Source organism: Leopardus geoffroyi, chromosome D2 (assembly GCF_018350155.1).
Source record: "Leopardus geoffroyi isolate Oge1 chromosome D2, O.geoffroyi_Oge1_pat1.0, whole genome shotgun sequence".
Taxonomy (NCBI): Eukaryota; Metazoa; Chordata; class Mammalia; order Carnivora; family Felidae; genus Leopardus; species Leopardus geoffroyi.
The window spans coordinates 7,402,307-7,546,485 of NC_059334.1; the positions used below are offsets into that span (position 1 = coordinate 7,402,307).

Below are 144,179 nucleotides of genomic sequence, written 5' to 3' on the forward strand. Positions count from 1 at the left end.
TCCCTACGACACAATGTATATATAAATTTTAAATTAAATTACATTAACTTTCCTTGACCATAATACTCCTAATGGTTAAGGTTTTTTCTGAATCATCATTATTTTTAGTTCATAATTGACCAATGAAGTGCTTTTATTTTATTTTATTTTATTTTATTTTATTTTTTTAATTTACATCCAAATTAGTTAGCATAGAGTGCAACAATGATTTCAGGAATAGATTCCTTAATGCCTCTTACCCATTTAGCCCATCCTCCCTCCCACAATCCCTCTAGTAACCCTCTGTTCTCCATATTGAAGAGTCTCTTATGTTTTGTCCCCCTCCCTACAATAAAGTGCTTTTAAAGGTTAATAATTATTAAACATAAGTTAACAGAGCTTTAAAAATTGATTTTTTCCTTCTTCTGATAATTAATTAACCAACTAACTAATTAATTAATTGATGTATTTATTTTTCTGAGGCCAAAGTTTACCATTTCATCTCCTGAGAAGATTCTAAATATGCCTATTTGTGCAATGCTCTTATTTGCATTTGTTTATTTATGTATGTATGTATGTATTTATTTATTTAGTTTCAACTGTTTATTTAACTTCTAGTTAGTTATATTGATTTCCGGAGTATATTGGTTTCAGGAGTAGCGCCCAGTGATTCATCACTTACATATGACACCCACTGCTCGTCACAAGTGTCCTCCTTAATGCCACTCACCCATCTGGCCCATCCCCCACTAAGAAATTCATTTGTAGATCATGAATGAATTTTACTTATTTCTAGAAGGAGACAGGGTCAGCATCAGTTTATCCCCAGGTTTTGCTTTTCATATTGTAAACACTGAGGAATATTGTTCACATAAATAAGTAGATGGCCATTGGAATAAATTGTGTAGGTGACGTTGCTCATTTATTTGAAAGCTTTCCAAATTATATGCCACACATCGCTTAGTGGTCTTATTTTTAACGATTTATCAGTGAACACTTTGCACGGGTCTTCTGTCAGTTCACTAGGAAACAGGTAATGTTAGGCTAACATTCAAAAGTGTTTGTGTTTGTTAGTTGGTAAACTCATTCAGCTTCTCAACATTAATATCATTGTTTCAGGTTATCTCTAGCTCCTTTCAGGTTTTTGCCTTTGGGGCAATACATCGTTTAGCATTCACATGGAGACAGGTATCCCTTTCTGTTTTAAAGTGGAGAAAGGGCCTCTATGAAGGGGAGGTAGGGACTAGGAACCACGGGGGGGGGGGGGGGGGGGGGGGGCCACCTAACTACACTGGTTCTCAGGTAGTTCAGCTGTAGGCGGAGCGTACATGGAAGATAAAAGTCTGGAATTACCCGCTAAAAACTGGCTGCGGGCCTCCGTTCTCTAGTTTGAAGCTCCTACTCTGAGGTTGATACCCAGCACCGGAATTGCTATCTCTTAAGCTGTGTGGCCGGTTCATCGAACCCACGTCACTGAGGACATGGCTCTGCCTCCCAAGGATTCAGGAGAAGTCCCCTCTGAAGGTCCCCATATGTGAGTCAAAGGAGTTTTCTAACTTTAGGAAAATCCCATGGTCATTGGGTTCAAACAGCTGGTGGCTGACGAGTGGTACGCACCAGAGTTCGATGAGACTCTTCATCCGTTTCTATGATTTGCTTTGTGACGCCCTATTTTTATTCATAACTTTCTTTCTTTTAAAGGGCGTCCTTAGTCTACATCAACTGAGATGGGACAAAAGCAGCACTGTACTTGGTTTGCGCTCTGTGCCCTGAAGCAGAAATGCCTTTAATTGTTCATTGCAAAATAAACAGATGTCTAGTGGAGAAGGTTATTAAAAATATTTTGTGCATTTTGGGAGAACTGAAGGTCAGGATGGCTTGACCTAGCATCTCACAGCAAACCCAAGTCAAGTAAGCCACCAAGGTAACATAGCCTATTCTTAGGGCAAAATTTTCTGGTTGGCTAATTTCTGGATATTATTAAAAGGGACGGTACATTTTGAAAATAGAATGATGGCCATCCTCAGGCAGGAGAATTCTACTTTAAAAACAAGATTTAATGTGCCAGATTCAACTCATAAGGAAAGGCTGCCCAGTTAATAGGACAAATGCCTCCACTTTGTAAAATGAACAGGATTTGAAATGCAGACAGTCTTATTTTGCAGTTACAAGTTATTTAAAAATCTTTATAAAGACCTAATAAGAAAAGAATAAAATGTTTAACAGCAAGTCCACAAGAACGCATTAGTCATAAGGTACATCTTAATTAAGGCCTCTCTTCTACTTACGTCAACAGGTGGCCTAGGAAGGGGGTGGTCCCATGAGCTCTAGCAGCCAGGGGCCCGGGACCTCGCTCTGGGAGACAGCCAGGGCAAAAGTACTACATCCAGGAAAGAACTTTCACATAAGACTTCAGTCTCAGAGCTAAGTAAATAAGGATCTGTTTTGTTTGTTTTCTTCTTAGACCTTTTTCTTATGAACTCCCTTTTCCTCTAGAGTTTCCTGAAATGTAAAACCTGTACATCTTCTAAAAAATGCAACATATTTAAGTACAATTAATTAGCAAAAATCTACCAAAGAAAACTGTTTATCTGTTGTTTTTAGAAAAGATAAAATTTCCCTTCTAGGTTAGGTCTGACAACATTAGGTGTTTCTATGGTATTCTTTCTGAAGTTGCTACAAGATAGAAAAATCTAAATCACAATGAGAGTACCTTTCGAACTTCTTAATCCTAAAACATGTTAACAAGAAGGCTGTGAAGCATAGGATCTAGAACTGCTATATTTTGTCACGAAGTGGAACCAGGGAAATTAGTGCCCCCCGCCATTGGGCTGCTAGGTTAGGTGGAAAAAATGAAATTAAGGGTACTGTCTGTATTCCTGTGGCTGAAAATCCAAAGGCATGAGGCAGTAGTATCATGTGCGGTGGGAGTTACGGCCCTTGGAGCCATGGGCCCTGGCAGCACGGCAGACGTCACCTTCCCACCTGTCTCCTGGCCGTGCCAGTGTATTAATCAGGGGAACGTTGAAATGTACAGGTACCTTGAAATGTACAAGGAAAATGGGAATAGGAGGGAGGAGAATGGCAAGAAAGAGGGCAGGGCAAGGAGGGGGGAAGGATGGGAGGAAGAGGGTGACTCGGTCCATTTGGGCTGTGGTAACTGAATACCGCGTCCTGGGTGGCTTCTCAGCAGTGGAAGTTTACTTCTCACAGATTGGGAAGCTGAACGAACGTCAGCGATGAGGCTGCCTGCAGGGTCAGGTTCAGTCTGGTGTGGGCGTGCTTCCTGATTCATTGGGGGCTGTCTTCCACCGGGAATCTCACCTGGGTGGCGGAAGGGGAGGGCGCTCTGGCAGGCCTCTTTCCTAAGGGCACTGATCCCATTGGTGAGGGCTCCCCTCCTTCGGACCCAGTCACCTCCCAAAGGCCTACCTGCTAATACCATGACCTTGGGTTAGTTTCAACCCAAGGTTTTGGGGAGGACACAGACATTCAGTGCATCGTAGTGTGGGAAAACAGGCGGTCCACAAAGGATCAGCATCTTTCCCAGCCTTCTCCATGTACGTGTGTTTGTACAAGAGGAAGGGGTGCCACTCTTGATCTCTTGGTTGTGGATTACAGTATTGGGTGCAGAGATCACTTAAAAAAACTTTTTTTTTAAGAGGAAAAAATGGGAAGTGTAAAAGAAAAAAAGGCACTTATCTGGGCAAGGGTATTTAGTGGGCCACTAGGAATTCCTGACCACGTGAACGTGTTACTTGAACGTCTTCGTATTGCTCCTTCTTCTCATGTCCCTTTTATCTGGTCTCAGCACAGTATATTTTATTATTTTGAGGTTTCGGTCTTGGGGGAAAGTTCAGAACTAACTGGCATAAATATTCGTGGAAGAGAGGCAAGCAGAGACGCAGTACTCTCTTACTTTCCTGCCAGGAACCAGCTGACCTTTCTCTGGCGCAAAGTGGCCTGGTGAGATCCAGAATTAAACTTTCTCTCTACAATGACCTGTTCAGACGGCAAATAGATCCATCATCTGGTTCTGGGCCCTGCGGAAGACACCCCCCCCCCCCCCCCCCACCCCGCCCACGACTGCGCGGTGCGCCATTTACACCGACTCCGGCCCTTCAGCAGGTGGCGCTGTTCGCTCTATTCCCGCCGCTTGGCGTCCCCTTCCTTTTTTTCAGTCCATATGTAACGGCTGCCTCTTTTACATCGTCTCTTGGGAGGTACTCTCCCAGTGATCTTAGCACTGAGGAGGAGAAGCAAATTAGCAACATGGAACAACTCACGTTTTCATGTTTGATCTTTAAAGCCCTCATCCCCTGATCTAATTAATTGCCCCACTTAAGGGCAAGCGAGTGAGCCTCAGAAATCGTATTGTTCACTCATCCCTGTCTTCCCCTATCCTCCACTCTACTTATCGTCCCTCCTTAGGCAGCCTTCCCTTCTCTTCATTCACCCCTGCCCAAGGCTTCAAAATACTATTAAAAGTATCTCTAAACCAAATTTCTCTCTAATCAACTTCTTTAGGTGTTGATAAAAGTGAAGTTTTCTTCCCATCCTTAATCACGGATGGAGTAGCAGGAATTTTCCCAGGCTGCCATCCCGCGTCCCTCATTGAGTAGCTATGTAATCTGGGCCTAAAAAACCCTTGTAAAGTGGGATTGGTGGACCAAGAGACTTTGAGGCGTCTTCTAGCTCTCATACTCTGGGATTATAAAGTGGTTTGCCACTGCCTTAAATAATAGTTGTACTGTGATACCAGATGATTGTTTCTGATATTTTCTTTGAGCAGGAAAAGTTGTTAAGTAGCACAAAGAGTCAGTGGAGGCAGTTGATCTAGGGAGAGACGGTATTTGGGGTAAGATGTAACACGTCTTCCACACTAGACATCACTCATGACAGATATTCTCATGTATTTCTGTGGTGCAGCAGATACCAAATAGGCGTTTAGGCATAAATTCTAGAACTTTCTTAGTGTGCTTATTTATTTAAAAATGGAAATCAGAATTGAGCCGTCTCCCTGGTTTATTTGATATTCTTCTGACAATAGGCATTTGTTGTATTGTTAGACTTCATTCTGTTGGATGAGATCACTTTTTTACCTTATGAAAACACTAAATGATCATTGTAAAGAACTGTCAACCCATACAGAAAGAAATGGAAAGAGGAATTCTCCTCCCTCCCCATCCTGTCATTAGAGATAACCCGTATTATTTTCTCTCTTGTTTATTCCATCAGATATTTTCTATGGATGTACACAAATACCTGTATATGTGTTATCACTTCTGTTTTATCACTAAATTTTGATGAATATTTTTGCGGCACATATTAATCCTACTGGAGAATTATGCATGTAAACTACATGAGAGAGCAAATGAAGACACTGTAGGGTTAAGGAGCAAGATCGATAACAAACAGAAAGCACTCCATTGCTGATCAAATAGTCAGCTGATAACGATTCCTAACAGGTAGAGGTTCTAGAAAGAATTGAGCACGGAGGATCATGTGTTTGGAGGAGTCCTTTCTAGGGGAGTGTGCTGGGGTCGTGGTGGGAGGTGACCACCAGTGATTTCTCCACTTCTGTACGTGCTTACAACTCAGAGGTAGAGTCTCTTCTTCTTCCTGTAATGGTGACAGTCTCTTACAGGCTAATGGTGATGCTGTTACAGTCTGGTGTCTGCCTGGCAATTTCAGTTTTTGCCTTCTTGGAAGACGATCCTCATGTAAAGAAGGCTGACCGCCTTGCGGAAGAGAAAGGCCTGACAGATGCCTCTAGAGGGTGAGACCCTCAGGAGGGAGATCGGTCCAGCCCCTCGCCATTGCAGCACTCCAGCTGAACCACCAGCCACGTGGTGCAAGTCATCTTGGGTCCTCTAGCCCAAGTCAAGCTGCCCCAGCCGACACTCCATGAAGGAAAGACAAGCTGTCACTGTCATGTTCTGTCCAGATGGCAGAATGGTGAGCAAGAAAATGGTTGATGCTCTTTTAAGCTGCTACATTTTGGGGTAGTGTGTTATGCACAATAAATAACAGAAATTGATGTCTGAAAGTTGGGTGCTGGCACAACAAAAATCTAAACAAAAATCTAAACACAAAAAATCGAAAACACGAGGCATCAGCTTTGGGACAAGGCATTGGGTAGAGATTGCGGAGGTGATGAAGGATGAAGGAACTCTCTCTCTCTCTTTTTTTTTTTTTTAAATTAACTTCGTCTTTAACATTTTTATTTTGAGACAATTTTAGACTTACAGAAAAGTTGCAGAAACGATAGAGTTCGTGTACCAGAGTTCACCCAGCTGCCCTAATAATAAATTACCCAAAGCAGGAAATTAACATAAACTACAGACCTTAAGTGAACTTCACCAGCTTTTCTGGTGATGTTCTTTTTCCATTTCAGAAACCAACCTAGGATCCTGCATTTGCATTTAGTTGATATCATCTCCTTAGTCTGGGAAGGAGGATCTTAGTGGAGGCTCTGAGAGTGGTGAGTAAATTGTATTAGAGGCTGGAGAAACGGTGCTATATGGTGGCAAAATATTTGGTAGTCCTTGTGTGCAGTAAAACAGAAGATGAAAAATGTACCTAATGAACTTGTAAGTCTGGCAACAGGGATTTTCAAGCTGAGTGTTCAAAGTATCATTTGGCTTTTAGTGATGTGTGATGGTGTTACAAGAGAGAGATGTGTTAAAAAAGGAACTATTCAGTTTTCAAGCAGAATGTAGAGGAAATAGACAGGGCCTAGGAGATTCTCTTGAGTCAGCAATAGCCTCAAAGTAAGAAATGGCCTCAGGGGGCCTGTTAAATGTGGCCTCCAGGTAATGATCCAATCAAGACTCTTATGTTAAGGCCTGTCAACATTTTAAGATGTTGTCTCATAGACCCTCTCAGCTAGTCAGAAGGGCTTCTAAGAAGAATCTTCAGAGGAGTCCAACAGCAGCTTCCTTGACAAGGCCCAAAGCAGGCAGAAGTTTGTTTTTGGAAGAATTATAGATGTGGCTTTGTGGGCACAGTTGTTGTGGGCAAGGAGTAAACTCCAATAAGAGTCCTAGAAAACCCACAACATTTTAATGACAATTATATTGATAAAACCACCACCGGCCTAAACTAAAGAAGAGACAGTTTAAATGTAAAAAAGAGCCACTGGGCTCCCCAAATTTCTATGGATAGGACACAGGCTGAGAGAAGCCGTCCCCCTGCAAAAGACAGGCCATGTCTTATGGAAAAGGAAGCTTCAGAGGTCACAGCCTGCCCCTGAGCGCAGGGAGCCCAGAACGGTGGTCCGGGAGGCTCTCGGGGAGAAGAACCAGACCCTGCTGGAGGTGTGGGTCCCCAGAGTGAGGCTGCCAGTGCTAGGCTGGCTTTGGGGACTGCTATGGATGGCGGTTGCTTCGTGCCTGCCCTGGTGCCAGCCTCGGACACGAGTTCGTGTCATGGTTACCCTACCGCATCTCAGCACTGTCCGCTGTGAATGGAACTGGTCCTTTTAGCTCACAAGTCTCCAGAGAAGCGGAGCAGCATCTAAAATGCCTCATCCACACCTGGGCCTAGCGTGTGTCCTCAGAGCCGGCGCTACGCAGAATGACAATTTCCGGGGAGGGACGGGGCGGATTTTGCAAGTCAGCGTGTGGGTGTGTGCGGGTGTGAACTGTTATGTTGGGAGTGTGTCCCAATATGACCGCCCATACTTCCTCCTATTCCAGGTGGTCTCTTTGCTGTCCCCTGGCATCTGGGCTGGCCCTGTGGCCTGCTCTGGCCGCGAGCCATGAAAGTGATGTTCCGGGACTTCCGAACCCCCCCGCTTTCGGAGGCCTTGTAGCTTCTGCTTTCTCTTTTGGGACCCAACCTGTAAAGAAGCATAAAGGAGCTGGGGTGGTGAAGCCGTCTTGGCCATTCCAGCCCCAGCCAGATGCACAGCTAAAGGCCCCACGTCTGCCCCCTCCCTCGCACTGTCTGCATGGGAAGGCAGAGGAACGGCCCACTGCGCCTTTCCAAATTGTAGAATTGTGAGAAAGTAAGGGGTGGTGGTTCTTTGAAGCCACAAAGCTCACGGTGGTTTGCAACGCAGCAATAGGTAAATAAAGCCGTTATCAAATATCAGGGTTTTTTCTCCTGCTTTCACTTCACTCCACAGGCTGTGAAGAGGTTGTAACAGTGTCAGATAAAGAAGCCAGGTTTTCAAGGAGACTAAATTCCATAAAAGCTGGAGCTCATACGCCACCCACAGTCATTGCTCTGTCCACAGAGCTTAGCACAGAACTAGCACATAACAGGCTCCCAAATATTGGTTGACTGGATAATTAAATGGATGAATGGAGATAAAAGATGCCATACCATGAAAAAGACAAAAAAAGATACTTTAAACAGAGTTTGTCTCATTTTATCTTTCAGAAAAATTTAACATTTATTTATTTTTGAGAGACAGAGAGAGACAAACAGAGGAGGGGCAGAGAGAGAGGGAGACACAGAACCCGAAGCAGGCTCCAGCCTCTGAGATGCCAGCATAGAGCCCAATGCAGGGCTCGAACTCACGGACCGTGAGATCAAGACCCAGGCTGAAGCCAGATGCTTAACAGACTGAACCACTCAGAGGCCTCCACTTATCTTATCTTTCACAAAGGTGCTCTTAATTTTTCAAAAAGTGTGATGCCTCAGAAGCCAGAAGGATGCTCTTAAGGGAAGGACTGGTAGGAGTGAGGCATGGGGCACCCCTGAGTCCTTCTCCATGTCCCTCCTGTGCCTAGATGAAAGAAGGTCCCTCTGGAAAGCACCTGGCAAATGCCCCGATACCTGCCGGTACGTACAAATTATTACCTTTTTCTATTATTGGCAGAGCTGAAAAGCAGAATATGTGTTCCATAGGACTCCAGCTAGAGTTAGTACAAAAGGCAGAATATCCAATAGCCAGTGCCAGGTTGGAGAGTAAAACAGTCAAAACGGATTGATCATGTTAGGGCCTTTCTTTCCCATCACTCTCTGGTCCGAGTCACAATTTCTGAATGCCACTTGGACACAGTGAGTGCCTGTTTCTGCTCTGTGGTTCTCTCAGGAATTCTCAGCCCCACCCTCATTTCTCTGAGAGTGAGAATTTCATCTAGCACACCTCTCTACTGCGATGTGAAAGCAGACCCATGTGCAAGAGCTCCAGGAGAGCTTATGGACAAGAATGGAAAATTCTTTTTTAGGATACGGTTGCTTGTAGTGCCTTCTGGAGAACTGTCTGGGGTAAAATGCCTTTATTTGAAAGAACAGCAATATTTGTAATTAGGATAAATGAAATGAGGGGAGAAGACTTGGACCCTTGCAAAAATAGGGTGGTTTAAATTCAAACCTATAATTATTATATTTTCTATTCTGTACTATTCAGAAAACTGTGGTAAAACAAATAAAAATAGAAAAGATTGCTTAAAAAATTAAAGCCATTGATTTAGATCTCTACTTGAAAGGTCACTGTGTGGGAGATGTTAAAGGCATTATGGCGATCAGTGTTCAACAAAAGACATTTTAGCAGTGGAATCTACAAAGAGCATATCAACTATTTATATCAGCCACATCAAGTTGCTGGTCATTTCATTTATCAAAGAAAATAAGAAAGCTATTTTCTTTGGACATTCTTTGGGTGTAGTAACAATATAGTTTTGGAATCAGCTGTTAGCAACTATAATTAAAGCTGGTTTATCATGTTTACTAATTATTCTACATAGTCAGTCTCCCTGAAGCTTTATATAATTCTCCCTTTGTTACAAGCTTCTGTTTCTCCCTAAGGCATTCTGAATCCAGACAGGTAAAGAACTGAAGTGCCTGGAAACCAATGTATTGTAACATCTGTACAGCCAAGCAGCTCTTTGCAATTGAAGTTGAAAAACAACATATAGATTTTAAGCTTTCTGTATATTAGACAGGGTCAGCTATTTAGAGGTTTCAGCTCTACCACTTGGGTAAGGAGATCTCTTGGGTAGAAGGAAGACGTGAAGGAAAATAAAAATCGAAAACAAAATTTCCTTCAGGAGCCTATTTAATGAACACTGGTAAGGGGTGGAGGTTTTTATGCAGTGACTCCTAGTAACTACCTGATATTGCCGTCAGGCTGGCCAGATGTCGGCCAACAGCGGTGATCCTTTCATTCACCACTAGAGAGAAGTAGAGGGACCGCATGTGCAGAGAGGCAGCAAACTCAGGTCCCATTTTCTTCCCTCTGCTAGGGGGAGTGCCGTGGGCCAGTCTTACTGTAAATTCCAGCACTTTGGTGCTGGTGGTGCGCACTCTCAATGCTCTGGAATAACTCTGTGCCATGGGAATGGAAAAGCATCCTCTCTCCTCAGGCCTAAGGGGCAGGAATGAACCCATTTCCTTCCCAGGAAGTGGATTTCAGAACTTCGCAGAGGCTGTGCGACTAATCCTTACACAGGGTAGGCTCCAGGGGAGGGGCAAAGTAGGGCACGCTAACAGCAGGGACTCTGGAGACAAGACCAGCAACCAGAGAAACAAAGGTGGGGCATTTTACCCCTTCCCAATCTATCTCCCTTCATTTACCGTCCTCCTCGTTTTCCCTTCCCGCACCAACTGGTATTTGCTACTCAATGGGGGCACAGACAGCTCAGTTTCTTACCCTGCAATCTTGTGAAACACCTAGAAACCGGGGACTCCTTATCATTGGTTATTTGTAAAATAAATCTCTGGCTCAACCTAGGTGGTGTGGACAGGATTTTCATTTTTGGAAACCAAACGGAGGCCTTTCTCCTACTCTTTCCAGATTACCACCCCACCCCCCTTTCCTTTTCCACTTGTGGCCTCCACCTCCTGCAAGCTGACCAGGACCATGCAAGAAAACAGCCTCCAATGAATATCCACACTGAAGCTTCAGCAGGTTGCTAACTCCTGCAGAGCTATCTTAAAAGGATGTTGTATATAAATGCAAAGTGTTATGGAGCCTCAGAGATCTGTAAGAACACTGTAAATATCCCTGGTTTAATTAGTAGTCCTGGAATTAGGTAATGGCCTGTGGCTTCTAAGCAAGCTCTCTTGGGGTTTCTAGTCTTAAAGGGGCTGCCTGCAACCGTGATGTGCAATCTTCTTTCTCCGACACCGAATAAATCCTTTTAGACCTTCCTAGGCACCTACTCACAATTACTGCAATACACATGCAAATTGGTTCCATTCTCCCAGATTTTTAAAAAGAAAGAAAAAGGAAAAAAAAAAAAAACAACAAAAAACGATCCAGCACCTCAGCCTAGGTTTCAACTCCGATACTTTGGACTCAACTGTCTGCTTGAGTTCTACTTCCCAGGGGAAGGAAAAGGAAGAAATTCCTAGATTCGTGTTGATGGGGTGCTCATTCTCTTCAAGCAGAAACCGGACAACTCACTTTGCAGCTGATCAGTGTCAGGGCAATGCGCTCCAGTTCTCAGAATTTCTGAACCAGCTCTCTCACGGGGACAGGTCAACCAATCGGGGCTGTAGGCAGACTTGACAGGTTTGTTCTGGGCTGACGGCCATTGACTAGGTTCTCGGACCAGATAAGTCACTCGGCTGAGTCTACAGTAGGTGGGGCGCGCTCACCAGCTCCGGGGTAGTGACTGGAAGTTTGTTGCAACACTGGTGAATTCAAGCAGCGGGCTGCTGCAGCAGATACCCTTTTGCCCTGTGAGCACAGCGCGGAAGGGTTCGCCCTAAGGGGCAGGGCGCTAGCGAGGGAGATGCCAGACCCCCGGGGCCCAGCCCGTTCTCCCACGGCTGGGAACGCGCAGTGTTGGCCGACCCGGAGCTCCGATCTCGGGTCTTGGCCCTTTAGCTTGCTCGGCAGGTAGCACGCGAAGGGTGGGACCGGCTCAGGAGCTCTCCCTCGGTGGTCTGCGAGAATCGGCGACCGCGGCCAGCGGTGCGGGGAGGCGGGGGCACGTGCTTGAATGTGGGTGCTTGTGTAACCAGCTTCCCAGGCGCCAGCACCGACCGTGCTTGGGCCGGAGGCCCGTCTGAGCCTGCTCTTCCGCGGCGACCCGGAGGCTCGGGGTCCCGCCACCGGGACCAGGCAGGAGCACCCCGGACGAAGGTGGCGAAGCACTTGCCTCCCAAGCCATCATAGGGGAGTGGGAATTTGGAAAGTTCCCCAACTAGGAACACACGTGACCTCCTCCTGAAAGTAGTTCCGACTGCGGCCCGCGTATCCCTCCACCTCCTTTTGAACCCTCCTAGGTCTCCTCGGCCCCGCCCACTCGCAGGGGCTGTCGCTTCCTACCGTCCCGTATTTCACACTCGGGCCCGGGCAGCCCCGGCCGCCAGGCTGCGCAGCCCGGCTGGGGCGAGCGCGGAAGCCGGCCCTCGGCGATCCATCCGGCCGGGTTTTCACAGCGGCCCGAAAGGGGCGGGGCGAGGCAGTCCCCGAGCCCCGAGCCCGTCGTGGAGAACCTAGCTGGAGCCCCGAGGGGAGGGATGCTCAGCCCTCCAGGGGGCAATGCGGGGGGCTACGGGTTGGGTCCCCTCCTCCCGGGTCCTCTTTTGGTCCACGCGGGCAGTGGTCCTTGGGGACCTAGAAATTCGGGAGCGATGTGCTCCCACACAGCGCGCTCGATTGCCAGCTCTCGTTTTTAGGGCGAAGGAGCCGAGCTGCTGGGGAAGCGGGAGGTGGGGCGGTGAGAGGGAGCCGGATGAGGTGATACACACGGAGACACAATAGGGGGTTGTTCTTTGTGCTGAGACTGACACCTGGAGAACACGGGTGGGGGGCGGACAAGGAGGGAGGGTTTCTCGGCAAAGGCTGCTGCAGGCGGGTCGCCCCGAGCGACCGTGATCCGGCAGCGGTGCAAAAGGAGGATGAGGCTGCAAGGCCGAGCCGGGGAGGTCTGGGGGCGGTGGCAGGGGGGAGGGGTGCCCTCGCGGCAGGGGCCGTGCCTTCGTTTCCCTGTACCCCCACCAGCGCGGGTCACCTGGTCCTCCCCACCTGTGCACAGGTAACCTCAGGCCCCAGTCAGTGACACCCCTCCACGCACCCCGGAGCTTCCACCTTCGGCCGTCCCTGTCCCCGCCGGGTTTGTGGGTTCAGGCCGAGGCTCCGCTCATCTCCCCCCTCCTCTACATCCACCGCCCGCTCCCTGTCCCCCCCCCCCCCCCTCCAGCCCCGCGCTGCTGCAGAAGCAGCCGCGGCAAGTGCAGCTCCTGACGGGCGTCTCGCACAAGCCCGAGCGAGCCCTGGGCGCTCGCACTGGGCATGCTCAGTGGCGCCCGCAGGCCGGGGGCCCGGCGCTCGCCCCCGGAGCTGCCGCCCCTGCCCCGCCGCGTCCCTCCCTCCCCCGGCGCGGTCGCGCCCGCCTCCCGCCTCCCCTCGGGCTCCCAGGCGCCGGGCTCCCGGCGCGGCGGCGGAGGGGGCGGGCGGGCCGGCGGGCGGTGATGTGGCGGGACTCTTTGTGCACTGCGGCAGGATACGCGCCGGGGCGCCGAGCCGCGGCTGCGCTCCGCTCTCTCCTCTCGGAAGCTGCAGCCATGATGGAAGTTTGAGAGTTGAGCCGCTGTGAGGCGAGGCCGCGCTCAGGCGAGGGAGATGAGAGACGGCGGCGGCCGCGGCCCAGAGCCCCTCTCAGCGCCCGTGAGCAGCCGCGAGGGCAGCGCCCTCGGGGAGCCGGCCGGCCGGCGGCGGCGGCAGCGGCGGCGTCTCTCGCCTCCTCCTCGTCCTCTCTTCTAACCGTGCAGCCTCTCGCTCGGCTTCTCGTGCAAGGGACGGTGGAAGCCGCGGGCCCGGGCGGGAGCCGGCTGAGGCGCGGCGGCGGCGGCGGCGGCACCTCCCGCTCCTGGAGCGGGGGGGAGAAGCGGCGGCGGCGGCCGCGGCGGCTGCAGCCCCGGGGAGGGGGCCGGAGTCGCCTGTCACCATTTCCAGGGCTGGGGCCGCCGGAGAGTTGGTCTCTCCCCTCCTACTGCCTCCAACACGGCGGCGGCGGCGGCGGCACGTCCAGGGACCCGGGCCGGCTCTAAACCTCCCCTCCGCCGCCGCCGCACCCCCCCCGGCCCGGGCTCCGGAGGCCGCCGGCGGAGGCAGCCGTCCCGAGGATCACCCGTCGTCTCCCCGTCCCGCGGCCGCCGCGGCCAGGCCTCTGGCTGCTGAGGAGAAGCAGGCCCCGTCGCTGCAACCATCCAGCAGCCGCCGCAGCAGCCATTACCCGGCTGCGGTCCAGAGCCAGGCGGCGGCAGAGCGAGGGGCATCCGCCACCGCCAAGTCCAGAGCCATTTCCATCCTGCAGAAGAAGCCCCGCCACCAGCCGCTTCTGCCATCTCTCTCCTCCTTTTTCTTCAGCCACAGGCTCCCAGACATGACAGCCATCATCAAAGAGATCGTTAGCAGAAACAAAAGGAGATATCAGGAGGATGGATTCGACTTAGACTTGACCTGTATCCATTTCTGCGGCTGCCCCCCTCTCTGCCTTTTCTGTCACTGTCTCTTAGAACGTGGGAGCAGACGGAGGCGAAAAATTCCCGTGGTTTGGGGGACCGTGGCCGCTAACCCGGCTCGCGTTTCTCGATCGTGCGTGTGTCTGGTGCCTCCTTTGAATGCATTCAGCCTAGGGTGTGTTCGGCGCCGTGGAACTCTCTGCCTGGTTGCAAGTGTCAGGGCACCAGATTGGTTTTCTCGGTCTGTCCACGGGGTCTCTTCTTAAGGGCTATTGTCCGTTAATACGGACTCCAGTGCACGGTTAGTGGATTAGTGAGCTCGGTAATCCGGTCTGCTAAATGAACAGAAAAGTAGACGCTTTGAGGTTGAGCATATTTCGATTAAATCTTGGCTTTAGGCCCTAGATCAAGGGTATAGATTAGATTAAAATGAAAATTAGTGTTTCACGTATGCATATTGCATCAGAATGTTGCAGTGATTGTTTTTAGTTTCCTGGGTTGCATTGATAGACTTTTTTTTTTTTCTTTTTCTTTCTTTTTTTTTTTTTTTTTGATGTGAGTTGTGAACTGATTTGCATAACTTTGGAAGCAGAATCCTTTTCGGCATATATGGTGTTCATTTGAGGGCCAAAGTGGGCTTGCATATTTAAACTAAGTCAATTACAACTTTGAAACGGCATTTCGAAGTTTTGTGGCTTCCCATCAGTCGTGGCATACGTAATCTGCCTCCTTAAGGCGTTCTTGCTGGATCTTTGTTAAATTTGGCCTTTTTTTTTTTTTGCCTCCGCTGGTGGGGTCGTGTAGGATGGGGCACGAAATTTGCAGTTCAGTAGCACTTTATATCCAGCGGTCTTGTCGCACGAAATGGAATGGAGAGGGAGTGCTTTTTGATCCCGGATGATGATGTGCAGCGTCTAGGCTGTTGCAGGGGTTCAACTTCAGCTCTTACTTGGAATTGAAGGGTTCCTGTGAGGCCAGAATTTCAGGGTCGGGTCCTCTGACACGTCTGGGTATCCGTGAATGTGACTCTGACTTGTGTAACCTGTCAAGTGTAACTTACCAGCTAATCACCAGAAATGCTGGCGAGGGTGGATCACTCCGGCTTCAGACTCTGTGTAGGTCTGTTAGCGGTTTCTCACACACTGTATTAAATTTACTGACTCAGGTTGTTGAGTATTCAAGACAGAAACCCGAGAATTTTAACAGAGTATCGTTTTGGTTGTCTAGGCCTTTGTACCTCAAAAGATAGTGGTTATCGAAAGGCATTAATCTTGGCAGTTTCAGGTGTAATAAGCTGGTTTTGATCAAGGGTGGGGATGGAACCCTCCTTTTTTTTTTTTCTTTTTTTTTTCGTTTCTTTTTTTTTTTTTTTTTTTTTTTTTTTTTTCAGAATGGAAAGGATCGCAGACATTGCGAGTTCCTGGTAGGTGAGAGGCACGAAAAACAATTCAGTTACTGGCCCGAGGTGACTGAAGCATCTGGTGAAGGCCTCCCTTAAGACCAGAATTTTGGTGATGTGAGTTATAAGTGTGGGCATTACTTAGTGAAGGTTATGTAATTGCATGAGCTCTAACAGAGCATTCTTGATTAAAAAAAAAAAAAAAAAAAATCATTTCTTGGCAAATACCAGTAAACCTTTTGCTTAAAGGTAGAGTGGTGCTGGAGTGTCTGTACGTCCTGCTAAAAATCATGGGGAAGTTGTGTCTTTTGAAGACGAGAATGTGTTTTCTATCTGAAGAGGTTTTATTCCTTTGGATTATGTAGCTGTGCACATAAGGGTGCACAGCTAATTTTGCCCGAGTGTTTGTTTTGAGATGAAGAGAAAAGTTACTGAAGAAGGAGCTTTGTAGCACACAAAACGTAAGTTTTCTGTTAAGTTAAAAAATAATATTTTAAGGGAATATTTAGAAGTTTTGGAGCCTGCCTTAATTGCAAAACTAGGAAGGCTGAACTTGACCCGCTTGCCTAGAAGATAATTAGTTATGGAAACCCTTCTCTGATTTGTAATTTATTTCAAAAGCAGCCTAGTGTTGGCGGGAATTGACAGTCATCTGGATGTATAGGAACAAATTAATTAAATGCTTATTTAACTTTTTAGGAAAAGTCCTCATGTAAGAAAATGTCTAGAATGCTGTTTGGTAGATCGCTTTTATGATTGAGAGTACGTTTATACTATTTTTACTTTACCCATTTGCGTTCAGGTTGTCAGGGTTTGAAGATTAAAATTACTCTGCCAGGTTTTTACATGTGAGCAGTGAGATGATTGGCCAGTTCTTTGACTTCAGATGTTTGCCTCTGTACGTGACACTTACGTGACTTGGAACTTTCTCTAAAACTGTGCTTTTCGTTATGGGATGCATAGAAAGCAGTATCAAATATTGCATCAAATGACTAATAACACTTAATTTCTAGAGTTGTGGTTTTATTGAGCCAAATATTGATACGGAAAAAAAAATCACTTAGGAAAAAGATCTGTGAAGGGCTCGCTTTTTTGATAGTCGCACTTCCAAAAATTTTGATGCACCAACGCACTTTTGCTTTGCTTGGTTTCACTTTAGTGTTCTGTGTTTATTGGGGGGTGGGGGGGGGCGGGCGGGGAATTAAAATGGCCATTGAAGGCTCTCTGGCAGGTTGTGGTGTCTGTTTCAGCAGCTAGCCTGTGAGAAGGTAAATTCCTTTATGAAAGTAGCGATTGGAGTATTTCTGTCTGTAAGATGATTTCTCAGAGGAGCAACGAGAACCATTGTTCAGTTTTAAAATATTATTTGCAAAATTGAGGTATTCTAAAAATAATTTGTTGGTATCTTACAGTTAGTCTGGGAAGTAGTGCTGACCATGAGACTGTAAAAAATTTAGTGTCTTTCGATTTCATGGAAACTGTAGGCTTTGGTTGCATGTATTTTTATTGTTCGGTGAGTTTGGGTCTTTTCAAACATTAACCATAGGGAATATTTTTTTTTAACTTGCAGAGGGTACAGTGACTATTGAAGTTAGCTGTATTCTAGGATTAGTGCTTACTGAAATGACCGTATTGTATTGTCAGGTTGTGTGTGTGTGTGTGTGTGTGTGTGTGTGTGTGTGTTTAGTTTTTTTTTTTTTTTTTTGAAAGATTCTATTCACGATTTTTACTTTACTCTGTTTTATATCTGCTAAGTTGTATTTTCTCAACAACATGACCACCTAATTGGGGCCACCTAAGTGCTGTATGACAATGTACAGACTTCATTTTCATGAAAAGTATTCAAGAGTAAAGGGGATCTGAAAGAAGAGTAACTTGAAGTTTATACGATTTAACATAAGGAAAAAGGAACTTTATCGCTGTCCGTTGTAAAAGTTTGCACAGTAGTACAGTCCTCAGTGCAGATTCACATTGCTTATAATATACTAAATGAATATTAGATGAATAAACATCATGGTGAACAAAAATGTAGTGAGTTGTATATAACCTTACTTTCAAATATGTTTTAGGAAGTGTAGAAAAGATGCATTGGTATTCCTTACCTTTTAGAATTTTATTTTAACAACGTCAGAAACGTATCTGTCAATATTTTCACTTGTGTGTGGAACGGTGTATCTGCTTTTTCCTAATAGCCACATGAAATCCACAAACCTCTTAATGTTACAGACTTCTGTACTTTTTAGAAGTGAAGTCTTCAATTCTTATTTTCACGTGTTCTCATTTTGAGATTTGCCCCTCTTGCTATTTGTTCACTTGGTGATAGCTCAGTATTTTAATGATTTTTAAGTCACTGAAGTAATTCGTTCAGTGACTTTTAATGGAGGAGTATTTATTATGGGAAAATCCGTGCACAAAGTCGCACCATTAATTCACTCTCAGTGAACCCTTTATTTTAAAAATTTGACCTCAGCCTTTTCAGTAGGACAGACGTGTAGGAAATGTTTTTATATTAATATTGTACGTGAAATGGAGTTTTTAAAGAGAAATTTAGAAGTGTGCGTGCATGTGCTAGTTTGTCACTTTCTTGGTGGTGATACAAGGATGTAGCTTCCAGAGGATATGTTATTAATGGTGGTATAAAAGATTTATTTGATATCGTATTTTTTTTTTCCTGTAGAAACCATTAGTTCTGAAGATTTATTTCTATTCCATAGAACCCTTACTCTTTACTTGCCTTTTCTTTCCTTTCTCCTTTTTTGTTAGATAAACTTTAAGTCAAGTCAGTTTTGGAGAATTCTTTGGTGACCTGAATTCTTTAAGAAAAGGTGTTAGGATTGTTGTAAGGGTGGTGACTTGAGACATTTGTGTCATCTTCTGAGAGGGGTCAGTAATGATTTCAGTAAATATTCAGTTCTGTTTCACAGTTGCTTTCAGTCTGGTGGCTTTGAAATTAATGTCGTTGCTGTCAGAACTGTCAGTAATGGTGAGGTTCAACTGCATGACCTTAAGTTGGTAAGGATTCTCTGAGCAAATTGGTACCCTTAATTGTCTCCTAAAGGCACGTACTGCCACATGCATTCTTTGCTAGGTGATTCAAAAGTGTTTTGGTCTGTCAATAATGATTGTCTTTCTAAGTATTGGATACATGCAGCTAGTATGTAAAACGCTTGTCATTTGCGAGGAAAGGTGAAGTTAGCATAGTGGATTTGATTCTTCACCTGTTCCCTATTTTTTAAAATGTTTTTCATTGGTTACAGAAGGGTATTAGCAGTGGGGTTCTTTTAAAGTAATTTGCACTGGAGTAAAGTCTATCGGAAACATATTAATATAAGAAGAACACACATTGTTTAGAGGTGAAGTAATTTTAGGTGGGAAGTTGTAGTTCAGTATAGCTCAGGCGTATTCTCTTCATTTGCAGCAGTTTGCATTAGGAGGCAGGTGGGCCTCTTCAGGGTGTTAGGCGTTTACGTGGTAGCATGGACGGTCCTGAGAGGTGGCTACAGTGGCAGACTACTTACAGCTGCATTTTAGGTGGTTACACACTTTAATTGTCGTCAGTGGTCGTCGTGTCGACTACGGAAGCGTTTGAATATTGGGTTAGTGTGTGTAAATAAGTATAAAGTCAGCAGACTATCCTAATATTTCTAAGTAAGGAACTCTCCAAAGAGATTACCTTGGTGGATATTGTTTTATAGTTTTCAAATAAGATTAAATTTATTTCAAATTGCGTTAAAATATTATTAGTTTTATGTACACATTGTGTGTACGTTGTTTCGTTTTAGATGATAGGGTAGCAATGTGGGCTCTGGAGCCAGACTTTTGGCCTGTGTTGGGATCCTGGTTCTCCCACTGAGCAGCTGGGTGACTTTGAGTAGGTTACTTCATCTTTCTCCATCTGTTTTCATCTGTAAAATTTATCTTAAAGAATAAATGAGATGATGTAAGTGACTCACTTAGCATACTGCCTGCCACATTGTAAATACATGGTAACTGCTGCTGGTAAAACTTACAATTTCAGATTACCCACATGTGAGAAATTTGTATTTTCATTTATTATGGGAGGAGCAGTGACTGTAACTGAATTTCCTCAGTTTGGGATATGTTAGAATTGTAATTGGTTCAGACTATGAGTAGAGTTTGAACTCAGGGTGTCCCTTTAGGTGCTCTGAGTGTAAGCAGTCTGTGACTGCTTTGTGTCATCACACACAGAAGGCAAAGGTCCGCTCCCTCCCACAGTCTACCACAGAAAATCAATTATGCTAATCACAGAGGATTTGCTGTGAGATAGGTAAGAGGACAGCTTCCTGGTGTTACTGTATCATGAAGCAGATGTTTTCAAGTAAAAAATTGTTATAGTAAGTTTTCTTTAGTGTTAAAGATAGGTCAATTTAAATATCCTGTATTTTATTTACAAAGAGTAATCTTCTCAAAGAAAACTTTGAATGTGTGATATAAAAAGTTATATAAACTTTATCAATAAAGGTATGTATCTTAGCATTTCTTTTTAAGTTCATAGTTTGGGGAGAGGCATGTGACTTTGAGTGCCAGGTTTCAGCTACTACAGTACAATTTATAGTTAATCTCATGGTGCATTCATATAACATAAGAATTTTAATTTAGTGTTGAAATTTTGTGTTATAGTGCATCCCATGTTCACATTTGATCAAGAGTCTCAATATAACTTTAGTCCCTGGAAATGGGAAGAACACTAAAGGATTTTTTTCTTCATTCATTCTTACCAGGCCTGGCGAAGGAGGGACTAAGCTTGAGATCTGCCTAGTAAAGGCCATCGTGTGTGTATAGGGATGCTTCTTTTTTCCCTTTGTCCCTGCTGGTCCCTCAGCTGTCTCCCAGTACTCTCAGTACTGGAGCACTTGATTTCCAGTGAATTTCTGGGCTTGTTGGTTTGTTTTGTATTGCAGAATGAATGGTGCCCTGTCTCATTATATATGTGACTTCTACGTATTTTGTTGTGTGTTGTGCTAACTGGCTGTAGTTTTGGTCTGGTCCAGGTCTAGGTTGGAGAGTTGAACGTTTGACATCTTCTAGGACCGTAGAGTTGTCTAAAACCCTCTTTCTCTCACGCCACATGCCATCTGTGTTTTGCTTTATATCACTACCCAAAACTTACAGTTGATTTAATACTGTTAAGTCCCTTCAGAATAGTTGTGAATTTTATTTCCTTTGATTTTTGTAGATTTTCAGGCCAAAATATCAGGATTTCTTCATTACTAGTAACTGCAAGGATTGCATTCTGCCAATTTTATATGTTTAATACTTTTGACCTTTTGGAAGGAGTATCTAATTATTTAAGGTGTTATGAAATGCATTGTGATATGAATCACATCTTTTTAAAAAAATTTTTTTTAACATTTATTTATTTTTGAGAGACAGAGACAGAGCGCGAGTTGGGGGAGGGGTGGGACACAGAATCCGAAGCAGGCTCCAGGCTCTAAGCTGTCAGCACAGAGCCCAACGCAGGGCTCCAACTCACAGACCATGAGATCATGACCTGAGCTGCAGTGGGACGTTTACCCAACTGAGCCACCCAGGCGCCCCTTGAACATGTATTCTTTAAGTCAGATGGATTCTTGAAGTGATTTATAAATACAGAATACATGCTCAAATTGCAAACAACTCTTTGCTTTAAAATCAATGCAATTTTTCTTTTTCTGTTTAAAATTCCTTTGCTCTCATGAATTAGTGAGACTTCTTTTTGAGTATTTTAGTCATTTTGAACTGATTGGAGGTTAAATAAGTAGAACTGAAAACTTTTTGCTACTTTTAAAATGAAGTTTGGGTGATGTTACTAAGCTTGATTTTTAGGTGTTTATTTTTTAAATGCGTATTTATGAATTACTCTGAGTCTGTTAGGGATCAAATGGAATGCTTGGGCTTTTCCTGTTTTTTTTTATTTCTTAATGTGAAAACTGTGTTTTGCCAGGCTGTATTTAGCCATGATGCAAAATTTATTTAACATTCTTACGTAATCATTTATGAGATATGAAATGAGAAAAATGAGAACTTGAGTCAGAAGGGTGTTTTTCTTTTTAATGTAGTAAGTAGAATTAGGTGGCGTGTATCCTACCAATGTCTTAGATTTTTTAGCGTTTTTTTATTAACAAAGCCTTTTCTTAATCTTTAGCTCATTTGGTTTTGCAAAGAAGAAAAGAGCCTGAACAAAGTATTACTGTCCTTATTTTTTTGTAGTATAGGAATCATGGCTCCAGCAAGAATCAGTAACTTGTTAAGAGGTAGTTGAGATTGAGTCCAAGGAAGGATGCAGCATGTTCAGGCACTTGGTGCAGTATTTTTCCCATTATGTTATGTCAGTGGTTCTCAAACTTTAGAGGGCATCCGAATAACCAGGAGGGCTTGGTAAACTATAGATTACTTGCCCTACACCAAGAATTTCTGAATATTAGGTCTAGGTTGGGGTCTGAGAATTTGTATTTGTAGCAGGTTCCCAAGTGGTGCTAATCCTGGTGGTCCGAGGGTCACACTTTGTGAGCCACCATACTGTATTATCTTCAGTCAAACAAGTCCTTAACGTGTATTTGTTCTGTAAACCCTAAATAGCTCAACATGGCAAATGTTACTCTGATCATGTAGATGAGGCAATAAGTTCAGAAAAGCAGCGTGGTGGAATAGAAAGCATGGACTTAGGAGTCAGCTAGACCTGAAGTCCAGCTTAAATCCTTGCTCAGCCACTTGTCAGTTGAGTGATAAAAGATACACTGCTTAACATTAGTGAACCCTATTTTCCACATCTCTAACTTCGTGGTAAAAATCCTTGTAGGGTGGTTTTTAGGTATGTTGGAACTGTAGGTTAGGTGTTTTTCAGAATATTGGTTGCCAGTTGGGAGTGACCCCTTCCCACCTTGTCTGGGCGTTTGGCAATGCATGGAGACATCTTGGTGGTCACAGCTGCGAGATCCCTGTGGGGATGGCTGCTCTTGGCATCTGGTAGGCATCTTGTAGCAGCCCAGAGATGCTGCTGTGCGTCCTACAGGTTACAGGACAGTCCCTCCCACAACAGAGAATTATCTGGCCCAAGTGGCCAATAATGTGAGGTTGAAAAACTCTACTTTAAACGTACCAAGTGTCTGGTACATAATAAGTATAATATTTGATGGAAGTCAGTACCTTTGCCATTAGGCTGCAGTATGGCTTGTCAATTTGCTAATGACTGATGGAGCTAGGCTTTTACAAAACATCTAGGTCTTTGGACTGCTGTTAGCCCGGTACTCTTTATAAGGAGAACTTTGCCCACAAAAGGTATCACTGGTGACTAAAAAGGTTTATTTGAAAAAGGCTCATGTGTTATTTGGCTGATTGTGAAAGCTTTGCTTTGAACTTCTTTTAGAAAGACTGAAGATGTTTTCAATAAATGTCTAAATGTACCTTAAAGGGAGGTATTCAGAAGGACGTTACATAGAACCGCTCTAACAGGATGGATATGCTTTACTAAAAAACAAAAAAAAACCAACTTTTTTTCATCTTTATATTGGCAATAGTTTTTAATTTTAAAGTAATCTGTAGCTTGTTTCCTTTAATTATATACTTGTGGAGCAACTGAGAGATACTTTGCCCCCAGTGTATTTGTTTTTTGTTGTTTAATGCATTCTTTAGCCTTAGACTTTATTCTAAAGCTGTTTTTATTATAGTCAGATATGGTGGAGTTAAATGTGTGGATACAAAATGGCAAATTTCTGACAAGTTATTAAAAACTTGTCATATCTTTCCAGATAATGATAGTAGGGCTGACTCTGAGGTTCCCTGATGGATGTGTTGCATTCTTTTCCAGACCCTAACTTTGCTGTGTCAGCCTGTTGAATTAAAGTGCTTTATTTATCTAATTTAAAAACTTGCATTAATGTGAAGTTTTTAGAAGAAATTAGGACAGAGCTTTAGATTAGTTCAGAGATGAGATGTCAGGGGAGTATCTTGGTGGATTCTGAATTTTGTTTTGTTTTGTTTTTAGGGCAGACAAATGTAATTACGAAAGTGTTCTAGGAATAGATTGTTTGCTATGATGATTTTTTGTTTTTTTTTTTTTTCTTTTTCTGTTTGCTTGATTTTACAATTTACTTTGCCTCTCATTTTACACAAGCAAAGTAAAATGTCAGGCCTATCTTAAACCTTCTTATGAAATTTAAGTTTTGACTGAGTGTTGTGATTCTTTTTGAAATTACAGGAGATATCCAGAGATACTGATAAATATTTTAAAACCGGGACTGCTAATTATATGATAGCTTCAGATTTGTTAAGGAAAACAGATGGCATTTATTGCTATAATTTAATTGAGTAAGGCTTATGGTATTTATTTCATTACATGAATAATAAACTTCATTTGCTTACCATACCTAAGAAAATTTCTTTTAAAAAATTTGTTTTATAAATATACAACTAAAGAGAATTTTTTAAAGTGCTCATTGTCCTTCTCTGAAACTTCACGTTTCCATTTAGCTTCTAGTTTATGTGCATTTATTTTAAAATGTAATTCATCAGAAAAAGTGTCATTCATCATAGTGAACTTAAAAGGTGTGTGTGCATTTTTAAACAATTTCCAGAGTCCCTCATAATTGGCTTAACTATTTTAAATGTTGAGGCTATTAGATATATTTATTTCCCTATAGTTATACATTAAACTTGTTTTCAAGCTTAACTATTTTAAATGTTGAGGCTATTAGATATATTTATTTCCCTTTAGTTATACATTAAACTTGTTTTCAGTATTTGGCTAATATTTTTTTCCTGCTATATTTTTCTGATTTTTCTTTAGAGCAGATTTAAGATGACCTAATATTAGGAAAGATTTTCATGATTTTGATTCACAAAATCATAATCTGTTATGCACACAAAAAAGCTGAAGTGTTGGACTATTGAAGTTTTTTTCCCCTTGGTTATTTATAGGAAAGCTATCCCATATTTAAAGTTTTAAGCATATTTTACTCATTTAAGTAAGACAAAATATCTAAACACTTTGGATCTGTCAAATTTCCTTTTCCTTTTGTAGGAAAATTGTATTGAAATTAAAGTGGATACAGAAGTAATTTGAATAAGCTATCACGTTTTATACTAAAAGTAGTTATAACTCTGTTGCATTCCTATCTTTAATCAGAAAGGGTATGGCTTGTCATGATGTTACTGTTCCCTGGAGCATATTTTGAGTGATACAGTTTCTGTTTGCATAGTTGCCTCAGTAATTGGTGATATTTATTGATGAAGGTTTGCTGTGCATTTGCACTTATAATCAAAAGTTGCATTTGTTAGTGTCAGATTTTCAAGTGTCAGGTATTAAAATAGGGAGATAATTTTGACATTAGCTGAATGATAAATCTCAGTGAATGTATTAATTCGTGTACTTAGAACAAAAATATTGAGGAAGAAACAGACTTCTCTTTTTTAAACAAAATTACTTGTTAGAGTAACATTTTTCTAAATGAGGTAAAATTGTTGCAGTTATTAAACTAAAAAAAAATTTGATCTAGGTGTGGTATATGCCTTCTTGGTGCTAATGTAAACAAAGTAATAGTAAAAATACTTTGTGAATGTATGCACGTATGTTTTTTGAAAACTGAAGAAGCACTCTGACGTCTGAAGAGTTCATGGACTAGTTGTAGGAACCGTATGTAAGATAAATAGCAGCACACTGAAAGTATGATGCAGTTTTGCATATCTAGTTTCTGTCCACTGTGATCAAAATTATATGTATTACTGTAAAATACACCAAGGTGCTGGTTATTAAGGCTATTTGGATTTTTTTTTTTTTTTAATACTGAAAAGGTCACACAGATTGTGATTATTGTGTTGTGTCCAAGAACTAAGGCTTACCATCTGTTACTCAAACATAGGGAAAAGTTAAGATAATCTACTGATATAAGTGGTCTTGACATTTCTGGTTTTGGAATCATCTATTAATTACAGTCTTTAAAGACTAATATCAAATCTTAAGCTTTTGCAAAAACAAAACCTAGTGGTTATGCCAGTGTTTATATTTTTCTACCAAAATGCAGAGATACTGGTTGAGAACTAAAGCTTATGTAATGGAAGTCTGGCTTTTAGTCATTTAGTTTTACAAGGTTATTTGGATATTTAAGTGGAAACATCATGTTTTAACTTGAGGTATTAAGTTATACAAGATTTCGGTATTTTTAAACTCTTAGTTTTCCTAGCAGTTGATACATAGGAATTCATTATTACAGAACTTAATCAGGAAACTGATTTAATATGTATTCCTTAAATATTTGCTTTAAAATACTTTTCAGGTTCTCTGCTTTCTTGTACAACTCACTTCTTACCTTTCTGCTAGTAAATGAGTTTTCTGCCTTTAAAATTTTGCTGTTGCCTTTGAGCCATTACATAAGGTGTTTCTATAACTTAATTCCTTTTCACCCCTAAGAACTTGGTCTTGCCAAGTTGCAAAGAAGTCTTTAAAACTGCATGTTGGGCATAATAAGATCTGATTAGTTTTAATCTACTTTGTTTTATTTATTATATTGACTTTGTTTTTTTATTGAGAAGTTTGTCGTCATGACAAATGATTAATGTGACCCGGTATAATGTATCAGTTTAGGTAGGATTTTGGATTTATGTTCCCACATCCAACTTTGTGATTAGGGCCTCTTTTTTTGTGTGTAAGAAACATCTTGCCAATTTCAAATTCGTGTCTGATGGAAGTAGATAGTTTTACCAGCATCAGTTTATAGAATTTGTTCAGGTCTGCACTGTAGGCCATGGAAAGAATGGTGCCTTTTTGGATAGACAGATAATGTGTGCATAAATTTCCTCTCTAACATTAAGTGAGGCGGCACACATTAGGTGAGATTTTTGTCCAGATACTAAGTTGTTACCTGTTTCGTTTACTGAATAGTATTTAAAGGAGGGTGTGTGTAAGGTGTCAAGAGTTCCTTTCTCTCTCTTTTTTTTTAATGTTTTTTTTTATTTTTGAGACAGAGGGAGACAGAGCATGAGTGGGGGGAGGGGCAGAGAGAGAGAGAGAGAGAGAGACAGACAGACAGACAGAATCTGAAATAGGCTCCAGGCTCCGAGCTGTCAGCACAGAGCCCAATGCGGGGCTGGAACCCGCGAACCGTGCGATCATGACCTGAGCCGAAGTCGGACGCTTAACTGACGGAGCCACCCAGGCGCTCCATCCTTTCTTTTATTTTTGTCCTTCTGTATATTGAACTTCATGTTTTTAAAAAGTTTATTGGTTGACAGAGTTGATTCCTTAGTTTTTGCTTTCATGTTTCAGCTTATTTTCCAAGATTATTGGTATGTTCTCCTTTGAATATGAAGATTCCACAACTAATTATGATCAGTAATTGGGCATTTTTCCCCCAATCGTAATAATTAGATTTATACTAAAATGATAATGCTTCAGGAACAAGCATTTAAGGGTAGCTGATGAAAATTAAAAGTATTACCTGTTCAATGTAGACTTGCTCTCATATTTTTTAGTATATTTAAAAATTGCATATTATTAAAATTTAAAATATGAATTTTCACTTGTAATTCAGTATATGTAATTTCAGGTTTTTTTTGGTAATCCACATATTCAAGTGATTATAAAGTTCATATAATGATAAAAATACCCTCAGTGGGAAGTGAATATTTTTCAATATTACAACAAGATGGTTATCATAAAGTCAGTGATATGAGTCTTCCTAACGTAGTAATGAATGCCAGTATGTGTGCCTTCGTGTTTTAAAATCTACATGTATTTCTGGCTTATATTGTTTTTATCCAGGATTAAAATACTGCAGTTAGGCAAAACTATTTTTGCCAATTGGAAGAAAAAAAAGAAAAAAGAAAGCAAGTCCTTTCCAAATGATTTCCTGGCTTAGACATAAAATAAAAAGACATGATTTTATTATATTAAAGCCAAATATAAGATGAAGCAGTCTGGCTACACACTTGCTTGGAGCCAGTGTGTGTAGTAGTTTCTGAATATTAGGAAATTAGTGCGTGGTTGTATCTAAAAGATCAATACAGTTGGAAATGTTGGAATCTTTTTTTTTTTTAATGCAGTTTACTACTCTTGAGTAATTTGCACTAAATATTACTACATCCCTGGTCATCTTCCATATCTTACCTGTTTGTCTTTTTTTCTGTAAAAGTTAATAGCCTTTTGTCGTTTTGCATAACTGTATAGAGTAGCCCAAACCTAGTGGTTTTATCTGTGGTACAATAAATGATAAAAGCATGGCTTTTATAATAGAGTTACAGAACTAACATTAAGTCTAATAGCGAATACAAAACTTATTATAGATACTCTTTTCTGTATAGTAATGGTGGATCAGTGTTATAATTTTAACTTTACTAATTTTTCATGTTATTTATTATGATTTTGCTGTAGAAAATTAGAGTTAGCTTTGGCTTAGTTCGGGTATATAATGCTGACAAGTATGTCTAATGCATTTTGTTGACCTAATGATCTTTTTGAAAGTTGTTATGTAAGTTATAACCGTATTTTATTTGATTTGTCATTGGTAGTCAGTCTTGGATGTTTGTTAGTGGGAGCAAAACCATAGAGAGGGGGTAGGGTGTGCATGTGTGTATTTTAACAGCAGCAGAGTTCTGAAACAGGAAATCAGTCTTATCGTATTCATCCAGAGACCTAGGAAGAAGGTAATTGTTTCTCATACTCGTTAAAACCAGTTAGTTGGGCAACTTAAATTTTTAGAGGTTCACAGATGTAGGCTTGAACAGTTGTAGATACATTATTTCATAACAACTCTGGAGAAAAATTGATTAAATTCGTTGAGGGGACTAATCCAGCTAATACACTAAAAAATTGTACTTTGGATTTTAGAGTATTGCTAGCATTATCAGTGACTTGATAAGATACTTTTCCGTGGTTCTGATTTGCTTAAATTTACATAAAGTTCAGAGTTCCTTGATTGTTCCTTTAAAAAGTTTTTAAAAACTGTGTGTAATCTTAATCTTAAATTTAAACAGTAGGAAAAATAGTTAATTCTGTGTCAGGTGTATGTCCCTGGAAATTGTCTTTCCCTCTTTGTTAATGTACATATGCTCATAATTACATGCATATGTATTCACAAAGTAATTTTTATTTGTCATTTTTAAAGCTATATATATAGGTTATATTTCATCAGGTTAAATACCACATTTTGCTTACTGTACTATGTTAAGGTTATTTCCATTTTTTTCTTTTATAAACAGCATTATTGTGAATATTGTGAAAAGTATAGTCTACTTTTTTGTTTGTTTTCGGGTGTCCACTATCAAAGGGAAGAGTGTTTCATAGCTCTTTGTTACAGATTGTAGATTTCTTGTCAAATGAACCAATGTATAGTGTTGCTACTAAGTAGAAGACTTACTAACATTCTTGATGTTACCTTTTTTTTTTTTTTTAATTTTTTTTTTTTCCAACTTTTTTTTTTATTTATTTTTGGGACAGAGAGAGAGACAGAGCATGAACGGGGGAGGGGCAGAGAGAGAGGGAGACACAGAATCAGAAACAGGCTCCAGGCTCTGAGCGTCAGCCCAGAGCCTGACGCGGGGCTCGAACTCACGGACCGCGAGATCGTGACCTGGCTGAAGTCGGACGCCCAACCAACTGTGCCACCCAGGCGCCCCGATGTTACCTTTGAAGAATGTGATGTTTTTATTTATAAAGTGAGATCTAGGGGCACCTGGCTGGCTCAGTCTGAAGAGCATGCAACTCTTCATCACAGGGTTGTGAGTTCGAGCCCCACGTTGGGCGTGGAGCCTACTTAAAAAAAGATTTTAAAAAAATTTAGAAAGGGAGGTCTGCACTTCATTTCAAAGCAAAAATATGTGTAAACTCCTCAGTCAAGACAAGTTGGTATAATATAACAACACGAGAGAAAGTTGTGAGGTTCTAATTGTTTGGAGGAGTAGAAAACTCCAGTAGAGTTCATAAATTACTTGGCAGTCAGTCTTCCTTTCTGGTTTGGCACTGTGGGCAGTTAATTTAGAAGTGTTAAAAGGAACCTAAAATTTATGCTAAAGTGAATTGAAGTGAATGTATTGGAATTCTTTCTTTTATAATTTGTTTATAAAAACACCATATTGAGTCGCCTTGTAATGAGACATTAAAACTAAAATTAACAGGACATTTCTAACCCATGCAAACCTCAAATAATAATAACTTCTTGCTACAATTGTAGAGCCCTTTTCAGTTTACAGATTTAAAGATATGTCTAGATATCTCATTTGATCCTTGAAACAACCAGTGAAGAAGTTACAGCAGGTATTATCATTATTTTGCAGAAAAAAAGACACAAAAAATATTTGAGGCCCAGAGATTTAGTAATTTACCTCAAGTCATAGGTTTTTAAATTTAATTTTTTTTTTCAACATTTATTTATTTTTGGGACAGAGAGAGACAGAGCATGAACGGGGGAGGGGCAGAGAGAGAGGGAGACACAGAATCGGAAACAGGCTCCAGGCTCCGAGCCATCAGCCCAGAGCCCGACGCGGGGCTCGAACCCACGGACCGCGAGATCGTGACCTGGCTGAAGTCGGACGCTTAACCGACTGCGCCACCCAGGCGCCCCAAGTCATAGGTTTTTAAATTGCAAAGCTGAGAACAGAACTCTGGTCTTCTGTATTAAATGACAATATGGATTAAGTGCTCTCGTGCAGGGCCTGGCACCTAGTAAATATTTAAATGTTCCTGTGTCCCGTGTGGTTCTGACCATTACTTCTTTATTCATAAAATACCCATCATTGGGAGCATTTTTTCTATTATATTGCTGTAGTTCAAGCTTTGGTACTTTAGAAAATAAGATTTTAGGCTGTGTTAGTTTGGTCTGTACCAAACTGTATACCAGAAATGATTATATGCTTTGTATGTTGGGACAAATTGTTCTCAAATAATGAACAATTAGCACTGTATCAACTGGAAAATTCAAGGAAGTCCTATTTCTGCTTTCCTACCCATATGAGTCTTCAATTTAGAAACCAGATACAAACATTTTACACATTTAATAGGAAAAAACAAAATGTAGTAAGAAATATGAAATGTTTCATTAAATGAAAAACTCTTACAAGCCTATGAGAGTGGCAGTTATTTAAGCATAATTTGATTAGTAACGTTGATAAGACAGATATAACTGGGATATGCGTGGAAACTATTTGTTACATTTAAACTTGTTAAAATTTGTTGAAACAAACATGTAGACCTGATGTAGCTTATGAGTCAGTGGCTGAATTTTTTTTTCCTCTCACCTGATCCTTAAGCATCCGTTAGTTGAAAGCCCTGACAAAAAGCAGGGAAAAAACTCCAGAAATTCCTGGAAAGGAAACTTAAATGGTGAAGTCCTGGTATCTGCTAACTTGCTTTCAATTCTCCTTTTTAGTCTGACTTTATTCCTTCACTCCTGTTGCCGGCTTAGCTCAGTGTTCTCTTGTGAGCCAGGCCCCTTCAGATTTGCTTTCGACGCTTTTTGATCACTACCTCTGTGAATCTGTATGTCATTTTCCGTGTGCCAGCCACTCATGTTCCGTGTATGTTATGGCTTCATTTTGTCAACTTTCAGCCAGTTAGAATTTTAAAGTAGCTTATATGTGATCGGTGGAAATAAAATATTTCCCTAAAATAATTATGGCAGGAAAAAAAGTGTTACTGGTTTGAATACTACTACTCTACTAGTTTTTTAGTTTATAAGTTGTTTAGGGATAAGTAGATTTATATATTATGTTGAATACTACAAAGAAACTTCAGAACTTTATTTTCAATAATTATACTTAAATTAAGATTCAGTCTACCTTCAGGAACACACTCATAAAATAAGGTTTAAGGAGCTATTTTTGGTTATTATCCTCTATTTGAAAATTCTTAAATTTGTAAAATAAACCCCATTAATTTAGGTTCAAGTAAAATTTTGAGAAGGTAGGTATGAAATCTCAACTCACAAGTTGTTTTCTAAAAGGTGTTTTGTTAACTAGGTGTAACTTAGCATATACTTTTAGTGTTTTAAGTCATGATTGGATACTTAGAACAACCAGTAAAAATTTATTTAGCTCATATAGTAGCCATGTTATTTTATAGCATGTCAGTGAATGTTATTGGTGAAACGGACTTCTGTGGACAGGTGTTAGGACTTAATTACCTTTTTTTTTTTTTAAAATAAACGTTTATATGTGCTACTTCTTTTTTTTTTTAAATTTTTAAAAATGTTTATATTTTTTGAGAGACAGAAAGAGACAGAGCACGAGTGGGGAAGGAGCAGAGACAGAGGGAGACACAGAATCCGAAGCAGGTTCCAGGCTCTGAGCTGTCAGCACCGAGCCCGATGCGGGGCTCAAACTCAGGAACCTTGAGATCATGACCTGAGCCGAAGTCGGTGCTTAACCGACTGAGCCACCCAGGCGCCCCTTAATTAACATTTAATTTTTTTCTTTCATTCAGTTTTCTGTGGTGTGAGATGGGATTGTTGTAGCACTTGAATCAAGACTGTCCAAATACGGTCTATGTAATTATCAAAACAGCAATGAGTCCCTTAAGATCTTGTATTTTATTGTATGTAAAGTATACCTTAATTAAAACAAATTGAACACATTTGCTCAAAGGTTGGGCCAAAGGAGACTGCTGTATGTCATGCATGTCATCTACAGATCTCCTGTAGCAGTGGTGGCTCTCGTGGCTCTCCAGCTTAGGCGAGCGAAACACAAAAGTACCAGGCGTGTACGTGTGCATTTCTTCTGCCTCCTTGCTTCCTGCACGTGGCCACTGATAATGGGGAAAGAAGGCTTTTGTTTTTCCTTTGGGGAATTTGGGAATATTTTACATTTGTTCTGTTTCTTTTTTTTTTTTAAGTTTATTTCAGACAGAGAGAGGGAGGGAGGAAGAGAGAGAAAGGAGAGAGAGGAGAGAGACACAGAGGATCTGAAGCGGGCTCTGCGCCGTCATCCCAGAACCCGTTGTGGGGCCTGAGCTCAAGAACCGTGAGATCATGACCTGAACCGAAGTCAGATGCTTAACTGACTGAGCCACCCAGGTGCTCATGATACTGTCAAGTGATATTGTCAAGATTTCAAAGAGTTAAGGTTTCTGTTAGGCTTTGGTGCTCTTGAGAAGGATTAGGCTATTCAGTAAGTCAGTGTCATTGGAAAAAAAACCCACCCAAATAGTTACGGTGACCTCCTGTGGTCTAGGTCTGTGCCATTTAATTGTTAGACAACTGCCACTATGTTCTGGTCATTCTTTAAGTATATTCACGCATTTATTCCTTAGAACAACCCTGTATGATGAGTATTTTCACCAGTCCCATTTTTCATAGGAAACTGAGGATATGGAACTTGCAAAGGATGTACCTGAAGCTAGAGTTCAAGTCCAGACAGTTTGGCTCTAGAGCAAACGTTCATAGCCATGGCGCCATACCGCCTGCGAGTAGATCACTAGATGGCAAAAATATTTGGCTGTCTTTAGTGACCTAGTTAGTATAATTCTTTATGTTCGGCATTTGTAAGTCATTATATCAGAATTTCATATTAAACCCTCTACTACGTGTTTAAGAGTATATCCAGTAAGTTCAGGTTAAGGCTATTCTGTATTAAAAATCATACATTATGGGGCGCCTGGGTGGCGCAGTCGGTTAAGCGTCCGACTTCAGCCAGGTCACGATCTCGTGGTCCGGGAGTTCGAGCCCCGCGTCGGGCTCTGGGCTGATGGCTCAGAGCCTGGAGCCTGTTTCCGATTCTGTGTCTCCCTCTCTCTCTGCCCCTCCCCCGTTCATGCTCTGTCTCTCTCTGTCCCAAAAATAAATAAACGTTGAAAAAAAATAAATAAATAAAAAAAAAATCATACATTATTTTTTCTCACTTATATTTATTTGGTTTAAATTGTCTAAAAAGGTATGTCAGAAATTTAGACATACTGGTAAGCAAAAAAGTCATATTAGAGGTTTATTGGTATAAGTCTTGGCATAAGAAATACTTGCTTCAAAATTCAACACTCATTATGCTGACATTCAGTATTGGAAATGCCAGTGATTTTTTGTGTTATCTTTTAGAAGTTTTAACATTTGGTTAGTAAAATTCACTTTCATTTGAACCTGCTTCGTTTGTAAATTTTTTGTTATTGATTTGGAAATATATAAAGAAACATTTTAATCCCCTTTTGTGAGGCAGCATGGTATAAAAAGCCTGGGCTTGGGGTTATGCACTTAACAGGTTTGAATCATAACTTAGTACTTATTGGCTGTGGAACCTTGCACAAATTACTCAGTCTTTTTGACCTTCAATTTTATCATTTATGAAATGGTAATATTACTCAGTAGGATAGTTAGGATTAAATGGGAATGTATTTCCCATACCGTGGCACATGTTCTCTGCCTCGTTCTAACTTCTGATGGATGCCAAAGTCTTGGGTAAAATCTCAAACTGTGAAAAAGGAAGGTGAGAATTTGAGGAAAAGGAAACCTTGAAAAGACCGAGTTCCTAGATTCTGTGTAAAGAAAGTATTGGATTGTTGCTCTGCAAAAGACCCCCACGTTATTTCTGGCCTCTGACTCCTTATGTGTGGTTAAATTGAACTCCCTGCTGACAGCATCCTTAAAACTAGACCTAATCTTCTGTCCTGGTGCTTTCTCCATAGAGCTTTGTGTGCGAGCCACATGGGACTGCTGGCTTTTTCCAAATATTTTATGTATTTCCATAACCCTGTCCTGTACTCTGCTTGGAATGTTATAATCGCTCTTGTTTGTTCTTCTGTCTGCTGATGCCTGACTGCTTAAGGATTATCTAACATATCGCCTACTTTGTGAAGCTTTATCCATGCCCTTACAGAATTTATCCTGCTCTCTTTTTCTCTTAAAATATCTTGATCTTGTATTCAGTAGAGCGCGAGGCACGGTTGCACGTTTGTGTGTCTGTCTTCCCTGATAGAACAGGAACTCTCTCAATGCAGTAGGCTTTGCTTACTTAGCGTTACATTTTCAGTGCCCCTTCCGTAGGATGTTCAATTTGTGTTTGGATAAGTGATTGAAAGAGGGGGCCAATTGAGTTTACTTTAATGAGTATGTAACATCCCCATTTATGTATTGTCATAGATAAATAGTTTTTTAAAGTAAGTTAATCAAATCCTTTGCAACCTTATTTTCTTTATTAGTTAGTATTCATAGTGTACGGATAAATTTGAGTTTAGTCCTGGTAAGAATGACTGCATTTCAAGGGCCTTTGTATTACTGTGCTCTTCTGTAAGGCTAAAAATCTTCCTAGCGTTTTCACTGAAATTAAGAATTCAGTTAGGAAGTTTGTTAGTAGCAGTCATTATTATTTCTTTGAATAAAACGTATTTCTCTGTTGTATTGCTCAGAAAAACTTGGGTGATTTCTCTCTCTCTCTCTCTGTTTTTTTTTTTTTAATGTTTATTTATTTTTGAGAGACAGAGACAGATCGTGAGCAGGGGAGGAGCAGAGAGAGAGGGAGACACAGAATCAGAAGCAGGCTCCAGGCTCCGCACAGGGCCTGACGCGGGGCTCAAACTCACAAACGGTGAGATCATGACCTGAGCCGAAGTCGGACCCTCAACTGATGGAGCCACCCAGGCGCTCCTTGGGTGATTTCAATTTACATTTTTGACTGACATATATTTATAATTTTTAAGGTGGTAATTCTGGGCTGGCGGCAGCTGCCACTGCTCTGGGGCCTTACTGCTCCCTCATGTTGTTTTCCGAGTGTTATTTCTCATTTTCTACATGTTGGTGCTCCCAAGACAGAGTTACAAAGTAAAGATTATTTACTTTAAGGAATTACACTGCTGTAGACTTGATTTGAGCCTCCATTCTCTTATTTTTCTCATGAACGGGTATAACAGCCTAAACCATTTCGATAATTGAACGTAGCTGCTTTTTTTAAACATTTTTATTTATTTTGAGAGAGAGAGCACGAGTAGGGGAGGGGCAGAGAGAGAGAGGGAAAGAGAGAATCCGAAGCAGGCTCTGCGTTGCTCAGCTTAACTGACTGAGCCACCCAGGCTTCCCAAACATAGCTCTTTGAATTGAGCTACATTTTTAGGTGGGACTTCTTTCTTATGTGAGAATAACAGATGACAGCTGACATTTGTAATGTTAAAAATGATAATCCTAGTAGTTTTGGAACCTTTCCAGTAAAGAACCCTTTGAGGTTGGGGTGAATTTATAAATTCTTAAAGTAACAAAAATTGCCACATAGTAAATGCTATTTAAGTGTTAGATACTTTTATCATTATATATATATGTGTGTGTGTGTGTGTGTGCGCGCGCACGCGGGCGCGCATATATATATGTGTATATACATACATGTTTTTGGGCAGAAACTCAGCATTTTTTTTTTTTTTTTTTTTTTAGCTACACAGCTGAAACTGAGTCACGCAGGACAAGACAATATTTTGTCATGACGCTTAGTAAATAGACTTAGAGATAATTATAATCTTTTATAGAAATAGTACAGGTGCATTGTACCAAAAGTAGAAAATATAAAACAAAGATGAGAAAAATATATATTTCTACCACCCAGAGATGATTACTTTTAGTACCTTAGTTGTAAATCTTTTTGTCTACATATGTCTATATGGATATATATGCATTATTATGCCAACATGACATAATGCTATATGTTCTCTTTTGAAACCTTTATTTCAGTCAATAATAATAATACTGTCTACTTTTCCATTTCAGTAAACTTTCATCTTATCTAATGCCCAGATGATATTCATATTTCTCTAGTTAGCTCAAAAATGTTCTTTATGGCTGGTTTGCCTAGAACAATATCCAGAACAGCATTGTACATGTGAACTTGGCTCTTAGAACCCTTAAGTCTTTTTAAATCAAGGAGAGCTACCTGTCCCTCCCCTCCTCACCTTTAAAAACAAGGCATTTGAGGGGCGCCTGGGTGGCTCAGTTGGTTAAGCGTCCGACTTCGGCTCAGGTCATGATCTCACAGTTCGTGAGTTTGAGCCCCACATTGGGTTCTGTGCTGACAGCTCAGAGCCTGGAGCCTGCTTTGGATTCTGTGTCTCCCGCTGTCTCTGCCCCTCCCCTGCTTATGTTCGGTCTCTGTCTGTCAAAAATAAATAAACGTTCAAAAAATAAAAAGGCATTTGAGCAGAGACTGGGTCAGGTGCTGTAGACCTTTTTAATTTATCCAGTTTATTCTCTGATAATGTCAGTTAGCTTGGTTTTTCTGTCTTTTTGTAAATTAATAGTTATATCTAAATGCTTGGTGGGTTCTCAGGTTGAATATAGCTTGACTATCATAGATGATGCTATGTCCTTCATATTGTATCACATCAAAAGTTATACGATCTCCACTTGATGATGCTGAGATTGACCAGTGAAATTGGGTGGTGGCAGTCTCTTCTGCCCATTGTTCAATTATGTTTGTTTCCTTACATTAGAAAGTATTTTGTGTGGCATTACTTTGACTGTAAGAAAGTTCAGTTCTTTTTTTATTATTTAAAAATTTTTTTAATGTTTATTTTTGAGAGGTAGAGTTGAGTGGGGGAGGGGCAGAGACAGGGAGACACAGAATCAGAAGCAGGCTCCAGGCTCTGAGCTGTCAGCACAGAGCCCACATGGGGCTCGAACTCGTGATCCGTGAGATCATGACTTGAGCTGAAGTCAGATGCTTAACCGACTCAGCCACCCAGGTGTTCCAGAAAGTTCAGTTCTTCATCATCAACTCACTTACTGCTTTAGAACCGGTTGTTGATCCTTGCCTAATCAATAATTTTATTAGGGTTTGCAAAATATGACTTTCGAAGTTCTGTTCTCTTGTGTTTTTCTGTAAAGTGTATCTTTGTCATATGAATTGGAGCTATTTGATTGCCCTGAAATATAGTACCTACAGGAAAAGTTGCATAAATACTTAATCCGCCCCCCTCATTAGCTATTTTCAAAGTAAAGAAAGAACCATTCTGATAGCCGCTTCAAATAAATGAAAAAGAGATTTTCTTTTTTTCTTTTGAACATCTTTATAGGCTCAAGGTTTTAATTTTATTTAGGGTGTTTTAATTTACTAGCGTTTAAATTTTTTCTTTGATGCTCAGATTGTTACAGTTTTAGTTGTTGGGATGTCCTTCATGTTAGCTTCTATGTCTGCTATAGACCATTAGTCTCTGTACACCTTCCATGTTCTCTGGCACAGAAAGGAATCCCAGGCTCACCTTGAACCTTCTTGTCCCACCCGTGTCATCAGCTGTTGTTCCAAGGAGTTTAGTACCTTTTAATGTATTATGATATTAGAGATGAAATCTGGGTTTTAGGATTGTTTACTTTTGCTAAGGTAACATGCTTTTAGGCCACTTCAGTGAAAAGACCTAGAGAACATAGATTTTAATGTGAGTTCGTATTTAATTAATGTTTTTACTTTGATTTTTGATTTTTTTATTTAAAAAAAATTTTAATGTTTATTTTTGAGAGCAAACGAGAGAGAGAGAGAGAGAGAGAGAATGTGGGGGAGGGGCAGAGAGAGAGAGAGAGAGAGAGAGCGAGCAAGGGAAGCAAGGCGCTCGAACTCAGGAACCATGAAATCATGACCTGAGCTGAAGTCCAGAGTCAGACACTTAGCTGACTGAGCCACCCAGGTACCCTGTTGATTTCTTGATTTTATAATGGTATCTCTTTTATGTCTGTAATCATGAATCTGAAAATCATTAGCAAAATTTTATTTTTTTCCCTACAATATAAAGAAAAAAAGCTTGAGGATATCCATACTGGTATTAGTAAAAACGAACTCTCAGAAGAAGTTTAAAAATTTTTTTCTAGTTGTTTTTGTTCTTATAGTGTGCTTCCTAACAAGAAGTACAGTAAAATTGTTGCACTGTCCGGATGAAATCATTTCTCCTGGTCATCAGTTTGATATTTAGTCAGGTTTGTTGTTGCTGTTTTTAGTGTATGCTTCTCCCCTTTCCCTTCCCCCTGCCTTCTCTATGAAGCAAACATTTGTATTAGTTTCTCGGTTATGTGTGTGTGTGTGTGTGTGTGTGTGTGTGTATGTGTGGTGTGCACATGTGCATTGGAAAGTTCAAATTCAAGCAAATACGTGTGTAAATGTTATTTCATCCAAACAGTAAATATTTTTTCATATAAAAGGTAGTATACTGTATATGTTGTGCTGCTTTTTTCTTAAAATATTTGTTAGGTCTGTTCAATCAGTGTGTGGCAAAACTATGGATAAAACCTTTTAAAAATTCTGATACTAAAATAAAAGCTTTTAGTAATTCGATAATTATTTTTGGATTGAAAATAATACTGAGATCAACTCAATAATGTGAATGTGGCGGAAAGTGAAGGAAAAAAGATCTAGAAAAGGGCACTGGCTTTGATGAATTTTGAATTGTATTTGAAAAATGAATGGGTCCAGAAGTAGACAGAACACTTTAGGGATGGTTTTGAAGAGAGACTTGAGGCAGATTAGCTTGGCTGTTTTGGAAGGTCCATGTCAGAAAATTATGAGATTGAAGAGATGGATAGTGGATCTCAAGAAGAAATTAGTGCTGGTATGATCCAAAATACATAGAAATGGAGAGAGAGAGAGAGAGAGAGAGAGAGAGTGTGTGTGTGTGTGTGTGTGTGTGTGTGTGTGTGTGTGTTTTAATGCTTCTGGAGTGCAGAAGTTTTTATGCCAAATATAGTGTGTGACATAAGTGAATAGAATGGCATGCTAAATGTTGATTACCTTCATGGAAAGGGAGAGTAAGTTTGTACCTTAGTTCGGTATTACCAAGTCGCAAATACCAAGGACTGGAAGAGATCCCTGTGGTTGTTTCAGCCTAATCATGTGGAATAGGAAATTGAAGCCTGCAAATGTTTAAGTCACATGTCAAAATTATACAACTGGTTAGATGAACAGCCAGGTCTTAAATCTGGCTTCCTAATTCTTAATTGTAGCTCCCTTTCTCTATGCCATGGTGCCTTTTATATCCATGAAAAAATTAGAAGTTGTGTAGCTATTTTTGTTTTTATTTTGATACTTGGTTTTTGTCCCAAGATAACTTGAGTTCTGTGATTTATAAAGTCTGAGGTTTTTGTTTTTCACGTACATATGCCTAAATACCGTAAATGTGGAAGTTAAGTTTTTTCCTTGAGGGCATTTTTAATGTAGTAGGTAGAGGGATTTGAAAATTATTTTGCCATATAATTATTTTGATATAATTCTTTCGGAATTAATGTATTCACTTGTGTTTCTTAATTATGCATGATGGTTTATAAATAAATAAATTTGACAGTCTTTTGCTAACATAGGTATAGTAATTTTTATAATCAGCTAATGCTTTAAAACATTTACACGTAGTTTGCATTTTTGCATATTTCAGATATTTCCTTAACCTAAGTACTCAGATATTTATCCAAACATTATTGCTATGGGGTTTCCTGCAGAAAGACTTGAAGGCGTATACAGGAACAATATTGATGATGTAGTAAGGTAAGAACTCTTAATTTTCTGTTTCAACTATTGATGTATTCATGCTGTATTTTCATTTAGAGAAGATTTCTAAACCATAGAAAATGATGTCCTTGTGAGGTAAACTTTATGTTTATTATGTTGGTGCTCTGTACTGCTTTTTTGTTTGTTTATTTAATGGACTTCAGTGGGATACAACTCCGTTGATAAGAACTGACCTTTGACATGATCAGGTGTATGTGATATAATTTCACGGACTCCATACAATACTTCTTAACCAAGTTAATGTCTGGATTCCATTACACTATGATTTTGTCTTTTATTTCACAGTAGGGGATTAGGTTTAACATCAAGCGGATTCATTCACTTAAATTTATTCATCCTAAGTTGGAGATAACTGATACCATGTCTTTTTTACATACAACAGTTTATAGTAGGGCATAAATGTACCAAGCGTTTGAATAAGTATTTGGTAGAGGGTCTGGACAGGAGTTGGTGGGCAAACCAAAGTCTGACTTTGTCTCTTTTATAAACGTGAATAATTTTCTAAGTGTAATTATCATTCAGTTCCGAACAATGTTTCTCAAGGCCCATTTAAATGATTTTAATACATTTATAACCTAAGAGTACATCATGTGTTTCATGAGAGAAGAATTTGTGTCTGCTGTGTAGTCTCAATATATTTTCCCATTCCAAATAAAAAATATATATGTATGAAAAACTAACTGTAAATGTCCGTAGAAACTTTAATGGTTTTTAAAGTTTAAAATTTTGGATTATTCCCTTTATGCTCTTTCAGAAATCTCTTTCTTGGAGACTTTGAATTTAAATATTTGCTGGGAATTAAATGTTACAGTGAGTGGGAGAGCACTTTGTAAAGCATTATGCAGATGTAGGGTCCTTTTGTATTAGTTGTTTAAGCACATGAGCCGACCTGTGTCCTTATATGAGTGAGCCACAAGTTGTTTTTCTAAGTGGTAAGTTTTTACCAATTTGCTTTGAACCAATGTATATTTAAATTTTGCCATATTGAGTTGTGTCCAGTTGGACTTTTGTAGTGTTTCTGTTCTGTGCAGAATTAGGAAATGTCAGTGTCTACAAAAACTACAGAAAAACCCCAAACTACTTCTTTGTAGTTTGTATTATAGTTATAGCTACATGAGACTGTTAGAAGTGCTGTTTAAGAACTTGAAAATAGGGAAATAAATTTGTTTTTTGTCCTAGTTAGATGGGACACAGTTGGAAGGATGCTTACCATCACAGATCCATGAGAGCAACAGTGTGATACAGTTTAGTCAGTGACAGTACACATGTACAGAAAATGTGGGTGGTAGAGAAAAGAATGAGGGACGTAAATTTTGAATCAGGAGAGGAGGATCTGGAAAAGGAGTCGTGCAGTCACCAGACTTGTGTTCTCTGCGGTGGTGCAGGAGTGTTTGTCAGGCCTCCTTATGACCTAGGCAAGATATCCTCCAGGGTGACTATCTTATATTACTGCTTTGTCATTCTGTGTCCAACCAAGTACTGATTCAATCAAATCAGGTTAGTACTCACCTGCAAAAGGAGTATGAGTAGTCTGGGTAGAGGACAAGTTTTCTGATCACTGTAAGGGTATCATCCTTGGGGTAAATTAACCTGGCATGTTAGTTTGGGTTGGTTCTCTTTGTTCTCTTCTGACTGAATTAGTTTCTTCTGACTTGTTAGTCATGAGGCTGATTTTTCATCTTTCAGGTTACTGATAAAGTTCAGTTTTTGGATCTGTACACTTCATTTTCAGACCTTAGATTGTAATAATTTCACCAAGAAAATATTTTGCTGGGAAGCATTTTGATATGTCATCTTCTGGCTTCATAGCCCTCGCCTGAATTAATGACACTGAATTAAGATTCCCAAATTTGGGGCTCCTGGGTTGCTCAGTCAGTTAAGCGTCTGACTTTGGCTCAGATTATGATCTCGCGGTTCACGAGTTCGAGCCCCATGTCGGACTCTGTGCTGACAGCTCAGAGCCTGGAGTCTGCTTCAGATTGTGTGTCTCCCTCTCTCTCTGCTCCTCTCCTGCTCATGCTTGCTCGTGCACGCTCTATCTCTCAAAAATAAAATAAAACGTTAAAAAGTTATTTAAAAAAAAAAAAAAAAGGATTCCCAAATTTAATTTGTAATCTGTAACCAAGATTGAAGTTTATTCTGCCTGCCTTTGTATCTAGCTTATTGTGTCCAGTTCTTGGCTTTTTCAAATGTTATTCCTTAAAAAGGTTTTATGTACATGGTTTTTTATTTAGCCAGTAGTTGCTTTAGCCAACTGATCCTGTCATCTTTATGGTAATGGCAGTGGTAATAGCACGTAAATGATGAGGAATTACCTGTGGAATATAATAGCTATGCTGTGCCTGGTTTGTCTTGCCCTCCCACATGTTGTGATTGGGGGATAAATGGCTAGTGAGGCTTTGCTGGCTTCCGTTGCTCACTCCACTCCCCTTCTGCGCGAGAGAGGATGAACAGTGACCAAGAAGATAGTTGTGGTTTTTCCTGTGAAATAAAATAAAAATAAGTAACTTCCAAGTAATTGGCCTGTTAGGATTAACTTCTCCAAGGGGGAATGGCTGTCTCTAGTACCTAAATGATTGATTTTCTTGTTTGTTTCCCACGGTATTGGACACAGTAGTAATAATCAGTAGTGATTCCTTTTTGGCTCAAAGATGATAATGTCTCAGTGAAAAAGTGTGTCTTTATTCTTGTAAATTTTCTCTCAACAAACATTTCCAGTTGGATTTCCTTTGCCCTCTCATTCCACGTGTTTTCTATGATTTCTCCCCAAAGGAGAAACACTATGCCAGGTTCGTACTTTGTTGGTGTTGAACATCTTTGCTTTGAGTAAAAGAAACTCACATTGCAAATGCCTTTACTTAAATTATGCAGTATTTAACTGTTGGGGATATGGTTTGTTAATGGCAACGTGAAATTTTATATTTGAGGTACTCAAGTGACAAATATTTAACTTCTTTTGAGGTTACCTCCTAGGATCAGGAATTGATGCAAAAAAATAAAAAGTCGGGGAGAAGTGAACAAAGCTGAAATTTTTAACTATCTTAACTGCAAATGTTTTGTTTAATAAGCAGTCAGAATTGACAGGGTAGGACAACGACATCTCAAAAAGAAAGTTGAAGAGCTGAACTCTTCCCAGATTGTTTTTTCTTCTTTTCCTCTTATTAACCACCTTCTCTCCTCCTCCTTTATTGCCCCTAAGATCTTGCTCTGAACTGCTGGTAATTTGAAACAATGTTTTATTCAGATAATTGATTATTGTGTGGTAATCTCATCCCTGGGGCTAATATTGAAGTTACCCTAATTTATATGTTATCTGGTATAAATCTGAGCAGTCTTTAACAAAGTGATGAATTATGTGTTTAACAGACATAGCTTAAGAACTGTTCTGTACTTAATAAATCAGACAAATGTAGGTTTAATAGAGTCGTGAACTGGCTTTCTTACTGCAGAACCTTTAATATACTACTATGCCTTGTAACTCTCCCAAGAGTGAAATTTGAATATGCTGCTTTTCTTTTCCTGTTTTTTCTTTCTCTTCCCTTCCCTTCCTTCCCCCTTCTCTCTTTCTTTTCTTTTAATATGTTAAATAATGTCTTCTAAACAGTGTTCCTTGGAGCATAATTTGGGAAGTGTTGAAAATGAAAAAAGATGCATAGAACAATATTTCCCCTTAGTCTGAAATCAGTAGGAAGTAATTTGCTTCCCGTTTTATTGGAACGATGTTAGATGTGGGTGGGTTCCCATATTTATTGTAAGGAAATGCTTTGAGCTTAGTCTTCTGATATATAGTGATTTTCTTTTTTTTTTTTAAAAAGACTTTATTCATTGTGTTCTATACTCTCAGCCTTTTTATCCATATATATATGCGGCTGTATTACAGATTCAGGTGCAGCTTCCAGCTTTTCTCTTTTATACATTTTCTCCCTGAAGAAACGTCACATATTCTTATAATTATATGTTGATCTCTCAATCAACCTTAATTATGTGTTGATATTCCATTGAAAAGGAAGTGTTTGTCATCCCAACATTATCATTATTGGTTATTCAGTTAAAAAATTAAAAAGAGATTATATAGAGGAAAGCTTCGAAATAATTTAGAGAGAATATCAATTCCATTCTCCCTTTTCAACAACTTTTGACTTCTTCCTTGTATTGTCTTTCTTTTCCCTGCTTCCTTTTTTTTTCTTTATTGAGGTGAAAATTACATAACATAAAATTAATCATTTTAAAGTGTACACTTCAGTGACATTTGGTACTTTCACAATGTTATGTAACCACCACCTCTTTGAAGTTCCAAAACATTTTTATCACCCCAAAAGAAAAAGCTCTACCCATTGGCTGCCTCCCACTTCTTTTGTTGGTCTTATTTTCTTAAAATGGCAGTCTTGACAGATTTGACAGTGTTTATAGTATCTGCACCAATTCAGTTTTTGATATTTTAAGAATAGGTAACATGTATTTTACATTTATTTACATACGTATGTTGCTTTTCTACAGTTTACATGTGTCATATTTTATTTTATTTTATTTTACTTATTTATTTTGAAGGAGAGGGAGGGCAGGGGAGGTGCAGAGAGAGAGAGAGAGAGAGAGAGAATCTCAAGCAGGTTCTGCGTTGTCAGCACAGAGCCCCATGCGGGGCTTGATCTCACAAACCAAAATCAAGCTGAAATCAAGAGTCAGCGCTTAACCAACTGAGTCACCCGGGTGACATGTGTCATCTTATTAAAAAACTACAGTTTTTAATAAGTCCCCATTTCATATATTGTGTTAAAGAAGTTAGCTTCCCCAAGTACCAGAGCTGGTTAAGTAGTGAGGCTAAGGGTTGAGTCCAGTCTGTCAGATTCCAAAGCTGATAGCATATGATCCTGCCTGTCAGAGAACAAAATGTTTTATCCTATACATGTGTACACCAGAGGTTATATACCTTGTATAGGTAAACACCAGAAAATTTATTTAGGATTTGAGTTTCCAGATTAAAAAAAGCTATATCGTGCCAAGCCCAATGAATGAAAACAGGCCTATACCAGGCAATTATTATGAAATTTCTTTTTTTTTTAATGTTTATTTATTTATTTTGAGAGAGCATGTGCCTGGGGGGAGGGGCAGAGAGAAGGAGAGACAGAGAATCTCAAGCAGGCTCTTTCCCATAAGCACAGAGCCTGACACAGGGCTCCCTCTCAACGACCCTGGGGATCATGACCCGAGCCAAAATCAAGTGTCGGACGCTCAACTGGCTGAGCCACGTAGGCACCCCTGAAATTTCTTTAATGATGCCAGAAATAATGAGAATGTCTCAAAAGCTTTCAGGGTCATGTAGGAGGGATTAGGAATATACATGACGTCCAGCTTCTCAGCACGGAAGAATTAATGATGGAAGATGGAGGTACAGTGTGTCACATTTGCATTCAGCATAGAGTTCTGTATCCAGCCAAGCCACCAGCCAAAGTGCAAGAGGAAGAAAGAAAGCCATTCGAGAACAACAGCAAAAACTTGTATCCATGCAACGTTTCTTAGAAAATTATTAGACAGTGTGTTCTAACAAAACAAGAGAATAAGCCATGAAAGAAGAGAAAGGGGCTTTGGTAAATTGAGGCTCCAACTCTGAACAGCAGAGGAAAGCCCAGGGATGACACCTGTGCCACCGGCTGAAGAGCAGCTAGTTCTGGGTGAGCAGTATGACAGAGGGTATCAAAGAAGAAAATAAGAAGTAGAACTGATAGATGGATACTGAAATGTTTTGGGAAAACGTGATGGATTCTTAGAAATATAGGTGAATTAGGTTAGGAAGCAAATGTTAACATCTGCCGATTGGCTTCTTAACCACAAATTGTCATATTGCCATTGAAGGTAGGGATTCAGAGAAGTGAACTGTGGAGGTGTTTCTGGTTTTGTAAGCTTCATCTACCATGGCAGAAGATAGGCAGGTAATTGATAAACCTGTAAGAAGCAGTGGTATGTATATTATAGAGAAATGCCGAATTAAATACCAGGAAAAAGGATATGATAGTTGAGGATGGTTACTTTTGGAGAAGACCCAGGAACAGATGAATGAATAGAGCTGGAGATGAATTTTTTTTTTATTGTGGTAAAATTTTATATACACATATATATATCTATAAAATACGTACAATGCAATTTACCATTTTGACCATTTCTAAGTATACTAGTGGCGTTAGGAACGTTCACATCGGGCAACCATCACCAGTATCCATCTCAGACTTTTTTTTATCACCACACTGAAACCTTGTACCCATTAAATAGGAACTCCCCAGTGCCCCTACTCTCAGCCTGGCAACCACTGTTCTACTTTCTGTCTTTGGTATTTATTCTGGGTACCTTATGTTAAGTGGCGTCAGGCAATATTTGTCTTTTTGTGACTGACTTAGTGTGACATAGCGTGTGACTTCACTTAGCATAACGTCTTCAAGGTTCATTCCTGTTCTGGCCTGTGTCAGGATTCTCTTCCATTATATGTATATACCACATTCTGTTTATCTGTTTATCCACTGATGGACATTTGGGTTGCTTCTGCCTTTTGACTATTGTAAATAATGCTGGTGTGAACATAGGTGTACCAGTATCTGTTCAAGTCCCTGCTTTCAGTTCGTTTGGTTGTACACCCAGAAATGGAATGGCTGGGCCAAATGGTAATTCTGTGTTTAATTTTTTGAGAAACTGCTGTATTGTTTTCTACAGTGGCTGTATCATTTTTCATTCCTACCAGCAAGTGTAAGTGTTCCAATTTCTCTACATCCTCAACATTTACTATTTTCTGGGCTTTAAAAAAAAATTTTTTTTTTTTAAGAGCCACCTTAATGGGTGTGAAGTAGTATCTCATTGTGGATTTTTTTTCTTCCCTATCTTTATCTTTTGTTTATTTTTTAATTTTTTGTTAATGTTTAGTTATTTTTAAGAGAGAGAGAGACAGAGTGTGAGTGGAGGAGGGGCAGAGAAAGGGAGACACAGAATCCGAAGCAGGTTCCAGGCTCCGAGCCGTCAGCACAGAGCCCGACGCGGGGCGCTAACCTACCAAATGTGAGATCATGACCTGAGCTGAAGTCAGACACTCAACCGACTGAGCCACCCAGGTGCCCCCTTCCCCCCCCCCCCCCCCCCCCCCCCCCCGTCGTTATTTTAAACCACTGTAACTTGGAGAAATCACACATCTCAGCTACAGAAGCAGAAACCTGAGAAACTTCCCTTCCCCTTGGTAACTGACCTCTCCTGCAAACCCCTTCTTTCAAAGTCAGAGGGAGGGGATGAAACATAAAAGAACCCTTATTTTAGCTAGAATCTTACCAAGATTTTCCCATTCTTCTTAGTTTTGGGGTATGACAGCTGGTAATTTCTTCATTTGCTAGGAACCAGAGCTCTGGGAAATCTTGTTAACCAGGAGGCCTGGTGTTTTGAAAAATGAAGAAATGCTAAAAGGATCTTAGAAACAGAGGTACTTAAAATGTGCACATTGAATGCATCAATACTTTCAGCATGCATGTGTACAATGGCTATATAATTATCTTGAGACAGCTTCCAAAGTCTAAATTTGAGGCTTATGACCTCCCTTCTTGGAAGGCCTATTTAAGCATCTAGTAGATTGAGTATTACATTTTTACCACCTAATGGGAGGCCTTCCATCTCCTCCTCCCTCTGTTCCTCTTTTAAATTTGAGTCTAGGGGCGTCTCGGTGACTCAGTCGGTTGAGTGTCCGACCTCACCTCAGGTCACGATCTCGCAGTTGACGAGTTCCAGCCCCGCATCAGGCTCTGGGCTGATGGCTCAGAGCCTGGAGCCTGCTTCCGATTCTGTGTCCCCCTCTCTCTCTGCCTCTTCCCCTCTCATGCTCTGTCTCTCTCTGTCTCAAAAGTAAAGATAAACATTAAAAAATTTTTTCTTTTTCAATTTGAGCCTAGACAAGTATAGCACAGGTTCCAGAAAATGTCCAGTGGTTTTTGATCTTTGGGGCATGCAATTTTGTGTATATTTGCTAAGTGATATATTTTTTTAAAGGAGGCATATAGTTAACATACGTGTTATATTAGTTTCAGGTGTACAACATAGAGACTGGACAATTCTGTGCCTTATGTGATGCTCACCACAAGTGGAACTACTGTCTGTCACCACACGGCACTGTTACACTGCCATTGACTCTGTTCCCCACGCTGTACCTTTTCACCCCTGGCTCATTCCATAACTGGAAGCCCATATCTCCCACTTGCCTTCACCCGTTTTGTCCGTACCCCTACCCGCTTCCCTCTAGCAACTATCAGTTTGTTCTCTGTATTTACAGGTCTGTTTCCGCTTTTTGTTTGTGTATTCATTTGTTTTGTTTTCCAGATTCTATATATATATGAGTGAAATCATATGGTGTTTGTCTTTCTCTGACTGACGTCTGTAACTTAACATAATACCGTCTAGGTCCATCCATGTTGTCACAAATGGCAAGATCTACTTTTTTTAATGGCTGAGTAATATTCCATTATGTTTGTGTGTATGATGTCTTTATTCATTTCTCAGTGGACACTTGGATATTATAAATAATGCTGCAGTAAACATAGGGGTTCATGTGTCATTTTGAATTAATGTTTTAGTTTTCTTGGGCTAGGTATCCAGGAGTGGAATTACTGGATCATATGGTATTTCTATTTTTAACTTTTTAAAGATGTTTATTTTGAGAGAGAGACAGAGAGAGCACGTACGTGTGCACAGGGGAAGGGCAGAGAGAGGGAGAGAGAGAATCCAAAGCAGGCTCCATGCTCAGTGTGGGGCTTGGTCAGATGCTTAACCGACTGAGCCACCTAGGTGTCCCCTCTTTTGAATTTTTGAAGAACCTCCATACTGTTTTCCACAGTGGCTGCACTGTGGAATTCATATTCCACATACTCCTATTCCTACCAACAATACATAAGGGTTCCTTTTTCTCCACATCCTTGCTAGCCCTTGTTTCTTTTGGATTCTAGACATGTTGATGGTTGTAAGGTGATATCTTAGTGTGGTTTTGATTTGCATTGAACATCTTTTCATATGCTTATTGACTGAATATCTTCTTTGGAGAAATGTCTAAGTTTTTTGCCTATTTGTAAATTGAATGCTTTAATTTTTTGTTGTTGAGTTCTAGTAGTTCTTTATGTATCCTGGGTATTAATCAGGTGATTTGCAAATATTTTCTCCCATTCTATGGGTTGCTTTTTTGCTTTGTTGATAGTGTCCTTTGATGCATAAAATGTTCAAAAGTTTGATACAGTTCAATTTAGCTATCTTTTTGTTGACTATGTCTTTGGTGACACATCCAAGAAATCATTGCTAAACTGGTATCCTAAAGCTTTTCTCTTATGTTTCCTTTTTAAGAGTTTAGAGTGTTAGGCCTTTTTTTAGGTCATTAATCCATTTTGAGTAATTTTTGTGTATGGTGTAAAATAAGGGTCCAACTTAATGTTTTTACATGAGGATATCCACTTTTCCCAGCACCATTTGTTGAAAAGACTGTCCTTTTTCTACTGAATGGTCTTGGCACACTTGTCAAAAAATTATTTGACCATATATACAAGAATTTATTTCTGGTCTCTGTTCTAGTTCACTGGCATATGTCTGTTTTCGTGTCAGTACCACACTTTGTAGCTTTGTAGTAAATTTGAAATCAGGAATTGTGAGCCCTACAATTTTGTTCTTCTATTTCAGGATTGTTTTGGCCTTGGAGGGTTCTTTGAGACTCTATATGAATTTGGGGATGAAATTTTCTACTTCTGCCCCCCCCCCCCAAAAAAAAAAGTTTTTGGGATTTTGATAGGAATCACATTAATCTGTAGATTGTGTTGAAATCTTAACAATATCAAGTCCTGATCTACGAATGTGGGATGTCTGTCCATTTATTTAGGTCTTTAATTTTTTTCAACAGAGTTTTGTAGTTTTCTCTGTGTATCACCTTGATTAAGTTCATTTATAGATATTCTTTTTCAGTGCTATTGTAAATGGAATTTTCCATTTTGGACTGTTCATTGTTAGTGTACAGAAATGCAACAGATATTTGAATTTGAATTTTGTATGCTGTTACTTTACTTAATTTGTTAATTCTAACAATTTTTTGTGGAATCTTTAAGGTTTCCTACATATAAGAACATGTCATCTACAAACAGGTAACTTCATTTCTTCCTTTCCAATATGGATGCCTTTTTGGATAGAAGTGGCAAAAGCAGACTTCCTGTCTGTCTTGTTTCTGACCTTAGAGGAAAATTTTTGTCTTTTACCATCGCATATCATACTAGTTGGGTGTGGATTTTTTTTAATAGATTTTATTTTTTAGAGCCACTTTTCATTCATAGCTACATTCAGCAGAAGGTAGAGAAGATTCCCATATCCTGCCTGCCCTCACACATGTATAGTCTCCTTCACCAGTTTTTTAAAGTGTATTTACTTTGAGAGAGAAAGAGAGACAGCCTGAGTGAAGGAGGGGCAGAGAGAGAGGGAGCACATGTGGAGCCTACTTGGGAATTCTCTCCCTCCCTCTCTGTCTGCCTCTCTCTCTCTCTCTCTCTAAACATTAAAAAATTTTTTGTCCACGGGCACCTGAGTGGCTCAGTTGGTTGAGCGTCTGACTTCAGCTCAGGTCATGATCTCACGGTTTGTGGGTTTGAGCCCCACATCAGGCTCTGTGCTGACAGCTCAGAGCCTGGAGTCTGCTTTGGATTCTGTGTCCCCCTCTCTCTATGCCCCTTCCCACTTGCGCTCTGTCTGTGTCTCTCTCTCAAAAATAAATAAACATTAAAAAAATTAAAAAAAAAATTTTTTTTGTCCAAAACCACAGGATGCATACCAAGAGTGAACCCTAATGTAAATCATGGACTTTCTGTATGATAATGATGTGTCAGTATAGATAAACTAATTATAACAAATACAGTAAAACCTTGGGTTGTGAGTAACTTGTTCTGCGAGTGTTTCACAAGATGAGCAAACATTTCTAATAAAGTTTAACTTGATAAATGAGCGATGTCATGCAATACGAATAGTATGTGAAGCCAAATGTCACATGATCACAACTGAGCCAATGGTTCTTCTCTCTCTCTCTCTCTCTCTCTCTCTTTCTCTCTGGGATTGTAGGTGATGATTTCCCGTGCTCAGATGCTCAGTCTCAAGCCGTGGTGTTTGGCAGAAATCAGTGATTTTTCAGGACGTTGGAAGGTGCCCACAACTGGCACTGGTGTATTTTTGTCACTTCAAAGCACCTGTGGACAGTCCTTTGCTTTTCCCCACAAGAGTGAGCTTAGGAATGCTTTGCTTCATTCTAGGTCAGGCTGCCTGCAGAGAGAGACCCTTTCCTCTGCTGCCTTATGCCAGTTACATGAAATACAGTCTTTGACAAGAGTTTATTAATTCTGCACTGTGGTCAGCATCCACGTGAGCGTATACAACGGCCCCGTGCAGAAAAAGATTCCTTTGAGTCGACAGATAGCAGTGATTCCGTTGGTGATAGTGAAAGTTGTCCTACACAATAACCCTCCTCTCTCCTGTCTCCCTCAAACCATCCATGAAGGTTATCAAAGGGAAGTACAGGTTAATTTATTTTTCCTTATGCTTTGTATTTTCTTTATTATTTTGTATTATATTACAATATTGTAATCATTTTTATATGAATGTTTTTGGGTTGTGGAACAATCATCTGAGTTTCCTTTATTTCTTATGGGGAAATTTGCTTTGATATACAAGTACTTTGGATTAGAAGTGTGTTTTCGGAATGAGTTATGCTCGCAAACCAAGGTTTTACCATATACCACTCTGGTAGAGGGCATTAATAATGAAGGAGAGCCCAACATGGGGCTCAGTCCCATGAACCGTAAGATCATTACCTGAGATCATTAGCTGAGATGAAATCAAGAGTCAGACTCTCAACCGACTGGGCTGCCCAAGCGCCCCTGGGTTTGGACACATTTTAATGACATGTGTCCATCATTATAGTAATATACAGAGTATTTTCATTGCTCTAAAAGTAGTCTGTATTCTGCCAATTCATCCCTCTCCATCCTCCCTGCCCCCTGGCCTCTGGCAAATGCTGATATTTTTACTGTCTTCATACTTTTGACTTTTCTAGAATGTCCTATAGGTGAAATCATCCAGTATGTGCATATAGAAACTCTACTACTATGTAATATGGCCGTATATGAAAAACCCACAACGTGCAGATTGGTGTGGCCACTTTGGAAGATGGTAGTTTCTTACAAAACTGAACATACTCCACAAAATCAAGCAAATGCATCCCTATGAGTAGATACTCCAAAGAGTTGAAAACTTGCATTCACACAAACATGGGTGTCATGTCTTAAGTGCCTGACTCCCAAAAGAGGAAAAAGGGGGATAAAAGGAGGGAAAAAAAAAAAAAAAAGCCTCTGGATCTTTAAATCCCCTGGAAGCCTTTTCCATCAGTGGGGATTTCAGCCGGGGTGGCCTGCTTCTGTGTCTGCATGTCTGTTATCATAAGCAGAAGTCAATGATAAGAACACAGATCTCTGATATTTGGAGGACAAGGTCCCATGAGCTGGTGCAGGCTGTGCTAGGAGTATGTCCGTGGCTGCCTCCTGGGAGGTGAGGGGCACTGGGGGTGAATAGCTGCTGCCATACTGAGTTGAAACGGGCTGAAATTAACTATGATTTACGGTCTAAGCCTTCATCTGGACGATGCAGGCTTTTGACTAGACTCCAAGGTTCCAAAATAGTTACGTCAGTCCGATAATGCCAGTAGAGTGTTTGTCTAGGTGGGGAGATGGGTCTCCTGGGGTTCCTATTGTGCCATCTTCCCTCAACTGGTTGTTTATTACATGTTTTTGTCTGTCTTTTGAAGTACATGTTTATATATTATCTTGACAAAAATAGTTTTAAAATGCACTTTGGCAGCTTGCTTAGGACTATTTCATAGGAATTCTTTGAGCAAAGAAAAGACTTCTAAAAAAGACAAAGACTGTTTATTCTCACAGCTGTCTTTAGTGAATTCAGATTTCTATATATTGAAATTATTTGAAGTAAGGTATAGTTGTCTTAGAAAGATTTATATTCTAGATTTTCCACGTCTTGAGGATATTACCTCTTTGCTCTTGTCTAACTTTTTAACCTACTTTCCAAGTATCTCCAGTTAAATTTTCCCATTTCCTTTTGGAAAGTGCTGTTTTCTTGCTTTTTTTCCGCTTTTCCATTGTATCAAATTTATAAGGCAATGAGCCAATTGTGGGCATGAAATCCTTGGGAGGAGAGAGGAGGAAGTGGGAGGGGCAGCCATGGTGAATGTTTTCCTAAGTAATATTCAAGTTCTTTGAGAGAACTTACCCTCCCCCCTTTTTAAAAATGCTGTGATATTTTCTTTTAAATAGATTGTTTATTCTCCTGCCAGTCTCCCTGTTGCTCAAATGCTAGATAAGAAATTGTAAAGTTCACATATTAAAGGGAGCACAAAAAGTATTTTACCAACCCTCAATCAAAAAAAGAAAATGCTGTAGATGAACAGGGTCAGGGTTCTTGGTTGCACAGGATGGAAAATAGCTCTAAATAACTTAATCAGAAAATAATTACTTGCAAAATGTTAGATAGCTCATAGCTCACGGCTCAGAACCCTGAGCTGGGAAGATTGGCAGAAGCCAAGGGAAATAAGGCATGTCACCAGGTTATGATAAGGGCAGTCTCTGCTTAGGACGCTGACTGCTATTGGACACTTGCTGTCCCAGTGCTGTCCCAGTGCTGTCCCAGTGTCCCACACTGCTGCCTTGACTGGATATTGGTGACTGTGCTCATTACCTTTCCACTCTGCTGGTGATCTCTCTCCATGACCTGACTCCTCCGCACCCTGCTTTTACCCCTGGGAGTCAGTGTCCAGAGCAGGAGGACCTAACTGGTCTCGGCCTTGCTCCCATGAGGAGAAAGATGGGGAAGGGGAGTATTTGCTTCTCACCTTTTGAAATTGTCTCCAAACTGAAATGGGTTTGGGTGCAGAGCAGCCTCAAGAAGACTAATATCTCCTACCGATTTCTCCTGCTTTACACCTCCTGTCTTCAGACTCTGTTTGCAACTAGAACTTGCAGTCATTCTTTAAAGAATTGTTTTCATCTCAGACCTACTTTTTACAAAAAAACAGATGGGAACATACTGCATACTCTTCTGCATTTTGCTTTTTTTCATTGAACGTACTTAGGAATTTTCCATACTGGCACGGAGGTGAAACATCTTTTTATTGGTTGTCCTTTATTCCATCATAAATAGTCCCCTCTGATGGACATTTAGGTTATTTCTGGTTTATCACGATTGAAAACAGCACTCTAGGAAACATTTTCACACATGTATCTTGGTGTCCTTTTCCAAGTATTTAAGGTAAATTCCTAGCAGTGGAGTTGCTGCGACCAGTGGGTCCATGGATTAAACTTTCACCCTCAAAAACAGTATCATTTTATATTCCCACCCACATGCATGAGAGTGTTTCCTCCCTCCCACAGCCTTGGCAGACTTTAAACTTATCAACTTTTTGCAGTTTGTTGTAATTTGATTTTTGATTGCATTTCTTTAATTGTGACATAAAGCCACTTTGTGTTTATTGGTCATACGTAATGTTTTCCTTTGATCTGTACATGAGTGCTGACTCCATCTTCAACTTTTTGTAAAAAATTTTTTCCTAAATGATTTTGATGAACTCTTCAGAAAACACGGAAGTTAGTTCTCTTTGTTCAGTTTTATGATGCCCTGCCTCTGCTTGTCTTGAATTTGATAACTGCAAGATTCAGATGAAGTTATTATAGAGCTTGATGGATTACTCTATTTTGAATTATTGATTGCTGACTGCTTTACTAATATGTACGATCGTGAAATATCGAAGATTTTTTTGTTGATAGTTGTTTGTTAAAGAATATTCTTTAAGAAATCACCTTGCTTAAACAGCAAATTGACAATGCTTTTAATCCAGAAGAATGTCATGTATCCACCACTGTTTGAGTTACTGAATCAGCTACATTCTCTTGGACAGAGATGGTAGAAATAAAAGGGAACTTAGTGGTTTTTAAACCTTTTTTTTTTTTTTTTTTTTTTTAAGGAGTTCTGCTTTTTCTCTGGTTCTAGTGTCATATAGCTGTCTAACCTGTGGCATGCTGCCTTATTTAATATTCTTTTGGATCCAAACATTTTCCTCACTCCAAGCCTTTTCTTTTGTCGTTACCATTTTTATGTTCTTTTATATGTGCTATTTGTGTTCATCTATGATTATTCCCTTTTTTTTTCCCCTGCTTGTTAAACCTTTTAAATCTGAATGTTATGGGTAAATTTCACTGCAGCTTTATTGATTGGTTTTCTGAGATAATTTCTGTTATTTTCTCATTTGTCTTTTTTAACCTAGTATCATTTGTAATTGTTTATACAGAATTTTAGTTTTTAAAGTCTCTCTCTAGTCTTTCCTCTTAGATTTTGAGTTATGAATTCATAGCCTGTTATTTAAATGAAGCTTTTGAAATCCGTTTTACTGATCTCTATCATATCTAACTATGCCAGTATTTCCTTCCTTGTCTGACGTGAACTCTAAAATTATATGAACACTTTCTCCCTGTTTCCTGGCATTTCCACTCAAACTTGTTCCTCATTCTTGGTTGAAAATGTGTCCAGAGTTGTAGTTTTCTTCTTTATTAATCAAGCATGTCAGGAATTTGTTAGAAAACTACATATGGTTGAATACTTTTTCTGTAAGTATTTTGACAGTTGTAAAGTACTGTATCTTTCCTGTTTCAGTTTTATGCACTATTCCAAGAATGTACCCATTTCTACCTTACTAAGGCACGTGTATTGTGTTCCACTGGATTTTTTCATAGATACATGTATTTTAGACTTGTGCTATCTAGTATAGTAGCCATGAGCCACATGTAGCTATTTATGTTAAAAAAAATTTTTTTTTAATGTTGTTTATTTTTGAGAGAGAGCGGGGGAGGGGTAGAGAGACGGGAGACAGAGGATCTGAAGCAGGCTTTGTGCTAAGAGCAGAGCTTGAACTCATGAACTGTGAGATCATGATCTGAGCTAAAGTCAGACGCTTAACTGACTGAGCCACCCAGACGCCCTATTTGTTTAAATTTAAATTAATTAAAATAAACATTGATTTTCATTTGCACTAGTCGCCTTTCATGTGCTCAATAGCTACATGTGGTTAGTGGCTACCATGTTGGACGACATAGATACAGAACATTTTCATCATTGTGAAAAGTTCTATTGTACAGTGCCATTCTAGACAGTGCCGTTTTGCTTTTCATTCTAAAAAGGTCTCGTTCCTGGAGATGATATAATTATTCCTTCTATGGCTATCTCTGGTATTAAGCAAAATAAATTTGAGATATTTTGAGGTGGGTTGCATTTTACATATTCATAGTTATAATCAGATTACTTTTAAAAATCAACTTTATTGAAGTATAATTTATGTGCAATGAAATGTAGTCACTTTTAAGTTTACAGTTCAGTGAGTTTTGACATGTATACACATCCACGTAAACAGCACCATAGCCAAGATTTAGAACATGCCCTTCTGCCATCAGGTCCCCAAACCTGGTTCTAGGCAGTTTCTAAATCTTTTTTTTTTTTTATTTATTTATTTATTTTTTTTTTTTAATTTTTTTTTTCAACGTTTATTTATTTTTGGGACAGAGAGAGACACAGCATGAACGGGGGAGGGGCAGAGAGAGAGGGAGACGCAGAATCAGAAACAGGCTCCAGGCTCTGAGCCATCAGCCCAGAGCCCGACGCGGGGCTCGAACTCACGGACCGCGAGATCGTGACCTGGCTGAAGTCGGACGCCCAACCGACTGCGCCACCCAGGCGCCCCGGCAGTTTCTAAATCTTAATTGTAGTTAAGTTTTGCCTGTATTGATATTTTATATAAATACAGTTACATAGTATGTACTTTTTTTGTATCTGGCTTTTTTCTCTAAGCATAATTATCTCAGTTGCTGCTTGCATCAGTAATTTGTTTCTTTTTATTGCTGAGTAGTATTCCATTGTATGGATAGGACAGGATTACTTACCCATTCACCTTCGATGGACATTTGGGTTGTTTTAAATTTGGGTCTATTATGAACAAAGCTGCTATGAGCATCCATGTCTAAGACTTTTGTGGACATTTATTTTCATTTCTTTTGATAAAATATCCATGAGTAGAATTGCTGGGTCATATAATATAGGTTAATAAGTTAGTAAAAGAAAAAAAAATAGTTGTGAGGTTAATGTAGCAGAATAGAAATCGTAGGAAAACTGACACATACATTGTTAGAGAAAGATGCCGAGATAATTCAATGGGGAGTGGATACTCCTATTAACCAACGCTTTGGAACAACTGAATGTTGGTATAAAAAATAAAATGAACCTTGACTATTTGTCATATACACAAAAATCTCATACTACATACAAATGGATTGTAGATAGAAACATAAAAGTAAAATTTAAAGCTATAAAATAGGTAAAAACAGAGAAAAAAATCTTTGTGACCTTTGGTTTAGTCAAAGATTTCTTAGTGCACAGGAAGTTAAGCATGAAAAAAAATTCACAAATTGGACTTTATCAACATTAAAAATTTCTGTTCTTTGAAAGGCACCATTAACAAAAAAGAATGAGTCTGGGAGAAATAACTCGCAGTGTATATACCTGACAAAGGACTTGAATTCAATACAATATAAAGATGCTTTTACAAATTTGTAAGAGGACAACTCCATAAAGAAAAGGGCATAAGATTTGAACATAAACTTTACACAGAAGATATGTAAATGATAAGTATATTAAAATATATTCAAAATCAGTCATTAGGGAAATGAGAATTAAAAGATAGTGAGGTGTGGTTTCATATTTACTGGGATGGCTAAAACTTAAAGGGCTAATTGGTTGGCAAGGATATAGATCAACTGAAACTCTCAACCATGTTGGTAAAAGTGCAGAGTGATAACAACTTCTTTGAAGAAATATGTGGCAGGTTTTTTTTTTTCTTTTTTTTTTTTTAAGTTTAAATTTTAGTTAATATACAGTGCAATATTGATTTCAGGAGTAGAATTCAGTGATTCATCGCTTACATACAACACGCGGTGCTCATCACAAGTATCCTCCTTAGTACCCATCACTCATCTAGTCCCATCTCCCACCTCCCTACCTCCATCAACCCTCAGTTTGTTCTCTGTAGTTAAGAGTCTGTTATAGTTTGCCTTTCTTCTCCACCCCGCCCCCCATATGTTCATCTGTTTTTTTTTTTTTTAATGTTTTTTTTTAACGTTTATTTATTTTTGAGACAGAGAGAGGCAGAGCATGAACAGGGGAGGGGCAGAGAGAGAGGGAGACACAGAATCCGAAACAGGCTCCAGGCTCTGAGCTGTCAGCACAGAGCCTGATGCGGGTCTCGAACTCACGGACCGTGAGATCATGACCTGAGCCGAAGTCGGACGCTTAACCGACCAAGCCACCCAGGCGCCCCTGTTTTGTTTTTTAAACTCCACATAGGAGTGAAATCATGATACTTGCCTTTCTCTGGTTGACTTATTTTGCTTAGTGTAATTCATTCTTGCTCCATCCGCATTGTTGCAAATGGCAAAATTTCATTCTTTTGGTAGTTAAGTAATAGTCTTCTCTCCCTATCTGTCTCTCTGACATCTTTTTTTTTTTTTTTTCCATTCATCAGTTGATAGACATTTGGGCTCTCTCCGTAGTTGGGCTATTTCATTCTGTTATAAACATTGGGGTGCATGCTTCCCTTCAAATCTGTATTTTTGTATCCTTTGGTAAATACCTAATAGTGCAATTGCTGGATTGTAAGGTAGTTCTATTTTTAGTTTTTCCAGGAATTGCCACACTGTTCTCCAGAGTGGCTGCACCAGTTTGCATTCCCAGCAAGCAGTGCAAAAAGGTTCCCCTTTCTCCACAGCCTCACCAACACCTGTTGATTGTTGTGTTGTTAATTTTAGCCATTCTGACAGGTGTGAGGTGGTATCTCATTGTGGTTTTGATTTGTATTTCCCTGATGATGAGTGATGTTGAGCATTTTTTCATGTGTCAATTGACCATCTGGATGACTTCTTTGGAGAAGTGTCTATTCATGTCTTTTGCCCATTTCTTCACTGGATTATTCGTTTTTTTGGGTGTTAAGTTTGGTAAGTTCGTTATAGATTTTGGATACTAACTATATATATTATTTTTAGTAGCCTTCTGAATTTTCTCAATGGGTTATGGTTCACTTCCCCTATTGTTTCTTTTCCCTCTACTTTTATTTTCTTTAGTACTGGGGATTATTGTCTTTGAGCATAGACCTTGACGTAAAGCTCTTAGTTTTGCTTCTCTGTTTAACTTGAGGTAATTAATATAGGAAAAGGCAGTACTGTCCAGGCAAGTGTTAAGAGTGGATTTTCAACAAGATACTTTACTTGTATTGGATGTATAATTGATTTTAGGTTTGACGACATGAAGGTAAGTAGGAGAAAATAGTTAAGGACTAGAATGTTTGGAGCTTGCCTGTGTTAATGGGATTAAGGCAGAGATAACTTATATGTTGAAAAGGAAAAACAACAACTCAGTTTTTGTTTTCGTAGTAGCAGTGGCAGCTGTAGATGAGTGGAGTTCTAAGAGCAAGTTTTAATTTAACATGAATACAGCAGAAGTAAATATGATGCCAAATAGCTACCGAAAAATATAGCAGATAAGTAATTATTTTGCTGTTTTTAGATGTGCACTTTTCTGTTTTTTAAATCTGTTTTTGGATTAGTAGGGACTGTCCAATGTTCTTAGGCTCTTTTCTGAATGGGATACCTTAAAAGAGGGTTTGCTTCTGGGTTTCTCTCCAAGTGCTAGGAGCATTTGGTATGATTGTGATTGTCTGTACTACAGTGTATCTGTAGTAGAGCTTGTCACATAGGAGGTACTCAATAAATATTTCTAAGATGAATTTTTATCAGTTCCCCAAGCATTTGAAAATGAAATAATGCTCTAATAATATAAAATTTAGTATCAATATGTATTGGCACCAAGCAGAGATATACCAGTTCATCTTTAAGAAACAGATTAACTCTCAGGTTTTACAATAAGACTTGAATTTAATTCTCTAGAATATAGTCTACATAAAGCCCATCAGTGGGTTGGTTAGCTGTTGAAATATGGAAAAAACATGGCTAAGGGAAAGGAAACTTTAGCCAATGAACTTCAGATATTTTAGGCAAGACCATTCCTGTTGTGGAGATGGAAACATCAGAATGTCTTTGTTAGAAATTGATTTAACTAGCTTCTTTTGTTTGATTCCATGTTTATTCAGCAGCAGTATAATTTCACTTTTCAGTGGGTCTGCTTATGGCAAGATCTTGAACTGGCCATAAAGATGTGAATAATTTTGTTCCTGTGGCAGTTGGATTTTTCAAGGAAATTAATATATTGCCATTATGGTCATTATGATATTTATATATCAGTCGTATGATATGAGTTTGAATTTGTCCCTGAAAAAAACAAAAGCACCACTCAATATACTGACAGGATCAGGGCTTACCCAGAAAGGTAGAAGATCAGACCCTGGACCATCACACTAATAGTACTTCACCAAAGTAATAACAGAATTTTTGAGGCCTATAAAGAAAGCTTATCTTGCAACCCAGATTCTTTTCCCCCCTCTATTGGAATGAGTTTAGTGGCATGGTCAAGTGTTTGGAGCAGCTAGATAGAATTTGGCATTTGATTTATGTGATCTTCTTTGCAGTTGAACATTTTGTATTCATTTGCCTGTAGAGTGCTCTCCAGTTGGTAGAGCAAGTATATGTAAATGTGTATGTACTATATTTCATAAAGAAATATTGTAAGGTCAAATTTGAAGTTATTTTATGATCACTGACTTTCTTAATTGGAGTATTTAGCCCATTTATATGTAGTATAATTATGGAAATGTTTTGTTTACGTCTGTCATTTTTCTGTTTGTGTTGAGTTGTCCAGTATTCATTTATTCATTCATTTATTCCTTCATTCCTTCTCTCTCATTCGCCTTTTCCTGTCCTTTCTGAAGTTAATAGAATAACTTTAGGTATTTAATTTTAATTCTGTTGACTTTAGCTGTACTAAATTTATATACTCATACATATTTTAGAGATTGCACACCAAGAATTACAAAACACATTCTTAGCTTACTATAGTCCTCCTAGAGTTAGTATTGTCAGCATTAAAATGTAAGAACCTTACAAAAGTAAAATTCCTTATCCTTCCATTTCTTTTATGTGGTTATTGTCATATATTTTATATCTATGTATGTAATAAACCCCAGAATACAGTGTTACTTGATTGCTTTAAGCAGTTGTCTTTCAAAGCAAGGGAAGAAAAAGTTGTTCTTTTATAAATATAAATATCTTTTATATGTACTCCCATTAGTTCCCTTCAGCCTGAGGGCAACAGATTTTCACTCATCTTTTGTTGATCATTTTTGAGGCGCATTTTGCCGGATATAGAATTTGGAGCTGAGGTTTTTTTTGTTTTTGTTGTTTTCCCCTTTCAGCACTTTAAAGATGTCATTTCATGAGCTTTGATAAGAAGTGAACCATTATTGATAGTCTTCTGTTTTTGTTTCTTTCTCTTTATCGTTGGTTTTCACTGGTTTTGACTAATATGCATAGTGGTTCTTTTTCTATTTCTCCTACTAGAGGGTTAGTGAGCTTCTATAATCTGTAACTTGATGTTTTACACCATTGTTGGGGAATTTCCAGCTGGGATGTCTGTACAAAACATTTTTCTGCTCCATTCTCTTTTACCTGTCCTGAGACTCCAGTAACATATATGATAAATTACTTTGTATTGTTCCACAGGTCACTGAACTGTTCATTTTTTCAATTTCTTTTTTTCGTTCTTCAGATCAGGTAATTACTACTAATCTGTTGTCAGGTTCATTATCTTTGTATTCCAGTTAGCATTTATACATAACAAACCACCTCTAAACATAAATACGACATAGAACATTTATTTATCTTCTACTCATGCATTCAGGGAGTCAGGAATTCAGATGAGGCATGGTGGAGATGGCTTGTTTCTGCCTCACAGTATCTGGAGCTTTAGCCGTGAAGACTTGGTGACTAGAAATGAGTTGACACATTGGGGGCCCGAATTATCTGCAGGTGTTTTCACTGGCATGTCTGGTAAATGCTGGCTGTTATTGGGTCTTCAGCTGAGCTGTTGGCCAACACCCCTCTACTTGACCTTTCCAAGTGGTCTCTCCGTGTAGGTTAGTTTGTGCTTCATCGTAGTATGTATGTTAGCTTGGTGTCCAAAGTGAGGATCCAGAGTCCAAGGTGAACGTACGTGACATGTTTATGATCTGGTCTTAGAAATCACTCACTGTCACTTTTGCTACACTCTCTGAGTTCCAGCAATCACAAAGCTGTGCCCAAGTTCTAGGGAGGAACCGCAGACTTTGCCAGTTGATGGGAGAAGTATTAAAGGTACGTTAATGAAGAGTGTGTGGGATGGTGCTACAGTCACTCTTGGAAATGCAGTCTGCCACGTCTTTCTTCTGCAGTCTCTAGTCTTCTGTTCAGAGCACAGAGTAGATTGTTCTTTCCAGATACTGTACTTGTGAGGCCTAGAATTTCTGTCTTTTATAGTTTCTGTATCTTTGCTGAGACTTTTCATCCTTTTACTTATTGTAATAACCTTCCTTTACATTCATGTGTGTATTTACAATAGCTGCTTTGTAGTCCATCTCTGCTAATTCCAACATCTGGTTCATCTTGGAGTTGGTTTCTATTGACTGCTTTTTTCTCTTGGTCGTGGGTCATGTTTTTCTGCTTTGCATGTCTAATAAATTTTAATTGTATGCTGAATGTTGCGAATGATATGTTGTAGGGAGTCTGGATTGTTACTTCCTTTATGGGTGTTGAGTTTCACTTTGGCAGGCATTTAAATTAACGGTTAATCTGGTATTGTCAGCCTTGGTTTTCTTTGTTAAGGCAGGCCTATTTCAGTTTTGTCTTTCATCTTAGGGCATGGTCCTCACTTCGAAGGTGTGGCCTTTCTGGGGTCTCAGCTGAATACCTGAGGTGCTTCCATGAAGTCTCTCCATTCTGGCTGGGCCAGAACTCCTTCTCCTGGTTCCATGCTGTCTCCGGTGTCCTCTCTAGTATGCTTTTAGACCCTGCGCACCTGCAGCCAACCTTTGGCCAAGGACCAGAGGTGCATTTCCGTATGGACTTCTGAGGCTCTCCCATTCATCCCCTTTTCTGTGCTATTCTGTTCCACAAACTTTAGCTGCCTTAGCACCCCTGAGCTTAATCAGATCTCTGCCTTTTACCTGGGTGAGATCTTTGTTACATTTGTTGTTTCTGCTTCATCAGAAGAGAGCCTCCCAGCTGAAAGCACGGTGGTTGTGGGAGTGCTCTCCTGTTTTTCTGGAAGCCTCAGAAGCCTGTGCTGCCTTCTGTTTAGTGCCTCAAATAGTCACCTCATCCATTTTGCCCAGTTTCACATTTGCATATAGCAAGAGGATGATTTGTGTACCAGATATTCTGTAATGGTCAAAAACGTATACATGCTACTGTAAGAAAATTTTTATTAGATGACCCCTTTATATTGAATGCCAATATGAAAAGAAGATTCTTAGAGCAAAATTATTTAAAGCCTGTAATTTGGTTACAATAACCTTGCTATTATAAAATAATTTATAATGTTCAAATTTTGCTTTTTATTGCATTTTACCCATAAATTTGTATTGACTTTCTCTAGAAATGGCAGATACAGTGAAAATGTTTGTATTATTCTCTTTTCCCAACTACTGGTTAAACATTGCTAATCAGTAATGATATTCTTTTCCAGTTTTCAACCTGGATGTTTTTTTATAGTCTTAATATTGCACCCCAACAGGCCGCCACCAGTTTGATGCCTGTTTGCCAGTTCTAGCGTATTTCCATTTTACTAACCCAATCAGTATTATTTTGTGGGATATTTAATTTTATGAAAGGTTACCCCAGTGGATAATTTTCTAGAACTAAGGTGATTTCAAAAAAAAAAAACAAAAACAAAAACAAAAAAAAAAAACATGCTCAAAGGAATCATTCAGGCTATTTAGTAAGTCCTCAGCACTTTACTGTATAGAATGTAGAAAAATACAAGATTGGGAAGCAGAAATTCTCAGCCCTTGTGCCTCTAATAATATACTTGAGATTTAAAAGAGAATCAAAAACTGGGTTTGAATATACCTTATAGACACCTAGCCAAAATAACCCGAGAAGTGTCTTGATGAAATTAAAGATTGGGCTTTCCATGGCTATGCCTCTAGGAGGGATTTAAAGAGCATTTACTAGCATTTTAACAAATTGTTTGTGTTTGGTTACTCGTTGTTTCTCACTGGGATCTGATTTGTGGTTTTGTGATTGTGTACGCCAATAATTTCTTTTAAATATCCTCAAGACAGGCTCAGTATGAATGAAACCTCATGAGTCTTCATAAACAGGAATTGCATGAATCTCATTAAAACTATTTCTCAAGGAGGACTGTTATCACATTAAAAAAAAAGCCTAACTTCTATTTTTTTCTAATTCAAAAATAGTATATGAAAATATTAATTTTATGTAAACTAAGACATATTGTTCAAAAGCAGTTGGATTTCTAAGCTCATCAGACCCATTTTTTGGAAGTAAAATAGTTTGATACAACTTTGTCCATTCTGTACTTTTTGGGAAAATACAATAGGACAGGCAACTTTTCTTTTCTTTTGAAAGTAGTGTACGCTTCTGTTTTAACAGCATAGTTGCAGAAGTGTTGGAAGCGAATAGTGAAAACCTGCGCCTGTCCCCGAGAACTTTTGCCAACCATTATGACCATTTTGGTAGGTGCCCTTTCCTTCCTTTAGGCACCACTTGAATGTGCCTGCGGGGCCGCCATGTGGGAACCCTGCTCCCTGGATTTGGGCAATAGGATGTGCATGTCCTTGTTAATATAGTGTTGCTTTATGTACTTGGATTCAAAAGTTAAAACGACCAGACCCAGGATGAACTAAAAATAAATTGTTAATCCTCCGGAACACCTTTTTCTCTGCTCACATTTACATTACAGGCTTTCTGTGAGAAAACTGTAATTTGCAGATCATTTCCTGCTTATTCATTTTCTCTCAGAAGAAACCCTTGGAGGAAAAGATAAGGCAGATAGTGATGAATTGTTGTTTTCTGAATTTTATAATCACTGTCCTTCAAATAATTTGTTTTTGTCTTGGTTATCCCAGTTGTCCATAGCATTTATCTAAATTTCTAAATTTTCAACCAAATTAAAATACAAACTGAGAAAAAAGTTAAAAGCTTCTGGAAGAAAGCATAGAGAATATCTTTGTGAACTCTAGGGGTAGGGAACGATTTCTCAGAGAGAGGACACAAAGTTCTAAACAAAAGAACAAAAGAAAACTTTGATATATTGGATTTTATCAGAATTTAAAATCATTGATTGTCAAAACACGTTATTAAGGGAATGAAAAGGCAAGTCATAGACAAGGAGCAAATATTTATGTCAGTACATGTGTCTGACGAAAGACTTTTTACCCAGAATATATAAAAGCCAGTAATAAATAAAAAAGCCAGTTAATACAACTGGGGTGGGGGAGAATGAGCCCATGAGTTGAAGAGACATTTTAAAGAAGAAGGTATAAAAAAGGCTAATAAGCGAATGAAAACATGCTTAAAGTCACTAGTCATGAGGAGAAGGAAATTTAAAACCGCAGTAAGATACCATTTTATGTACATTAGAAAGACCGTGATTAAAACAGCACCAGATGTTGATGAGACTTTGGAGCAACTGGAACTCTTTTAAAATGCAGATGGGATTGTAAAATGGTATAACTGTTTTGGAAAACCGTTTAGTAGTTTATAAGTTAAACGTACACCTGTCTACCCTGTCTACCTTATGACCCAGCAGCTCTACTTCTAATTATTATTTATTTATGCGAGGAACGAAAAGCATGTGTCCCCAAAATTCTTGCACAAGAATGTTTATGTACTTACTCATAATAACCCCAAACTGTAAACGTCCTAAATATCCATCAAAGGAGAATGAATAAATAAATGGTGGCGTAGTCACACGATGGAATCATACTCAGAATGAAAGGAATGAACTGTCGATATAGGTAACGTAAATCAATCTGTAAAACATTAGATGAGATGAAAGAAGCCAGTTGCAAAAGACTGTGTATCATGTGATTACATTTATATGATGTTCAAGAACAAGGACAAATTAATCTGTGGTACTAGTAGCTGCCTGGGAGCTTGCTGGGGTTTGACTGTAAATGGGCATGAGGGAATTTTTTGGGGTGGTGGAAGCATTCTATATCTTGATTGAGATGGTTGTTACAAAACTCGTAGAATTGTACACCTAAGATCTGTTTGTTTCACTGTATGTAAATGTTGCCTCAGTTTAAAGAAAAAGTACAAACTGAGAAAGGTACAGGCATGGAGAAGATAAAGATGGAACAAGAGACATAACACTTTTTTCTGTAGTGTATTCAAGTTCAGTAGAAGTCGTCATAGAATCGGTGCTTCCTTGATTAGTTGAAGAAGTAGGTTAAAGTGATGTATCATAAAAAGTGACACACACCTTAAATATTTAAAGAAGAGAACATGTGCAATATTAGAATCAAATATTGTTCTACAGATTTATTAACAACTACCACCAGAACCAAAAAGTAGTTATTTTTGTTTCCTTCTGCTTGTGGACCCCTTCTTAGAGTGATTTTAAGTTAGGATTACGAATATGCCTGCTATGTTGGTCATTTGTTTTTGGTTTGCAGTAGAAAATAAAGATTAGAGATAAATTAGAGAACAGCCATAGAGAAAATCAGTGATCATCTTTTTCTTCTCCTTCATTAGTAGAACACTTGCTTGTTTGCTGTGTACATGTTTTCCCAGAGTGCCCATAGTAATTTCAGCTCCCCCTTTGGCTAGATATGATAATGTGACAACTTAAGATCTGTTGTTTTAAGTTGAGTGATGACTTCTTAAAGGAGGGACCTGTTCTTCGTTCTCTTCTCCAGTCTGTTACTGCTACAAATATGGCACACCATCTTGGACCTTGCGGCTGCCTCTCATATTGGCCAAACAAATGATGGAACATTCCTTTTATGAAATCCTTTTATCCAGTCCTTTATGAAACATCTACCTTACCAGCTGTAGACTACTAATCCTGGAGTTTATGTGAGAAAATAGTGTATTTAATATATTCAGTAGCATATTTGTTTATGAACTCCACCTCCGCAACCCCGCCCCCCTCGCCTTTTTTCTGTTTCTCACAGGTAACCCTTATTCTAATTGATTCAGTTACTCCATTATTAGTTTGATGGCAGGAGCCATAGTTCATAAATAATTTTATCCCAGGGAAATAAGCACAGTTTCAAGTATATAATACGTGTTCTCTCCATACTCTTAAATAAATAAACATTGATAGGAATGGGTATCAAGGAATGAGCACAGGAAAGCATACCATTCAAAATAAATACTAGTGACCTGAGCCCTCGATGAAGCACTGGCCATGCAAGGAAAGAGCCTGGTCTAGAAACTGTTGAGTGGTTTAGAGAATGAGGGCCTGACTCTGCAGAAATAAGAGGAACCCATCTTGTCATACTAAATCCATGAGAAAATGTTTTGTTGGTATAGGAATGTCAATAGAGAGCCATTATTATGTTAGTTTTGATTGTAATCAGAAAATATTCAAAACCTAATACTTGATGTATTATAGTTAACACACTAAATAAAATCTACTTACAGTCTAATGACTTAATTTTTAAGTGTTGGTTATAAATAATAATATTTTGACATTTGCAACAACTGTAGTGTGACATAAAAATATATCATTTTAATTAGTGACAAAGTTACTTGTGTACTGCTTGTATTACTGAGTGACACGATTTTTCACATCCAAGTTTATGAACTCTTTCCCCCTCCATCCCAACCACAGAAATACTTTCAGCCCTTCTTTTGCTCGTTAAATTGTAATTTTGGTTATATCAATTTTGGTTTTTATGTGATTATGACTAGGTAAACACCATTTACAGTTAAGTAGCATAACTTTTTTTCTGGAACATTTTGTTTTCCCTGGAGTTCTAATTCTCTCTCTCTCTCTCTTTCAACTTTAGTTTCTATGTTCTTATCCCTGAACTGTGTAAATCCCTCAACATGTTCAAGCATATTTGGCATTATGTCAATTTTATCTTCTTCAGGAGCCTTCTAATGTACCCTAATCTGGGTTAGTTGTTAACTAGACTTTCTTCACCAACATTCTGGAAATTCTCTTTTCCCTTCTCATGAGTTGGATTCTTCAGATCCTGGAATTGTCATCTTTCATGATTTCCCACCCTTCTTTTGGTGGAACATATCTTCTAGTAACTTCCTGAGACAGACTATATGGGCAGAAAGATTACTTGAGACTTCTCTTATTTAAAAATATGTTTATTCTATATTCACGCTTGATTTATAGTCTCTTTTGGTATGGAATTCTAGGCTGGGAATAATTTTCCCTCAAAGTCAGAAGGTTTTCTGCAATTGTTTTGTAGCTGCTAGTGTTGCCATTAAAAACGGTGATGTAATTCTGATTCCAGATTATTTTTATGAAACCTGTTTCCTCTTGGGCAGCTTCTAGGGTCTTAGGTTCTTCTTGTCAGAATTCAGAAATTTCACTAAGCTATGTATGCCTTTATTTGGGTCTGTTTTCATCATTTTTGCTGAATACTCATTGTATCCTTTCATTTTGGAAACTCCTTCAGTTTGGAGTATTTTTCTTGAATTATATCTTGCATTTCTTCTCCTTTTGTTTTCTTTTCTCTGGAACTTCTATTCATATGTTGAAACTTTTGGGCTTTAAAATTTTTTAAAATCTCCTCTTTTGTTTTCCATTTGTCTTTTCTATTTATCCCGAAACATCCTCAGCCTTATACTTTTCTAACTCGTCTGTTACCTACATTATAAGAGTAAACAAATTTATATGCATAAAGTATTTCAATGTGATAAATGAATGTGGTAAGTGCTTTTATTGGCTGTAATTGTTGTTCAGTTTCTTAACTGGAGGGAGAGGGCTTTGGTCTGGATTCTTTGACTTACTAGCAGTATAACCTTGGGCAAGTTGTGTAATTTCTTTGATATCTACTTTCTTCATTTGTGAAATGTGAATGAGCTCTCTCTCTCTCAGATGTTTGTGAGTGTCAACTGAGAATATATATGTGAACATACTTTAAAAACTTTGCATGGACTTACTGGTTAGTACTTGTATCTTTCAAATATCAAAAGTTTTTAGTTTGAAAGAAAATGATGGCTGAATTTTCAGGGTTGTTTTTCAGGTTGCTTGATTGCATGTGACTATTTCTTGCACATCTGCATGAGCTAGGTGAACTTGAGCTAAATGCTAATGCTGCCTTTTAAATGACGTATTTCTTAATGCTTTGACCTCCTAATCCTAGACTGGAGACAGGTTATGACAGTATTTATTCTGTGACAAGCTCTGTCGTTACTTCAGATTGTATAAACCTGTGTAATGTAATAATTATTTACGAGTAACCTGATTACCAGTTGAAATCCATGAAGAGAATATTTACTGGAATTTATTTATTTATTTTTCTTAAATGGTATTTGAGATTAGGAAAAATGGAATCTCTCCTTTAGGTATTCTCAATAGTATAAATGTAATTTCAAATGTTAGCTTATTTTTGTTAATGGTGGCTTTTTGTTTGTTTGTTTTGTTTAAAGGTTTTTGGATTCAAAGCATAAAAACCATTACAAGATATACAATCTGTAAGTATGTTTTTTATTTGTATGCTTGCAAATATCATCTAAAATAACTATTAAGTGAAAGTTATTTCCTTGTTAGAATCAGGTAGAGTTAAAGATATATTTTAACGGAATTGTGTTCCTAAAACAATTAGTCCAAGATGTCTGATTAAGAGCATTGTTAGGTCACTCAGAAAGTGTAGTGATGAGGTCAAAACAATGTTGGCACACATTCACATTACTTGATCTGCTTTAAGTGACTTGGAATCCAGCCCATCTTTGAGCCAATAACCATGCGGTAACTTGAAGCGTAATTTACAGCAGAGCTTTTCTGTTAAAGCATTAATAACATCTTCCATAGAGGGATGCTTCAGAGTGGGTGTAATTTTGTTTATTCTGTGTCTTTAAGGTCATTTGATTGAAACAGCTATTAGGGTAATCTCTAGCTCGTAGGTACCATAAATAAGTTACCTACAACTGTTGAGTTGGGTAGTTTCTCTTGTCTCGGGCAGGATGTAAGGATTGCCCACTTTGTACAGCTAGCTCGTCTTCTCCTTAACCTTTTGTTTTTCTCTTTGACTTTGTGAGTAAGGATGTAAAAAGGGAAAAAAAAAATGGGGAGAAAATATTTTATCACTTTTGCCCTTGAAGAGTATTATTCCTTCCCAAAATATTGACCATTTCCTACCGTTTTAAAAATGGCATATAAAATGTGTTATTTTCCTACCTGGTTTTTATTTTTCCTATGTGATGTCTGTAAATTATGCAACAAAAATTTTTAATCTGAAGTTACGTTTACTAATTCACTGTCACAATTTTTGTAAAATTTGTTAATCAAATGTGAGAGCAAGATTCTTTTCCACCTTCCATAGGCATTTAAATCTTCACCAAAAAGGATGTCTGCCTTGTCAGCTTGTGAGATTTGCTTTTTCTATCTTTAATTTAGTGATCTTTCTGTTCTGATAAGACCTCAGAAGACCTGAGAGTGAAGTAGACACCATTATTGTTTCTCTTTGTAACTTTTCACTGATTTCCTCAGATTCACAAAGAAGCAAACGCTTATGCAGTGCTTGCCACATTAGGCATTGTAAAACTGGGTGGTGGTTCAGAGGTGAATAAGATAGAGTTTCAGTCTCTGGTAGTTGATAGTCTAATGTGATAGGTGGACAAACTATTACAAAAGAGGTGACTGTTGTGTAGAAGAGAGCTGTGTGGGCAACAGTGGAAATAGTAATTGTACTCCATAGGAAAGTTTTCATAAAGAAAGGCATGTTTGGGCTGGGGTGAAAGAATCCATGGGGCCTGTCCTGCAGGCCTCAGGTTAGGGAAATGGCATTGCAGGCAGAGAGAGGGGCACATAAGGACCTTGTTGGCATAATAGTGTTTAGAATATGGCAGATAATCCATTACGGTCAGATTATCGTAGGTGTTGGGGGGGGGCGGGTGTGGCGGTAATAGATAACAAGGTGAAAGAAAGTAAATGTGCTGTAAAGACTTAAGTTTTGGTGGGCCCCAGCTTACAAATGATCTGTGCATATATTTTCCTCTTGTACTGATTAACCTCCTGTAACAAGCCTTGTTGCAGATGCCATAGTGTTTCCATGTAGGAAAATAAAAACCACAAAGCTTTTTATATTTTTTGAATAACTAGACTCAGAAGCTAAGTTTAAAAACGCGCGCACACACACACACACACACACACAAACACACACAAGAACTGTCAAAAGCTTCAGTCCACTGAGTTACTTCGGGTTTAGACTCTCAAGATAAGGCATTTAGAATTCCAGATGGAAGGGAGAAAGATACCAAAGACATATTCTTCTGCCTTTTTCAAAAATTTATTTGAGTTCAACATTATATCCAAAGAAAGGGAAGGAAATTCTTTTCATTCCTGTATTCGGTGGCTTCCTGCTTCCAGAGTTTAGGACCTAGGCTTGCACTGTCAGTACTGTGGATCACGTGGCATTATTTTGGTTAAAGGTGGCTTTCAGGAGCTCGTCTGGGGACTTGGCTGCCTGTTTGTTTTTGTATTTCTAAACATTGGATCCCACAGTTAATGAACTCTCGTTATCAGTGGAGAGTAGCTTTTGGTATATGTATTTCAATTCCCCTTCCCCACTCCATGTAATGGAATCATAGACTTTTCAGAACTGGAAAGTACCTGAAAGAGATCATTTAGTCCAACCTTCTCATTTTACAGATGGGGAATCTGAGGCCTAGAGAAGTTAAGTGAGTTGAACAAGGTCACACAGGTACATATGGTAGCAGACCATCCACTATTTATGCCAGTATTTTCCTTTCTGGTTTGTTGTTGTTGTTGTTATTTGTTTGTTTTAATCTCCCCAAATTTCACTTACTTCAGAAGTTTCTAGAACTACCAACTTGTAGCATGTTGTGATTTCTGATGTCACTTTTCATTCTACACCTTCTTTCTACCTGTTTATATTTCTGGCTCTGGGTAAGTGAGTCTGGCTAGCAGCAGATGTTTCTCTTTTATTTCTTTTATTTTGGGGATGTTAATTACTTGTGATGTATGTTTTTGCGAACATATATAAATGGAAAGATCTTAAAATATTTACTCTAGACATATGTATATTAATGGCATATTAAACTTTTTATGGCAATTACGGCATGTGGGTGAAGAACGGTTTGTAATGTGGACTTTTTAAATGATCATACCTGTTTATATCTCTATATTATCAAGCATTCAGTAAGTTATTTTAAGAAGGAACAAAATTTTGCCTCGTATCATTAATCAAATTTGGGTATAATGATACTTAGTAAATTAGTTTGTTTTGTGCAGGTGTGTGTATTTCATTCTTGTATGTTCCTCTATTATAGCAGGTATGTGGGTGGGTGTAGGAGGTGAAGGGGGCAGGTAGGGAATGAAGGCATAATATAGTTCTTGCCTTTGAGGAGCTTAAATGTTCACTGGATACTAATTTTTAAAAAGGTTGCTGTATTTCACTGTGTACACTGTTTGACATACAGCTCTCCATCATTTTGTGGTAAATCTTTAGCTGTTGTTAATTATCTCAAGTTTTCTTTTGTAAAACCAGGGATAGCTTTGTTGAAGAGAGTTACAGAAGAGATCTACATGCCTAGCTGATTCTTCAAATCTCACTTCTCTGGAAGTTTTTCCTAGTAATCTTATCTCTTTCTTCACATTCTGTCTACTGCTTCATTAAAAACTAAGGTTCTTCATCTCTCTTGTCTCATATAAGCCTACATAAAGTGAAGATTTTTAAAAAGTGGTATCTTTTAATTTAATTTTAATTATAAGAAAGTATAAATGGTCAGATTTACCTAATACTGGTCTTAGTCAAATCCCATTTTCCATTTATGTATCTTCAGTTTTGGTTTGTTGAGAAACTTGCCTTATCAACTAACATAACACACAAAAGCTATGAGGAGCTTCATGTGTGTGTGCGTGCGTGTGTGATGTGCATGCAGTTATTAGAGAAGGTTGTGATTAAGAAGAGAGTCCTCATTCTTACCCTAGCAACCCTCCTGCAGATCACTTTCATCACTACGGGTCCCAGTATATGTTCTCACATACGCCTCGTCCATACCTGCAGAGATTTTCATAACTTTTTCATTTTTTCATGATCTCTCTTTGTTGGTTCTATCTTTTGTGCCAAATATCACTTTTATAGGAAGGCTGACTTTGAGTAAAATTTGTTACTGCTTTTGTTTTAAAAACCGTTCTCTATTTTTTCTTAATGTATAAGAATATAAATATTCCTATGGCACAGTGCTGGAAGGAGTTTGACTTGTAATCACAAGTATTGTGCTTAAGTCCTGGATCTTTGATTTGCACGTTGTGGTTTGGGGCAAGTTTTTCGATGCTCTTCTAAATCTTTGCTTTCTCATATATAAATTGGAGATTATATGGCTGTGACTATGAAATAAAAAACTCGGAAACTCTTTTGGAAGGTGTGCGCATCTGGTAGACATGTAGTAGCTCATTATTTCTACTTCTTCCTCTTGACGGTAACGTTGGAGAATCAGTTTATGAAGGTAGTTCTTCAGCAGTGTTTGTTGAACCAAACATTTGAGCTCCTGAAAAAGCACGGGAATTTTAGCGAACTAAGGTTGTGCTGCCATGAGACCAGCTTCTTAGAATTGTTTCCTAGGTTGTTCCTTGTCCCTGCACCTAAATCCTGTCTTTGCATGATTCCTTATAAAATATTCCATTATGGATTCTTCACTATTTACCAGACCTCTTCTTTAACCTGTACTAAAGAAAGTATAAAATGTGACTTTTTTCTTGGTCAGTCTTCCTCGTACCTGTCACGTTTTTTATGAGTGAGTATGAAATTATTTAGTAAGGATACATATATGTGCATATGTCATAGCTAAATAATTTTTTTGAGCGAAACTCAATATACTAAATTATACAAAAAGGAAAAGTTTTATTTTAAGCAGTAGTATGAAAGCTGATTTATTTCAGGTCTGATGAATTAGAAACTACTGGATTCTAATTTGTTGATAATTAGTTCACTTTAATGTGGATTTGGATTTAAAACTGTTTAGAGGAACTATACAGATACTTATAGGATTTCTTAAATGTAAGATACATGTCTACAGTCACCTATTTGAAACTCTTGGGGCCAGTTGTGTTTTGGGATTCAGAATTTTTCGTTTTGCAGAAGGGCACCATGAAAGCAGATACTTTGTATTACATGATACCTGGAGCAGTACATAACATGAAGTGTTTGACTCTTCACTCCAAGGGCATTAATTAAAGAGGGCATACAGTATCATTAACTCAGGTCAGGTTCTGCTACAATTGAGTTTGCTGTATATTTAACAGAAAGTGTTAAATGTTTCCAAATTTGGGGGTTTTGGAATTGGAGGTTAAGGGATTATAGGCCCTTATTTGTTTTAAAATGCTAAGTTTTTGTTTTATATGATTTTTAAAAAAAATTTGGTTTGGTTATAACTGCTGTTGTAGTTACCACGATGCTGCTGACCACAAACTAAAGTATAGGGTCCCTTTTGGAGCCTCTTAAAGGTTTATAAATACAGTCTGTTAATCATAAGTAAGTCAGTGCGTGATGATAAACATGTCACTACTGTTAAAAAGACAGCTTTAGCATGCTCTAAGTAGTGCTAGGTCAACATTTTACTATTCTATATTTATTTTACTTATTATTCCTTCATGACTCTGAGACTTTAATTAAAACTTGTAACCTGAGAGATTATTGAAAAAGATGACCTTTGGCTTTTCTAAAGAGAGAAAGGTCTGACTTAAAAAAATTTTTAGTTAACTGTTGTTTTTTAGTAGATTAGCATCATTCACTTTCTTCCGTTACGTTTTCTTTGCCCTTATAATTTTACTATTTAAAAAATTTATCTTTTTAACTAATAGTTTGAGAACAGTATGTATGTGCAACTCTGAGGTAAGGATAATATTGAAACTAGTTAGTTGTTTCTATATACTTGTGAAATCAAAAATAGATTCCATTAGCATGCACAATGTCCATCCAGGAAATTTGAAGGTAGAGATGCGGCTGAATTGGCAATGTTGCATATTAGTGGCATCACATGTTTTGTAAGCAAGTGTATAAGCTATAATTGCATACACTTAACATTTCTAAGCTTTGGTTTCCTTAATTGTAAAATATTGGGATAATATCAGTACCTACTTCATAGAATTTCTAGGATTGAAAGAAATAGTTAATACAAAACAGCATGATGTGTGGTACATTATAAAAGTTCAGAAAAATGTTTGCTACTGTATTTTTTTTCACAAGTGTAAAAGATAACTTTAGATCACATTTAAACTTTTCTTTTAGGTGTGCTGAAAGACATTATGATACCGCCAAATTTAACTGCAGAGGTAGGTATTAACTGCAGAGTAATGTGTTATGTTATATAACTTAAAACCAGTAGACTAAATCTTACTGTCATAGCAGTGATGAATAATCCCATTATTAAGTGAGATAAATATTTATCTTAAAGATGGTCTTAAAAAATTTGCAAAACAAATTTAATTTTGCTATTGTGTTTTGGGAAGCAAGTATCCTATAAACCTGCCGGTACTCACTAGTAGGAAGACTAATCCCAGAGTAGACTAAGAATTTGGAGAAATTCCTAGACTAACAATACAGTAAAGAGAGGGGTAGACCTACTGCTGGAGACATTTGGTGTAATAGTGAGAGATTATAGATTATAGGAAGAAAGCAGATCAACTTAATAATTCTGTTGAACGTAACCTAAAAGGGGGAAAAGATATGACAAATACGGACAAGAGGAACCTGGCAGATGAGAGCAGGGAGCTGCTTTAAGTGAGTTCTTCTCCAGGTGTAGTGAATCCTGTCTCCAAGTCTACATAGAGCTTCCTCTGTGTTTGTGGAACCCCTTGGGCCACGAGAGACCTGGAGAGTGGAGAGGCTTGGCAGGTCCTGCCGTGATAGTCAGGAGAAGGTAGACGCCGGGATCCCTTCTGAAAATCTAGAACGGACTTTCAGACAGCTGACAGCTGGTTGGAGAATTCAGAAGCACTAATGGCTGTGAAGCCAGGACATATTCACTAAGAATTTTTCCTTTTTCATGACTTAGGCTGCTGCTTACTAGGCAAAGCATGTTTTGGTCAAGGTTCGTCTAGCTTTAAATAGATGTTTAACAGATTCTCCTGGATGTTTTTGGGTGCCACTGGGAAGATGAAGATGGAATGATAGTACAGCCAGACCGATGGCCAGGTGAAAGCTGTCCTGATGACTCCTTGTAATGGAAGTCGTGTCTTCCAGAAGAGCTCACCTGACATACGGGAGGACTTAATTGATATCAAATCCTGTTCCACATTATTAATGACTTGACTGAAATTAGAAGGCATACTTTTCACATATTTAGATGACACAGAGATCATTATATCCTCTGGATTCAATCAGGATTTTTAAGGATCTTAGTCGAGTGGACCCGAGGCAGAGACCAGTAGGACAGAATTTAATAGGGATATGTTTAAAATCCTATTTCTAGGCAAGTTAAAAAAGAACTCTCAACTCTGACTGACTATAGGGAACAGAGAAATTTTGGGTTTTTATAACCCATACGAAAAGACCTGAAATTTCATTTGATAAACTTTACTACAATTGTACACCTTTTTATAAGCGGCTTTTTTTCAGTTTCTTTTGTAAATGCCTTTAAAATCCCATGTAGTATGTACAACACTAACATTCGCAAGGCCATCTTTATTTTATTTTATTTTTTTTTAATGTTTATTTATTTTTGAGACAGAGAGAGAGACAGAGCATGAGTGGGGGAGGGTCAGAGAGAGAGGGAGACACAGAATCTGAAACAGGCTCCAGGCTCCGAGCTGTCAGAACAGAACAGAGTACAACGTGGGGCTCGAACCCACGAACCGTGAGATCATGACCTGAGCCGAAGTCGGCCACCTAACCGACTGAGCCACCCAGGTGCCCCTGCAAGGCCATCTTTAAGTAGCACACTTTGCATTTTTATTATATGCATTGCAAATTGCAGTCCTTTCCAGTGTGGATTTATTGGTAATTGATACTTTCTTTGGAATGTATATTTGTGATGATGTGATAGTATAAGCGTTATTACTCGTTTTGTCAGAAAATGCATTGAGAGCCCTGACAGGAAACCTGTGTGACATTCCGGGTCCTCCTCTCCCTCTGACACGTTGTGACTTGTGCTTGCTCTCCAGAGCAGTCTCCTCTTTGTCATGGGGGGAAATAATCGGCCTCTCTGTCTAGTGCATAGGTTTAAAAATTAATGAGAGACTGTTTTCTGTTCAAAAATTGGAAAATCATCAGACGAGTATTTTTCTCTGGAGTTTAGTTTTCCTTCTAAACATCTGTTAAGCTTATATGCAACGTTTCTGAAGTTAACCTACTTTTAAGAAGCAATTCAGGAAGGCCTCTTTTCTCATTCTGAGGTGATCTTTTTACACAGTTGCACAGTATCCTTTTGAAGACCATAACCCACCGCAGCTGGAACTTATCAAACCCTTTTGTGAAGATCTTGACCAATGGCTCAGTGAAGATGACAATCATGTTGCAGCAATTCACTGTAAAGCTGGAAAGGGACGAACTGGTGTAATGATTTGTGCATATTTATTGCATCGGGGCAAATTTTTAAAGGCACAAGAGGCCCTAGATTTCTATGGGGAAGTAAGGACCAGAGACAAAAAGGTAATACATTATATTAAGTTATATTTGATGTTCTTTCTTTCTTCTTCCTGGATCTGAGAATTTATTGGAAAACAGGTTTTTAAAAAGTTGGTTGGTAGCCCTCGTTTCTTTATTCTGAACACTGAAATCAGTTACTGCCTTAGCTGTCGTATGAGCAAATGACGGATTCTTGCAGTTTTTCTGTTGGTGCTAAGCATTATCATATCATGCTAGTAAGTGTATTGGGTATTTGGTGTGATAAAATCCTTACAAAGCAGTACATTGATCAGAAGTAAGCTTGATACTTCTGAATGTTGCCTCAGAATAAAATGTCTTTGGATAATAACTTGGATGCCATTACCTAGTTTTACAGTACATGAAAACCATTCTTTAATATGAATGTTCATAAATACAGTTATGATTAAGATTAGTCAAAGGTTCTTCTCTTATTCAGAAGATTAAAGACTGTTGAAAATCAGTGACACACTTAATCTGTGTAGTATGTTTGAGAGGAAAACACAAACTCTTGGGAGAGCTTTCACAGTGATTTTCAAGGGATTCATTTCTTTGGGTGGCAAGTGTGATAAAATATGTTTATATTTCTTACAAAGAGATTTTGTACAGTTCTGCGTCTCTGAGAAGGAAAAACCCAAGATACTCCAGTGAGAGAGAGAAAAACCCGTTCCATTAAACTTTATGTGAAGATTTTTTTCTAGTTTTAGTAATGTTTACAATCAGGAAGGCTCTCTTCCAGTTTAAGCTGATTTCTTTTTAATTCAGCTTCCAAACAGAAACATAAGTGATCATTTCCATCATTTTAGCCAGGTAGTTGCATTGATTGCTCGTTTATTTTCTCCTTCCTCATTTCTTGTTTTATTTGTCTTTGTGACTTTTTATTTACAGCTGAGGATGTCAGAGTACTGTTTACTCTCCTCGTTTATAAATTTGAATCTTATATTAGTGCTTGATTTTGGTGAATGTGATTACGGCAGTGCCTTACACTTCTGTATGTTGCACATACCTGGGATGAGAGCAGTGGCCTGAGTCTTGGAGTGGAGGGCGGAGGGCCTGCGCTCTTTACTTCGGCTCACTCTTTCATCTGGAGGGAAATTGTTGCTTTTACTGATGAAAAATGTAGAAATAAATTGTTCTACACTGAAGCAAATAAATGCAGGGCAGCACAGGGAAAAGAGAATGCATGGGAAGAAGACCATAGAGAAACAGGTCAAATCAAAGTACAGTTGCAGAAGTAGTGGTAGGAGTTGAGAACAGGGTTGATGAGCAGTAGGCATTTTGGTTGTGGGAAAGAAGTCCAGTAAAAAGAATTGAAAATGAAAATAGAAAAGCTGTATAATATGGAGCCAGAGCACTAGATTTAAGCTAGTGGCTCTGTAAGTGTTTATGTTACATACCTTCCAAAAATATGATGAAAGCTATAAATGGTCTCTCCCTAAAAATGTTCATGATATACATGAACATAAAATTTTGCTTATAGTTTTTAATTGCACTGAAATTTTTCTTAACGTGGAAAAGAAAAGGAGTCTTCATAAGAATTATGTCCCTTTTTTAAATGCAAAAAGCAGTGACCACTCACTACTTGAGAATGATGAGTAGATCAAGTGGTAACAAATGAAACAAAACTAAGGCTTAATTCTGTTCTGTTCAATAGTAAGTTTTAATGAAAGGGCTGCTGTTATTTAGATTTTAAATAATACATTAAAACTATGTCATCATCTTTTACTTGACAACTTAAAACAATATTTTTCCCTAATGTTTATATTTTGAAGTGGGGGGGAGGGGCAGAAAGACAGAGGCAGAATCTGAAGCAGGCTCCAGGCTCTGAGCTCCGAGCTGTCAGCACAGAGCCCAACGGGGGGCTCGAACTCACCAGGAGTGAGATCATGACCTGAGCTGAGGTCGGATGCCCAACCGACTGAGCCACCCAGCTGCCCCTGCCTGACAACTTTTATGTGATCTCTGATATCCAATCAATTTTGACTTTGTTTTTGTTGAAAACAATTACTTAAAACCCTGTCTCACTAAAGAGTGAAGAGTAGATGGAATCCGTTAGATTCTTTTCTCAGATGAAAGTAGGCTTGTGTCAAAAAATAAGAATTCTCTCCAGATAAATTCGTGTTACCTCATTTTCTTTGCCTTTAGTTAATGAGATCATTTTTGGCAAGATCTTGGCATAATGCTATGTTAGGGAAGGAAAGGATTATGACTTCACATTTTAGTTTTAAGGTTGGAGAGTTAGACTGTGTAAATGAGTTTGTATTTTATCTAGTTAACAGCAGTTAAATTTTTTGACTATGGAATTTATCTTCTGAAACCAGTGAGTTTATGTGTAGCAAAGCATTTCATAATTGCTCCCACTTCTTGACAAAACCTCTCGAGAAGCCCTTGATTGAAAGTCTTGGCTCTCCTGAATTTGGCAATTTTCACAACAGTAGATTTTTCATGACAGATCCTCTTGCTCAGGCTGTGATTCAAGGCTTGGCATTCATGGAGCAGTAGAGCACTTTCACAACAATAGATAAGATTTCTCTCAGGATTGACGGTAGAGTCTTGCACCCCAGTGCACAGCCGTGAACAAGGCGGTGAGTCACGGTGACATGCAGAGCTCTGTCTTTACCAGAGCAACGAAACCAGATGTTTTGCCAGGCATTAAGGGTACTGTCTGTCTGTGGAATACTGCGATTTCTTCAGCAGTGTTTTTGGGGCAAGGAAACTTCACCATTTTGAAAATGTTAATGTCCCCTGAAGTTTCCAAAGAGGATTCCAAAATAAATTATTCTTTGGTTGTGTTAGCATGCGTGTATTTGATGAAAACTAGTAGCTGGCTAAAGGGAGGTGTCATCATCCTATACTGAATGGAAGTGGTATTTCCAGTCTTTTCATGCCCTGCTTCGTAGTTTTAGAAAAAGAGGTCAGTTTTTTTGGATTGGGTAAAATTGGTCACTAGAGATACTGCAACGGTATTATTTTCTGTTGCGAGCTCCAAAAGTGTTTGACCATTTCCAAAGTATTTGCCTTTGCCACGTTCATCTGCGACTTTCTTGTTTGTTTGACGTTCATAACCATTGGGATTTTGAGGTGGGAGTACTTAAGGTTTTTTGGTAATAGTCTGTGTAGCCTTTCCTAATCAAGCGGTGCTCTCACCCAGTGTCTCTTTCCCTCCCGCTTCTCTCCCTCCTCTCCACACTCACCCATACACATATACATATGTACCTGGTCTGATGTAGGGCTTCTTCAGGAGAGTTGGCTAAATGCTTCTGATAGTGAGAACCAGCCACGTAAGAAGTACTTGGGATAGTCTGTCCCATCATATTCTGGGATAAAAGTATAACCCAAGGACACTCAAACAGTTTAACTTAGATCCAAGAGAAGTCTTCATGAACAAAAAGGACAGGTTTTAATTTGTCTTTGGAAAGATATTTTAGTCCTCACAATCTGATAAATATTCTCAATTCGGTTTTTCTGTAGAGATTTGGTAAAATGGCAAGGCCCGTGGGATATTATTGTGAAATAGGGGCCAGGGTGAAAAGGTCGCGAGAGAAGTGCTTATGAAAATAAAAAGCGGTATGTCCTAGAATGTGATAGTCCCCACATCATCAGCAGAACTGCTACAGGCACACTGCTTTCTTCATCCTCTTCGAGGTTGGGATCTCCCCCAGGAGGAGGAAGCGGGCTAATAGAGGATGGAGTTCTGTGTACTCCGTAAAATTGTCATGTTTGGCTGTTACAGTATATCAAGACTCAGAGTTAAGTAATTTAGCCAAAATTGATCACTTTTAGCATCTTGGAGTCAAATCATCAAGAACTGTTGTGCTTATTAATTAGTTCATTATTAATTAATGTTTACAGACCTTTTTTGGGTGAATTAGTCACAGGGTCTAAAGAAGTATGCTAATGTGCTCTTACCTTTATTTCTGTGTATATTTACAAAGGCAAAAAAAATTTATGAGCAGATGCTGTTGATGAAGTTGTATTTTACAAATGGTTCCATTTGCATCTTATGTTGAAATAGCATTAGAAAGCTAGATTAAAGGGATAAAGATTGTGGGCATAAAATTATGAATTTTTTTTGGTAGGATTTTTTTCCTATTTCAAAAATGATAAAACTGATTTCCCAGAACGATGAAGTGCTTTGATTAAAGGTGATTCAAACAGTTAATGATAGGGGTCCCTGAGTGGCTCAGTTGGTTAGCGTCCGACCTCGGCTCAGGTCATGATCTCGTGGTTTGTGAGTTTGAGCCCCGCGTCGGGCTCTGTGCTGACACCTCGGATCCTGGAGCCTGCTTCGGATTCTGTGTTCCCCCCTCCCTCTGCCCCTCCCCTGCTCATGCTCTGACTCTCTCTCTCTCTCTCTCAAAAATAAATAAACACTAAAAAAAAAAAAACAATAATAGCATTCAGAGTAAAAGTTGAGTCTCGTGACACATTGTTGAACTTTTTTTCTCTACTGTCCCAGAACTGCAAAAGAATTTTGAGACTGTTCAGAATTAATCTCTGTACAGCAACCAGCTCTCCTGAAAGGTCATGTAATGCTGTTGAAATAGGCCTATTTTGACAAGGCTCATCAGTTCATACCCATTTTTGCTGATGTTTGGGCATTGAGTGGCCCCTGGCTCAAGTAGAAAAAAGGCAGCTTGAAGTTGTTGGTCTTATAGATATAATGCTGCCAGCTGCCTTTAAATCTTTGAAATTTGTCTAAAAACTTTCCAATAATATATCACATGCTTACCTATTGGTTGCAGTCCTAGCGAAATAATATATTTTTAACCTTTAATGAATATGATTTCATCGTAAGAAATGAGCTGAGCTGAGCTGAACATGGTAAAGCTATTGTTATACAACCGTGGGGTTCTTCTGGGGAAGTGTCTTATAATAAACAGAGTTGATTATCCAAAGTGGTTTTATTCTTGAAACATCTGCTAAAAATTTACCCTCTTGCAGTTATTTCCTTTTAGTCCTCATGATCTGATCAATAGCGTCAGTTCTCTTTCTCTGTAGAGGTGAAGAGAGATTTGACAAACTCTCCGTAGATGTGCAGTTTTAAAATTGTGATCCATTATTACAAGAGGTACATATATTTGTTACCAGCTTTTCGGTTTATATAGGATTACTTTTATTAAAACATTATCTTTAGTGTTACTTTGTTTATATCCTTAATTTCACTTGTAGAGAAGCATTAAGAAGCTGAAGAAAATTGTGTTCTGGTGACGTGTACAGGCGAGCGTATTGTTTCTCCTCCTCCTCCTCTCCCCCCCCCCTTCCCCCTCCTTCGCCTCCTCTTTTTCCCCCTCCCTTCCCTCCACCCCCCTACTCCTACTCTCCCTTGTTTTGGAGAAAGAAGAGCCAGGTGTCCTGTTTTAGTGAAGAATTTGTGGACTTGGCAGAGACACTCCCAAAATAATCGGGGGCCATCTTGCCATTTTCTCAGCAGACTTGGGGCAGATTCGATGGCACAGCGGTGGGTGGGTGCCAGGCGACCATAAAATGTGCCGCTGTGTTAGTACTGCCCAAATAACACTCCGGGCTTTGACTGTTGCAGAGAAGTCAAAGTACAACTGATAACGTCTTCTGAAGAAAAATGTTTTCTGAGAACAGGATAACCGCTGGAGGGAAAGAAGGGTCCTTCTTTTATGGGCTAATTTGTAAGAAGGCAACTGGGTTACACTTCCCTAAAGGTCATTCCTTTGCATATTTGATCCTGTCACTTTAGGAGTATGTGGCAGATTATGCTCAAACAAGCTGCCAGTGACCACCCCGCCCCCGGCTCACCTGAGCATCTGCAGGCTTGGCCCCCATCTAGTCCTGTGCCTCCCAGCCCGCACTTACCCTTATGAATCTGAATCCGAGTCAGCTCACAGTGTTTATTATAAACTGTGAGTAAAGAGCTAAAGCGTCCTGCTAATGCTGGTAAGGATGTATTTGGGAAGGATTCCCTAAATTTCAGAAATCAAAGAAGCAAACTTTTGTTATATGACAGATGTACCCAGAATTTCTGCCACTCCTCTCTCCCTTGCCTTCCCCACTTCTAGAATGGTGGCAGATAAAGTAAGCATGGATCATTGTTTGCTTGGATTAAACCTTAGGAAAGGTTCTTTTTTGTGTTGAGCTTCAGAGTTCTTTTTTGTGTTGCTTTCAAAGCTGTTATTAGAGATAAAGTTCCTTTAATGATCTTTGTATGTGACTTCATTAGCTTATGTAATGAAGACTTAAACTCTCAAGAAATAATAAATATTAACTTTATTCTAAGTGATCCCAAGAAGAGGAAATTTTCTAGTTTCTCTGAGGACTGAATTTTTTATGTCCTCATCATATAATCAGGTTAGTTTTTTTTCTAATTAGTTACTAACTTTCCCCATATGATAACCTAATAAAATTTTCTCATTTTCTCATTTAAAATAACTGCAATTCTCCTCATTTTCAGTAAAACAAAACAAAACAAAACAAACTCCTAATGTAACATTCTTATTTTTTCTAACACATTAATTCTTCTGGGCTGAACTGTGTTCCTCTTATGCATGATATTTAAGCCTGTTATACAGTCTATATACTCATAAAATTATAAGCTCTTTATACACTGAAGAACTCTAGCAATGACTTAGTTCAGACCTATTTTGATATAAATGGTCAAGTACATCTGTAGAAATCAGTCTGTCCTAGGTCATTTCATCTGCCTGCGTAATGACTCAAAACTATACCTCCTAATCTCAAATCCAGTATTCTTTTTTTCTTTCTTCTTAAAAAAAATGTTTGTTTATTTGGAGAGAGTGCACACAAACATGCGGGTGGGGGAGGGGCAGAGAGTGAGAGAGCAAGGGAGAGCGAGAATCCCAAGCAGGCTTCGCGCTGTCAGCACAGAGCCTGATGTGGGGCACGATCTCATGAACTGTGAGATTGTGACCTAGCCAAAATTAACAGTAAGATGCTTAACCAACTGAGCCACCCCGGCACCCCAAATACAATATTCTTTCTACATTACTGTCTTCTGTGCAAAGTATTCTTCTTTATTGTTTTGAACCCCAAGGTAGAAATAGAAACTTAAAAAAAAAAAAAAAAAAGCTATATTAGCATGCTTTCAGTTTCCTGTCATAAGCCCAACTTAACAAAGCTTAAACCAAGGAGACATTTATATGGGATTATATTACCATAAAAGCTCTGGCCTGGACATAGATGCTTAACAGGTGTCCAGAATCTCTCTTTCTCTCAACTCTCTCCTTTCCTCTGTATATGCTTTATTTTTAGGCAGGCTCTCTGCAATAATAGCAAGGTTTACTTTAATAACTACAATGGGAAGAGAGCTACAATATGAGCAGAAATTCCTAGATTGGCTGCTGATTTACCTGGATTAGGACATGTATGCATCCCCGAACCAAACATTCTGGCCAGACTCTTGGGACATTTATCTAAAGCTGAAGAAGACAGTCCACCTGACTTCCCCGAAACCATAGGGGTAATGATAGCTTCCCAAAGGGGAAAGGATGCTGTGCAGAGAGAACAATATCAGTTGTCTGCTTCGTATTATTCTCAAGGATTCTGTGGTTCATGCATCACTACTTTTAATACGTTACTTACAGTCAAGTTTCCCAGAACGAAGCGCTGTTCTACTCTAAACTTTGGAGATTCTTCATAGATGGGAAAAAGAGGTGGTGACCTCTTTCGTATTACCTTGTTAGTTTGTGTACTATTAATGAAACCCAGGACACTGGAGTGTAAAGCTCTAGAATCAAAGTCACATTTAGGTTCAGGTCCTAGTTTTGGACAGGATAATTATGTGTACTGGGATTGTTTTCTTATCCTTGAAACAGAGGTGATAGTGTCTGTCTTACACAGTTGTGGTAGTGTTAGGGAGCTATGTAAAATGTCTGGCACTTAGTTTAATATACAGCAACTACTGTTATATGTTGTCATTGTAATAATAGCCATTCCTAGGAGCTAGATTTCTTCCTTTGTTGAAACATTGTGAAACAGATTTTCAAGCTTCAAGCAAGCACTATTATTTTAAAGCATCAACATTATTTCTTAGTATAGAAGTGCTAGTGAAACGTTTACTGGGGTATGAAATTACTTTTTTTTTTTAATTTTTTTTTTTTTTAACGTTTATTCGTTTTTGAGACAGAGAGAGACAGAGCATGAATGGGGGAGGGTCAGAGAGAGGGAGACACAGAATCTGAAACAGGATCCAGGCTCTGAGCTGTCAGCACAGAGCCCGACGCGGGGCTCAAACTCACGGACCATGAGATCATGACCTGAGCCGAAGTGAGCTGCTTAACCGACTGAGCCACCCAGGCGCCCCTAAAATTACTTTTTTAACTGAGGAATCTGTATTATGAATTCATCTTAGAGAAAATGATCTGAAGGTCCCAATGCACAGAATATGAGCAAAACATTGCATATCTTGTGTTCTGGTATCCAGGTGGTGTTCTGACCTGGAAGCAGTATGACAGTATTGTAGGTTTGAAAGGTGTGTATAACCTATACTTTTAAGTTTCTGTTTTTTAAGAGATTAATCACATACAAGGGGCTTACATCAAACAATTCAGGTTAGAAAAATAAGTGGTCTATTAAACATACAGCAGGCAAATGTAAATTTCAAAAGCAGATGACAGAATATCATTATCAGCGCATTTACAACACGATGTATAAAACTAGATCAGGTATGTCATTTTGTATTAACACAGGGAGCACTCCACAGTGAAGACAGAGCGGTATGAACTCTTATGTGCTAAGCATAACATCAAATGTAGTAAGCATACGCTGGCAGAAATGAAGAAAAAATTGACAGTAAAGGAGTGATAATAGGAATCTTTAATCTACTTGAGGATCAAGAAGGTACAAAATAAGAGCTATAGATGACTTGAATAATATATTAAAAATTAGCCCATAAAATGTATCTTTTTTCTTTTTTTGTTATCCACACAACAGTTACAAAAGATTAATAATTCATTAGGCCAACTACAAAGAAAATCTCCTCTCCAAGTAGAATTATGTAAACCCCATTCCTTGATTATACTTCAATAGAGCTAGAGATGTTTTTACAAAGTTTAACTAAATCAACCATTTGGAAATTTAAAACCGGTTACTTTAAATTTTTTTTTTTTAACGTTTATTTATTTTTGAGACAGAGAGAGGCAGAGCATGAACAGGGGAGGGGCAGAGAGAGAGGGAGACACAGAATCCGAAGCAGGCTCCAGGATCCGAGCTGTCGGCACAGAGCCCGACACGGGGCTCGAACTCACGGGCCGTGAGATCATGACCTGAGCCGAAGTCGGACACTTAACCGACCGAGCCACCCAGGCGCCCCTAAAACCGGTTACTTTAAATAACTTTGGGTCAGTGGAGAAATACAAATAAAGATTATTAAGATAATAACAAGTAGGAAAGAGGGATTAGTAAAGATGGAAATCTAAATTTGTGAGGTAGTAAACAGTAAACCATTTGCGCTGACGATCTCAAACACTTGACTGTATGAAAATGCCAGTAAAATCAATACATCTCTTTTAAAGCTCTTTTCAAGGAAAAAGGAGAGGGAGGGGAAACAAAAATTATAATTAAGTTTGATAAAGGTGATGAAACTACAAGGTGCAGGTAACTAAATTATATCTAGGTGTGTGCTAATGAATTTGCAATTTTCAATTGGAAGCCGGCAGTTTTCAATGAACATCACTGCTTGAAGATGAAATACAAAATTTAAACAGGCCATCCACGAATCTAAATGTATAGGAGACCTCAAGGTGTACCTGATCTGAATCGCATTTCAGGTGGCTGCTATCAAACCTGGAAGTATCAAATAATTATATCATCTAAGTTGGTCTAGATGTTAGAAAATATGTAAAACTTCCCAGATTTTTTTTATGTTGTTACAGAATTGCAATGTGTGATAAATTTTCTTATTTAGGTAGGCACTGGGAAACCATTTAGCATTTTGAATTGTCAGTGTGATTAATCTTACAGTTTGTAAAATTAATCACAGAGTGGTATAAAAATAGATTGGAGAATAGATAAATCAGAGGCTGCTAATCAGTTGGCTATTGCAAAATTTAGAAGGTGGCTGAACCAGAATAGCCACAGAAAATTGGAACTGGTATTTGGAGAGGTATTTCACAGTCAAAATCTGGACTCTGGCATCTGAATAGATGCGTAAGAATCTAAAATGTATATTCTAAATGAACTTAACCTCCGGTTTGCCTTTCATTTTGTGTGTACTCTGTGTGTGTGTGTTGGGGGGGGGGGTTGTGTTTGTGTATTGTGTGCATATGCCAGGTGGTTGATACACCTACCAATCTCTGCCTTTACTCTGCTGCCTAGACCTTTCTTGTACTGCTGGGGTTTCCTTACCTTTTTTTTCTATAACCCTGTGTATATCACTACTGTCTCTCAGATTCTTGGCTTTAGTCTAGCAGGAAGAAATAGCAGGATTGTATCAGTGGTTGAGTGTAAACTCTGGAGTTGGAGCACCAGGATGAAATTTAGTGCCATTACTTGTAAGATGTGTGACCTGACCTCATCTATAGAATGGCGTTACCAATAATACCCACTTCCTGAGTACTAAATTATATTTATGAAAATACTTAGAACAAAGCAAAGAACATGGTAAGAGTTCAATAAACAATAGTGGTGGTGGTATTAGAAGAGGTTTTGGGTTCAGGTGCTGGAGAAAATAGTGAATATCATTAATAGAAATAACGAGAGGTTGGAAGAATATGAAAGCTTCGGTTTTTGGGTATGGTGTGTTTTAAATGCTTCTAAAGTTTTTGGCTAGAAATGTACAGCCAAGTATTGGAGATTCTGGATTGGGAGTTGGGAATGAAGTCATATTGAGAGACACAGGTTTTGGAGTTAATGTTTAAGATTGATAATTAAACTACTATAAATAACAGAGGATTGACAAAGAGGGGCTCTCTAAGATCAGATTTTTGAGGTATGCCTACCTTTAAGGACAAGAAGAAACAAGAAAGCCAGTAAGGATAGGAGAAAACCTTTAGAGATTGGGTCCTGTGACAGGCAGAGAATTTTCAAAATGGCGACAAAAAGTGATCCAAGATGGGACTAAGAAAACAGTAGGAAATGGCCATGAAGAAATCAGCCTCATAATAACAGATTCCTATGAGGTAAGGAGTGGAGGCTTACCTTTGGGAGTTGTTTTTTGTTTTTTTTGTTTTTTTTGTTTTTGTTTTTTTAAGAGAGAGTGCAAGAGAGCGTGCACATGAACAGGGGAGAGGGGCATAGGGAGAGAGAGCAAGCATCTCAAGCAGGCTTGACACTCAGCGTGGAGCCTGACACAGGGATCCATCTCACGACTCTGGGATCATGACCTGAGCTGAAATCAAGAGTCGGATGCTCGACTGACTGAGCCACCCAGGCCTCCTCCTTTCAGAGTTTATATAGAGAAAGAGGATGTCAATTTGAGAGAGATACAAGATTTGGGGAAAGTGTGAATTTTCAGTCTTTAAATTGTTTGTTTTGGATAAAGAATGAGGGTTGCCTGAGCTGATTATTTGGAGGAAACAGGCAGAGCAAGGGCAAATGCCAGAGAGGGGTTAATTAATAGAGCGATTGCCAATATGGAACCTAGGTGAACATGAAGAGACACTTGTATAAAATATCAGGAGTGAAGAAATTTTAAGATGGGAGAAGGGAATTTGGTGAGTCCCCACACTGGATGACCTAAGGGTCCCCAGTGAAATAGGAGCTAAATTCATTGAGGATGATATATGGGACAGCATGGAAAGAGAGGTGGTTCAACAGAGTGCTGAAATCCCTGTGGTCGAGAGTTTAATACGTGCATGCCAGAAGAACGAGGTATCGAATGATGGAAATCAGGAGTCAGGGAGACCGAGTAAAGACTGTAGAAAGTGGGCTGAACAACAGTGGGAGGAACACCAAGCCTCCTCCTGAACCCTTCCTCCTGGTCTGTGAGCGTCAGGGGTTTGGAGAATCGAGGGCTGCCTTTTGAGATGATGGCCAGGAATGTGGTGTTAAGTAGATCTGAAGAATGCTAAGTATAGCTAAAATTAGAATGTTTTAGAAGTTATATTTGAGGATAAAAAGGTTAAGAATATAAGTAATTTTCTTCCCGTTTAGAGTGGGTCATTAGTGGTAGAGGGTGGAAATAACTTTTAGGATATAGTTATAGACCAGTTTAAGCTTAAATGTTCTTGGTTCACTTAAATGAAAAGTGGACATTTTGAAAACATGTAGTATTTTTTAATCTCCAGGAGCTTTAAAGGTTAGCCCACTTTTCATATGTGTAAAACAAATTTTGAAGAGCCTAAAAATGTTCATTTCTTAGAGTTTAAAAGAGATATTTTATATGAAGTCTTTACATTCAAAATGCTATAGGTAAAACATGCACATAAGCCATTATTTTCAGTATATGAATTCAGGAAATACAATATTTCAAGTGTTATAAATTTGCATTGTCGATTTAGTACAGAAGTTGCATTCACTCATTTCAAAATCTAGATAACAGTTTGATTCATTGTACCATTAATTAAATTTTAGTAAGTGTGCATCGTGGCCATGAGAGATGAGAAGAGAGAGGACACATTGAGGCCTGGGGTCCATACATATTTGAGCCTTGCAACTTTGTTATGTCTGCTAATCCGAATACAGTGAATTGGAGGTGCTGATAGGTAGGAATTACAAAGTTAAGCTGCGGAAGCTTAGTTATGCATAATTTGATGGTAAAGTCATTAATTAAATTTAAATTGTGCTTTTCAGTGTTTTTCTTTGAATTGTGTGAGTAATTTGGTTCAGCTTATATTTAGACACAAGTATTCATGCAGTGTTGACATCTAACACATTCATATATTCTTTCTCTATACATGTGCCTAGCCCTTTGGGTAAGGATTGACTCTGTATATAAACAGCTGCATTACAGATATGCTACCAATTACTTGCTACTTGAGAAAAATTAAAGCTTTGAAAACCTTTAAGTTATTCATACAAACTTAATACCAAGAAGATAAAGAGGAAGAGGTCATCTGTCATTCCACTAAACCCCAACAAATAATTTGACAACTTGGTCTTCTTATGGACTTCCATTGATTGAATTTTGTAGATTTAAATTTAATTTATAGACTAGATCATAAATTCACATGGTTCAAAAAAGATTCCTTCCTGCCCAGCCGTCTTCCGTCTGCTATTTTCCCCCAACCTGCTTTGCAATTCTGTGTTTTATCTTGATAAAATGTGTTGTTTGCCAAAGTAGCATTAAATAATGTGATAAACCATTTTAAGTTTAAACACTTCGTAAACTTTAACAATGATTTTAACATTAATTTTTATAGCAGCTTTTCACAGTAATAGTATTTCACTGCTATGTCTTTAAGAAAATACTGTACACAGGACTAAAATTCCATTTCTTCTAAAATTGTACTTTAAATATAGATAGAATTTCTAAAACCACTAATTAGGATTTGCATAACGTTTTTTTTTTTTTTTTTAATTTTTTTTTCAACGTTTTATTTATTTTTGAGACAGAGAGAGAGCATGAACGGGGGAGGGGCAGAGAGAGAGGGAGACACAGAATCGGAAACAGGCTCCAGGCTCTGAGCCATCAGCCCAGAGCCCGACGCGGGGCTCGAACTCACGGACCGCGAGATCGTGACCTGGCTGAAGTCGGACGCTTAACCGACTGCGCCACCCAGGCGCCCCAGGATTTGCATAACGTTTTGTCAGTTTAGCATGCTTTTGTGTAACTGCATGTAGTGTTTAATCCTCATGAGAATCCTGTGAAGAAGATAGGCCGTTTATTAACTGTCTTCATTTTTCCAAGGAAACAAATCAGAGTTTGTATTTTGACTGTCAGCTTTCAATCCAAGTCTTCTGATTGTATGGTCTTTGCACTGGAGCCAAAATCTTAAATCGTTTGTCCTGATTTGAAATGGCTTTTATCCATTTTTGACATTTTATGTATTTTTTAATTGTAATGAACTTATGCTAACTTTTAAAAATTACTGAGAATACTACAGTGAATACCTGTTTACTTGCTATTCTGTGTATCTTTCTTTAAACTCATAAACGTACTTTATCGAAAGCATTTGTGTCCAGAGTTCTTAACACATTAGGAAATTTAGATAACAACTTAAAAATACTGCTCATTCTTTTTTCTCTTGAATATACTTTTAAGTTTTTTGCAAGTCACTTTTAACTGTCAGACAGCTTAATGTTACTATTTGCCTTTTATTTCTAAGTTAAAATGCTTAAGATTTTTCTGAAGTCACACATGTAGTAGGAAAAGAAACCTTAAAAAAGTACCCTAATACCTCATTTATTCTGCATCACTAATGAATGCATGGCTGCGCACATTAGATTTTTTCTTTAGATAAGTGGTTTTTTTTAATAGCACGTGAATTAAATATATTTTTAGCATTTGTAATACTTAAGTTTTCTCAAACATTATGTCTATCCCTGGTTTCTTCCGCAAAGAGATATGTGCAGCTTGGGGACATCTTGAGGAACCTCTGTTGTGGAACTCTTGTCTCCGTTTATGCCAGCCACATGTTCCTGGATTTGTTGGGGTCTGTGGCCATCACTTTTTGCTGCTACTGTTTCTGTCTCTTAAAGGCACTGTACCTTCATGTACGCTGCTGATTCTGATATACTTTTGCCTGAAAAATAATCAAGCTTTTGAGGAATTGTGCGTTTAATAAAAGCCCATACATTTTTACGGGAGGCCCTGTGTGTAAAGACGCAGCTGCAGTGGCCTTTGCTTATTGGGTTCCTGGGCTGGGGAATTGCTGTGACCATTGAATAAATGAGGGTATTGTGATAACTAGATTTTAAGGGAGAAAAGTTCTTCTCGTATTTTCCTTTGTACCGATGTTGCTCTGATTAACTGTGTTGTTGACGTGGATTTAAATATTGATCATTTAAGGTCAAATTTTTAATGTGTGTATGTTCTTCAGTGGGCACAACCCATGTAACCATAACAATTTAGTGAAATAACTATAATGGAATTTTTCTTTTGAATGTGGCTTTTCTTTCTTTTTTTTCCTGTCCACCAGGGAGTAACTATTCCCAGTCAGAGGCGCTATGTTTATTATTATAGCTACCTGTTAAAGAATCATCTGGATTATAGACCAGTGGCACTGTTGTTTCACAAGATGATGTTTGAAACTATTCCAATGTTCAGTGGCGGAACTTGCAGTAAGTGCTCTAAATTCTCATCCTTCCGTGTATTGGAACACTTTTCTGAACATATGTGGAAGTTTACATAAAAATCTAGACAGAAACAACACTTAACATTTATGCAGGGGCATATATGTCTGAACTATCCAGACTAATTAAGTAGCTCAATTTAGCACATTGGACTAAGAAAGCCAATAAATGTAATGTCTTGGAAGCAAAATTATATTTATGAAAGAAACATTCTTTGCTGCATCTACCAAATGCAGCCTAAATTGTGATCAGATAACTGGAAAACCTATCCCATTAGAGATCTACCATCAGAGTGGCAGTGGGATTCGTTAGTTTATTGGTGTTGGGGCAGGGACTGATTCCTTGATATCTTAGGAAGACTAGATGGTGATAGTAATAGTGACTGGGACAATAAAAAGAAAAAAAACGATAAGACAAGGTGAAAAGCTGAAGTATATTGAGAGAATAGGGTTGGGTCAAAGTATGTGAAGTATTAGAGAAAATCTGCATTTAGATCCAAGTTCCCATTCTAGCTCTGTCATTGCTGTACTGTGTAACCCCGGGCACACCATCTACCTGTCTTTGTGTTTGCTTATCAATAAAATGAAGATATTTTGAGATCTGAAAACTTCCTAGATACATACTAAATAGAATAATGTCGGTGATGTCTGCCTCACATTGACCTCTGGCTTACCCTAACCTCTGTAAGCCTTCCTCAGTCACCCCAGTCCTGTTCTGCTTCTCTGCTATTCTTGGCTGGAGTTCTCAGCCAGCCTGGTAGGAGCCTTCATACTCAGACCCAGAGCAGTGAGTCAAGAGAGAATGCATAGAAGGAAGTATCATCCAACCCTGTGAAAGATCAGACTGCTGCTGCTTTTTCCTGTATCAGAATTTTATCAGAAGCATATTAGCTCTGCCTGGGCAGTGATTAGCCATGTTGTCATGTTTAAGAAATACGTTTTATTTATTTATTATTTAGAGTGCAGTTTTGTAGTTTGTAGATAAGATCCCACTACATTATTTCTTCGAATACCTCTAATAATATTTCAGTGAGGTTCTGTAATTTGTTAGTGATTTTAGTTTTTAGCTTTAAGTTTCGCTTCTTGAAAATATTTACGTAATTAAAAAATTCTATCCCTAAATTAATTTGTACCTAGGAAATTAATTTCTTGGTTGTGTTTATCCTTTTCAATTAGGTGTAATCACCTTCATCTTATCTTTCCTACATTCTTAGAACTAGATAATTTCATCACGACCACAGATTTATTAATATAACATGTTATAGCCTTCTGAGAGACCTCACTGATGCTTTTGTCATCTCAGTACAATTTTTAAAAGTGCTGATAAAAGGCACAGCATGGGGAATATAGTCAGTGGTACTGAAATACTGTTACATGGTGACAGATTGTACCCACATCTATAGTGAGCACAGCGTAACGTGTAGAGTTGTGGCATTACTGTGTTGTACACCTGAAACTAATATAACATTGTTATATTAGTCAGCTATATCAGAACAATAATAATGTTTTGATAAAAACTTCTAAATGCAAGGCACTGAACTGTCAGAGGTAATTGACATAGGGACTTAAATTCATAGAGGAGAAGGAAGAAGGAAGGAAAAACTCCTGCTCTTCCTGTAGGGTAGATATCAGGTTTAAGAGCCAAAAGAAAGGTATTACAGATTAGGGACATTTGCTAAGGGGAGGAGAACATTCAGTTCAGTAGTCTTATTATCTAGTGTAATTTTTTCACATTCACCTCTTCTAGCAGAAATCTGTCAGTTGTGCTCTGCCTGCTTCCACTTAAACATTGTGGTGGCCTTTTCTTTTTTGGTCTCTTCTCAGTATTACATTTAAACTTTTAAAATTACTGACTACTGACATCTTTTTAATCTGTGTCAGTTTTCTAGTTCTCCATTTATGCACTGTGATTTAATACTATGTAATGAAGCTGTATTACAACAAAAGCAATACATAATTGAATGGGAGATTATATGTATAAGTTATAAATGGTATACTCAGAAAAATAAAAGTTTTGGGGCTTGTCAAATAGTTTCATGGAGGAAGTCGGATTCTCATTGAACATTGGAGAAAGCATACAGTTTAGATTGGCATTAAAACCGAAGGAAGTATTACAGGCAATAGGAAATAGCTTGCATTGAAGCATACCAGTAGGAAATGAGCTGGACAGGAGTGTAGACACAGAGAATAGCAGAGGACTGGAATGTGTGGCTGACTGTAAGAGGACCTTGAATGGGGTTATCAGACTAGAGGTGATAAATACTATGGCATCAGTGACAATTCTGGAGGCATATGCTGTGTTTTCGGTGTGGCTTTGTAGCAAGTGGAGATTGCAAGATGGGGGAAAATGGGGGAAGGGAAACCAGTTGTGTGACTTGCCGTAAGCCAGATGTGCTTTGCTAAGGCGATCAGTAGGATTTGATTACTTTTTGCTTTGCCATTTATATCTGGATATTTTGTCAGTTTTGATTCTGGCCATGTGATTAATACACAGAGAAGGTGTGAAAGAAAAAATGAGTATCACGGAGACTTGGAGACATGAATGTTTTGGGTTTTAACCCCGTCTTAATCAGGTGAAGGTGAGCTGTTTACATGAAGATAGTGAGTGCTTGAAAGTATGGGTCTGAGTGTTAGGTGTGAGTCTATCTGATACTTGGGGAGCATCAGGAAACAGAGCTAGAAGTTAACCAGCCTTCTACGAAAGGGTCACACGGGGCTGGGATGGTGAGGCCCAGAGGGGCTGGGATGGTGAGGCTCAGCGGGGCTGGGATGGTGAGGCCCAGCGGGGCTGGGATGGTGAGGCTCAGAGGGGCTGGGATGGTGAGACTCAGCGGGGCTGGGATGGTGAGGCCCAGAGGGGCTGGGATGGTGAGGCCCAGAGGGGCTGGGATGGTGAGGCCCAGAGGGGCTGGGATGGTGAGGCCCAGAGGGGCTGGGATGGTGAGGCCCAGAGGGGCTGGGATGGTGAGGCCCAGAGGGGCTGGGATGGTGAGGCCCAGAGGGGCTGGGATGGTGAGGCCCAGCGGGGCTGGGATGGTGAGGCCCAGCGGGGCTGGGATGGTGAGGCCCAGAGGGGCTGGGATGGTGAGGCCCAGCGGGGCTGGGATGGTGAGGCCCAGCGGGGCTGGGATGGTGAGGCCCAGAGGGGCTGGGATGGTGAGGCCCAGAGGGGCTGGGATGGTGAGGCCCAGAGGGGCTGGGATGGTGAGGCCCAGAGGGGCTGGGATGGTGAGGCCCAGAGGGGCTGGGATGGTGAGGCCCAGAGGGGCTGGGATGGTGAGGCCCAGCGGGGCTGGGATGGTGAGGCCCAGCGGGGCTGGGATGGTGAGGCCCAGAGGGGCTGGGATGGTGAGGCCCAGCGGGGCTGGGATGGTGAGGCCCAGCGGGGCTGGGATGGTGAGGCCCAGAGGGGCTGGGATGGTGAGGCCCAGAGGGGCTGGGATGGTGAGGCCCAGCGGGGCTGGGATGGTGAGGCCCAGCGGGGCTGGGATGGTGAGGCCCAGCGGGGCTGGGATGGTGAGGCCCAGCGGGGCTGGGATGGTGAGGCCCAGCGGGGCTGGGATGGTGAGGCCCAGAGGGGCTGGGATGGTGAGGCCCAGAGGGGCTGGGATGGTGAGGCCCAGCGGGGCTGGGATGGTGAGGCTCAGCGGGGCTGGGATGGTGAGGCTCAGCGGGGCTGGGATGGTGAGGCTCAGCGGGGCTGGGATGGTGAGGCTCAGCGGGGCTGGGATGGTGAGGCCCAGAGGGGCTGGGATGGTGAGGCCCAGAGGGGCTGGGATGGTGAGGCCCAGCGGGGCTGGGATGGTGAGGCCCAGAGGGGCTGGGATGGTGAGGCCCAGAGGGGCTGGGATGGTGAGGCCCAGCGGGGCTGGGATGGTGAGGCCCAGCGGGGCTGGGATGGTGAGGCCCAGAGGGGCTGGGATGGTGAGGCTCCGAGGGGCTGGGATGGTGAGGCTCCGAGGGGCTGGGATGGTGAGGCTCCGAGGGGCTGGGATGGTGAGGCTCAGCGGGGCTGGGATGGTGAGGATGGAGACGTGGAGTTGCAGGTTTGGGCTCAAGAGGAGATAAGGAGTCAGTGAAGAAAAGAAAACTTGTGAAAATAGAACATTTTCCGCAAAGCTGTCAGGGGTTAGCAGCCTTTTTCATATTTGAGAATTGTCTTAATATTTTCTAAATAAAGGAAAAGTTATTCTACTTTTAACATCAAGGGTTAAAATGTTAACAAGATGATCACTGTGATTTTTCTGTCAATACTCTATCAGTATGCACATGTCAAAAAAATTTAATTCTGATTTTTGTTCACCAGGTATTGACTTGTCATTTCTTTAGAACACAGTCACATCAAAGGAAAAATATCTGAACTGTGTCTAGAAGTCAGCAGAACCATACTCTTGTTGGACTTCTGATAAATTAGGTGTGAGATATCTAAAATGGGAAATTCACAGTGTAGGGAAAATTATTTTCTTTAGTGATTTGAGAAAATCTTTTCCACTTAATTTTGTTAAAACTTTTTATCTTAGTTTTGGGGGTAAAGTCTAAGTAACACTGAATTGTAATTAGCTTATGAATTGATTTGACTATTCTGGGGTTCCTGAAGATACACATTTTAGTTGTAGTTCACTTGAAATCTGGCTTATACAGTTAATATGCAGTTTAAAGTCCTAAAATCAGGATTATCAGGTTCTGAATTAGGAGTTTGAATTAATAAGATTATAAGGCATTTTCATCCTGGCCGATTTTTATCACAGTTTTGAAATCGTACCTTTTTGTTTGCTTCTTCAAGCCAGAAAATTTCGGAATCAGGTAAAATCCTGTAAAATGGCCCATTGTACTTTGAACCTTTAGTCAAGGGAGTGAAAATTATTGACAGATGGTTGGTAGAATGTTTCCCTTTTTTGGAGTGCCCTTTTTCTCATGATAAGTGCCTCACAAATTCATATTAGAAAAGCCCAGTATGCTGTTATCAAACCTATTTATTATGTGAGTGCTGATACTGCTTTTGATACTGCATAGATGGGCCAGCACATGTTTATTAAACCAGAAAATTCATCTAGCTTGGATAAGCTTTTTGCTTTGTTCTCAGTTGTTGGCCACATTCATAAACAATGTGATATTTCTTTTTTCATCTTTAAGGATGATGCCTTTTGGTGCTGAGTATCTTATGCCTGTGTGTGTGTGTGTGTGTGTGTGTGTGTGTGTGTGTGTGTGAGAGAGAGAGAGAGAGAGAGAGAGAGAGAGAGAGAATGGAACATATACGAAAATCTCTAGTACTCTTTGCAGGCTTAGGATTTTACTTCTTGATTGTCTTGGCATATTTCCTTCAACACACACTTCTTATTCATAAGGTTACTCACTAAACCATGTAGTCCTTCCCTTTATTTTGAAACAGACAGGGGCCAAAGCCAAAATATGTGTTGATGAAAATGCAGTGTGTTTGGAGGGAGGGGGCTCGTGCTTCAATTGGTGCTTGAGTCTGTTGTATTTCTTTGCGGACATTTCACATCCTTTTCTTCCTGTTTCTCATGATGATGGCTTTACATATCTTTAAGAAATAAAATGTGAGCTATAGGTGAAATAAATCATGATTAATGTTTTGTTTTGTTTTGTTTATAAATATTCAGTCTTGCGTTTATGGAATTTCGTATAACTTTGTTACAGATTATGTTCTCATGCCTGTTGTGAACATGTAGCGGTTTGTACTTGGTGGGTTTTGTTACATGGTAGAGACTTTAAAATACTGCAGCAAATATGAATGTGCCAGGAAATTATTGTAGCATTTTAATTATCAACCTAGTTTATGTTAGGTATTTTAGAACTTAATGTTAAAATTTGATGTTAACTGCAGTGCCAGAAGTCTAATGTTGGGACTTACTGTTTGTAAAACAGATTGGTTTTCATACAGTGAGTAGAACCTTATGTTGAAGGTACAAGTTAGAGAAACTTTTGGACTGATTATATTTTTTGACCTTAGTTTTTCCGTTGATTTGTCTTAGGGTTACAGATGCAGAATTACTGTTTTGTGTATATTGCTAATAGTAATCATTTAAACAGTTTTTGGCAGTCTGGCGTTTCCTGTGAAATGATGCTAATGTGTATCTCACCACGCAGATCCTCAGTTTGTGGTCTGCCAGCTCAAGGTGAAGATCTATTCCTCCAATTCGGGACCCACAAGACGGGAAGACAAGTTCATGTACTTCGAGTTCCCTCAGCCGCTGCCTGTGTGTGGTGACATCAAAGTAGAGTTCTTCCACAAACAGAACAAGATGCTAAAAAAGGTTTGCACTTTACTCGTAGTGGGAAAAATACCCGGATGCACCATACCTCGGACGGCGACCTTAGATCTTTCGCTTAAAATATTTGGTTAAGCAGAAATCATTTTGTAAGGAGAGATTATAAGACATATTTTATGACAGACATTCATGAATTATAGTTGGTTTTCTGTTGACTCTGCACACGCTTTGCGTACTACAGCATCGATGAGCCATTCTGATGGTAAAAAGTCTTATTAGAAGGGAAAGTCCTTATGACATATTCTAATTTGAGATGAACGTTCTTTAAGTTGGATAAATTTTGTAAAAGTATTAAAGATTGTATACCCCATTAAATCAGTTATAATCCTTCTGGAAAGGATGAGCAGGCACTAAGAAATTAGCAAGGGGCTATCAGTTTGTAGAAGATTTAGTGTATATGTATAAATAAAGATGCGTTTCATGGTCTTGTGTAATGACACAAACCATTTCCCCCCCATTAGGGTTCATGTTTCCTGAAACCAGATCATTTTATATTTAACTTCCTCAAGTTTATCGAATATTTTGAATTTTAGATAGAAGATCTGTTAATATGCAAAGGAAGTAATAAAGAATGAAAACAATGCGGTATTAAATATGCAGGTTTAGGAAGTTAGTGAGGTTTGCGTCTTACTGAGCTATAGTTAGGGAATGCGAGAGCTCATTCTTAAACTATCTTGGCTTACAATACTGAGTGAACATTTAAGGTGAGTGTGCCTAAGGTGCAAACTTTTGGGGTAGTAGTGAACAAAAATACTACCTTTGTATGTTGGTACTGCTCATGGAACATGCTAGATAATGTATTGCCAGTCTTTAGACATTCTCAGTAATAGGACTGATTTGGTTTTCCTGATGTTTAGCTTTAAGAAAAAAAATAAGAGGAAGTTTCATTTATTACAAAAATTTTAAATTCTACTTTGACTTATCCAAAGAAATACAGTCTCCTATATCCAGAATCCACATAGCTGGGAATCCACATAGCTCTACAAAACGTTGAGCTGGTTTTTTTTTGCCAGAAACCCATTTCCTACCTATTCTGTATAAATGAAAGTTAAATATATCTCAGTAACTTTGGAAAATTATTTTTCAATAATCCAGGAAGCATTAGCAAGTGTTTTAAAATTAAGGTAAGTATTTCTTTTCCTTCTATTTGTTATAAGACTGGTACACATAAAGTTTTATATTTTCTTTTGAAGACAGGCACCTGCATCACTGTTTCCCTATACCTTTAGGAGTGCATAAGTTCTTATTTCAGTCATCGTCTGTACATTACTTTAATACATGCAGAATTTAAGATTAGATCACTATTTGTAATACATCTGTATCTGGGATTACTTTATGTTTGTTTCCATCTTATGTGATTTCCCCTACCTTTTAGAAATGTTGCTGTGATTTAAACAAAAACCATTGTAGTGTAATCAGTTATCTATACAGAATCCACACTTGTGGAGATTTAAATATTACTAGCTTATGTTCTTCTGACTCTAGTAAAATATGTATATAGTTACTAATTCAATGACTTTGCTAAAATAATTGCAATTAATATTTTTTAAAAGATTTACATATGACATTGCTAGGTACTGTTAAAAGATAAAAAGACAGTTAAATGTAAGATACTTAAAGGTCTTACCATCTTTCTGGGAAAATAACAGAACTTGAAGATAAATTAGAATAAAGGATTTAACCGGCAATTTAAATGAGATGAGATGCCACAAGGAGGCTGCGCATCATTAACTGTCAGGTGATCCGTACAGGCCAACTTCCAGTAATTAGGAGGGGGGAGAGAGAGAGCACTTTGTGTGTTGGTCAGGAAAGGCTTCAAGTCTTGAACTTCTGGTGTGTTTTTTGATTAACAAGACCTCATAAGTAAGAAGCGATTTTTAAAAAATAGGCATTTTATAACATAAAAAAAGTCAGAATTGCTGGTCTTCCTTCCCCCACATTGTGAAAGTCTCCAAACATACACTCGTACTGTCGTGTGAGGAACAGGAGCCACCTAATGTTTGTTTGTATTGCTTCAGAAGTAGAAATGTACCCACCTTGCTATCTTGAGAAGTTGTGCTGACTTTTCAGGAACGTTTATTAAATTCGTAATAGATAACTTGTTGAGACAGAGGAAATTAAATCCACTTACGATTTTTTTTTTTAAATACATACATACATATGAACTCAAAACATTTCTTAAAGCTAACATTAGACAAGAAAGGTGATATTTTACTTAAGGCTTTAAAACAAAAGTAAGTTATTTTGGAACTTGTGGAGTTCCATTTTTGGTCTAAAATTTGAACAAAAGAATAATCTTATGTGAGTTAGATGTGGCAGATAACCCAGACTGCCAAGTTTTATGTGTTTGTCTGTATTCAAAATATCAAATGACACATGGCTTATGTTACTGACTTCTTGGGGCAGATGTTGAATATAGGGGATATATTTTCTTCTTTAAAAAAATTTACAATCTGTCTTTTTTTTTTTTTTTTAAGGACAAAATGTTTCACTTTTGGGTAAATACATTCTTCATACCAGGACCAGAGGAAACCTCAGAAAAAGTAGAAAATGGAAGTCTATGTGATCAAGAAATTGATAGTATTTGCAGTATAGAGCGTGCAGATAATGACAAGGAATATCTAGTACTCACTTTAACAAAAAATGATCTCGACAAAGCAAATAAAGACAAGGCCAACCGATACTTTTCTCCAAATTTTAAGGTCAGTCAAAAACATTTTGAGGAATTGTTGGGTGGCTCTATGTATGTGTGTGTCTAATTTTAGGTGTATAGCTGGTGAAGGACTTGGCATGACTAAGTTTTAAATTAAGTACTATTTAGAAGCAATATTTACATATCAGTAACTTGAGTTTCTAACAAGGATGCACACAGAGTAAAGAAAAAAAAGTATGTTTTTTTTTCTTTTCTTAACCTTCTTCTGTGTGGTTGTTTGCTGAAATCTGAGGCAGGGGTTGGGAAGGGGAGTTAAGTTTAAGCAGGATGTGAAGTAGGACTGGGGGAAGAAAGAAGTAGAAGGGAGCTCAGTCATTTGGGAATGACTTCTAGGGAAGGTTCTTACAATTCCTACCTTTGTCCCCTTCCCATATGTTCTCAACTCCACAGAGTGATCTTAAAATAGACGTGATTGTGTCACTCCTGTTCATCCTTTTTAAAGACCTTGTGGTTTTTTGATAGGACCTACAAGGACCTACCTAATTCAGCCCAGGCCTCCCTCCTACATCGGCACTAGCCATATGCCCCCTGCTCCCCGAGAGTCCCCCATTCTGGGCTGTCTTCAGTTCTCCCACAGGCTAAGCTCTCCTGCCTCCAGTCCTTTTGGTTTTTTTTTTCTCCCTGTACCTCTCGACCCTCCGCCTTTCCCCTGCCCTTCCCGCACTCGGCCTTCCTGTTGTAGCCTTAGCTTCGGTCTCTCGTGCCCTGGAAGGCCTTCGCTCATCATCCTCTGGTGTTAATCCCATTCTAAAACTCTGTCCGCTTCCTCATATTGTGGAAGTATTTGCTTCATTTACTTTTATCTCTATGTGATGTGTGTGTGTATTTCTGCTCCTATCTATAGATAAGAATTTTCTATGAAAAGCTGATCTATAAATATTTCCAAGTGGTTAGTTTGCCCTTTTTTTCTCCTTTCTTATTTCTTATTCTACTTGATCCTCCCCCCCCTTTATTTCACCGTACCCTTCTCCTTTCTCTTTTAAAAAAATTCTCTTTTCCTTGTTTTGCCTCATTCCATTTTTGTAGTATACAACAAGCCTAACTATAGCTTGTAAGTATAAGAATATTGCTAGTAATAATAAAAATAAAGGGGCTACATATTTTAAGTGAAAATAAATCCATTTTTAAGTGGCTTTAGATCTTATATTTCTTTTAAGTGTCTATAAGTGTCTTTTAGAATTCACGGGTTTCCACTGATGATGGTCTTTTACCTAGCGCTGTATTTTCCTTAATTACTAGCTTTTACAGTGTGACGTCCTCTAGTTTTATTGTTTTCTGTTTTAATATCACAAGAATATGTATTTGCGATTACATATAGAAAGTATTTCAGTTATCAGTAAACAAGTACCATAATACGGTAAGTGCTTGTGAACAAATAAAGCGGAGATCATTTGGTGTGTGTTTTTAGGTGGATAGTTAAGAGAAGTCCTCCACAAGCAGGTGACATTTAATCAGGGCCTTAAATGAAACGAGTGAGCTATATAAATATCTAGGGAAAGAGAGAAGGACAGAGACAGTTACAAAAGTCCTGAGACAGGAATAATTTGGGTAGTTTTGAGGAGCAGTGGAGGAGTCATTTTGACTAAAGCACATGAGTCTGCGTGTGAAGACGTTGGTGTGTTTTCAGCACAGGATGGATGTAATCTGAATTTTGTCTTTAAAAGTTCATTCTGTCCACCCCTTCAAAATGTAGACTGGAGAGGAGAGTAGGGAGAGGAGGCAAGAACGGAGCTGTGAGGGGAGTTGAGAAGTTGTTGCTGTGGTTTAATCCAGTGGAGACGGTGCTTGCTTGGACTAGTGTGGTGGCTGTGGGGCACAATGAAAAGCTGTCAGGGTGGGGACGGATGGTATTTTGGAGGTGGAACTGAAAGGAGTTACTGACGGAACGGATTTTGGGTGGAAGAGAAGAATTGATGAAGACTGTTGGACCATGGGGGAGGGGCTGCCGATTTAAGAGAATGAGCGAGGGGCTTCCTGCCAGATCTCCCCGAAGCCTCACATCCACCACCTACTAGATATGTGGCCTTCAGCAAGTTGCCTGAACTTTCTGGGCCTTAGCTTCCTCGCCTTTAAAACAGAAATACCTGCCTTTGTTGACTTGTTTGACAGTTAACTCGGCTGTGCCTGTAAAAAGGCCCTTGGTCCACTGTTCTGATCACTGTGTGATGTTCTCTCCTCATGGGAGGTTTTTAGGGCTGATGGGATCCTAAACATCATTGTTGATCAGTATTTTTATGATATGGCATTTGTATTTGTTCAGTATCATTTGTATCAGAAAACATATTGAGGTTCAGACAGGTAGTAAGTGAAATGTTCTTTCGGAACTCAGCTCTTTGTACGTTGAATTTCGAGATTGAAAATACATTTTGTAAACTTGATGAACTTCAGGCTCAGTGCGTTTCTTTTGTAGAATTATTTAGTCCGTGCTTGCAGCTTATGCTTATTAAAGACTAGTATTTTAACATTCCAGTATAACTTTTTAGTGTATTGTAAGAAAGAACATCGAGGGAATCTGAAGAAGAGGGTCATTTAAAAGGCAGCTGCCTTTTAAAGATCATATTTGTCGTAGCGCTTTTAAAAACAAATCTGTTAAATTACTTAGTAAAGATCTCTGTTTTTTAAGATTAGTCAGATTTATGGATTTTTCCATTTAAACCTTCTCTTTTTTCTCCAGGTGAAGCTGTACTTCACAAAAACAGTAGAGGAGCCATCAAATCCAGAGGCTAGCAGTTCAACTTCTGTAACACCAGATGTTAGTGACAATGAACCTGATCATTATAGATATTCTGACACCACTGACTCTGATCCAGAGAATGAACCTTTTGATGAAGATCAGCATACACAAATTACAAAAGTCTGAATTTTTTTTTATTTTATCAAGAGGGATAAAACACCATGAAAACAAACTTGAATAAACTGAAATTGGACCTTTTTTTTTTAATGGCAATAGGACATTGTGTCAGATTACCAGTTAATAGGAACAATTCTCTTTTCCTGACCAATCTTGTTTTACCCTATACATCCACAGGGTTTTGACACTTGTTGTCCAGTTGAAAAAAGGTTGTGTAGCTGTGTCATGTATATACCTTTTTGTGTCAAAAGGACATTTAAAATTCAATTAGGATAAATAAAGATGGCACTTTCCCATTTTATTCCAGTTTTATAAAAAGTGGAGACAGACTGATGTGTATACGTAGGAATTTCTCATTTTGTGTTCTGTCACCAACTGAAGTGGCTAAAGAGTTTTGTGACATACAGGTTCACATCCTACCCCTCTGCACTTGTGGCAACAGAGAAGTTTGCAGTTGGCTAAGAGGAGTTTCTCGAGGGTTCCGCTACATTCTCATGCATGTGTTCGGGTCGGGGATGGAGGGAGTGCTCAGAAAGGGATGGGTTTCACGCTGGACTCTGGACCGTATGCCGTCTCCAGCTATTTCCACGCACCTTTCTTTAGCATGCTAACAGTTATTAATCTGGACGTTTGAGGAATTGGCCGCTGTCACTGCTTGTTGTTTTGTGCATTTTTTTTTTTTTTTTAAGCATATTGGTGCTAGAAAAGGCAGCTAGAGGGAGTGAATCTGTATTGGGGTACAGGAATGAACCTTCCACAACTTGTTAAGAATCCACAAATGAAGGGATATAAAAATAATGTGGTCATAGATAAGAAACACAGCAACAATGACTTAACCATATAAATGTGGAGGCTATCAACACAGAATGGGCTTGAAACATTTTAAAAATTGACAATGACTTATTAAATATGTTTTCTCACTTGTAGTGACCGCTCCATCTCCTGTGTAATCAAGGCCAGTGCGAAAAGTCAGATGCTATTAGTACCTACATCAGTCGACTGCATACACTTACGTTATTAGTTTTCAATCATATACCTGCTGTGGATGCTTCATGTGCTGCCTGCAAGCTGCTTTTTTTCTCATCAAGTATAAAATATTTTGTAATGCTGCACAGGAAATTTCAATTTGAGATTCTACAGTAAGCGTTTTTTTTCTTTGAAGATTTATGATGCACTTATTCAGTCCGATAGCTGTCAGCCGTCCCACCCTTTTGACCTTACACATTCTATCACAATGAGTTTTGCAGTTTTGCACATTTTTTAAATGTCATTAACTGTTAGGGAGTTTTACTTGAATACTGAATACATATAATGTTTATATTTAAAAGGACATTATTTGTGTTAAAAAGGAAATTAGAGTTGCAGTAAATTTTCAACACTGCACAAATAATAAGGCATTTACTTCTTCAGTAGAAATTGTCCCACATAATGCTTTTACCGATTTTTATTGAAAGAATAGATTTTTTTTTTTTTTTTTTTAATGTGCAGTGTTGAATCATTTCTTCATAGTGCTAGAGTTAGGACTAGGGCTTCAATTTCACTTCTTAAATATCATATATTTGATATGCCCAGACTGCATATGATTTTAAGCAGAATACAACTACTATTGTAAAGCTAATGTGAAGATGTTATTAAAAAGAAGTCCCCCCACCCCCGAAATTTGGTGTCTTTCAAATTCTACCCTGACCTTGAAACATTGAAATATCCAGCCAATTGATTTCTTAATGGTGTAAAATCTCATTTTCAATAACTTCTTGGTGCTGAAATTGTTCACTAGCTGTGGTCTGACCCTAGTTAATTTACAAATACAGATTGCATTAGGACCTATTAGAGCAGCATTTTTAGAGTTTGATGGTGAACAGATTAGGCAGAACTTCATCAAAAATATTCTTGGTATATATAATGTTGACATGTTTTCCATACCTCATCAGTTTCATTCAACAAATAAAAAATTTTTAAATTTTTAACAAAGCTCTTAGGATTTACACATTTGTATTGAAACATTGATATACAGAGAACTGATTGCTCACCAGTTAAATTGGTAAAGTTAGAGACAACTGTTGCTAAGATCTCAGCATTGAAATTTATATGCCACCTTTTCTTCCGTAAAAGCTGAAAATTGTTGACTAAAATGAAAATCAACTATTCATGTTTTGATGATAGTTATTAATACTGTTATTTGTTACACTTTTGGGCACAGTATATATTAAAACATAACTTGTGTTGTTCCAATATGTAACATGGAGGGCCAGGTCATAAATAATGACGTTATAATGGGCTTTTGCACTGTTATTATCTTTCCTTTGGAATGTGAAGGTCTGAATGAGGGTTTTGATTTTGAATGTTTCAATGTTTTTGAGAAGCCTTGCTTACATTTTATGGTGTAGTCATTGGAAATGGAAAAATGGCATTATATATATATATATTATATATATAAATATATATTATACATACTACTCCCCTTTATTTCAGTTACCATCCCCATAGAATTTGACAAGAATTGCTATGACTGAAAGGTTTTTGAGTCCTAATTAAAACTTTATTTATGACAGTATTCATAATTAGCCTGAAATGCATTCTGTAGGTAATCTCTTTGAGTTTCTGGAATGTTTTCTTACTTAGACTCTTTGGATGTGCAGCCGCTTACATGTCTGAAGTTACTTGAAGGCATCACTTTTAAGAAAGCTTACAATTGGGCCCTGTACCATCACAAGTCCTCTGTAGCTCCTCTTGAACATTTTTTTTGCCATAATTATTAAGGCGTAGTTGAAGAAATAGCATCACCATTCTTTGCTGTGGCACAGGTTATAAACTTAAGTGGAGTTTACCGGCAGCATCAGATGTTTCAGCTTTAAAAAGTAAAAGTAGGGTACAAGTTACATGTTTAGTTCTAGAAAATTTGTGCAATATGTTCATAACGATGGCTGTGGTTGCCACAAAGTGCCTCGTTTACCTTTAAATACTGTCAATGTGTCGTGCATGCGGACGGAGGGCTCGAACTGCAGCGTCTGGCCCAGCTGCCTTCTACCCTGCCAGTTCAGAAGTTCAATCTGTTTTCATATCGATTATATATACTAAAAAATTTCAGTCTGTTAAACAGCCTCACTCTGATTCAGCCTCTTCAGATACTCTTGTGCTGTGCAGCAGTGGCTCTGTGTGTAAATGCTATGCACTGAGGATACACAAAAAAATACGATGTGTACAGGATAATGCCTCATACCAATCAGATGTCCATTTGTTATTGTGTTTGTTAACAACCCTTTATCTCTTAGTGTTATAAACTCCACTTAAAACTGATTAAAGTCTCATTCTTGTCATTGTGTGGGTGTTTTATTAAATGAGAGTGTAACTTAAATCGCTTAAATCTATTGAAATTTTAAATGATGGGCAGCCAAATGTGATTAAGTTTTCTGTAAGTTTTCTTTTTCCTTGCTGTCCTGCAAAGCCTGCAGTTATAAAAACATGGGCCTTTGTCAGCTTGGGAGTAGAGTATCCGTCTACTCATGTTTAAGAGAGGCACTTTTTTTAGGGCCTTAGTCAGCACTTCATAAATTCTTTCAAGCACATTAAGTAGCACTCTAATCCTGAAAAAGTTCAGGATTCTTGAAAAGTTGCTGCCTTTTTTTCCCCCTTTTTCTTTTTCTTTTCTTTTCTTTTCTTTTCTCTCTTCTCTTCCCTTCTTCTTCTTCTTCTTTTTTTTTTTTTTCTACTAAGCCAGATGTCTGAAGATAGTTTCCCCAAATGGATTTCAGATTTCAACTTTGTGACTTTTCCATTCTTTGTGATTCTGTAGAGACTGCCGGCAACATATGAGAAGCTTCATCTACTCATTGTGACTTGTGCCATTTACAAGTTGATATTCCAGAGTAGTCTGGAAGACTTTGTGTACTTGAATTAATTTGGTTATTTCTAATGTTCTTCAGAGTTTAAAGACGAAGGCATATCCTTTCAACAAAGCATAGCAAGACAATAAATGAAAGTGTAGCTTGCACCAATGTTTTGAAAATAAAGCAGACCACTCAGGTAACGGTGGAATTTAATGTGATTTCAAGCTTAAATTTTCTCACGTGACTTTTTTAAAAAATGAACGTGAATAATGTATCATCTAAACTATGAAAAGTGTGGGTATGCACACAGGTTTATTTTTTACTTTTAGGTCTATTAAGCATGGACGAAAACTATACTGGGGTTTTAAATGACTGTGTTTTATAAGAAGATCTTGGTGATGTCTGAAAAATAGGAATTTAATGGCAATTTTGTTTTTATTGCATGTTTTCACTACAGTGTAGTTTGAGCTAGTTTGGTTAAGTGAATGCCATCACCATTTCCATTGAGAATTAAAAAATCACCAGTGTTTAACATGCAGGCTTCTAAAGGCAGACAAAAAAATCAAACCCTTAAATCTAATGAATTTGCTGCTAACGTCCCAACTCTTTTTGTTCTTTTATTCCTGCCAGATAAACTAGCCAGACATCTAAGACTTAGTCTTAAATGACGTAAGTAGAAGTTTTGATTCGGAGTGCCGTTAACTAGCACAGAGAGAAAGGTTTGTGAATGGAACAGTATAATCAGTCTAAACTGGTGTAAGGACAGTATTTTAAACTTTTAAAGATGAAATGTTAGGGACTGGTTTTTCTATAGAAGTAGATTGCTGTAGGAAGCCTAATGATTAAGTTGCTTCTCCACTTTGTTGTTGTTGTTGTTGTTGTTAATTTTGGAGCAAGTCTGTTCCTTTATAACCATGATCTTGCTATTTTTCCATCCTTCAAGAGGGCTTCCTCCTTACACATGTATTAGAATGTAGGTAGCTAGACTTGGTAAAGTCACGTTGGTTGGCCCAGGCTTTAAAAGCTTGTAGTGTGAAGAAGACAGGAAAGGGCAGCTAATTTCATTGGTGGTAATAAATACCCTTTGGTTCTTAAGTTAGCTATTTTGAGAATACTTTTCCATAGCAACAACAATAAAATAATCACTCCTAGTTCCCCCATGTGGAGACATGGCCATTATTGATTCTTCAGTGACTATACATTTTTTTCTGTATATTCATATATATATTTTCTTCAATAATAAAATTTGTACTGTGCATAACTCTCAAAGCCCATAAGGTTAGTATTTCTGACGTAGACTTACAGTATTCAGTTACATCAGAAAACGAGCAGTGAATTGATTCTTTCTAATGCTACAGATGCAGATGATATGCAGTTACTGAGAGCCCTTTCCAAGTCGGTTGCTTAATTATGAATGTTTAGATACTGTTGGCATCAGGATGATACATGTCTAAGTAAAATAGTTACATTTATTTAGCATAGACAAGCTTAACATTGCAGATACATCTCCTCAAAAGCCATTTTAAATATTTGCATTTTGGAATTATGTGTTAAATAGTTAAGCGGAATATGTAAGACACTATATGAGTAGTTCACTTCACTGTTACCTTTCAATTTCCCTCCTGGGTTGGAAAAGAGGATGAGCTTTTCAGTTTTTATAGTTCCCAAACAGTTCAATGTAGAGTGAGTTAGTTTAACACCTGCAAAAAAAAAAAAAAAGAAAAAGCTACCGCTTGTCTGTCAATTGTCTATAAGTCTCTGTGCTAGTGTGGTTTCCAGCATCTCAGAAATAGTATTTCATGAATGGTTCACCTTTAGTTCTGGAACTTACCGTGTTTAGTGTCCTGGGGGCTTAGAACATGCGGCTCTTTTTTTGATAGTCATTTGAGAATTTTGGTGAGAAAGATTTAGCTGCAGGGCAGTACGTAATGTATAAACCAACATATTGATATTTCAAGAACATTTTTACATATATGAGTGAGGTCAGCTGCCAGCTTTGAGCATTACCAGATTTTAAAATACAGCCACATATTTTTAAATGAAGTGTTAAGGATTTATATATATATATATATATTTTTAATTAAAGATAATGTCTGTCTTGTTGCATGTGGATTCTCCTCTGTTCTTGAAATGGTTAGAGGTTTTGTTTGGAATGGAGCAAGGCTTGTAGTCACGGCTCTACTGTTTCAGGTTGTCAACTGTTTAGTGAAGTTCTGGAAATGTTTAGGTGTGGCTTTCTGAAGCCTGTCATTTATTGGCGTTAATTTACGTGCACCTTTAGTATTTTCTGCCCACCCTATCCAGTCGTCCAAATGATACCCAGTGGTTACAAATGCCCTTTCAGTTTTTACTTTCTCCTGTCATTGAATTGCCCTAATGGGAAGTTTATAAATGCGAGTGTGGATGGGTGGGTGGGTGAATTAAATTTTTGAGTGTTAGACTCCCAAGTTCAGAGACTAAATCCTTTGATTGAGGCAAACCGTTCTCACTGGAATCTCACAGTTCATTGTAATGAAAATAATGTTTACCTTGGATGACCTTTGACATACAGGAATGAATCTTGGATATTAATGAACTTGTTAGTAGCATCTGATGTGTGCATTGAGTTATTTTCAAACTTGTGCATTTAACCAAAGTTGGTGTATTGGAAATGTTTATATCAAGTTCCATTTGGCTACTGATGGACATAAAAACAAATGCTTTCCTATGGAGAGTATTTTTTTCTTCAAAAAATTAAAAAAGTTAATTATTTTGAATATTTGGTTTTAAATTTTTTATTCAATAAGTATTTATCAAGTCCCTTCCTTTTATAAGATGTTTGGAAAATATTAGTGATCAAAACAGACATACCCTCTTTTGCCCTCAGGAGTTTCCATGCCAGGAGAGGAAATAATGTTTTATTAAAATAAAATGTGATCCGTGCTGTGAAATAGGAGTTACATGTGATACAGTAATGACCACCAAGCCTCTCATGTGCTCCCCTCGACTTCGACCCCCTTGAGCTTGGCTGGGGCCATGGTAACTAGTCAGTTCCAATGAACAGACAGTGAAAGTGAGGTGACACTTCTGAGGAAAGGCATTACAAATTAAGTTCCTCGCACACTCCTTGGGTTCCTTTCTTCCCCTCTGGCAGTGACCAGGGACTGGACACATTTCAGATGGTGCAGCTCTGTCAGCCTGGGTCTTGAGTGACTTTATGGAGCAGAACTTCTTCATATCAAACATGTTAGACATTAGCATGAGCAGGAAACCGATATTAAGTTAGACCGAGATCCTGGGACGACTTGTTGCCATAGCGTAATTAATTATATTCTGACATGCTTTGGAAGGGTCAGAGAAGGAAGCGGGGAAGGGGGATTTAAAATTAAGCCAAACAAAGGGCAATGTCTTAAAACCAACAACATGGTGCAATAAAGAAACTAAATTGCAGGTCAGTCGTTATGGATCACCTGCCAGGCACTGTTTTAGATACCTGAGACCAATGGGCAAACGGCAGATCCCCATTCCCATGAGGTTTACATCCCAGCGAGGGATGGATACTAGGTGATAAACAGCGAGTACTCGGCCAGATATAAGGCAATGCGGGTGGCTGGCTGGGGGATTGTGGAGCCGGGGTGGGTTCGGGTTTGCAGAAGTGATGAGATTGCAGTGGTGATAGGACAGTCTGGAAAAGCCCTCACTGGGAAGGTGAGGACTGAACAGAGCCCTGAAACTGTGGTATTAGAATTTTTTCCCATCCTATCAAACAGCAAGATGCACCCCATTATCCTTTATAAAATTTTATTCTCACCTACAATTCTATATTAGTTCCTGGGTTTTTATAAGATCATTATTGGTATATCTATCTAGGGGTAACTTTTGAGAATGACACCCAAAATAATCTAAATCATTCTGTTTTCTAAACTGGTTTGGCAAAATCCATATAAACAATATAGGTTCCTCTTCATTCTCAGAGTTTAGTTCATTTTAAATTTTTTCTTGTGAAATCTGTATATATCTCAAAAATACTTGATAACTGCTTTTCAGTAGAAGTTATGGCCTTAAACATTTCTGTAAAGCTGAAAGGAAATGCCATTTATGATTTATCAATGGGAAACAAGCTATAAATTTTGAGTTACTTCAGAAACAAAAGGGGTGAAAGTATGGCCTAGTGCTATATGCTTTAATTCTTAACTCACGAGCAAAAGTTTCTTGAAAAACACCAATATCTAAATAATAAAAGAAACTTTTTTCACAAAGAAGGAAACCCTTCCTTCTCCTACCTCATTTCAAGATCCACAAAATTTAAATTTGTGATGAAGGGCAAATAGTATAATTGAGTCAATTTGATAAGATAGAGACTTGCAACTTTTTATTTATTGGAGCATCATCTTACGGTATTTGCTGTTGATCGGTTTCTTCCGTCCGGGCAGGCACCTGGGGCATGAAATTTTGAAAGAAAATGTAAACTATTAGCTTTTCCTCTTTTCTTAATTTAAAATACAATTCTAAGTGATTTTAAAGACACTTTCCTTTGGAAATTTTGCATTTCGTTTCTATTCTGACTCTGATGAGTTGTTTTTTTTGTTTTTGTTTTGTTTTTTTTACATTTTATTTTGCTTTAGAAAAAACTTAAGGTAGCTGAATAGGTTTCCCCAACATGAGAAAAATGGTCATGTAAGTTTAGAAGAAATATTTGTGTACATCCTTTGGTCTTGGCCTAAAGATTAAACATTATTTACTGGGCATGTCTCTTAAACCTACCTCATTGGAATTTGGAAGAATATTCCAATAGTAATGATAAATAAGCCTCAAACTTAATTTGCAACGAATTAGCCCTATTTTTACTCCACTTGAAATACCGGAGACTTGGGGCAAGATTTAGTTATGCTTTTCTATTTAATAATACTCCATTAAATGTGACCTGTAGAGATTACGAAGCTTATCAAAAATATAGTCTATAAAAATACCCTAAGTATGACGATGCTTTTTATGTATTAAAACTGAACTCAAGGGGCGCCTGGGTGGCTCAGTCGGTTAAGCGTCCGACTTCAGCCAGGTCACGATCTCACGGTCCGTGAGTTCGAGCCCCGCGTCGGGCTCTGGGCTGATGGCTCGGAGCCTGGAGCCTGTTTCCGATTCTGTGTCTCCCTCTCTCTCTGCCCCTCCCCCGTTCATGCTCTGTCTCTCTCTGTCCCAAAAATAAATAAATGTTGAAAAATAAAATAAAAAAAAAAAAAAAAAACAAAAAAAAAACTGAACTCAAGTAGTCCATGCAACTGATACGGGGATACATCGTGACCTGTAAGTTAGGAAAAATAACAGATGAGAGTCATGTTTATGCTTCTCTTTTCAATTATAATCATGTTTTTGAAATTACAGATCTCCTAATTTTCCAATCCTTATCTGTAAGGAAGACCAATGTATATAAGTTTTACGGGTGGATGTGAAAATTAGCAAACTATTTCATTTTATTCAATATTTTCATGAAGATATCATTGGCAGGGCAGCTCAACATGTTACATGGTTATCTTCAACAAGGGAACTGTAAGTGTTCTTTAAGTCATTAATTAGCTAATCTTTATTTACTGCGTATAGCCATCACAATTCATATGAATAATGCATGGGCTTCTCAGAATTATTAGTACTGTACATCAAATGAATGTTTGAAAGGAGAAATAACTCTTAGTCTTTGGTAAAAGAGTAGGCATAAATTAAATTTCCCGTTTGCCAGACTCAGCAGACACCATTTCATGTGTTGAGTTGTCCTTGGAGAAGACTGAGGCCATTGTTTCCATTAACAACAACAAAAAAATCCAATAATGTTAAAACAAAAATACCACTATAAACATGATCAACTGAGGTAAAATCCCTGCGAGGAGGTACTTGAAAATCTCAAGCAACTTGAATCTTCCTCAAGAAAGTTCAACACAGCTCTCAGAAAACCTGGAGATGCATCTCTAAAATTCATAGGAGTTCTGTGATAAGTCACCTACCTAGAGACCAAAATAACAGAGCAGAGAGAAAGGAAGCTGAGGTAAGAAAGGGAGGAAAAGGGAAGAAAAGAGCCCTGGGGGGGAGCTCATGCTAACTCTTAGTACTGGAGGACTTGTAGGAAAATACTTGGTGCCCGTCTCTTGTGCCCAACACTGTAGTAGACGTTTCCTATGCCTTACCCACCCTTCAAGGTGTGTGGTTTCATTCCAATTTGTCCACAGAAACTGAAAGAGTGTTCAAGCTGCCCAGGCCTCACAACTAGTAAGTAGGGAATTGAATTTGAACCCAGGTTCAAATTTTTACCATACTATGATACCACCGCTTAACTAAAATAAAATTCACAAAGCAAACCAAAAACAAAAGCGTGTGAACATCCGATCGTAATGGAGTCATGCCTGTATCCTTTATTACTGACAGAAGAAAAGCAAATTTGAGTACAAGGTTTTAAGTCCTGCAAGATGAACAAAGAAGAGAAATACTTAACCGCTGTTCGCGCCATGAAAGAGAAACAACTCAATCTTGCAAAGTTCTTGGGAGGTAAGATGGTAAGGTGTTGGCACATATGTTTGTATCAAGACTCAGAATGAGAGCAAAGTTTGCTGTTTTGGTCTTAAATCTGTTGAATGAACTTGTACCTTATTTTCAACTGAACTTCAAACACACTGTTGTTTAAAGCAATTGGTTCCTGTTAAGCAGGCCATCTAGCCATCTATCAGGTGCCTCTGTATATGCCACATGCCTGGTATCTGGTTGGAATTATGGTGGTGTGGAATCAGAACAGGTCATTTAGATTTCAGATTGGGAAACAGAGTTTACGCAGAGGGCAAAGCAAGCAGAGTGGCTTGTGGGAACAAACCTGGCCGTTGAGGAAGCTGTAAGAAGAGAAAAGCTAGAACAGGGAGAGGAACATGGAGAGGCGTGGAAGACAAAACTTGGAGAAGGAGGTGGGGAAGCTTCTGATTCTTCTCAAGCCCATTTCTTCCGTGAACAGCAACTAAACATTTCTGGACCACACACAAAAAAGCAAATACCTGAGAACTCAGACGGATTGTGAAGGAGACTCAGAACTTGGAAAAGCAGCCTCTGTGAGGATGCTTCCCTTCCCTTTTTCTTTTTCTTTTTCTTTTCTCTTACAGGTTTGCGCCAGGGGTCAGCCCCACTTATGGAGATGCACTGCAGTGGAGGTTTACTCTGGATTTTCTATGCAAGAAATCCAGCTGCCAGTCCAAAGAGCCAAGAGAAGCCTCTCCTGTTGGCCAAAGAGCATGGAGTGGGGGGAATGGGAAGATCCTTAAGAGGGGAGAGCTGGAAAGGGGGACCCTCTCTCACTGTGTGTATGACTTTCCACATGTCCTGGGCTCACTCCTGAGCTGGTGTGCACAAGACAGACCCAAGGAACTCTGGCAACGTCGACAAGAAATGAAAATGAGATCAAAACTACTGTTCGTAGAAAGTGACACAGGATTTGCAATCTGAGCCTAATTGGGTTGATTGCCTGCTTAAACAAACAAAATATTTCTCAGACAATTTTAGTAAGACCCAGAGTTGACACAGCCCAGTATCCAAAATTGCTTAAGTAGGAAGACCAGGATAATGTGACCAATTTCCAAGGAAAAAGTCAATCAAGGGATGCCAGCCTCGAGATAAACCAGATGTTAGAATTATCAGACATAAAAGCAACTGTTATAATTATGGCCCATGAGATGGAAGATAAACACACTTGAACAGAAAGATAGAAGTTCTCAGCAGAGAAATTGTAAAAAAGAATCACATGGAAATTCTATAGCAAAAGATACAATATCTGAACTTAAAAACGACCCGATGGGCAATAGAAAAATGGAAATGACAGAGTCAGCAAACTTGAAAGTAAATTAGTAAGTGTCCAACTTTAATGATGCCTTTAAAGTCTTAAAGGTGGATGAGGCTTTGAAAAGCAAAATGTATCTGACTGTAATTAGCTACGGGGAGCCCCAATAAGATATTAATCCAAGTACATTCTTGTGGCTTCCTGAGATACATATGAAGAAATTCCTGCTGTTTGTCAATTACGTTGAGTAAGGAATTAGCATTATCATAGGCCCAACTCTAATGATTATGCAAATGTTCTACTACAGCGTCTTACACAGGCTTACTATGTAGAAAACATGTCACATATGTTCTGCGACTTACAATGTCCAAGGTGATGCATGCATTGACAAAGAAAAGTTTCCTAATCGTCTCCATTAAGTGTGTACCTGCAGTCAAAGCAGTTTTGAAACATAGGAGTGTCATCACTAGGTAATTGCCAAACTCATCATCAGAGTCAGCGCCTGGGAAATTGATTGGCTCGCCTGCTCATGTTAACTCTTTGATTCAGCTTTTGTAATAGGACCTCTCCCTAAATATAGATGTTATTACAGTGATGCTGTATGAAAATTGACCTATCTTGTAGGCACAATACATGCTTTTCAATTTTATAACAAAAAAAAAAAAATGCTGTTAGTACTTAGGAATCTGTTATGAGAAATCATTAAGGTGAATTTGGAGTAAGATTGAACTGGTATATTATGTTTGGAAAAATGACTTCCTGCTGAAGGAAGAGAATTTCAAGGCTTTAGAATACCTCCCATTGTTACATTAGCACCATATTGCTCTTAAGAGGTAGCGTAAATTCTTGTAATGCTGGTGATAATTCTGGATTTAAGAGTTTAACAAGTGTTGCCATTTAATTCTTATAGGAAGCACAGTTATATCCATCTTATGCATGAGGAATCGAGGTATAGAAACGTTCAGTAACCGTTGAGCCTAGAAGAACTAGTAAGTTGGCAGAGCCAGGACTGAAGTTCAGGTCAGCCTGATCGCCAAGCCTAAGCCACTAACCACGTGTTACATATGTTACTTCCTATAGCAACTAAAGGAGAAATTTCATGTTTCGTTTTTTTTTTTTTTTTAAGTTTATTTTGTGTGTGAGAGAGAACGAGCATGAGCAGGGGAGGGGCAAAGAGAGAGGGAGAGAATCCCAAGCAGGCTCCACACTGTCAGCGCAGAGCCTGATGCAGGGCTTGATCCCACGAACCACGAAATCACGACCTGAGCAGAAACCAAGAGTCGAATGCTTGACCGACTGAGCCACCCAGGCGCCGCTCAGGTTATTTTAAAAGGGCATAGCCTTCAAGCAGCAAAGGGTAGAATAGTAGTCAAAGCAGTGGTTCTCGCGTTTTTTGGTCTCAGGATTCTTCTTTTTTGGCCGCAAAGAGGGTTTATTAAAAATATGGAATGCTTCACGAATTTGCGTGCCATCCTTGTGCAGGGGCCATGTTAATCTTTCTGTATCGTTCCAATTTTAGTATATGTGTTGCCAAAGCGAGCACAGTCTCAGGATTCTTTTAAACTCCTGAAATTTCTTGAGGACCTCAAAGAGCTTTTGTTTATGTGGGTTATTTATAGTTACTGATATTTTACTCTATTCGAAATTAAATCCGAGACATTATTACCTGAGAAATATTTATTAATTAAAAATAACAATAAACTCAGTACGTATTAACATAAATAACATTTTTTAATGAAGATAATTATGCTTTCCAAAACAAAACTTTGGTGATGAGGATGGCTTCTTTAAAAAGAAAATACGTTTCTTCCCCAAGTATCTATTAATACTTGGCTTCATAGAAAACAGCTGGAGTTTCACATATGCTTCTGCATTTAATCAGTTGTGATATGTTGTTTTGGTTGTAGTATATAAAGAAAATAGAGCTTCTGTACACAGATAGGTAGTTAGAAAGGGAGAAGTATTTTAAGAGCCTTTTCAGATAGTTGTAGGTATTCTTACCTGATATCATCAAACTCAAGTTGTAATTTTTAAAAAGGTTGTTGCAGTGTGGGATTGGGAAACCTCATCGAACTTTTTGTGCTCTGTTTAATTCAAACCTGTTGCTTTATCTTGTTCTTTGAATGGTCTTTTACCGATGTATAATTTTGTAACATCATGCATGGATTATTTGGAACATATTGGCTCACTGATTTGTATAGATCTTCCAAATGTGGACACATTTCATTGTAAATGTAAAAAAGGGAAAAGCACATATGCTAATATCATCTTGAGCTCAGCAGAAAAGTCTTTAAATACTGGGAAGCTATCAAGTTCATAGTAGCAGAAACAAGTTATTTAAAATATTTATTTTTACCTGAAAGCTTGAATGTTATCACCGAAAATACATACTGTTAATTGTTTTTCCAAAAGGGTCTCAGTATCCCACTGGGGCCATAGGCCACACTTTGAGGGTCACTGGCGTAAGAGCTTAGATTGGGGAGAAGCAAGTTAGAAAACATTTGTCTAAAGGTCCAAACAAATTAATTTTCAGGGTGCTGAAGGAACTTGAAGATGAGGTCTCAGAATCACTAGCAGTGGGGGAATGGGAGAGAGTTCAGACATGTAGGAATGAGAAAAGACTGCCTTGCCTCTCCAGAGGGATGTATTCTGGGTAACTCTGATTCCCAGAAAAAGACTGTGGGATATTCCGTAGCAGGTAGTTTAAGATTACAAAATAATTCTGTGATTGCCAGTTGTGGTGAAGGCTAGGAGTTCATCTCAAATATCGTTTTTTCTTTCTGATCATGTGACACAATGTGTCACATGGTATATACACTGAGCTATTTGAATAACTACATAAAGACAGTTGAAGAGTAATTTCTGTGGGTACTGCTTGTACAAAATGGCACATGTTGCTTTTGATCAGAAAATCAAACATGAAGAAATTATACATAATATAATTTCTCATAAAAGAAAATTTATAGAATACCTACCATATGCAAAATGTGGTGTTGGGAAAATGGCAGCTCTGAGGGGCACATATGAAGAAGTAGCATGGCATTATGGGAAGATCATAGCATTAGGAGTCGGGACACTTGAAAATGTGTTCATCCTGGTTTTCCGCCAACTCAGTGGCTGCCCTTGGGCAAGTGACTTCGATTCTAGACCTACGCTTGATATCTGTCATATTAAAGAAGTTAAGGCCTCTGAAAGGGATGGAGTTGTGCTCTCTTATGCCATGGAGCGTAACCAGAGTTGACAAATGGGATTTTGGAGATGCCAGTTTGCCTCACGGTGGATAACTTCCTATCTCCGTGAGGTCCATTACTGAAGCCACTAGCCTCACATGGCTATTGGCTATCAATAGCCATGTGAGGCTAGTGGCTTCAGTAATGGACCTAGTCCACTCAAACTAGGACTAGTCTAAATTGCGATTTGCTCTCAGTGTAAGTTACACACCAGATTTTGAAGACTTCATATGAAAAATAGAATGTGAAGTATCCCATCAGTAATTTTCATATTAATTTCATGTTACAAAAGATAAGTTTTGGATGCATTGGGCTATGTTAGGTATTATTAAATTAATTCCATCGGTATTTTTAAAAAGTACCTGGCTACTAGAGAGCTTAAAATTACATAGATGGCTCACGTTGTATTTCTTTTCGACAGTGCTGTTCTAGCTAACAGAGTTTCCAACAAAAGAACAGTAACTTGAAGAAGAACATAAATTTACTTTTAATTTTACTTTTTGAGGTTTGCAAGCAGAACCCGGGCCACAGTTTTGAGAAGACAGCCTCACAGAAGACTGCGTGTGCTATGCAGCTGGGCTATCCTGGGTTCTCCATCTGCACTTGGGTGAGTGCTAAGGTTCTTTCAGCTCTGCTCCCAGGATTTGTCAGTGGTAGTAGGTGAGGGAAACGGCCCAAAGGAAAGCCTGACATAGGACACGGGGGACTTTCCTCCATTCCCGGATTCAAGCAGAGAATGTTCAGTGTGTACTAATTGAGTGAATGAGAGCGTACAAAATGCGTGTGGGTATTTCAGGTAAAATGGATGATGGTTTAAGACTCAGGCTTTGCATCAGCTCATCGCCAGCATTTTCTAGCTCTGTGGCCTTCCTTACCTATCCATTCGGTGCCCCAAGGTCTTGGTCTGTAAAATGCAGGGTCCGCAGGTGCAACTTTTCAGAGCGTGCGGCAAGCTACAAAACTTACTCTGCAGTGCTCTTGTGTGAGTCACGTCTTGCGAGAGAAAACTACACACGACGACAAACCCTTTGTAAAACACCTTGCCTGTGAAGTTGGTAAGCGTGTTCTCACTTCCTTGTGTCCCCTGGTGCAGCATGATTCTGAAACGGCTCCACAGGGCTCGTCACTGAAGCAGACCTGCCGGGAGGCCCTTAACCACCCCGTCTCCCCATCTCCTGGTGGGAGGTCCACTTGTGGGGAAGTGGACTCCTTAGGCGCAAAGAGAGCAGAGGCGCTCTCTCTCCAGTCCTGCACCTCCCATGCAGACCCGCCCCTGCCTGTCAAGTGTTGATCTCATGTGCCTGCCATCTGACCCTTAGGATTCTGCAGCGGCGGCCTGGGTGATGAGTAGCGACTATTTTTGTAACCCAGGACTGCCCGCGATCACTGCTCCTTCCCTCCCCTCCACCCAGCTCTCTCCCCTTCCCCAAAACTTCTCCGTCTGCCCATTCTGTCCCTCTCACCTTCCCCCCTTCTCTCCCTCAGACCTACCTTGGCCTGATCTTTTACTGGAGAACCAAAGGCTCCCAACTTCTGTCCTTCCATCATCACCCAGCCCTCTCCCTCCTTCAGTCTGCCTCCCTGAGGTGCAAAACGAAAAGTACTCTTCCTCTTGTTGAAGGCAGACTTTTCTACCATGTTCTTAGTCCTCTCTTCCCCAGGACCTAGACCATGTTTTATTGAGTTACCTCTTTTTCATCTTATTTGTGACATTTCGATCTCCTTTGGTCATTTCTTAAAGAGTTTATTAAATATTCTTAAATTTTTTTTTTTTTTTTTTGCAAAGGAAGAAAAAAACCTTCCCTACCTTGCATTCTGTTTAGGTATCACTCTCCTCTATTTTTTTTTTTTTTTATCAATTTTTAATTTTTTATTGAAGTATAGTTGATACACAATGTTACATTAGCTTCAGGTGTATAACATAGTGATTTGACATCTCTTTTTTAAAAAGCTTGTTTTATTTATTTATTTATTTATTTATTTATTTATTTATTTAGAGAGAAAGAGAGAGAGGGGGAGCATGTGAGCAGGGGAGGAGCAGAGAGAGAGGGAGAGAATCCCAAGCAGGCATCCCTGAGGTGGGGCTCGATCCCACAAACCATGAGATCATGACCTGAGCCAAAATCAGGAGTCTGAGGCTTAACCAATGGGGTCACCCAGGCACCTGGTGATTCGATATCTCTATACATCATGCTATGTTCACCACAAGTGTGGTTACCATCTGTCACCACACGACGCTATTACAGTACCATTAGCTAGAGTCCCTGTGCTGTGCCTTTTATTCTCATGACTCATTCATTCCGTAACTGAAAGCCTGTATCTCCCACTTCCCTTCATCCTTTTTGTCCATCCCCCTCTCCTCTGTCTTTTTAAAATCAAGTTAAAAAAAAATTTACCCTTGTCTCAACTTCCTCACATCTCGTTCACTCATTTTCCTATTTATAACATTTACCATATTAACTTAGTTACAAATGCATTCAAGAATCACATGTAGGACAATATGTCTATTTAGAAATATTTTAGACCTCATCAAGTTATCAATCAAGTATAGTAGTGGAATATACACATTTTCCGATATTTAGGGATTCAGAATCTTTATCTCCTATGCAACTTTCCTGGCAAGGTATGGGAGAATATGTTCTATGAAAATGCAGAAGTAAACCAAGAAACAGGAAGACACAGGATCTGGGAAAGGGGAGGGAGGGCAGCAAAGGGAAGTCCTAAAAATAAAAGCTACATAGCAGGCCTAGAGAAAAACCAGTCCAGATTGAACCAGAAATGTGGAGTCCTCAGGGAGGACTCAGGTCTCCAGGAGGGAAAAAATGGAACCAGTGTGTTTGAGTGCATGCAAAAAGTGATCAGTAGGTAGGTGACAGAGATGCTGGAGAATTTTGTAAAAAAAATATGTCAGAGTGTCAGAGGCACGTTAGAGTGTCAAGCAAATGAAAACATGGGGTAATTATCAACTCCAGGAAAAATGAAATGTTGAATAAGATAGGATCTATGCTTACAAATGACTATCAGTTTCCTCAGAAGCATTACTATACATTATTAAAGTGTAAACACCGATTAATGATTTCACCAAAAATCGCTGAGATGTTGGTTGGGTGGTGTGGTGGGGTAGAGAGGTGAGTTGTGCAAGAGCTGAGTCTTTCTCCGCCATCATTAGGAAGTCACCAGCTAATACCTAACACCTGATATCGATGAATAAAGAGGTAGAACTATGATGTGGAGTTCAATATGTAGAGACAGATTAACAAGAAAAGGTGAGGGTCCAATTGAGACATTGTCTCTGGAGACTGTAGTCATGGAGAGGGGCAAAGGTAGGAATCTGGTTTTTTTATTATAAACTTTCGAGTATTGTTTGAGATTTAAAATTATGCACGTGTTATTTTCATACATAATATTTAAAACTTAGGGGTAAGATTTTGATGTCACTGTTCTCCAGGATTCAAAACCTCTCCCTCTTCCTTTCTTCTATACCAACAGCCTTCCTTGGTGATTTCTTCTATTTCATGATATTCACTGGTATTAGTACTCCACAGCTTATAGCTGGCTGTACCCCAAAGGCACAGCTTCCCCTGTAGTCTTCTCTAATGGGAGGTGATTTTTTTTTTTTATTAAAAAAACCTCACTTCTTTAAATTTAAGTTAGTTAACATACAGTGTAGTATTGGTTTCGGGAGTAGAACCCAGTGATTCATTATTTACATACAACACCCAGTGCTCATCCCAACAAGTGCCGTCCTCAATGACCATCACCCATTTAGCCCATCCCCCCCACCTCCCCTCCAGCACCCGTCAGTTTGTTCTCTGTATTTAAGAGTCTCTTATGGTTTGCCTCCCTCTCTGTTTTTATCTTGTTTATTCCTTCCCTTCCCCTATGTTCATCTGTTGCATTTCTTTTTTCCAATGTTCATTTATCTTGAGATGGGGGGAGGGGCCGAGAGAGAGAATCTCAAGCAGGCTCCCCCGCTTGGAGCAGAGAAGCCTGACATGGGGCTCAAACCCACAAAGTGCAAGATCATGACCTGAGCTGAAATCAAGAGTCGGATGCCTATCCGACTGAGCCGCTCGGGCGCCCCTCATCTGTTTTGTTTCTTAAATCCCACATATGAGTGAAATCATATGATATTTGTCTTTCTCTGACTTATTTCACTTAGTATAATACACTCTAGTTCCATCCGCGTTGTTGCAAACGGCAAGATTTCATTCTTTTCCATTGCTGAGTAATATTCTATTGTGTGTGTATGTAAGGTGGAAGCTGATTTTACCTTTCCTTTCCTTTTGTAAGATTTTGTAGGGGTGGGATGATGGGATAGGGATGGATCTTGCTCCTCATTGTTACCTCTCTTGTCCGGAAAACCAAAAAACAAGAACGTGTGCACGCATGTGCACACACGCGCACACACACAACACACACACACACACGTGTCCATCTCCTCTGAAGTTTATACCGTTAGATTTTCCAATCCGAACCCCTTCATGGTGCAATTTCCTGGTCATCTACTCTTCTTCCCTGAGGACTACAGTATCTTGCTTACTGTTTCCCCCCATCCCTTAATCCTGCCGTGATTTCTGGTAGGTTTTCTATGCAACAGTTCCCGGACCCAATCACTTCTATCTGTTGTTTTCTCCCCTCTGCCTCAACCAGCAGCTCCCATTATCATCCTGTTAGTTCTAATTGTCAGTCACCCAAATCTCTGGTTTTGAGCCTCCTACCCTGTATGACTCCGATATTTGCACTCACTTTGTCTTGTACCACCACTATTGACCCTGCCACTTTTTTTATTATTAATTTCTCCCCTTATATCCGTACATATATTCATACCCATTTCATGGTTCTTCATTATAATCATTCTTTTGTAGCACATTCTTGATTTCTTTGACACTTTGTTTCTCAGTCATTTGCCTGGCAAATTCCAATCTATCTGTCTATGTGTCGGCAGCTGAACATCAAAGGGTAGAACACAACTGCGCTTTCTGGTTTCACTCTGCATTGACTGCCACCACTGAAACATTCCCACCAGTCGGCAGTCCTATTTTTTCCTGGCAAATTTACTTTCTCATTCTCCAAGGTGACTACTTCATACCTTCTCACTCTTTAGACCTCCATAACCTTGATTGATGACCTAAACTTCTATTTTATGGACAGCATTTAAGTAATTTCATGCTAGTGCTCATATTCCTACCACAGAATCGAATAACCTCCTAGAATCAGTACCCATGCTCTCGGATTCTTTTCTTGGTTACAACGAAAGGGAAAACTTAGTTCATTTCAAAGACCAAGTTCTTCATATTGGCCTGAATGCTATCTCTTCTAGTGGTCACAAACTTTTTTTTTCAATCGTCTCATCTCTTTGTTCAGCAATTTTTCCACTGTACTTGATGGATTGTTCCCATTAGCACACAAACAAGCTTGGGTATTTCTTCCAGGTAAACTCTTCAATCCTTAGCATAGCCTACAAAAACGTCCATGGTCTGGCTGCTCTTATCTTTCCATTTTCATCTTCCCACATCCTACTTTCCAGTCACCCTAGACAACTGGCTATTTGCCAAGTAGCCCTTCTCCTGTATACGTCCAGGTGTCTGATTACATTCAGTGTACAAAACTCAGGGAGATATGACCCAGAACCAGGAGAAAAATCAACCAATAACCCCCTCATGATAAAAAGCCTCAGCAAACTAGGAGTAGAGGGGAACATTTTCAACTTGATAAAGAACATCTACAAAAAACCAAAGCTGACATCATCCCTACTGGTGAGAAACTAGGAGCTTTCCTGCTAAGATCAGGGATAAGGTAAGAATGAGCCCTCTCACTCCTTGTTTTCAACATCATACTGGAAGTCCTAGCTAATGCAATAAGGTAAAAACAAACAAACAAACAAACAAATAAATGGTATAGAGTTTGGGAAGGAAGAAATAGAACTGTCTTTGTTTGCAGATGACGTGATTGTCTATGTAGAAAATCCGAAAGAATCAACAAAAACCTCCCGGAACTAATACCTGATTATAGCAAGTTTGCAGGATACAAGTTTAATATAAAAAGCCAATCGCTTTCCTGTATGCCAGCAATGAGCCGGTGGAATTAAAGTAAATACACAATACAATTTACATTAACAACACCCACCCCCAAAGTGAAATACTTACATATAAATCTTAAAAACATAGTAACAAGATCAGTATAAGGAACATTATAAACTTGACTAAGGAAATCAAAGAAGAACTACATTATTGGGGAAATTTTCCATTTTTAAAGATAAGGAGACTCAATATTGTTAACATGTCTACCTAGTCAATGCAATCCTAATCAATATCTCAATTTGTGGATATGGACAAAATGATTCTAAAATATATGTGGAGAAGCAAAACACCCAGAATAACCAACACAAAATTGAAGGAAAAGGACAAAATCAGAGGACTGACACTCTCCCACTGCAAGACTCACTATAAATTTGCAGCAATGAAGACAGTATACTCTTGGCGGAAGAATAAACAAATCTATCAGTAAAACAGGATTAGAGACCCCAGAAATAGACCCCTGTGAATATAATCAACTGATCTTTGACGAGGATAGAAAGGCAATATGATGGAAAAAAAGTCTTTTTTTTTTTTCTAGGTTTATTTTTATTTATTTGAGAGAGAGATAGACAGCAGACAGGGGAGGGGCAGAGAGAGAGAGAGAGAGAGAGAGAGAGAGAGACAGAATCCCAAGCAGTCTCCACACTGTCAGCACAGAGTCTGATGTGGGGCTCAAACTCAAGAACCGTGAGATCATGACCTAAGCCAAAACCAAGAGTTGGACGCTTAACTGACTAAGCCACCCAGGCACCACAGGATAGTCTTTCCAACAACTGGTGCTGAAACACTGGACATCCACGTGCAAAAACTGAGTCTAAATACATACCTCACACCCATCACAAAAATTAACTAAAAGTAGTTCAGAGACCTACATGTAAAATGTAAAAGTGTAAAACTCTCAGACAATAGCATAAGAAGAAATCTAGATGATCTTGGGTGCGGTGATAACTTTTTAGATACAACACCAAAAGTGCAATCCACGAAGAAAAAACGTTTGATAAGCTGGACGTCATTCAAACTAAAGCCTCTGCTCTGCGAAAAACACTGTCAAGAGAATGGGAAATCGAGCCACACACTGAGAGAAAATATTTGCAAAAGTCACATTGGATCAAGAACTATTACTCAAAATATACAGAAACATACAAAAAAAATTAGAGAACAAGAACAAAAATAAATAAACAAGTGGCAAGAGATCCAAATAGGCACCTCACCAAACAAGATACTCAGATGGCAGGGGACAAGCTGTTCCACATTCTGTGTCTCCAAGGAACTGCAAATTAAAACCACAGTGAGATACCCCCACACGCTTATTACAGAGGGGAAAATCCAAAACACTGAGAGCACGAAATGCTGGTGAGGATGGAGACCAGTGGGAGCTCTCATGCACTGCTGGTGGGAATGCAAAATGGTGCCGCCACTTTGGAAGACAGTTGGGTGGTGTTTTACAAAGCTAAATATAGTCTTACCGTATGATCTAGCGATCGGGCTCCTTGGGATTTACCCAAAGGAGTTGACAACTTATATCCGCACAGAAACCTGCACGCAAATGTGTATAGCAGTTTTATTTATAATTGCCCAAACTTGGAGGCAACCAAGATGTAGGTGAATGGGTAAATAAACTGTGGTCCATCAGACGATAGAATATTATTCAACGATAAAAAGAAATGGAATATACAACCCTGAAAAGACCTGGAAGAACCTTAAACATATATTACTAAGTGAAAGAAGCCAATCTGAAAAGGCTATATATTCCAATTATATGACATTCTGGGAAAGGAACAATATGGAGGCAATTACAGGATCAGTGGTTGCCAGGAGTTAAGGGCGAAGGAGGAATGGATGGGTGAAGCAAAGAAAATTTTAGGGCAGTGAAACTATTTTGTATGATGCTATAACGACAGTTGTATGTCATTACACATTTGTCAAAACCCATAGAATGTGAACACACTGAGTGATCTCTAATTTAAACTGTGGACTTTGGATGACAATGACATATCAGTGTAGGTTCATTGGGTATAACAAAATTTCCACCCTGGCCTAGGAGGAGTGGAGGAGACTATGCATTTGTTGAGGCAGCGGGTGTAGGAACACATTCCATTAAATTTTGCTGTGAACCTAGAACTAGTTAAAAAAAAAAAAGACTATGGGGCACCTGGGTGGCTCAGTAGGTTAAGCGTCTGACTTTGGCTCAGGTTATGATGTCACGGTTCGTGGGCTCGAGCTCTGCAAGGGCTCTGTGCTGACAGCTCAGAGCCTACAGCCTGCTTTGGGTTCTGTCTCCCTCTCTCTCTGCCCCTCTCCCACTCATGCTCTGTCTGTCTGTCTCTCTCAGAAAAATAAAATTGAAAAAAAAATTTTTAAAGGCTATTAAAAAAAAATCAACCAAGAGAACCAGGCCCAGCAATAATAGTTAATAAAGTTAATAGAAAATAATCCTAAGGGGTGCCTGGGTGGCTTGGTTGGTTAAGCATCCAACTCTTGATTTTGGCACAGGTCATTATCTCATGGATCGTGGGTTTGAGCTTGAGTCGGGCTCTGCACTGACAGCATAGAGCCTGCTTGGGATTCTCTTCTCTCTCTCTGTCTTTGCCTCTCCCTCGCTCATGCTCTGTCTGTCTCCCTCTCTTTCTCTCTCTCTCTCTCTCTCAAAATAAATAAATAAACATTAAAAAATGGGATAAAGAAAATAATTTTAAAATAGTTTCTATAACTGTTATCATGTGTTAAATAATGTAAAAGAGAATACGATTGTCAAATTGGATAACTGATTTTTAAATACAAAGCAAACAACACAATGTAAACTTAAACACAAGGACTATTATGAAGGATAAAGAGGGAAAGAGGAGCATTTCTTAATGTAAGAGAGGCCAATTCATCAAGAAGCCATAATTGCTTTAAATGTGTATAAATGTAATAACAGAGCTTCAAATATATGAAACAAAAGCCAGTGGCATTGAAAAGAGAAATAGAGAAATCCACACTTACAGTGGCAATGGAATCTGGAAATATGACCTAAACTGTAAGTAGGCAAAAATAATTTAATTTTGATTTATTTTGAGTGGTTATTCCATTCACATGGCTGAAAATCAGAGGTGAAAAGCACATAGTATATATGGTATATACAGCATAAAGATATGGTGAAAAATCTCGCCACCTTGTTACTCGCTCCTTAGCCAGTTTTCCTTGGAGGTAACACTGTTACCAATTTTTCTGTATTGCTTAAAGATATTTTATGCATATATAAAAGGTTTATGTATCCACTTTTCCCCTTTTCTATACAAATAGTAGTACACGGTACCCATTTCAGAATTTTGGGGGGTACCATTTAATAATATTTTTGATTCCATTATTGGTACACAAAACCCCAGATTAGGTAAGCTTTAGGGTATGGCACTTTGTCCGTAGTTCTATGGATTCTTTTTTGTATTCAATTGTGCGTGCCATGGCTTGAAATTCTTCAGAAAGTTTCAAGCCCCATTGAGATCGCATTAGAATTTTTTTTTTTAATTATTGGGATGTAATTCACATACCATAAAATTTACCCTTTCTTTTTTGTTTTTATGTTTTCAATTTTAATTTTTATTTATTTATTCACTTTTTTTTTTTTTTTTTTTTTTTTGAGAGAGCGCGCACACGTGTGCAAGCGAGGGAGGAGCAGAAGAAAGAGAGACAGAATCCCAAACAGGCTCCAAGCCCAGTGCAGAGCCTGATGTGGGGCTCGAACTCATGACTGTGAGACCATGACCTGAGATGAAATCAAGAGGCAGTCGCTTAACCGACTGAGGCACCCAGGTGCCCCACACACTTTCAAAATATGCACTTTAAGTGGTTTTTAATGTATTTATTAAAGTTGTGTGAACATCACCACTTCCTAATTCCAAAGCATTTCCATTACCTGTATCCATTAGGAGTCACCCCGTTTCCCCTAACACATCTGCTGACTCTATAGATACGTGCAGTGGACATTTTATAGAAATGAACTCATATAATATGTGGTCTTTTGTGTCTGGCTTCTTTCACATAGCGTACTGTTATCCAGTTTCATCCATGTTATACTTCACTCCTTTTTGCGGTTGAATAATACACCACTTTTCATTTGCATTCGAATTTTAAACATCCTTGCTAACAATGTGTAATTGAATCGGTACAGGATGAGGTGGTGTGGTCTTGTACACATTAAAACATAAGTCCTTTTTAGGTTGTGAATTTGAAAAGGTCTATTTTTAACACATTTTACAAGAATATTCAGATATGAATGAAGCACATTTCGGAGAATCAGGAAGCTGTGCCTGTTGCCACAGACTTTTGGCAACGATGGTAGCTTATGTGTAGGTTTCTGAAGCTTTTCTCAGAATTGGAAATGACCAAAAGACATTAAAGGAACAAAAACAAAATGCCCCCGGCTAATTTGTGTGGAAACCAGGGAATGATGCCAACCACACTGCATGAAATTCAAGGTATATCTATTAAGTCCAGTGCAGTGAGACCAGATGGAAGTCACAGAGGAGGAAGGAAATTCTTCAGGTTCTATCAGCATCCCCTTAAGTCACTGATCGAGGCTGATGTAGGGTGGGAGACAAGGCTAAATTAAGAATATGACACACGGCTTACAGCAATGAAAAGCAGGTTGGGGATTTTCTCTGATCCATTGTCTCAGTGATGTCGGGTTTCACATAGAGACAGATAAGGACTTTCCCAAGCAGGAGGGCCATGAATGCCTACTTTCTCGTCAAGAGGATGGGACACTGTTCCAAATGAGTGGATGTACCAAGAGTAGCTACCAAGCCAAACAGTAAACTGACATGGAGAATGGCCTTCCTATGACAGGGAATGAAATATGGAAGTCAACCAACAAAGACAAATGACCCCACCCCAGTGTGACTGGGGCAGACTTTGGCCTCAGTTCTTTCCGGCCTTCTATAGACTTCTTTTAAAATGGTTATGAGAACATATATCATCGGCCCTCCAGCTGATGTTTAAGGGGAGGTTTAAGGGGCGCCCAGGAACAGTGAGGAGACTCAAGGAGAGTCCATGTACATTATTTGGGGGCAAATATTGGATCTGGTATTTATCTCCATGTTTGTAAGTATGTCAGTACACAATCTCTTTATTTTTTCATTTTAGAGCTTATATTGACCTCCTATTTTGGTAGATGCTGTTTAGCACACATGTCCTCCAAACACGAATTCTGATGCTTTTCCAGTCCTCCTGGTTATACCACAGGTTTTAGTTAAATCACTATGAAGTATTCATATCACTGGACTAAATAAACACTGCCCTCTGCTTTGCCAAGCAGCATACTGATTGCTTCTTACACGACTTTTGTTTTTCCTGTAGTTAGTAATTGCCTGATTTATTTCACTTGCCCATTTCCTTGTACCTTGTACTTTTGCTAATATTTCTCCTTCCTTTCAATATAATGTTCCACAGAGTCAAATTCACCTGTAACCTATCCATTTCATTGATTTTCCCCGAGACATTCCATTGATCTTCATGGGTTGTCCTCTAGTGGAGATGTCTTTCCGCATATCAGGTGTCCATCCATACGGACAAGCAAGACATCCCAAATCCCAAAGCTCCCCGTGCGCCTGCACAACACCAGACGCCTCTGCTTCTGGCATCTTTTCAGGCTTTGACCTCATTCTCGTCAGTGCCTCTCGTGGCAGACACTGAAGTGGCACATTTCACTGCTCTGACAGGTGCTAACCGTCCCGCCCTATCTTTTCTGTTCTTCATATTTTTGTGGTCTACAGACATTTCCAGGATTCATTATGGTTGGAATCTGTGAATCTGTGTTTCTGTTCTCATTTTTCTTGTTCAGTGCAGATTTCTAAGAGGAAAGGTGTGCAGAAGGATCTTCACGTTGCCATTTTACACAGAGCTCAACCACTCTGTCTTCTTCAAACACCTTCTTTCCTTGCTCCTGTGACTCTAGTGTGTGGGTTCTTCTCTTCCTTCTTTCTGTCCTACAACACGTCCGAATTTGGGAGTCCCTCAGGCTGTGGTGTGTGGCTACCTACTCATCTCTCTCTATCTCTCTACCCAGGATTCTCTAATCCATCCATGTGATGTTAAATACCTTCTGTGTCCCCAACTTTTAGTTTCATCCAAGATTTCCCTGTAAAGACCTGATCTTGTCTATTTGTCAAATGCATCACAAACTTACCATGTCTCAAACCGAACTCCTGATTCTCAGCGCTAAAGCTGTTCTGCTGCCGGGCTTTCGCGTCTCAATTACAGTGGTGCCATCCACCCGGTTGCTTGAGCCTAAAGCCTGGCAATTTCTTCCTCTTGTTTGTTTGTTTTTGTTTTAGAGAGAAAGCATGTGTGTGAGTGGGGGAGAGGGGCAGAGGGGGAGAGAGAGAGACAGAGAATCTTAAGGAGGCTCCATGCTTTTAGTGCATAGCCCGACTTGAGGCTTAATCCCATGACCCTGGGATCATGACCTGAGCCAAAATCAAGAGTCGGACGCTCAACCGAGTGACCCACCCTGGCACCCCTCTTCCTTTTGTTTAACAAACCTCTCTGCACCCCCATTTAACCCCAGTTCACTTAATCCAAAATTCCAATTCCAAAATATATCTTGAATCCTTTTGCCATACTCTAAACTACTATAATTTCTTATTCGGATCACTGACTTGGCAGCCTAACAGACTTCCTGCTTCGACTACTTGGCTTTCCACCCCATGCTTCCCAGCAGCAGCCACAACGGATTTAAAGTGTCAGTCAGATCATGCACTCCTTTCCTTGGAGATCCTAGTGAATTCTCGTAGCATCTCCAAGAACACCCAAGCTTGTACCAGCCTGGGTGTGGCCTGGTTTTGTCCGCCTCTTTCACTGCAACTCCTGCAGAGTGATCAGGGCAGAGAAAAGCAAGAGGGTTTCTGGCCTCAGGGCATTTGCACGTGCTGTTCTTTTTACCTGGTTCACGCCTACACTCTCTGTTCATATGGATTGCTCATTTTCATCCATGAAATCTCATCTCAAATATCACTTCCCAAGATATTTAGAGGGTCACCCAATCTAAGGCAGTTTCCCCGGGTATGGTCTCTCATAGGACTCCGTTCTTTTTCTTTAATACCTGGCCCTAATTCATATTTGTTTTCTTACTTGCTTAAAGTCTGTCTTTCACACCAGAGAATGAGACTAGAAGCTAGTTCTAGGATTTTTTTTTTTTCCCTTTCAACATTATCCTTCCAGTGCCTGCCCTGTGGAGATCCTCAATATATTTTTCAATTAAAGGAATGATTTTAAACATAAGCAAGCAGCAATAAAACAAAACAAAAACAGGACCTATCAAAACATTCTGCTGCAAACAGGATTGCCATCGATTCAAATACAGAGGATGAGTGTATTTCAGGAAAGACGATGACATTTTAGGGAGCATTTGCTCTCTCTCGGGGCCCTTAAAGAAATTGTGAAGTCTCTGAAGAAGAGAAGAAAGATGTTACGGAGAGACAGCAAAATGAGGACGGAAGGGAAATGTAGACTCAAATGCAGGGGGACAGTAAGACCAGGACAGAAATTCCGACGGCATTGGAAGCCATGAGGAACAGAGTCAACGCTGCCAAGAATAAAGTCAGTTCAGTGAAAGGCAGGTAAAGGATGCTCTGAGAACACAGAGGGAAAGGGAACTGGAAGGAGCACACCGGACATGTGATAGATAGACAAGAAAGAGTGCGGTGTGGACAGATGGCAGATGGTCCTGAGAGGGAGAGAGGAAATGGGGCCAATGGATCCAAATACGCGCGTGCACGAATTAACGACAAGACTAGCAACCTGGACGTATGTTGGTGACTTTCTGTGTCCTGTGTCTTGTACACAGTAGGTACTCAATCCACATAGGCCAATTTTAACATAAAAAAATTTTTAGGTTCTTATAAAAATCAACAACTAAGACGGAGGGTTGCAGTTTTATTGTTGACATATACAAACTTCAATAAAATTACCGTAATGTGTACTGAACAACAAAATACATAATACGAAATCTATTTATAATGTGTGAAGAAAAGAATCAAAACAACAGAGGAAGGAAACACTAGCATCATTCCTTTGAATTTTTACCTGACCAAAGAGATCTATGATTATATCTATGATTATAGATAAATTTAATATAAATCAGTAAGACTTCTTTAAATACATAGAACATTTTGTTCTTCTTTTTAAGGTCCATGGAACACTAAATAACAAGTTTTAAATTAAAAATAACTTATGCACATAATGTAATTTTATCTTAAAAATATGTATAGATATATACAAATATATTTATTTTTAAATTTTATTTACTTATTTTGAGAGAGAATGTGAGTGGGGGAGGGGCAGAGAGAGAGAGAAAGAGAGATTCCCAAGCAGGCTGTGTGCTGACAGCACAGAGCTCTACGTGGGGCTCGATCCCACAAACCATGAGATAATGACCTGAGCTGAAATCAAGAGCGTATGGACTGAGCTGCCAGGTACCCCACAAATGTATTTATGTGGGTAAAAATAATGCAAGATGGAGACTGGAGTAGTAAGAGTGTTTTCTCTGAGTGGTGGGATTTCTTTTGTTTTTTTTTTTTTAATGTTTATTTGTTTTTGAGAGAGAGACAGATTGTGAGCAGGGGAGGGGCAGAGAGAGAGGGAGACACAGAATCTGAAGCAGGCTCCAGGCTCTGAGCTGACAGCACAGAGCCCGACACGGGGCTCGAACCCATGAACTGTGAGATCATGACCTGAGCCGAAGTCCGATGCTCAACAGACTGAGCCACCCAGGAGCCCCTAGTGGTGGGATTTCTAATTATTACTATTTTCCTTTCATTTATATGAATTTTCTGTCATTTCTACAATGGACTTGTATTGCTTGTATAGTTAAAAAAGTGAAGGGGAAGCCGGTCAATTCACACTCAAGTGAAATGTTATTAGTAAAGACACAGCCCATCGTAAGGGAGGGGTGACCAGTAGGAAGGACGAGACGTGCATACAGACAACAAAACCTTCAGTGTGTTTGGGGAAAGCTTTATTAAACCATAAGAATTGAGAGAAGTCCAAGAATACGTTCTCTATGGAAAAGGAAACCAAGGGAGGACAAAACTAGATCACAGGCTGTCTTCACAGGCAGAAGGCTTTCCCAAGCATCACATGCCACGAGGTAAAGAGCAGAAAGAGAAACAATCCCAAAGGAATATGGATATTAAAATTAATGCTAACCCTAGAAGGATTATAGTGCTGTGCTGTTGATTTTGGAAAGTGGAGAAAACTCCAAGCCTCTTGAAGTCATAAGAGACACTGTGCTGTAGTAAAAAGAGCCCTGAGTAATCAGGCACATTTGAATTTCAGTGCAAGGGCTGCAACTCAACCAGCCTGTAACCTGATTACTGAACTGTCTCTGACCCTCAGTTTGCACCTCTATAAAATGGGGATAACGATGCTTGCTTTGGATGATTGCTATATTGAATTATCCAAAGAAAGCTTGTGAGGGGTGCCTGGGTAGCTCGGTTGATTAAGCGGCCGACTTCAGCCCAGGTCATGATCTCGCAGCTCACGAGTTTGAGCCCCGAGCTGGGCTCTGTACTGGCAGTTCAGAGCCTGGAGCCTGCTTCCATTCTCTCTCTCTGCCCCCACCCTGCCCGGACTCTGTCTCTCTCTCTCTCTCTCTCTCTCTCTCTCAAAAATAAATAAATAAATAAATAAAACAAACATTAAAATATTAAAAAAAGGAAGTATGTGAACACATATGGATAAACATATATACAGAAAGGGGTGTGGATCTTGAAGAATTAATTCGGTATCTATGTGTGGAGCACTTACTACGTAAGAGCCACAGGGGCATAGAGACCTCATGTCTGCCCTCATGAAGCTCACGAACGTCATGTCCACGAATGCAGCCTAAGATAGTGGAGGAGGAGTTCCCCTGAGGACAGCATGCTGGGCGTCTCAGGGAGGAGATGTTGGTGTTTGAACTGGACCTTACCGGAAAGCCAGAATCTGGACGTACTAATCCACGGGCAGGAGGGGGAGTGATTAAACACCCCCTGCGTTATGAAGAAGGATGGAGAAAAGCAGGAGGAGAAAAATAACAAGTTGTCAACAGAGCGTTGTTCGATTTGATTAGATCCGCAATGATCTAATCATTTTTTTTTTCCTACAGATCTTCAAAGATCATTGTTTGGATGACCATGCAGGCACAGAGAACTGAGACAGTGATGTTAGGAAGCTGGTGAAAACGCTCCCCTATTTATTTCTGCCTGCTTGTCTGTGACCAGTGTTTCACAAAAGGAGTGAGAAATTAGTAACCACATGCTGGGTAAGATGTTCACGAGAAGGTCAGGAAGCTTGTTTGTCAACCTTAATTGACAACTGATGTTTAAAAGGCGAAGCATCATTCTCGTAATTTAATGGGAGAAATTGCTATTTAATGCCAGAGGGGGAAGAGCTACCATATGCAAAAGCCTGTGGAAATGAGAAAGACGGACAAAATAATCCCCTTTTTGTTTTAGGAAAACGTAAAGTGGTGCCCCAGGGATTGTTGGCAAATATTATCATCTTTGAAAGCTACTACTTAACACAAATTCCGGGAAACCAAAGGCTTCTGGGTAATGTGAATCACAAGGAAAGAATGCCCCGTTTTGTGGCTGAAACTTTTTAATGGAATACTGGTTGATCTTAGCGAAGAAGGCCAGGGGTCAGGGTCAGTTTGGGAGAATTTTCTGCCTGTTTCTGTAGAGGCCCCTACATAAAACACTTCTTTTTCGGCCTGATTGAAATGTTTCATGTGATCACCTACCCGTGGGAGCCACTCACATCTCCAGAGATATGCTTCCTCCTTTTTCCCTATGTTGCCTAACTTGAGATAGAGCTTAATAGGGCTCTACTCATTCTTTAAATGAACATTTATTAAGCACTGGTTGCCTCCATGTCTCCTGTCTTTGATGATCTTGATTTAGAGATGGTGTATCTGAGACAGGATCCCCTTAGCCAAACAGAATCACTCTACGTTTTAAACCAGAGGGCATTTACTACAGGGAATTGGTTACCTGATGAGGGGGAAACTGAGATGCCAAAGTGGGTGGTAAGGCCACCCAGGGGTTATCGTAAGAGCAGGCAACTGCTTCGGCCCCAGGGCTGCAGAGGGCCGGGGGGAACTAGTGGGGGGGGTTGTTGTGGGGTGTCCAGAAGCATCACAGAAAGCTGAGAGGAGGGGAGAGATATCCTGACTCCTTTGGGTTTCTAGCTTTCTAATCTTTCACTGGTGTCTTCACAGGCCAAACTCATCCAGAACTGGAGGAAAGGGAGGAAGAAGTTCCTTGTAATACAGAGTACAGCCCTAGGAGAGAGATGGGTAAGCCAGGACTGTACTGTGATGTAGTCTGTCTGTGCTAAGTCCTACGAGAGCAGGTTGCACGGACCTCTGTGCGCTGAGATGCCTTCAGAAGAAGCTATTATTTGAGCTGCTTCATAACGAATAGTTCTATGGTAGGAAAAGGCAGGGTGGGGGTAGGGGAGGAAGGGTGCTTTGAAGGAGAGGGGAAGAGACTTGGAGGGCTCAAAGCTTATGTTGGAGTTGAGGAATCACAAACAGCTCTTTGGGGATAGAGCATCAGTGGATGGCAGGTGTGCAGGGGATGAAGCTGGAAAGAGCTGGGGACCTCCTAGCGCTTAGGACGAGGAGCTGGCCGCGGCTAGGATGCTAGGATGGGGACAGTGTCATTGAGAGTTCCCTCGGGGGTCTGCACCAGCGTGAAAATGTGGTGGAAGGGGGAGACTGAAGACAGGGAGGTCGATTAGAAGGAGGAGAGAGTGGGGAGAAGGGCAGGACTCCCCAGGGAGGAGCACGCAGTGAGGAGGGAAACCTAGTGACATCAAGAACGTTGAATGGATAGGATTTGGAGATTTTTTAAATGTTTATTTTTGAGAGAGAGAGAGAGAGAGAGAGAGAGCAGGGGAGGGGCAGAGAGAGAGGGAGACACAGGATCCAAAGCAGGCTCCATCCAGGCTCCGAGCTGTCAGCACAGAGCCCGAACTGTGGCTCGAACTCACGAACTGTGACATCATGGCCCAAGCCCAAGTCAGACGGTGCTTAACTGACTGAGCCCAGCCAGACGCCCCTAGGATTTGGCGATTTTAATGTACATCATGAGGGGAGATGCAGAAATCCCCATTGGATGGTCATGGTGCCATTTACCCAACAGGAGGAGGGAGCTTTTTATTGACCTCTCTGATATTTTCCATGTAGAGTTTTATTTTTGGCTGCTAGTGGAGTTTGAAATGGAGAAAGCTAAAGCTGTCTATCTGGTTGATGCGCCATTACTGATAGGAAGAGAGTAGATAGGACACACCCACCGCTCTCCCCATTAGCCGACTCATTTCCTGTGGGAGAGACACGTATGCCAGCACAGAATAGCAAGACAAAGTGATAGTCATGGAAGAGGTCAGTGCCAGCTGCTAAGGAGCTGAAGGGGGAGCCAGCTTCCAACTCTGCCTGGGTGCAAGTGGAGGTGGGGTATTCATGAGGGCTTCCAAGAGGAAGCGACTCTTGACCTGACTCTTGAAGGGTGCGTGGGAGTTCTGTAGGTGGAAGAGTGAGAAGATAAAGTGTGTAGAGACATGACCTATGAGAGAACATGGTCCCATCTTGTTGAACATAAGTGTGAGAAGGACAGAATGATGTGAAATGATGCCAAGAAGGAAACGAGAGGTAGAGCAGTGACAATGTTCACCCTATAATTGATGGGGAGACCTTGGTAAATTTTGAGGAGATCCTTTTTTAGATACCACTCTCTTGCTCACTCAACAAATATCATCTGAGTTCCATGTTGGACCACTCTGGTGGCAGAGTGAAGGATGAATACATAAGAGATGTTTCACAGGAAACCAGCTGTTTTCCAAAATGTGCTGCTTCCGCCTCCAGTCGCAACTAGACCACATTTCTGTCTCTCTTGCCATTAGGTGTGGCTACGTGTCCTTATTCCAATCTAAGCAATGTGTGCAGAAGTGAATCGTGCTTCATTTTGGTGAGATGGGGCCTTTGGGACCTACCCTGTGCTGGGCTTTATGCTTTTCCTCTTCCTGGCTGACTGGGTTGAGACCTTGGAAACCAAGTCAGGAAGATGCTGGAGCTGCCATCATCACAGGCCTCCCTACTGTCTGGAAACATACCCTGGACCATATGTGAGCCAGAAATAAACATTTCTTAATGTGAGCCCTTGTGTATATGAATCTATCAGCGTAGCTCAGCTACCCTAATCATAATCTTAGTGACATAAGAGGTTGGTGTAAGTAAATGAAAATTTCAGCTGAGGCCATAGAAATGAGGATCGAGAAGCAGGAGGAGAGGGAGTAAATGGCTGTTGAGAAGACAGAAAAATCAGGTGCTGGAAAGTGGTTGGCTTCGTGGGTGAGAGCGGTCCAGCATGGCTCCTGATTCCTGCCTTGGGTGACTGGTCAGATGATGGTAACATTCCATGAAGGAACCAGAAGAGGAGCAGGATGTTTGGTGTTAGGGGTATGGATCTGACTTAATGAAGGTCTGGGATTTAGACATTTGGGAGACGATAAACTTATGAAGGTATGAAATGATTCATTTAAGCATAGAAGTAGAGCGTAGAGAACAGGATAGATAATGGACTTCGATGAAGCCCTATCTATCTATCTATCTATCTATCTATCTATCTATCTATCTATCTATTTACTGTTGGTCTTCAAATATTTTGATCATGAAATTTCAAACATATAAAACTGAGAGAATGGTGTCATGAACTCTGCACAATCATCATCATGCTTCAGCGATTTCATGTTCGTTAGCTTTCTATTGCATAGAACAAATCACCCCAAAACTTAGCAACTGAACACAGTAAATATTTATTATTGCATACCATTTTGGTGGGTCATAAATCCAGGAACGTCTCAGCTGTGTGGATCTGGAACTGTGGTCATCAGGAGGCTTGAAGATCTGCTTCCAAGGTGATTCGCTCACATGCTTGGCAAGTTAGTGCCAGCCATTGGCAGGACGTCTTATTCAAGGGTCTTTATGATGTGCCTGCTGGCTTCTCCCAAAGTGAGTCACCTTTAGAGACAGCAAGGCAGAAGATGTATGTGACCTATCCTTGGCAGTCAGACGCCTTCACTTCCACAGTGTCTTGTGACTACAGAGGTCAACTCTGTTCACTGTGGGAGAAGATCACACAAGAGCATGAATGCTAAGAGGTGGAGGTCATTGGGATCATCTTGGAAGCTGGTGACCCTGTCACTCCCAGCCAGTCTTATTTCCTCCATACCCTCACCTCACGGTCCCTTGCCTACATTGTTTTGAAAGAAATCCTCAATATTGTACCATTTTATTATTAAGCATTTCAATAGGTATCTGAAAAGTTAACGGTATTTTTTTTTTGATAGAATCCAATATCTGGTCAGTATTAAAATTTCCCCATTTTGTATATTTCTCCATAAATGTACATACATATACATATATTTATTTGTTATATTATTTGTTTATTTGAGTCATGTTCCTACTAAGGTGTATATATTGCAATTAGTTAATATAACCATTAGGTCTCCACCTGTGGGTTTATCCTTTTTTTAAAAAGGTTTTACATTTATTTGTTGAGGTAGTTTGTTTTGTTCCACAGTCTATTTTTTGATGATTGCAGTATTATTTAACGTGTCTCATCCTCTCTGTATTTCTCACAGAGACATCAATATTTAAAGTGTCATCAGAGAAAGAGAGCTTACAAATAGATACTTTTGCTAGTGTTAAGATCGGTACTTGGCCCAAACCAGTACACTACAACAGAATGAAATTCTGGTATATAAGAATACATTTGAATTCTTATTTTTAACTATAATAATTATTGCTCTTTTGTTGTTTAAAAACCAAGCAGTCAGATTGGAGCACTTCAAGTGCTAGAGTAGAAGCCATCAGCCCTCGGTGCCGTCTCTTCCTGGACTCTGGCCAAGTGTGTGCACATTTGCAATACTGAATTGTTGTTCGCTTTCAGTTGAGGCCAGTAGAGGAACCAGATATTCTGGGGAGCCCTACTGTTCTCTGATACTTTTTTCTTTGCTTTCTTTCTATTCTGTCTTGTGTGTGCACCAAGATAACTGATGGCGGCAGTGTCCAGATTTTGGAAAGCTTTACTCGTGAAACTTGGAGGCGGTCAAGGTGTCATTGTCCTTTTAATTTGTCCTTACAAGGCATGCAAGGGTTCCCAAGTAAGACTTTTTCTTGAAAGACTTACGGCCTAACGTGATTAAGCAACTGCACATGAAGTATAGCTCTTAAAAGTGATTTTATTTATTTTCACGAATGCTAGCCTACCAATTAGTCTCAGAAAGCCTGAAATGGTGACACGTTATCTTTACTATTTTGACTTGTATTATTAATTGAAATTGTATTTAAAACATTATAAACATTAAAAAAATTTTTAATGTTTATTTTTGAAGGAGAGAGAGACAGAGCACGAGTTGGGGAGGGGCAGAGAGAGAGGGAGACACAGAATCTGAAGCGGGCTCCAGGCTCTGAGCTGTCAGCACAGAGCCCGATGCGGGGCTTGAACCCACAAACTGTGTGATCATGACCTGAGCCGAAGTCAGACGCTTACCAACTGAGCCACCCAGACGCCCCTGAAACTGAATATTTTGATATTAACAATAAATCTGAATGACATGCTCTTTCTGTATTACGGTGATGTGATCAGCTATGAAGGAAACCTGTGCCATCACACGATTATTGGTGGGCACAAGTTCAGGGATGCCAGAAATGACAGTGAAGTTGGTATTTAGTTATTTGGTCTTTCAGAAGCTGAAGCAGAATCCTCAGGTGAAAGGACATTCAAAGAGAATGTCCAGATAAGCAGAAGAAGCGGGAGAGAGTACTTAATTCAGCAAATATTTGTTTAGAGCCTATTGTGGACCAGGTACTGTTGTTTTAGGGTACACTTGGGACACGTTCGTGAAAACCAGACAGGGCTCTGTATGGAGCATACACATTCTCAAGGCCAATGGCAAAAAGGACTGGAAAATGTCCACTGAGCTTGACAAGGAAAGTGCTAAGCTGGTAGGCTTGTGAGAACAGCTCTAAAGGGCTGTTGGAGTGGAGGCCCCTGTCTCCACAGGCTAAGTGGTGAATGGAGGTGAGGGAGTATAGATTCATGTGTTGATTCGTTCAGAAGTTCAGCTGTCAAGGGATGGAGGAAGGGCTGCATAGAGCAAAGGATTTTTCTTGTAAGCTAAGAAAGGCTGAGCACGTTAAGCTGATGGTGCAAATGAGTGTCAACATCTGGAAGAGCAAGGAGAGATATTAAGAGTTCAATGGTCAGGGACAAGGTAAGGTAGACCTAGAAAGTTCTTTGAACAACCTAAGCTGACGGAGAGGGAGTCCTGCAGGGAATTGCCTTAGACACCACCAAGACCTTAGCAGCATACTCTCCCCACTTCCTCACTAATAAGAAACTGGGGCACACTCAGCCCTTACTTCCATGAGCCATGGCAGGAGATGCCTTCCAACTCCTGGATCCTTCTTAGTGTCCAACTTGCTTCATTAGGCACAGGGCTTCCTTCTAAACCAAACCTACCTAACTTCCTTCCTTCCTTCCTTCCTTCCTTCCTTCCTTCCTTCCTTCCTTCCTGATCCTGGTTGAGAAGACAACCAGAAGTGGTGGTGCTGACCTCCAATCTGAAACCATCATGCAAGAAACTTAGGCCATAAAAGTGGGGAAGTAGCAGAATTCCTCCTGCTTTGTTCTGGTTTTCAGAAAACCAGGAGTTCTTTATAGAAAACAGGAGGAGAAGGGGCGCCTGGGTGGCTCAGTCGGTTAAGCGTCCGACTTCACCTCAGGTCAAGATCTCGCGGTCCGCGAGTTCGAGCCCCGCATCGGGCTCTGGGCTGATGGCTCAGAGCCTGGAGCCTGCTTCCGATTCTGTGTCTCCCTCTCTCTCTGACCCTCCCCCATTCATGCTGTGTCTCTCTCTGTCTCAAAAATAAATAAACGTTAAAAAAAAAAATTAAAAAAAAAAAAAAAGAAAAGAAAACATGAGTGACCAACCCAGGGCAGTAGGATAAGATCAAGCAGATTGTTCACTGTGTAGGGGCACGTGGGCTCGGGAGCAAATGAAGACTGGAGCTCTCTGCTTATCAGGCCTCGTTCCTGGGCCATGGGTTTGAAACTCCAGCAAGAGACATTTTTTTTTCTTTTTTCTTTTCTTCTTCTTTTTTCTTTCTTTCTAATTCATACAGACATACTCCTTATCCGCTAGAAGCAGCCCTGGAAAAACTCAAAAAGATACCTCAATAGACACTCTACCAGTGGCCAGATGAGGTATTCCTTATTTTTTGATATATAATTCCAAGCTCTCATTTACTTACAGCAAACCTGAAACATGACTGTTTCCAGAGTCTAGTAAGAAATTCTTGAGTGGGTATTTTTTAGTGATATCTCTGATAGCCAAGAAATCATCCGCAGATGAGTCATACAAGAGTCAATGCAAGTATTAAAGAAACACATGGGAAAAATCTACGACCTCATTAGACAACAAAGAAAGTAGAATTGAGCAGCCTTGAGGCGACATTTGAAACACATAAAGATAGAATGATTTTGTCCTGTGTGGGGAAGTTGGTGATGAAGTTTACCCCTCACAGGACAGCTGGCATCATTTGAGGGCAAACCCACTTGCAAAACAGCATGACAACATGCCCCAACAACTATAAAGATGTTCCTGTTCTTTTTTCCCCACACAGTTATCCCATGCCTGGAAATTTATCCCATGGAATTAATTCAGAAAAAAAAAAAAAAGGCTATATGCGTGAAATGGTTCATGGCATCATGATGTACGTATTAGATAAATAATAGGAGCTCAATAAATAATTATGCATTGATCTAGCAGTACATGAGGGTGTCTGCTCTAGGAACATTCTGCAGAGACAAGCTCTGTGATACTGGTATGTTTTCAGAAGTCATCCACACAAAAGGTGTGCAAGCATCTTATAAAACGAAATAGCATATATACACGTTACACAGCGGTGTCTTTGGTATCCACAGGTGATCTTTAGCAAAATTTTCACAAGGAAAATAATCTAGGCATTGCTTAGTGCTTAATATAAAGTAACAGTCCTCAAATTGAAGTGTATTTCAGACTCCACCCCCCAGCAGTTCTGATTCAATGGGTTTGGAGTGGGGACTGAGAATTTGCATCTCTGACAAGGTTCTCAGACAAGC

General features: G+C 39.4%; 1 protein-coding gene and 1 non-coding gene across 5 annotated transcripts; one reads left to right on the plus strand and one right to left on the minus strand.

The window, feature by feature from the left end:
• Positions 1 to 13,586: 13,586 nt before the first annotated feature.
• On the plus strand, positions 13,587 to 108,388 carry PTEN (phosphatase and tensin homolog). Of its 4 annotated transcripts, XM_045439445.1 has the most exons (9): positions 13,679 to 14,352; positions 40,072 to 40,156; positions 69,880 to 69,924; positions 75,702 to 75,745; positions 77,824 to 78,062; positions 93,065 to 93,206; positions 99,326 to 99,492; positions 101,985 to 102,209; positions 104,895 to 108,388. In XM_045439445.1, the coding sequence occupies exons 1-9, from the start codon at positions 14,274 to 14,276 to the stop codon at positions 105,078 to 105,080; spliced, it is 1,212 nt and encodes a 403-aa protein (XP_045295401.1). In that variant the 5' UTR covers positions 13,679 to 14,273; the 3' UTR covers positions 105,081 to 108,388. The 4 variants fall into 4 exon arrangements, with proteins under 4 accessions (XP_045295400.1, XP_045295401.1, XP_045295402.1 ...); XM_045439444.1 differs by lacking the exon at positions 69,880 to 69,924 and having other exon boundaries at positions 13,587 to 14,352; XM_045439446.1 differs by lacking the exons at positions 13,679 to 14,352; positions 40,072 to 40,156 and adding an exon at positions 67,268 to 67,338.
• A 9,730-nt stretch (positions 108,389 to 118,118) lies between these two features.
• Positions 118,119 to 118,224, minus strand: LOC123577639. Its single transcript, XR_006701980.1, has one exon. It is a non-coding gene; the product is annotated as a U6 spliceosomal RNA (small nuclear RNA).
• Positions 118,225 to 144,179: the final 25,955 nt, after the last annotated feature.

What these genes read in the sequence shown, in the direction of transcription:
- PTEN (XM_045439445.1), top strand. Translation starts at nt 14,274, where the DNA reads ATGACAGCCATCATCAAAGAGATCGTTAGCAGAAACAAAAGGAGATAT. An exon ending in CATTACAAGATATACAATCT is followed by an intron (nt 69,925 to 75,701) that starts GTAAGTATGTTT and finishes CTTTTCTTTTAG; the next exon opens with GTGTGCTGAAAGACATTATG. An exon ending in CGCCAAATTTAACTGCAGAG is followed by an intron (nt 75,746 to 77,823) that starts GTAGGTATTAAC and finishes CTTTTTACACAG; the next exon opens with TTGCACAGTATCCTTTTGAA.